Source organism: Emys orbicularis, chromosome 12 (genome assembly GCF_028017835.1).
Source record: "Emys orbicularis isolate rEmyOrb1 chromosome 12, rEmyOrb1.hap1, whole genome shotgun sequence".
In the NCBI taxonomy this organism is placed as follows: Eukaryota; Metazoa; Chordata; order Testudines; family Emydidae; genus Emys; species Emys orbicularis.
In genome coordinates this window covers 2,201,909-2,325,875 of record NC_088694.1, presented here as the reverse complement: position 1 = coordinate 2,325,875, position 123,967 = coordinate 2,201,909, and the positions used below count along the sequence as shown (strand labels likewise).

Here is a 123,967-nt window from a genome sequence, read left to right as displayed (position 1 = left end):
CAAGGGCATCGAGGCAGCCAAAGAGCTAGTCACTGCCTCAGCCGCTTTCACCTGGGCTTCAGATTTAGCCCCTGGCTTATTCTGGTCACTGTTTTGGAAGCAGCCTGTTCACGAAAAGCCCTGTAGCTTTAACGGGTGTTTCTCAAAGTGACCTAGTGCCCCCCCTCCCTGCAGTACCCAGGGTCTCCCCTAGGTGTCGCTGGGTTGCTGTTGTGTGCAATGTATCAAAGTTGAACACATTGCCTTGTGTGTTGTAATCTGAAGGGTTGGGCTAAAGCTGGTGGTTGGGATGTTTTTATACCTTTCCGTGTTGAATGGCAGCCGCCGAAAGCCTTGCTGTGTGCATGTCTGCTTGGTCCAGGTTACAGCTGGAGCACGGGGTCCGGCCCTACACACCCATGTGCATGGAGCAAATTGACACTAACGAAAGGGCAGAGAAGCTGTTTTGCGTTCGTGGTTCCTCTGGACCCCCAGTTCGGACGGGAACTGCAGCCCCCTCCCAGTTCGGCATTAACCTGCCTGGCATTGGCACAGCATCTGGGTGTGAATTAGGGCCCTGCAGGACGATCTGAGCTTGGGGGGCGGGTTTGGGTTTCTCTTTCTCAATGGCTCTTTCGCCTCAGGGAACCATTTATGGGTCAGATATACTATGACAGCTGCTCCACAGCAATGAGGAGGAGCCTTGTGTAGTGGCCAGAACATGAGCCTGGCAGTAGGGAGTTCAGAGATCTGGCCATGGCTGTGATTCCGAGTGACTGCGTGACCCTGGGCAACTCACTTAATCTTCCCTGGGCCTCGCTCCGTGCCTCAGTGTCCCATTCTGTAAGACGGGGAGTGAGTTTGCAATCAATGTTTGTCAGGGGTTTTGAGATGCTCAGAAGAAAGGTCCAGAGACGTGAGAACTGATGAATATTATTAGCTCCCCTGTCCACGGTCTGCCATACCATGAGGTCATTATTTTGGCCCTAAAAATGGCTGTTGGAGAGACAAGGTGGCTGAGATAATGCCTTTTATTGGACCCCTTCTGACGATGGCTGACAGTTACAAACACTGGCGCCTGCCTTCCCCACTGTTTGGCTCTAATCTGGCTCTAGCGTTGAGTCCTAGGGGACTGTGATGGCTGCGGGCGCACTGTTACTTCGTACACGTAAGGAAAGAGTTTCATAGCGAGGTTGGAAGTGTCGTGTTCATGTCACTAGGGCTCCAGAGAGACAGGCCACTATTTGGCCAACCCCAGCTGTTATCAAGGGGTAAATACGTGCTCAAGCCTCACAGTCTGGGGCCTGCTACTGTGGGGTGGCCAGGGGGACAGTTAAAGGGGCAGGACTGCGAGGTGGTGGGAGGGTCCCAGCCGGAATGTCACACGGTACCCGACAATGGAACTGCCTGGCAGCCTGAGCCCTGCGAGGGAGTCGGCTGGCACAACACTGCATAGTAATCCTGGGTTTACAACTGCTGGACCTGGGTGTCACAGCCCTGCTAACATGGCCGTACCTCGCCATGCAGACCGGCCGACTTGGGTCTGCAGTTTGAGCTGTGTCCACACTGCAAAGTGACAGGGCTTGGACCCGAGTGGCAGCGGGACTCGGGCTCTGACCCACTCCCTAGCAGGGTCCTAGGTCCTGAGTGTTTGCTCGCCCAAGTCAGACTGATTTGTGTGTGGACAGAAGGGGGGGCTTGGGCAAACCTGAGTCAGAAGCTGGGCTTAGTGTGTGGTGCAGACACAACCATAGAGCTTTAAAGCTCATAACCCACCCCTTAAACTTCACCAGGAGCCAGCTGGCAGCCAGTGCAGAGCCCAGAGCTCTGGGGCCATGCACCCCTGGGGGGAGGAGGGGGCAGCAGCACTGAGGAAGGGCCTGAGGCAGGGTCAGTGAATCACTGGTTGGATCCGCAGGCTGGCAGGATGCTGGGATAGCAGCCAAGCAGCATCATGCCACCAGCGTGGGGGGAAGAGGCCTTCTTCCACATCCCTGCTCCAGTCTCCTGCACAGAGCCCGTTGGCCTGGGCTTTGTGGGAGAGGCAAGGAGAGCGGCATGTGCCCTTTAGACTACAGAGGCTTCTCCGGTCCTGGATTTGCTTCAGCTTTGGTTGGTATCCAGCATTGTTAGCCTGTCAGCATTCGGTGCATCACCATCCTCATGGTCCTCCACTGATACCCACGCTGGGGACCTCTGCGGGAGGAGCGATGCCCTAGCTCTTCTGGGGTAACTAGCTGGGCTTGTCACGGGATCCTCGCTACAGCCCTAGGGAGGGGCAGCGAATCTGCATCGCCTCCCCCTTAGAGCCCCTGCCCCGCCCCAGCCCCATGGCATGAGCGCAGAGGGGGCAGTCGTTGGAGGGTGGGTTCTTTATTGGCTCTAGGGGACTCTGGGATATTCCCCTTCGGTTTGCTCCTACGTATAAAGAAGCTGGGGCCTCAGCTGCCATTGTCTGTGTCAGACGATTATCCCAGCCCCAGTGTAGCATAAACCAAGCTGCGTCCACAGTTATCTTCAGCCACTTGTTGGGCCCCAGTAAAAAGACTTTCCAGGGGCCTGGTTGGCAGGCGGGTGCCAGGAGGGTGTTGTGTGAGACCGGAGGACTCAGGGGCCCTGCTGGGTGTTTATACTGTCCTGTATGGGACAGCTGGATTGCCCCGAGTGTGTCCAGGTTCTCATTTGGGGGGACGGCGGTGTGGGGGGATGGGTTTTCCTGTGTTTTGCTCTGTGTCGCCATGTGTACGTGTGTTTGTGGGCACTCCGTGACGTGATCTTGTCCAGCACACATGACCTGAGACCACCAGCCCGTCTTTCCAGCCCAGCACTTGGGGTCAGGTGGGAAGGGGGGCATCAGGGGGTCTCTGGGCTACTGCTGCAGGGACTGCACATGGACCGGCCACACTCCCCTGCGAGATGGGGTTGGGTAGAAGGGTGTCGCCCGAGGTGGCCACAGCTTGCTACAGACAGGCAAGAATCCCCCATTCTGTGGGCTGGGCTGTCAAACATGCGCCTCCTCCCACAGAGCTGTTATGTGGCTCTGACAAACAGTCATCTGGGAAGGGCTCGGAGGCTGGCGTGTTGCCAGGTGGGAAACCGACTTCGGATCAGCAGTGACCTAGAGGTGGTCGCTGACTCCTTGGGCTGGTGGGGGGCTAAGAGCCCTGCTGGGAGGGCCAGGAGGAAAGGGCAGGTTTTTCTGTGCACCGAGCCATGGGCGTTGGACTCTCTGGAGGAACTTTCCCGGAGCAAGCGCTGGGAAAGGGAAGCCCACTGATAAACGGGCCAGTTTTCTATGCACTCTAGCCACGGTATCCCCACCCTCTCCGCTGCTCTTGGGAGAGGGCAAACGCTCCCTAGCCCCTGCAATAACCTCAGAGCAGCTCAGCGGCTGGGCTCCGGCAGCCAGCGCCTGGACGGGGAGCCAGACACGGGACTGAATGCTGGGCCTGGGAGGCTCGTCTCTCGTCCGTGTCTTGCCCCTCCGCCTCTAGCTGCTCATTCCTGCTGGGCAGGTGCAAGGCCATGTGTGGGCAGGGAGGGGAGAGGAAGCCTGGCCCATCTGTGCCGTCTCTACGGCAGGGCTCCAAAGAGGAAGTCCCTGAGCGTTCTCTGGCTAGTGCCTGAGGAGCCTTGGTAGTCCGGTCCCCTCCCCACCCACCCAGAAACAAGCCCGTTCCCTGCAATGTTTCGACTATCATGAAATTCTCAATAGGGCTGAAAAAAGACCCAAACCGAGCGGAAAAACTGACCTCAGCTGCTGGGAAATGGGTTTTAAAACATTCTCCTCTCTAGGTTCTGTGCACCCCAACCACACCATAACCGTGGCAGCTCCCGGAACGGGCCCGTCCGTGAGGGGCGAGGTGGGTGCCAGCTTGAAATCTGGAGCCAGAGGTGGATTTTGAACACCCTCCTCCCCCAAAAAAAATCCCAAACCAAGATTTTGGGCCAGCCAAAGGGACACCTGCAAAGTGTGGGCCTAGGGTCAGGTTTGGATTCTGCCTCCTGCTTTAAGGGCAGGGGAAAGCTTGGTTCAGATTAGGGACTGGCTTCTGCCCACTAAATGACACAGACCCCACTGGTGCCAGTGGGGGGGGGGTCAGAGCAGGGAAGGGGGGTGCTGAATCCTAGCCCCCCAACCCAGAATTCAGGGAGCTGGAGCTGGGGTTTACCTGGGTCCAGCTCTAGTTTTAAACAGCCAGTGAGAACAAAGCGCCCACTCTGGTTACGGATTTGTTGGGAGCACTAGCCACATGGCTGGTTGGTGTGCTGGCTAGTTCCCCTCGCCTGGCGCAGATCTCTCCGAGCGGTTTGTTTCTCCCCTCTCCCTCTCGTCCAGCATCTGGAAGCACTTCCACCATGTACTGTAAATACTCTGTGTGACACCTTCGTCTTCTTACTTCCCTTGGGAGGCGGGCAGGGCCGGGGGGGCGGGAGGAGACCGAGTTCTGTACTAAGACTTTTTTGTATACCACAAACTTTTTGTATATTTTTAATTTTGCTGCAACATGAGATATTAAATTCCTTTCAATACACCTGGCCTGTGGGCCTCATTGCTCTGCCTTCCTCCCCCTCTAGGTGCACCAATTCCCAGCCGCTGCCTGACGGGTGCGACCCACTGAGCTCAATGGGGCTATGCTGGTGCTGAGCTGGGAGAACCAGACGTGCAGCCACCCAGGGACCTCCCAGCAATGTACCTCAGCAGCCCTGCGGCAGGGCAGAGGCCAGGTTACTGCCCAGCACAGCTAGGAGCAGGTCTCCCTCAGGGCAGGGCAGCAGAGGCTGGCTGCAGAGTTGGTGCTGAGACTTTGCATTGCTTGGTTGTGGCTGAGTTGGGATTGTCTGTTGGCCAGAGCATGAGGATGGGGAGCCAGGACTCGTGGGTTCTGTTTCCAGCTCTGCCACTAACTTGGGGAAGTTGCCTCAGTTTCCCCAGTTGTAAAATGGAGATAATGCCTCTGTCATCCCTCCCAAGGGGTGGCACACGTTGAGCCCATCGGGGAGGGAGCTGTAGAAGAGCGGAGTGTTATTCTGAGGGGGTTGGTGGGACAGGGCAGCAAGGGGGCTGTGATCCCCTCCCACATATCTCCTAGGCCAGCGGGGGGGAGGGAGGGACACATGCTCTGCCGTGCAGTAACGTAGCAGATGCAGAGCTGGCCTGTGGTGTAGCGGGAGTTCATATTTCCCTAGCCCGACTCCTGGGGGCAGGCTGGGCTGGGTCCAGACACACAGGCTTGGGGGGTGGGAGCCAGTAAAAGGAATCCAGGAGGCAGGAGCTCCCCCTGAAGGGAGGTTACGATACCCACAGCAGCTCCCTTCTGCTCCTGCCGCTCACTATGTGGCTGGGTATTTGGCATCAGGGACATTGCAGGGAACAGCAGCCCGGGTGGGGCTTGGTAACTATGTGCAGCACAGGGGGGCATCACTGGAGACACTCCACTGCCTGGATGCACCACGCAGGAAATGGACCACGCCCGCCCCCGGGGCAAACCCAACCAAGGAGATTGCCTGGGGCATAAATCAGGCTGAGGGGAACGCAGTGCACGTGTTAGCCGGGGTCGTCCCTGACTTCATCAGACCTGCCGCAGGGAGGAGCTTGGCCAGGGAGCGCGGTGGTGGCTCTTTAGAGAAACCCCCCGGCATGGCGCTGAGTGACCTTCACCCCGGGGCTCAGGGGCTCACGCAGGAGAAATAATGGAGCTTAGCAGCCCCCGGGAGAAGCCTGACTCCAGAGATTTACAAGCCCCTGCAGGCGTCAGCTCCTGAGTATCTGTCCCCTTCCTGTCCATCCCTCACTGCTCGGGAAGAGGAAGTCTCTGCAGCTGCTGGGGCAGGATGCAGCGCACAGGAGGGAAAGAACATCCCTTTTAGCCTGGAATTTCTCTTCCCACCGGATCTCCCGCACTCTAGAGCGGGGCCAAGCCCCAGTCTGAGCTCCCCACAGTCCCCGGGGGGTTGAGGTTTGGGCCTCACATGCACTGTTTCCTTCACAAGAGCTGGGGCTCCTTGGCAGTGATGATTTGGGTCCCTGCTGATAGTTTATGATGCCCCAGGGCCTTGGTGCCTCTGAGGCTTTCAGCCCCCGCCATGGCTAACATTTCAGCTCCCCTGCTCTAGTCACTGTCCCAGGGCCAGCTCTGGTTCCTGCCTAGCCCTACAACTGCATTGCATGCCCCATGTTTGCACCCAGCTGATCCTCTATCTATGCCAGGCCTTCTGCTCTGGCCCAGGAGCGAGTCAGGCACAAGGGACCCTCCGAGGAGCTGCCAGGAGCTCCTGCAGTGGAGGAGACCCAGGAGAGCCTTGGAGATCATCCCTTCGAAGACGGCACTAGCAGAACCACCGACATCTCCCTGTTGGGTTATTAAAATTCTGAGGCCCAACAGTGCAGGGAGGCGAACGAAACCCTTCCCAGTGCCAAGAGAGAGACGGGGTGTGTGTGACAGAGAGACAGACGGACGGAGTGTATGAGAGAGACAGACAGACGACAACAGTGCACAGAGACAATGTGTGCACGGCGCTGGGCAGCGGGCAAGAGGGTGGGCGCTGGGAACGAGTGTTTCCCCTTGGGGTGTGAGCAGAGCCCAGCAGCCCCAGAGCCCCGTCCACTCTGCCAGAGCACAACTCCAGGCACTTATCCCTCCCCGGAGGGGCAGGAACTCAGCGAGTTCACATCAGAGCCGTCGCTGGTGGAGTTTCCGACACAGGAAAAAAACAAAGGACTAGCACGTAGCGGAAAGAGCTGCCTTCGCCGTGACAGGAGCGGAGCAGGGACGGGACATGGAGTACGAGGCCAAGAAGGGGAAGAAGGTACGTACAGGCCGAGCTGGCATGGCTTACGGCACGGCTTTGCGGGGTGCAGGTGCATGTGTGTGTGGCGGTCCCGAGGGTGTCTCTGCACGGGGCACTGAGTACTGCATGGGTGTGAGACAAAGGCTCACGGGCTCCCCTCCCTTAGGCAGCATGGAGGGTAGCAGGTGAGTGGAATTCATGGGGAGCAGGCCCTACAGGGGAGAATGGCAGCCCATGATTCCTCCCCCACACCCCCAAACCGGGGCTGAAAAGAGGGATGTGGCCTAGCAGAAAGGGGCGGAGTCAGCAAACAGCCTGCGCCCCTCCCAGAACAGCATAAATTGCATTGAACCCTTAGGCTGTTCTACATGCCAGGTGACCCCTTGGGTAGCATAGCCCCAGAGCCAGACGTGCTGTTGCCGATGGGGTGCAGGGAGCCCCAGAGCCAGCCGTGCTGCTGGGGTGCGGGGAGCCCCAGAGCCAGACGTGCTGCTGCCGGTGCTGCTGGGGTGCAGGGAGCTGCATGCAGGATCCATGGGGGGTTGGGCCGTCTCTCCGGATGCACACAGCTGGCTCTGCTCTCTGTCCTGCGTGGACAAGATGGTACAAGATGGCTCTCAGAGGCCAGCAAAGTGCTCTCCCTTCAGGAACTCTGTACCGAGGGGAATACACAGCCTGAGCCGTGGGCCTTTTATTCCCCTCTCCCCCCTGTGACTGACCCAACACAGTTACAGGCCCCAGGGCAGAGGCCCGGCAGAGACCAGCTGGTGGCCCAGAGTCCTGGCTGGGTTTGCCGCGAGGCAGGGACTGGCTGTGCACCAGTTCTGCGCCCGGAACGTGACTCAGTTGCCATTGTGCGCGTGGCGTTCTGATCTGCTCGGCCTGCCACCTTGGCCTGGCCCGATCCCGGGGACCTGGGGAGAGACACACGGCTCCATTCCTTCTGGCTGGAAATTCCAGCTCTGATTCATCCATTTCTCTCCCACTAGGGTAGTTCTGGTTCATTTGTCACGTCCTCGCTTCCCGGGGGTTGTACATGGCTTGTTTGCTCCATCCCCCGCCTGCCCCCCAGTAACGGCATCCCCAAGCTCCTCCGTGTGCTCTTCATCCAAACCCATCTGCCTGTCCTGTTCCATGCAGGACAGATGCCTTGGGCCCAGGGCCTGTGTTCATTGGATCTATTACATGGCGCCGTTAGAGCCGACCCCTGAGGGAGCTCGCCCTCTCTGTCTCTTGGAATAGATTCTCTCTCTCGTAGCATTTCTAACGCACCCTTTACTGTACATGGTCTGGGACTCCCCTGGGGGATGCTGGCTTCCTCTCATTGGGGGATTGCTGTTGAATCCATATCCCACGTGTGTGGCATATTCATGCACATATGATCCTGCCAGGGTGCATAGCAAACACCAGCCCCTCTGCGGTTGGAGTGGACGAGAGATGCCGGCTTCTCAGCCTTCCTCTTTGTTCTCAGGGGTTTGTGTCTCCCATCAAGCGGCTGGTTTTCCCTAAGGCAGCTCGCAGGCAGGCGCTCAGGAGCAGTGTCTACCGGAGGCCTCTGCATTCGGTCCCTCTCTACCCCCCAGATTATCTCATCGATCCCCAAATACTGCTGCACGACTACGTGGAGAAGGAGGTGAAGGTAAGGAGGGGTGGCCTGGGGGGCCAGGCGCCATCCCAGCAGCTCAGATCTTCTTGGTCGCTGGCAGGAGCGGAGGTCACAGGCCTGGTTTCCTTAACCCTGCTGTGCTCCAGGGAAGGTGGATCACCTGTCACTGTCATGCACCCGCCAGGTAAACCCCAGACGTGTGAGAATCACCACCTGGTGGTTTGGAGTGAGCTCTCCCAGGGAAACTGAATGGCTGAGCTGAGTGTCTGCCCAGAAGAAGACCTGGCCCCTGGTTCTTCCATTCGTCACTGGCCTCTAACTCCAAGGAATACGCTTGGCTTAGGACTGCTTAATAAACACCCAAACTATAGAGATATAGGAAGGAAAATCAAATCTGAGCCCTGTTGCAGTTCAGTGGAGGGGAGGTTGGATTTGAATTCCCAAATTTTAATCCCAGGTCAGATCCCATACTGGGTAGGGTCTGGTTTCAACTTCTGTATCAGATGAGGCCTGACAATGGTTCTTATGAGATTTCAGCCAAGATGATAGAATCTTGTGAGACAGAAACCCTCAGATCCCTACTTTGCACTGGCCTCTAACGCCCGGTGGGCCCAGCGAAAACCCAGGGGAAGGACATGCCGAGGGGAGTTCTTCAAACTGTAAAGTGACCAAGGATTGCAGCTTCAGAGCGACATGCATGGCAGGGCCCTTTTGCATGTGCAGGGTGGGCCCCAGGCAGCTGGGAACCCTTTACCCAGAGGCTGCCCCCTAGTCTCAAGGGTTCCCGTGGACACAGGGTTTAAAGTGAGGAGTTTTTCTCAGTTCAGGGAGGTCTCCATTCCACAGTTTGCAGGGTGCTCCAGGTGTCTTCGGGACAGGCCCATGGAGATGGGCATCACCAGGTGCCCGAATACCCCCTGCCCTTGGCCAGGATCAGCACCCACCGCTTGCGCTTGTTTGAGGGTGAAGCTAATTGCTTCCGCTCCAGTGTTGCTGCCGCAGGTTCCCTCTGAACTCCGAGACCTTAGCCGGGCGGGACACAGAGAGGAGACCACTTCCCCTTGTGTCCTGCAGGGATATAGAAATACATTGTGTGCTGGGGTGTGCACCCCACACAGACCCCGAATGGGTTCATGTGGGCCTAAGAGGCCACGTATGCGCTCTGGCTGCACCTGCAGGGTGGGCCAGGCAGGAGTCCCAGCTGGGGAAGCAGCCCGGTGTAAACAGAGGATGAGCAGGGCAGAGGGGGATCCAGGTAGGGAAAAACTCTGCGGTCCCTCTCTTGGAAGAGACATCAGGGAGTCCAGGATGGTCAAGGAAAAAAGCCCCCAGAGAAGAGGAGGTGAGGAGAAGAGCAGACAGGCTCCTCCGGGGGCGAGCTGGGGCCTGCCGGACCCCTGAGGAAGGGGGGAGTGGGCCAGCCCTGGACTGTGGGGGTAGGTTAGGCACCGAAGGACAGTGTGACCCAGCAGAGGCAGAAGGTTTAATGTTTGTATCGTTCCTGAAGGGCTTTGGTAAGGGCTCTGGAGGGGGCTGGCTGCGGGGCCAGGCCCCTCTGACAGCTGGACTTGGCAAAGCACAGGACGGGGAAACTGGCAGAAGTTGGTGCAGCAGCAGAGCCATTGGGACAGCTACTCAGCCACAGACTGCTTTCCAAGGTGGGCAGGGGAGCAGCCCCTGCCTTGTCCCAGACGCTGCGTCTACAGCTCCTGTCGCCCCAGAGGCGGATCATTTCCCAGCCTCCCAAGGCCCCTGCGCAGCGAGGGAGAGCAAGCGGCCGTGCTGACCGAGACCAACCAGCGAGACCCTGGGACTTGCCAAGGCCACCCAGGATGTCTGTGTCAGGGAATTGAATGCAAGTCTCCAGCTAGCGCCCTACCCACTGGGCCATCCATCCATCCTCTCTGAAGGCACATCCCTGGGAACAGAGACCCCCAGGCCCCCGGGGCTCCCCACGGGGCTTTCCGGACAGCAGGAATCTCCACCACCTGTCACACTCACACCAGTCACCTGCAGTATTTTCTCTCTCCAGTTTTTAGGCCACCTGACCTGGGTGACGTCCTCCTTGAACCCCTCCAGCCGGGATGAGCTGCTGCAGCTCCTGGACACGGCCCGGGTAAGAGAGGGAGTCCACGGCCTGGGGCGGGAGCTGCCACCCCAAAGCGCCTCCACTCAGCACCGGGGTTAGAAGGGAAGACATGCGTTGTGTTCAGTGCCAGCTTCCCCACGCTGCAGAGGGGGCGGACAGGGAGCCCAGCTCAGGCTGCTTCCTGTGGAGAGAGGGGACAGGTTGACCTTCCTCGCAGTCACATAGTGCCCTGGCAAGGCCCGCCCTGACTCAGGAACTATTCCCTGCCCAGCTGAGGAGAGCTGAGACTGCAGCAGGGTGGGCTCCCGCAGAGCAGACCCCCAGCACCACCCACTGGGCTGCCTCCATTCTGCCTCTGACCATGTTCCTTTGCCCGTCTGCAGCAGCTGAAGGAACTGCCCCTCCAGACAACCCCGGAGCAGGACAGCATCCTGAGCCTGTCGGCCCGCTGCCTCCTCCTCACCTGGAGAGACAATGAGGAGCTCATCCTGAGGATCCCCACCCATGAGATCGCGGCCGCCTCCTACCTGCGGGATGATGCCCTGCACCTCCTGGTGCTGAAAACAGGTACGGAGACTCCCCTGGCCCCAGCACCTGCGTGGTTCTGCCCTGCAAACCTGTCTGCCCCCCACTGTGCATACGGGACTCCAACAGCCCCATTCCCTGCTGCTTTGGGCTGCAGGTCATCACTGGCACCCATGCCGGCGGGATGCCCGGGGGATCGTGACGAATAAGCGCGGCGTGTGGTTATATCCCTAGTGAGACAAGCACACAGACGGGGCGGGTTGGCTGGGTTCACTCCCTGCAGCATCCTTGGGCTCAGGGGCGATACAGAGGCATGCAGTGTCACCAGGTCCTGCCACGTCCTTAGTGAGCCCTCCTGCCTCCTGCCTCGTGGGGGACTCCAGAGTCAGGCTCGCTGGCATGATAGATGAGCAGGGCTCTGCTTGGCCTGGCAGTTCACTCCAGACCCTCCTCTGCCTCACACCACTTCCCCATGGCAAGGTGGGGAGAAGCGGAGAGCAGCAACAGGCCATGCTCTGCAGTGCTCTGATGCTCCCAGCCCTGCCATTTTCCCATCGTGCATTTCCTGGCTGCAGTGGAGGGGCTGGTTTCTTTCCCCTCGCCCGCCATATGCCAGGACCCAGTCTAAGGAGAAGAGGCTCTGGACGCTTCTAACAATAAACCCCAGCCTCAGTCAGTAACTGCAGCCGGGATCTCCTGGGGCAGGGACAACACAGGGCATTTGGCATCAGACTGTGCCCAAGGACCCACTGCTCTCCCCTCCCCCAGCCGCGCTTGTAAAGGGGGTGTCATGAACAACGTGTCCACAGTCAGTGGCAGGGCTGCTACTAGCTGGTCAGGCCTCTGTCCCAGATATGACCTGGCTACAGAGCTTCCATCCTGAGGTAGGCACAAGAAATGGGGTCTCGCTACCAGATACTTTAATGCCCTGCTGGGCTGACTCCAGCTGTTAGCAGCTAAGGGAAGATGTGTGGCACGTGGCACCAGCCCTGCACCCTACGCTGACTTGCAGGCACCGGGGCGAATGGAGAGGCAGGAGACTCACCTCGTGTGAGCCAGGGAGGGTGGGTACCAATCCCCCCACAGTGCAGGAGGCGGCACCTGGGAATGGAGCTTTCTGAGCACAGATCTCTTCTCTCATCTATTCCAGGCCTGGGAGTTGACCCCGTTCCTGCAGGGGGCAGTCTGGACATGTACCCAGGGGGCAGTCTGGAGAAGAAGCTCCCTGGAGGGGCAGCTGAGAAGAGGCAGGCGGGGATCTGCCTGGAGCCCAAGCAGCTGGGGGGCACCATGGAGCGCCGGCACACCATCTGCAGCCTGGACTGGAAGATGGCCCGGGGCGGGCAGGAGGGCAGGCAGGGCGGGGGAGGGAGCCTGGAGAGGAAGCAGGCCAGTGGCAGCTGGGAGAAGAGACACAGCAGCCGGGCGGGCGGGAGCTGGGAGCGGAGACAGACCTACAGCAGCAGCTGGGAGCGGAGGCAGCTGGGGAAGGCTGGGGGCAGCTGGGAGCGGGGTAAGACGTATGGCAGCTGGGAGCGGAGGCACACAGGGAATAACCCACTGGATCCCAAGGAGCCCAGCCCTGAGGCGTATTGCAACCTCATCATCCTGGCCGTGGCCAACAGGGTGAGTAGCCGAGGGTGCTGTCCCCTTGCCAACCCACCTGGCATTGACCCGCTCCGGATCACCACCACAGCTGTTTTCTCTCACTGGGTGCAGGATGCAGCTGAAGAATCCTGTGCTCTCATCTGCCAGGTCTTCCAGATCATCTATGGGGACCAGAGCATCGAGTGCGTAGACCGGGCTGGCTTCCACTACACCTCCACCCCCGAGCGCCCCTGGCTCTCCAGCAGGAGTGAGTGCCGGGCGTGCCAGGCTCAGTGGGCTGACAGGACTTGCAGGGTGTTTATCCTGGAGCTCTGAGGTGGGGAGGCCCACACGCGATGTCAGGGCGGCGAGGTCCGGCAGTGGCGGGAGCTGGCAGTGCTGTGAGAGGGCGGCATTTGGGCTGGCAAGATTCCCTGTCTCCTCCGACAGAGGGCAGAGTCTCCTCGGTTCGTGGGACAGTGTGGAGCGTTGGGGGAAGGGATAGCTCAGTGGTTTGAGCATTGGCCTGCTAAACCCGGGGTTATGAGTTCAATCCTTGAGGGGGCCACTTAGGGATCTGGAGCAAAATCAGTACTTGGTCTGGCAGCAGGCTGGACTCGATGACCTTTCAAGGTCCCTTCCAGTTCTAGGAGATAGGTTGGGGTTAGTGGGATTCTGCCTGCGATGCTTTAAATTCTGGGGTGGTGCTTTGGGAGTCATCGCTGGGGCCACACTTAGTGGATGAGAGGGGGAGGTGGTGTCCCTGGCTCCTAGAGGTGATTATAGAGGCATGGGGTGAGGCGAGCACAGTTGGACAGTTCCCTAATCTTGCCCCGGGGGTTTCCTTTTCCCAGGCGAGAGCTGCCGCACTGACGGAACATATGGATATGACGCTGATTTCAGCTGCTGCAGCTCATTGTATGTCCCGCTCCCCAAATAGCTGAATGCCCCTCCCCCCTTATTCCTGTGCATGGTCCGTGTAGCCCTACACAGCCGTTTGCCCCTTGTGCGAGGGACCCAGGCCCAGTGAGGGGGACTCAGAGCAGACAGCGTTAGAAACGGGGGGATATATTTATCTGCCCTTAAAATGCCTGCGTCTGTGCCAGGGGCTGGGAGCTGACAGCCTGGCCCAGCACAGGGTACATAAAACAGAATCTCCCCGTTCCAAAGAGAAAATGGGAAAATACAGACAAGAAACAGGAACAAGCTCCGCCTGGTCCCAGGAGTTAACCTTTCCCCCAGCTGGTGAGGTGCAGCCAGGGTCCACTTGCAGCCAGGAGGGCCTAAGCCCTAGGGAGACACATCCCAGCTGGTTGTTTGTAAGGCAGATGGCGTTATGTCCCCCTCTCGTGGCGGGTCCCTTAGATGATAACAGCCACAAGAAGCAATCCCACCACTGCCGGGGAAATGGGGTGGCAGGTGTGGGATGAACAGGGCCAACATTTAGAGTAGGGCTCAGACTGTGATCTGAATGAGGATGTCTGGACAGCCCAGCTGATCTCCTTCTCTTCTGCCTGCAGCAATGGCTCCCACGAGACCTTTGACGCATATTACAGTGGGACTTCTTCCCCTTCCTTTCGGGAGTCGCGTGACAGCCTGTCCAGTGACCAGAGCAGCGTGGGACTGGAGCAGCTGCAGGACTATATGATCACAGTACTCTCCTTGCTACTGCATCATGGGGGAGGCTTCATTTCCCCTGGCCTCATTCCATCCTTCCAACCCCGAGTCCTACTGCATCACTGCCAGGGACCTGTGGGAGGCTGGGGCTGGTCTGCAGCCATCTCTAACCCTGCTCTCTCTCTCTGCTCTGCAGTTGAGGAACAAGCTTTCCCCCCAGGAGATCCAGCAGTTTGCATTACTGCTCAGGGAGTACCGGATGGGAAGGTCTGTCCAGGAATACTGTTCGGATCTCCTCCAGCTCTATGGGGACAAGAGGAAGTTTCTCCTTCTGGGTAAATGGCTTGTTACTGAATGCTAGCCCCACTCTGGCTTAGCTGGCTAGTGAACACTTGTGGCATCTTGGGTGGGAGACCTGGTGGTGTCTAAGGGAATTAATTTGACCTTTTCTAGGCGGTGCAGAGACAGGCATCTCTCTTCAGGGAGTTGAGGTTTGTGTTCATCAGACCGGCACTGTCCGATTAAAGATGGAGCCCAAACCGAAAAGTCCAGATTTTGAACACCCTGATCCAGGCACTCCTGAAAGCTGGATTCAGATTCTACAAACTTGGTTTTGCTCATAACCAACCCTCCACTGCAAAAAAATTGGGATCCAGATGGATGCAACGTTCTGGTTTGGGCCTATCTGTAAAGAAGGAATTGGAAAGAGAAGGCTTCAGGATATAAAGGTTCTGGTCTGATGGGGGTGACGCTGCCAGCTTCAGTGCCCATCTCCTCAATTTACACTGATGTGAGATCAGGATCAAGCCATTGGTTCTGAGAATACGACCCAGAATGAGAGACTGAAGGAACTACATGTGTGTGAAGCGGCGTCTCTAAGGGCAGGCGGGGGGTGGGTGAGGCAGCGTCTCTAAGGGCAGGTGGGGGGGTGAGGCAGCGTCTCTAAGGGCAGGTCGGGGTGTGAGGCGGCGTCTCTAAGGGCAGGTGGGGGGGTGAGGCGGCATCTCTAAGGGCAGGTGGGGGGGTGAGGCGGCATCTCTAAGGGTAGGTGGAGGGTGTGAGGCGGTGTCTCTAAGGGCAGGTGGGGTGTGAGGTGGCGTCTCTAAGGGCAGGCGGGGGGTATGAGGTGGTATCTCTAAGGGTGGGGGGGGGGGTGAGTAGGTTTGCCAGCTGTCTAATTAAACAAACCCAAACACCCTTGCCCTGCCCCTACTCTGCCCCTTCTCCGAGGCCCTTCCCCACTCACTCCATCCCCCCTCCCTCCGTTGCTCACTCTCCCCCACCCTCACTCACTTTCACCAGGCTGGGTCATTTGATTGGGGTGCAGGAGAGGGTGCAGCTCTAGGCTGGGGCTGAGGGGTTTGGTGTGTGGGAGGGGGCTCTGGGCTCAGCCTGGGGCAGGGTGTTGTGGTGAAGGAGGGGTACTGGGTGCAAGCTCTGGGAGGGAGTTTGGGTGCAGGAGGGGGCTCAGGGCAGGGGTTTGGGGTGTGGAAGGGGGTTTGGGGTGCTGCTCGGGGAGGGGGCTCAGGGCTGGGGCAGGGGCTTGGGGTGCGGGAGGTGGTGAGGGGTGCAGGCTCCAGCCAGGCAGCATTTACCTCAGGCGGCTCCCAGTTGGTGGTGCAGCAGGGCTAAGGCAGGCTTCCTACCTGCCCTGGCCCCACACAGCTCCCATAAGCAGCCGGCATGTCCCTGCGGCCCCTGGAGGGGTGGGGGCTTGGAGCGCCAGAGTCGGTGCTCGGGGCGGGGGCAGCGTACAGAGTCCCCTGCCCCTCCCCTGCCCCCTTAGGGGCCGCAGGGACGTGCCGGCCGCTTACGGGGGCGGTGCGGAGCCAGGGCAGGTAGGGAGCCTGCCTTAGCGCCGCTGTTCTGCTGGACTTTTAGCACCTAAAATCTCCCGGATTGGCTTCAGTAGCCTCCAGGAGATAGAGCCCAATTCCGGGAGACTCCCGGGGAAACTGGATTGTTGGCAACCCTAGGCGTGAGGCGGTGTCTATAAGGGCGGGGGAGGCAGCATCAATAAGGGCAGAGCATGTCTTTGTTAGGTCTTATTTTGTGTAAGGGGCCTGGTGTGTGGAAGATGCTGTCAGGATCCTGAAAGCAGTGATAGGGCCCCGTGCCCTGCAGGGCAGTCGTGACAGCTTCCTACAGCCGGCTGGTGTGACTTTGGGAAGTCTCTGGGCTTCCGTTCCCGCTCTGTACGATGGAGGGGACAGCCCTGTGCTCCCAGACAGGGTGTGAGGATAAATCCATAAAGGAGCGCTAGGTGTGTGGATGCTGTGGAAAGGAGGACCCAGCTCAGTGCTCGCGATGGACAGATGTGCCCGGGTCCCACAGGGAGTCCAGGGCAGATCAGGGAGTAGCAGCTGGATCTCTTGACACCCCTTCCCCTCCTGTACCTGCTAGGCCAGCCTGTTGGTACTGAGCTGCTTTTAAACATGCAGACCAAGGGGGTGGCCTGTGGGCTCCCCCGACCCCTCTAGCCCCCGGGAACATGAACACTTCCCAGGGCAGTAAGCGCCTGCCGGCTCCTGGCCGCGCCTCATGGCTGTGTGTCCCCTCAGGAATGCGGCCCTTCATCCCAGATCAGGACATCGGCTACTTCGAGAGCTTCCTGGAGAGCATCGGCATCCGGGAAGGGGGGATCCTGACCGACAGCTTTGGGCGGATAAAGCGCAGCATGAGCAACACCTCCGCCTCCGCTGTGCGCAGCTACGACAGCTGGTCCCTCCGCTCCGAGTCGGAGTCCTTCAACCGCATGATCACGGACATCACCCACGACATCGAGGCCCTGGCTCGTGATGAGGAGGAGGAGGAGGAGGAAGACAACTATCTGTGAGGGACTCCCACCTCCTCTCCCAAAGGGCGCTCGGTGATTCACTCTGCGGCCAGGAGATTCCTTGAGATCCTGAAACCTCTTGGCTGAATTCAAATGGTGCTAGCCCCACTCCATTTCAGCCGAGCTGGGCTGGCGCTAGCCTGCTGGCTTTTTATCCCTCGCTGCTCCAGTGCTGCCTCCTCATCTCCTCAGTGGTCTTGGACTCTGCAAGGAGCCTGCTGGGGGGGAGATTGAGCTGTTGCCATTCACTGGACCTTGGCTCCACACACCCCATTGAGGCTCTGTCTGCACCTTGCCACCGGCTGGAGTGGCTTGGATTGTAGCACCACTAACAGCGGGAGGGGACTGAGACCTGCCTTACCTGGCGGTGGATTTCTGGAGCAGCAATTTACCGTTCAACGTTTGGGATGAAATTCTTCTCTCGGTGAGGCCAGTCCCCCCCTCTACAGGTCTGGGGAGGCTCCACGGGGGAAACTGCGGGCAGAGCTTTGTGTAAGGGGCCTGATCATTAACGATCATCCCAGCAGGAAGAGGGCAGTCGCTGCCCTCCACACGCACTAGCGACTCTCGTCAGCGTTCATGGGATTCCCTCATCGGCACCCAGGGGAGCAGAGACCCTGTGGGCCAGGCGCGGGCATGTGTTCTGAGTAATCAGGAACAGCATTAAACTCCGGGGCTGGTGCTTGTTGTGTGTTATTGCACAAGGCGCCGGTCACGCTAGGCCGTCAGGGGACTCCACTGGGCCCAAGCCTGGGAAGGGAATGGCTGACTCCCAGGCTGAGGTAGAGAGCCAGGGCTCCATGGTGGCACCCCTCCCAGCGAGAGGGGAGGGCTCCGGTTTCCCCAGGGGCTGAGCGCTGTGCAGAGCACGGATGTGACAGGCCAAAGCCAACGCGCGGCGGGTTGTAATTAACAGGCTGCAGTTCAGCCCCTGGTGTAAGGGGATGAGACGCTCCTGAGATCGGGGTTGCTCCCAGTTACACTCGGGCTGAGCTGGCCCCTGGAATCTCGAAGGACTGAGCTCCAGCCCTGCTCGGGGCCGTGGGTCAGGGCTGCCCCACAGAGGGGTCTGTAGAGGAGGGAGGGGGTTAAAGGAGAACCTTAGAAAGGTGATTGACCAGTTACTGAGCGCCCAGGGCGGCCCACGTGGAACCCAGCTCTGGGCGCTGAGGACAGCTGGGATTTGTGCTTCTCATCTCAAACAGCAGCCACCTGATGGGAATGCTCCACTGCTGGCCAAGGAGGGGGTGGAGGAGTGTCAAGGAATAAAGAGTGGCTCTGTCATGGGGGCCTGGGGACTCCCCCCCCCCCACACTGCTCTGCTGTGATCTGCACAGCCTGACCCGACAGAAGGAAACCCGCTGAGAGCCGGCCCCGGCCCCGAGGGGGCGGGAGAGCAGAGCATTTGCTCCGTGAGGAGCAGTTTTTGCAGGGCGGTCAGTGTGAGAGGCTGCGGGTAAGCCACAAACGGGACAGGAGATGGGAGAGCAGCGTATCCTGGCACGGACCATGGCCATTCCCTCGCACTGCTTTGCACTCTGGGGCAGGGCCTGGTCCCTTGTCTCATGGTGTCGGCTCAGTGGCAGGAGGGGCTGGTGGAAGGGGGGCTTGCTGCTCAGGCACCGGCGGGGTTCTTCCTTTCAGTAGTCGCTGCACTGGAGGCTTCCAGGTTAACAAGCCCTCGGCTGGTGGGACGGAGCCCAGCCACATGGCCCTGCCTGCACAGGGCCAGCAGCCCAAAGCCACAGCAGTAAATGGCATCCAAAGCAAATATTCCTGTCCCAGGCCACCTGGGGAGATGGGCAGGGTCTGCACTAGGGGGTGGAAGCCCCAACACTGGGGCTTCTCTTCTCTGCCATGCGAGAGGAATTGGTTTGTCCCTTGAGAGAGAATCCGCCACAGATCGAGGCCCAGCTGTACCAGACTCGAGCCGGCAGGTTGAAATGGTGCACACTTGCCGCCTGCTGGCCTCCTGGAGACGAGCCACAGGACTGTTTGCAGGGAGCCCATCGACCTGGTGCTGTGTGGGCAGTTCGCTGTGTGCTGAACACGCTCCCTTTCCAAGGAACCCAGCAGAATGAGAGAGCACGTGGGTGGTGTCGGGGGAAATGCAAAGATGGGCTCAAGCAGCAAAGCCCAGAGCCAGGTTTTGAACAGTCCCTCCCCTTCCCAAGCTCTGAGGGTGTTTGGAGCCTGGTTCTCGTCCCACTGCATCTGCTCACTCGCTCTGCCAGTGCAGGGCTTAATCTGCCGACCTGAACTCTTACTGCCTTGGTAGGAGGAGAAGCAAAGGAGGTTCTGCGGCTCAGCAGCATGACTCGTGGGCGTCTGAATCCAGGAGCCGCCTTGGAGATGGAGTCATTCAAGAGAGAAATGTGGCTATTCCAATAAGCTGCTCTGGTTTGTATTGTTAATGCTTCAGAAAGCCGCTTGAGGGCACTGCTCCCTCTCTTGCCTTGTCTGCATGAGAGCATTGCGCGGGCATAACCTGAATGGGTCTCTAAAGGAATAGCTACAGCAGTGTAAAAGGCTGCTTGTATTGTGGTGTGGAAGTGGGGTAATTTATTATAGCTCCATCTCTTACAAGCAGGCTGAACTTAAACCACAATAAGCCACTCATAGGCGTGTCCCTGGGGCCTTTGGTGTTGGTTTAACTCCATTGATTTAAATTAACACCTAGTTCTACCCCGCAACTATCATGGAGACAAGTTCTCAGCCAGCCACCCTCCCACACACCCCGTTCTTGTATTGGCAAGTGTCCCTTTGTGGGCTGGCCAGGCCGCTCGAGGGCTGCATGCCGAGCAGCCATGGGGAAGATCCGGATAGCCGGCCTTGAGACCACATGCTCTGAGCGCCCGGTGTCACTCAGAGCGATCCTAGCTGGCCAGCGCCCAGTGCAATGTGGGTGAGTTCTGGAGGGAGCCTCAGCCAAAGGGCGGGTCTCTGTAACATGGGGCCTTTGAGGCGGTGGTGGGGGAAGTAAAGGGGATTCTCCCATGTGAGTGAGTCACTTTTCAGTGCTGGAGGCAACGCTGCAGTAACAGCTCTTGTTACTCATGGTCAGTGTGCAGCGAAGACATCCTGCTTCCCATTTCACCCCAAAGCACATGGCGGGTGGCAGGGATAGAATCATAGAACTGGAAGGGACCTTGAGAGGTCATCTAGTCCAGTCCCCTGCACTCACAGCAGGACTAAGTATTATCTAGACCATCCCTGACAGGTGTTTGTCCAACCTGCTCTTAAAAATCCCCAATGATGGAGATTCTACAGCCTCCCTAGGCAATTTATTCCAGTGCTTAACAACCCTGACAGTTAAGAAGTTTTTCCTAATGTCCAACCTAAACCTCCCTTGCTGCAATTTAAGCCCTTTGCTTCTTGTGCTATCCTCAGAGGTTAAGAAGAACAATTTTTCTCCCTCCTCCTTGTAACAACCTTTTATGTATTTGAAAACTGTTATCATGTCCCCCCTCAGTCTTCTCTTTTCCAGACTAAACAAACCCAATTTTTTCAATCTTCCCTCATAGGTCGTTTTCTAGACCTTGAATCATTTTGGTTGCTCTCCTCTGGACTGTCTCCAATTTGTCCACATCTTTCCTGAAATGTGGCGCCCAGAACTGGACACCATACTTCAGTTGAGGCCTAATCAGCACGAAGTAGAGCGGAAGAATTGCATCTTGTGTCTTGCTTACAACACTCCTGCTAATACATCACAGAATGATGTTTGCTTTTTTTGCAACAGCGTTACACTGCTGACTCATATTTAGCTTGTGGTCCACTATAACCCCCAGATCCTTTTCTGCAGTACTCCTTCCTAGGCAGTCATTTCCCATTTTGTATGTGTGCAACCAATTGTTCCTTCCTAAGTGGAGTACTTTGCATTTGTCCTTATTGAATTGCATCCTATTGACTTCAGACCATTTCTCCAGTTTGTCCAGATCATTTTGAATTTTAATCCTATCCTCCAAAGCACTTGCAACCCCTCCCAGCTTGGTATCGTCCACAAACTTTATAAGTATATTCTCTATGCCATTAGCTAAATTATTGATGAAGATATTGAACAGAACTGGACCTAGAACTGATCCCTGTGGGACCCCACTTGTTATGCCTTTCTAGCATGACTGTGAAGCACTGATAACTACTTTCTGGGAACGGTTTTCCAACCAGTTGTGCACCCACCTTATAGTAGCTCCATCTAGGTTGCATTTCCCTACTTTGTTTATGAGAAGGTCATGCGAGACAGTATCAGAAGCTATACTGAAGTCAAGATATACCACGTCTACCACTTCCCCCCTATCCACAAGGCTTGTTACCCTGTCAAAGAAAGCTATCATGTTGGCAGGGATAGTGCTTTCTGCTGCTCTGGGCCTGGTGGGAATCAGGGACTCTACTGATCTGAAATGAGTTATTGCTGTGCCAGAGGGCCCCTCCCACTCAAGATAACAAGTCAGGGTGGGTAAGCAGCTGGCCATCTCCTCTCCACCGGCTGAGGTCTCCCATGGTGGCTGATAAGCAAAGAGATCATTACATCAGAGCCACAGATGTGGAGTAATTTGCATTTCACAAAAGGAAGTTCCCACCCTGCAAATCAACTTCCTGCTCAGCAAAGAGCCAGAGCCGTCCCCCATTTGCAGAGGGTTTCTCACCCCAGACCCTATGGGCCTGCGCCTGCTCCCACTGAATTCAGTGGCAAAAGCTCCTGTGGGAACAGGTTTGGGCACTTCATCAGCAGAGCTCACTCACTCTTGGCCAATGAATCTGTGTGAGGCAGCGTGGTCCAGTGGTTGGACTTGGGAGGTTGGGCCCAAGCAGCTGGCAGCATTTCCAGCACAACGTGGGCTCCGCGTGGGGATAGATCACGCCATGGCTAAAACGCCTGGGGCCTATATGCTCGCGCTCCCACGGTTGGGGCTGCCCAGGCACTAGTGCGCTGCTGGGAAACTTTCAGCCCAAGCTCCATGCAGCCCTGGCGTGACCCTGCAGTTCTCCTGCGCTTTGGTGCGGAGTGGGGCTGCTGGTTATCCCTGGCTCTCGCACCCCCCAGACCAGCCTCCTGGTAGCTCTCGCGCCCTGCTTCCACGCGTGAGCAGAGGGAAAACAGGGCAACGGCAATCAGACATTGGCCTTTCTGCTTCCCCTTCCTCCCCCTCCCCCCAACAGAGGCAGCACATCACAGCTGCGTCCCCCAAGTTACGCTCCAGTCTGCAAGTGCAACGTTCACTTGTGCCACAGCTGACCAGGATGTGGTCTGTTTGGTGTTATTGACTGTGCGTCTTGCTGGAGCACCTTGAGGCCCCCGTCAGGGATCGGGGCTCCACTGGGCCAGGTGCTGCACACACAGGTAACAAAAATGTGGGCCTTGCTGCAAGGAGCTTCCAATCTGCGTCTCTGTCCCTTTGTGCCTTTAGCTGCTTCAGTTCTTACAGTCCTGCCTGGCAGTGCACAGAGCCCGCCCCAGGGCGTGGGGTTCCCCTGGCCAGGTGATCTCGGGAGGGCCATCCATGTTTCAGCTCTCCTGTTTGCACCATTTCCTCCAGCAGCCCAAGGGGTTAACGTGGAGCATGGCTCAGCCAGTTCCCTTTTCTAATCTTGGTGCATTTACAAAGACCATGTGTGAGAATAACAGGAAAATGTCTCCCTAGCAGCCCCAGCACCCACAGCCCAGAGCTCAGCACAGCAGAAGGGAAGTCCTTGACGATGACTTGGTCCCTTCTTTGCCAGTGTGCTAAACGTCCCTGGCTTGCCCCTGCTTCTTCGCTGGAGACCAGCTCTGTGACTGACATCCAGGGCAGGAAGAGATGGCTGGACTAGTCTAAGAACTCCCATGGCTGCAGTTAACTGGCCTAATTTCCAACTCACTCAAACCCTGTAAGGCTGAAAATGTGACTTGAGTGTGGCTGCTCTTGGGTTCATGCCCCACACAGGAGAGAGTTTAGCGACAAGGCGGAGTGGGGGGAGAGAGAGAAATCCTAATGAAAGCTAAAGCCAGCTCCCAGAGCCTACGCCAGGAACCCTGTGAAACAGTCTAGGTTAGAGGGGCTTCTCTCTCCCTCAGACAGAGGTCGGGCTGTCTAGCAGCTAGGAGATCGGGTTGTTTTTATTGGAATCATGGTTGGGAACATAAAAACACCTGGGTTTAAATTACAAGGTGAAGAAAGGATTTGTAAATACACAGGAACCTTAAAAAGCGCCCGAGGAGGTTGCTGACCCCACGAGGGTCACCCATTCCCTGAACAGCATCGTATTAGCTTTCAGTGGGTCAGATCGGTGACACAAGCACAACCGTCCAAATAATCTGAAGAAGTGGGGGTTTTTTGCATCCGAAGAAGTGGGTTTTTTAACCCACAAAAGCTTATGCCCAAATAAATCTGTTAGTCTTTAAGGTGACACCGGACTCCTCGTTGTTTTGTGGACACAGACTAACACGTCTACCCCCTGATACTTGGTCCAAATAATCGTGCATCTAGGAAAGATGTGCCCAGCGTGTCTGCCCTGGGCAAATGTGGACACTGGAGCTCTGAAAGGTGGCCCCGCCTCCTAGCTACACGTTCCCTGAGGACCGCTGGATGAGCCTGCGGCTTTGTGCTCCTGTTGAGTGCTAACAGTCAGCGATTTGTGTTACCAGCAAGGCACAGGATCATACAAGGAAACGCCTGCTGGCATCTAGTTATTTATTGAAAACAAAAAAGAAATATGCAAATTTATATGCAAATTGGGTGTCATTCTCAGGACTCCTAGGAAGCTTCCAGTAAGACCCTCTAGACTGTGTCATGACTTTGAGCAAGCCCCAGTCTGAGATAAGTGTGTGTCCCCCCCTGCTTGTCTGTTCTGGGGGTTGTGCTCTCACTTCTGGAGTCTGCAAATTGTATTACACTAGAGCTGCTCCACACCCCCGGCCAGTGTCCCACACACTAGACCAGTGATACTCAGCGTCTCAGACCTCAATGGCTCAGGAACCAAATTAGTGATCAACAGTATCCAAAAGAGCCGCAGGAGTGTGAATTCATTGTTTCCGTTACTCTCTCTCTATAGTCTCACCGCAAAATGACTGACCCAGTACTATTTTATCAACTACAATTGATTAATAACATAATCAAAGCACCCCGATTGGTTACTAACTTAGACTGGTTAATAATTCAATCAAACACTGGTTTAAGATCATGTGCTGCAAAGATCTGCAGCAGACACATTCAAGAGCCACTTGTGGATTGCAAGCCTCTGTCTGAGCATTGGTGTACTAGGCCATACTGCCTCCCTGGTCAGAGGGTTCCAATTCTGGTTTTACTGCTCAAATACCATCTTCCCGCTGCATGACACCCATCGATGGTCAGCAGCTCAGGCTGCAGAACAGCTGCTTCTGGTGCTAATTGGTTGAGCACCAAGCCTGGCATGGTTCGAGCTTTCTAAAGCCTAGGCATCAAAATTGCCTTCAGTGCAAGAAGTCACGAGATGGGAGTGGAGTGAGAGGCTTGGTCATTTGACTGGCTGGGAAGCGGGGGGACCATCCTGCCTGCCAGTGCCAAAGGAAACCGAAATCAAGAGAGGCCCACTGGCCCTAGCAATAGGGAGAGGGGAATGACCCTTTCTGACTTGCAGTTTCCTATTCTCTGCTGAACTCAGATACCCTCCTCCAGCTGCTGCCCCTCCTACCACTTCCTCCTAGGCTGCTGCCTCCCACGGCACTGAGCTAGCCACCTGCTCTGAAATGCTGCCCCTTCAGGTTGTACTCAAGGTAGCTCAGAATGAAGGTCCTTTGGCCATCAAATTACGCTTCCTGGTGAAAAACCACACCCGCAAGGTCACCAGGAGCAATCGCCTACATCTTCTGAGAGGGGTCTTCCCGCCAGCAGGGTCCTGACCTGGCCCATTCCCTGCAGACACGCGCAGGCTGATACTCAGCAGTCTGAAAGGAGGAGTGAGGAATTCAAATGGGAGAGATGGCCAGTCAGACTTTGCTGCCTGTTGTTCCAGGGAAGGGAACGGGGATGGAGAATGCTGGCAATGGGCAAACACGTCCCAGATCTGCCACTGCTAACCAGGAGGAGGAAGGAGGTGCTGAGAGTTCATTAAGGGCTTGATCCAGTCTGGCTCTAACGGAGCAGCTCCAGCACAGCTAAGGGAAATGCTCCTTAGCCATTTCCAAGCAGGGAACAGATTCTAAGGAGGCACAAACTAGGATGGGAAGCCATTTCAGGAGACGGCGCCTCATGGCAGGGACACCATCAGAACTTCTGAACTTTCTCCTGCCGACTGTCTGGATGTTATAAGAACTGACAAATGCTGATATGGACCACTGTTCCCAGGCCCATCACTTCACCCCTGTGCTGGTACGGCAGCCCCAAGTCTGAGCATCTCTACTCACCTCACCTTTAACCAGGGTAACTGTGGAACTGGTCCCTGTGGATACTGATGAAGGAAGGCTCCAACCACTGTTTGCCAGGTAAATATCAGACAGAGAAGAAAAACAGCCAAAACCCTCCACCCCCACGCACCTGAGCAACATCTGGGCTGTATGGCCTAATGCAGGCGTCATGGCCTGGAGAGCAGGGAGGGGAAGTTCAGAGGTATTTCCTCTTTTCTCTTCCCCAGAGACTGTGAGCTAGTTTGTGCTTTAGACGAGTGACCTCCCCTTGTCCCCTCCTCTTCCACCCCTGTGACTGCCCCAGTGATGGGAAGGGGGCCAGCTGGGCATTCCAGTGCAGCTAAGCAAGAAAAAACAGTCTCTGAGCAGTTCCTGTGCCCGTTTCAGGACATCCTCTGCAGGGCTGTGTGCTTCTCTTGTTGCTCTTCTGTTTCATTCACCCAGACTCTCCGCGCTCTGCCTCGCTGGGGGATGGGGAGCTGCGGGGGCACAAATTAACGGATGGAAAGGAATATTTTTATGTCCTATGTGAATATTGTGCCCTGACCTCGTCAGCCCGCTAGGAGTCTGCTAAAATCCCAGAACATGGCCTAGCAGCTTCACCTAACCTCTGGAGGGAGCTTGACCTCAAAACACTGGATCATACTAATAATACTTAGCACCTGCCATCAGAGGATCTCAGAGCACTTTCTAAGGTGAGTAATGTCATTATCCCCATCTTACTGAAGCCAAGGTATAGGGGTGAAACGACGGGGCTGAGGCTCCACAGAGAGTCACTAACAGAACAGAGGCCAGTGCCCTGTTCCCAGACCCAGCAGGGCATAGACACCGGAGCTGGCAAAGACAGGTCAGGGAATTCATCCACCTACCCATGCAGGATGCAGCCCCCCTGTTAGAGGACTCTCAGGATATTAAATTCATGCTGCCCTTGATTTAAGGACAAGCCCAGACTGGCTTATAAAACTTGATCTGATTTGAAGTCCTTTAATAAAACTGGGATTCTTTAGACAAAGTTTACTGCCATTTAATATGTAAATCTACTATCATGATATTCATATTGCAGTGCACTTGCTAGTGTATATGTGTGCCATTTGCCTCTTCTGGAGAGAATTACAAATGTTCTGCTGTGTGTCATATCACCTATAGTGCTAATGGAGAGTCTTCTGTGGCTAAGGTAGCAGGGCTCTGTGATGTTGGAGCAGAAGCAACTGAGTTCTTTCCATATCATTGCTGTGATGCTCCAAAGGGTTGAGGTGTGCAGTACAGTGACAGCTGTGAAGTCCTAGCTGGCTACAGCAGGGATACAATGTGCAATGAGATAAAGGAGTTAGTAGGAGGGCCTGGACCCAGCTTCTGGGATGGAGAGAAATCGGTCATTGCACTTACCATCTGGTGTCATTCTCCCTTTGGGGATTTTATTCCTCACCATCTCTTCCTATTACCTCTGCCCATTCATAATGCACCCCATATCCTCTCGTGAACAAGGTTTATCTCCTGGACCCGCTGGGAGGAGGGAGGTGAGGCTGGGGATTTACACACTTTAGGATCCAAAGCAGCACACTGCAACATGTCTAATGTGTCATAAATACCTGACCCCCATTTGTGTGGCTAATTACCAGCTAGAAATACATGGAGTAGTCTGGAAATGGCAATGGGACGTCAGCTACACATGTTTGTATAACGAAGCCCAGAACTGCATGTGATTTATATAGACCCTGATCATAAAAGGGGGAGTGTGTGATGGTCTTCAAAGGCTCAGAATGCTGGAATGCCACAACTCCAATGTCTATATTAAATCTCTCTCACACACACACACACAAATTAAGGTTGCAAAGTCAAGCACTCAAAATTTAGGAAATGCCAGAATTAAGGATGCCAGTGCAACCTTAATTCACCCCCCTTGTGCGTATGCAATACAATACAGCCTTTAATTATGTGATGACATGCTATTTTTTTCCACAGGCCCTCTGCCTCACTCAGTGCCCAGGCCAGTTAATGAGCAACAGTTCAACGTTTTATTTTATCGTCATTGTTCAGTGTGTGCCCCAGCCCTTATCTACCACACCCTATTCAAACACCGCTCTGAAGATGGAATTATTAATTTCCTCATAGACCTTTTCTATGGTACTCATCATATACTGTGTGAGTGCTTCACAAATACGAATTAATTTATCATCCCATGAGATGAAGGGGTGGTGTGACTCCCGCCCCCATTTTCCAGATGGAGAACAGAAGAGATTGTGAAAAGTTTCCACTAATTTTGGGTGCCCAAATTCAGAGGCCTCGAATCTGATTTTGCAGCATATTTAGCATTGCCTAGCACTGGATATGTTCAAAGCCCAGCTCCCATTGACGTCAGTGCAGCTGTGAGTGCTCAGCACTGCTGCCAATCAGACGCCAGGGTCTCAGGTGGTGCACTCAGAAAATGAGGCGCACACAATTAGTGACCACCTGGGCAATGCTTGGCTTAAGTAAGCATCACAGGTTCAGTGTAACTCCATTCCCCTTCTGCAGTCCCTTGAGGGCACCCATTTAAAGGTTTCTGTTTCCCATCCATCACTTCTCTATCTCCCTTCTGGCTGAAGGTTTGAAGGCTGCACAGCTCCCTGCCTTCACTGTGCTATGCCCAGCAAGCCAGGCTCCATTCCAGGTTCTGGAGCGGGTTGTGCTCTAGTGCACACAGATGCTTCTGTCCATTCCCTGAGGCTTGATCCCTTCTGCCTCATCCCTCCAACATGTTGCTCTCCCAATCCTGTCTCGCCCTGGGCTCAGGCTTCTCATCCAGGTCTCTTTGCCCAGCAAGTCCCAACCCAGTTCACCCCACCTGGCTCCTTGTTCAATCCATCTCTCCCATCCCCAACCTATCTCCCAGTCCTAGTCTCCCTCCCTAGACTCCTCACCCAATCTCAGTCTCCACCCTCCCTCCCTGGCTCTTTGCTCCAGTCTCCCCATTCCATGACTCCTAGTCTGAGTCTCAGTTCCGGTTCTCTCCCCTGACCCACAACTCCTTGTCAGATCTGCCTCCCGCAGCCCGCCCCATTCCCCCTGTATTAGTTCCTGGCCCTAGTCTTCTTGTCCAGACAGTCTCAGTTTTCCCCACAATCCAGCTCCTTCTCCTTCTCCAAGATCAGTGTATCCCCCCCCCCCATCCAACTGGATCCCAGACTCCCACCTTTCCCTCACTGGCTCCCAGTCCCCAGCACCCACTCTCCTGGCCCAACCAGTTGCACCTTCCCCACCTGAGTCCCCATCCCAGCCTCTTTACCCAACTAGTCTGAGCCTTCTAACCCATCCCTGGCTCCCAGCCCCACCCTCCCGGCCTTCTTGCTCACCTAGTCCCAGTCCCAATTTCTCTCCCCCTTCCAGTCCCAGTCTCCCCAGACTCCACATCCTAATCCACTCCTTTCCCTCCCCTATAGTCTGGTTTTTGTCCCCTCTGCATTCGAATCAGACAGTTTCTTCCTCTATGCTGCCTGAGGGCCCTCCATGTGGTTACTGAGAGCACAGACAAGACATGTTCCCTGTTCTGAGTTCTTGGGACCAGCCCTACCCCAGCATAGAGAGAGAGAGCAGCCATTACAGGGAAAGACCAGCTTCTCCCCTGTAGCCCTGGGCTATAGAGAACATGTTCTGTGGGGATGGTGCATACACAGTCCGGTCAGCCCTGGAGCTGTGAGAGGATGGAGCGTGCTCAGTGAGGATGGACTCTTCCAAGATTTTAGTTGCTAAAACTGAAGAAGGCTCTACCAAGCATGTGCAAACTGCAATTTTTCCAAGGCTTATAGCTTGGCCAAATTTGGGCAGATTTTCATGGGGATGGTAAAAGGAACATCCCTGACACAAAATCTACCCCTGCCAAATTTCAAGTCCCTGCTCCAATGCATGGCGGTGCTAGGGCCGTTCAAAGAAAAACTCACCAGAATTTTTTAACGCATTTTCCCCTTAGCCAGCCTCGTTCTCAGAAATGGCCAAACTGTTTTGGCAGAAATAAAAAAAAGTCAGACATCCAGAATGGAAAATTTCAGCCTGAGCAGTTAAAGTTTGGCAAAGTTGTAAGCAACTGAAAACAGGGTTTTGTAGTGGGAAGTGTCAGGCAACCTAATAATAGGCAGTGCAGTCCGCTGCTGCTAAGAATCCCAAAGAGAGAGAGAGAGCTGTTATACTCTTGTGTCTTTCACTAAAAGTTCATCCAATAAAAGACATTACCTCCTGTAGCTTGTCCCTCTTGTATTTAGAGAGACAGAAATGGAGAGAGCAAACGAGATGCTTAGGGAGAGATGCTGGGGTTCTCAGAGACATAGAATGGACTGTTTCTGTTCCTGTTCCTTGCAATTAACATTGCATTCTGGGTCAGTTCCAATAACTAAGAAGGAACTTGAGGTGTTGTCATACAAGTTCCTTAATTTTGCTCAGAAGAACCAATATATCAGCCATCATTGTTCAATCTCTAGAAACAGCCCCAGTGAAATGCTGCTGACCTTTGATGTCAAGAGATAACGTTATTTTCTGATGATGCAAAAGGGGTTTTCATCAAAGTGGACTATAGGTCAGATTCTGATCTCCGTTGCATGGGTGTAAATCCAGAGTAACTCCACAGATAATGCACGTATTGGGGAGTCTGATGCCCCATTGCCAGAGCAGAATGGTAACATTTTAAATCCACTTTCACAGATATCGGTGACAACACAGGGAGAAAGGCAATGGAGAGTCAAGCCCTGGATGATGGTCTTGCACAAAATGAACATCTTTGCCCAAGACTCTGGCTGCTAGTGGGCTGACACAACAGTTTTGGGGTCGATATGGTGATGCCCAGGAGCTTGGGCTCACCATGGGATTCATATCTGATGTGGCTGTGAGAGTCATGTGAACATTCTGATCAGAGTCAGATTTGGGAAGAGGGGCCAAATCAGCTTCATTAAGTTCACAAAGGGAGGGTGAGCAGCGGGGAGGAGACCCCTGCAGGAGTGAGCAGGAATATTTCTCTCCATTATGTTTGTTTTGTGTAGTTACAATCCAAGGAAGCCCATGAGAATTCCTAGTATATACATGCAAATTATATTGTGACTACATCATAAATATGAAAATACATTCTCTAAAGAATTGGTTACTGGTACAGCTTCTGCAATGTGCTGATCCTGGCTAACTCCATGCTCCCACGTCCAATTCACACCATAGGGCTTGGCTCCCTTTAGGGAGATGGGAGCTCTGGTTGGGAGTGGGACGTTATGATGTTCCCCAATAAATCAGAGAGGGACAGATGGGAAGGAGTTTCTCTTGTTCTTCATTTATTATTCTCTGACACTGTGAGTGATTAGGAATGCCTAGGCTCTGGCTCCAAACCAACGCTCTGGCTGTGGGCCTGGAGGTGGTTTCTTCTTGGAGTGGTTTGTGTGTGTGTGTGTTGAGTTAATAGCCAAAGTGAAGGCCACACGGAGCTGCCAAGTGTCATTCACTTGGGATTCATTTTTAAGGTAATTTTTAAAGCCTCTCATGGAACTCATTGAGGTTTGTAGAGCACAGCAAGCTCCTGAGATGATGGAAGCTAGAGAAGGGCAAAGTCTTGCCGGAACAGCTGGTGGTGTCATTGCTAGGGTGCTGCAGTATTTTCTTAAATCTCACTTGGGAGTTTTTTGTTTGAAATTTCTCTCATCAAAATTGTCACAGCGCGAGAGGCCTGTGGAGTCTCACACTGCGCCCTCCGCCTCTTCCCACCAGCCTACGGTGCACCCTGCTCTCCTCCCCGCATGGCGCAAGCTCTCCTGCGGCTGCTCAGCCTAGACATGAAGCCGTTACACTGGTCCTACACCAAGGTCCTTCTGTTGACTTCAGTGGCATTATACTGGCATAAACTAGTATCAGGGAGCGGGGAGCCAGGCCCAGTGTCTTTGAGGGCTAGTGACAACCAGCTCCCCGAGGGGAAGGGACCAAAGTCCACCTGAGAAGACACAAAATCTTTGCTGGTAAGAGATGATGGCTGTAGGAACAGGGGCCCTGAGGGAGACAAAGGTGGCTGGAATGGAATCGGAGTAGGAGAGCTCGGTAGATGCCAAACGGATAGTGGGCGGGGCATGTGGCGGTGGTGGGCGGGGCCTCAGTCGTGTGGGCGGGGCATGTGATGGGGGGGGGGGCTCAGAATCGGCTCCTGAGGGCGGGGGCATGGTTTGCTCGCCACTTAGCAGCCGGTTCAGGGCAGAGCGGCCCCGGGCAGGCGGGGGAGCCGGCAGCCTGACTCCCGGACCCGGGGAGCAGCGGGGGCTCCCAGCCCGAAGGAGCCCGTCGCCGGGGGCGGACATGCAGCAGACGGGGGGCTGAGCCTCAGGCGGACCCGCGGCTGCAGGTGAGATCGCCGGGCTGCAGCAGGGGGCTGGAGCCGGGGTCTCTGGAGGATTCGTGCCGGCCCCAGAGCCCGGGCACCACGCTCCGGAGTTGCCGTGGGTGGGACCCGGACAGGGCGCAGACCGTGCCTGGGCGCCCCGGCTGCGGTGCGCGAACCCCCGGCTCTACCAGCGAGCCCCTGGCCTGGCTGGGAGGTGCGTCCCACCCGCCGCGTGGGCAGGCAGCTCGCTCTGCAGGGCGAGCTCTGCAAGGGAGCTGGTTGCACCGCGGTGCGATGCTCTGGGCTGCAGGAGCTCCCCGGGCAGGCTGGGCTCAGCTGAGCCCAAAGTCACCCAAGCGTCTGGCCAGGCTGCTGTGCAGAGTCATTATTTAATGTTTGGAAACGAAAAGCAGCTCTGGGAGTGCCAAGCAGTTTAGCAGAGCTGTGGCTGGGTCCCAGGGCGGGTGTTTGCAAAGGGTAGCGGTGTAGGAACAGAGGAATTGCTAGATGGGAGCAGGTGAGGGCTGCTCTAACGTTAGCCTGTCTCCACTCCTGACCAGTACCAGCTTCTGCAAAGAAATGGTTCAGGGCAATGATAGGATAACCTGTCCTCAGGGCAGACTTCTATCCCCTTCCCTTGAATCCACTTTAGTAAAGATTGTGCCTGGGAATGTGCATACACAGACACTGTTTATTTGGGTGCCTGCAAATAGACCACCTGGGGCTGTTGGAAGGTTATTTATGAATTAAAGAACTGAAGGTTGACTTTTATACGGTGTGGTCTTTTTTTCAGGAACTGAAGGTCATTGCCAGTTTGCGGAGAAGGAACTGAAGTTATCAACATTGAGGTATGGTTGGGTTTTTTTTCCATGTATGAAATGAAATAGCTGAAAAGTTGACACATGAGTTCAGTTCCCCTTAAAAATTGCTGATATGTGTGCAACCCCTGAGAGCTAGGTACTGGCAACTCTTAATGACACCCTCCCCACTTACAACCAGCTACACTCTTCCAGTGTCCAGTGCCCCAAATCTACAACTGGAGCTCGGTTCCTGCACTCTGAGGCAGGCAGTGTTGTTACGTCACCTGGGGTTTCTGTTATTGCTACAGGTCTGGGGATAATTTCGTCCTTGCGGGTGTAACTACTGACTTCAGTTCAGTGACGTGGCAATGAATTTGGCCTCTGGTGTTTCACACCTTGTGGTGACTTTGAAAAATGAGGTGCACAACAGCTCTTTCCCTCTCCTCCTCCAGAAAGAAATGTAATTAGAACGTGTCTTGTATCCTCTCCCTCTCAGACCCTTGCTCATGGTGAAGGCAGCATCTCAGGCTGGGGCCATGTGACAGTCACTAGATCTGGACTTCCAGTACAATGACTATCAATTCCAGCAATGATAGCTGTTCCAGACCCAGACCTCTTCTTCACATAACCATACCAAATTAAGCCCCACATTTACAGCAGGAGTGCAGCCTGGCCTCCCTATTTGGAGGTGCAATTTGTATCTGCAAAATTGCACTCCAATTTCCCCCCCAGTTTAGTGACTGTCACCTGCAGAAGTTAGCCGCTGGACAGCTAACTACAGGATTTGCCAGCCATCCATCTCCAAATATTTGCTCTCACCATTTTGAGCCTGTAGAAAGGGGAGGCTGAGCTTTCAAAAATATAATGCTAACTCATAGTACTGTGTCATAACATCCCTGCTTCTAGATAGCAATATGGAGAATGGGCACCTTTAAATACCCCTCATTTATTATGAAAATGGACCCAGAGAAAAGTCCTACAATGGTAAAACGAAGGGAAGGAAGCTCTCAGTCCAGTTCCTAGTAGTTCTATCTCGTCACAGAAGTGTTGTATTGAACAGGCCTGTGCCCTGTTGGCTGAGCAGTGTATGGGGGAAGCTTGCACGGTACCTCCTTGCATGCTGGACCTGTTCTATGGATAGAACAGTCCTTCCATCTCTGGGCCTGTTAATCTGAACCCTTTTGCCGACACTAAATGCACCCAAACAAGTTGAGAGTGGAGATGAAAGAAAACAGTCAAGTAAGAATAGAGTCTCTAGTAAGCAGATTCCTAGCCCAGGGGTTTTCAAACCCCTAAAACATTTCAAATGGAGGTGCAGAAGCATTTGGAAATCTTAGACATAGTCTGTGGCCCCGCAGGGGCCAGCGGACCGCTGGTTGAAAACCACTGTCCTAGGGCTATCGGGAAGATGCTATCCATGCTACTACTGAGAGTTACAAAGCAAACTTAGTACTTTCTAACTGCATAAAACTCACAGGGCCAAACCCACCGGTTGGGGTATCCCAAAAAACTCCCACGGACTCCTTGAGTAAGGACTTCAGAGGCTGGCCTGCCGACACCCCGTCAGAATGAGCCGTCAAGGCCAGGACTCTGCCCTGTTCTCAAGCCCTCTGCTGGGACTTTATGTTCCCTTTATAGACAGCGATTGCTGTGTTGCTGCTCAGTGCTTTGCCCCCAGCCCGATGTAGGGGGCCCAAAGGGGTCTTCATAAAGTTTGTGGCAAGTGTCTATCAGTCTGGTAGCTCCATCTGAGGTGCACGACAGCTCATTGGAGGGGCTCTTTGCAGCCCCGTGGTAGGAGACCTGTACAAGGGAGCAGTGTATTGCAATGGAGGGGAGCATCTATTGGGGACAGGGGGGCTGGAACAATTTTTATAGTGGGGGGTGCTGCTGATGGAAACTATGTATGTGGTGTTGGTTATTACTACTTCAACCTATGGGGTGCGGTAGCACCCCTAGTTCCAGCACCACTGATTGGAGAGGAGCACGTTCTCCTGGATTCTGAGGAGGTTGGTACTGGCAGAGTAGAGGAGCCCTAGAACAGATCTTGGAGAGGGAGGAAGGGCCTGATTCTCTCTGCTGTTTGGAGAAATGCGGTTATATCTCTGGGCAGGCTACAAGGTTCCTTCCAAAATGGAGAACTGGTTTCAAATGTCTCTTAGTTTGCTGTTCACAGCCTCGCCTGCGGCTTAGGTAGAGGCCCTATCCTGAGAGGTGCTCCTGCTGGGAGCCAAAGGAGTTCTTGCAGGACGAGGCCCAAGCTGTACTTCTCTCTTGGTGAAAGAACCCCCTTTTGCATTGCTCACCCCCTCCTGGTCTCCATCATGGCGGGAGGAGTACAGTGCGTGCTGTCAGTTACACGGCGTCTCTTGCTTATGCTGTGGTTCTCTTCCCTTTCCATCTGCAGCACCAAGCACCTCCTTTCTCTCGTTCTGAGTGGGGTCTCCACAGGACACCAGGAAGCTGCTTTTTCCGCTGTCTCTGCTTCTTGTGGCCCGTTCACTGCTGACACTTTAAAGGTTCACTGACCTTTTGCAGGGAACTTTGAAAAGCCCAGTGTTTACAAAAGCTGGGTGAGGGGTGGCAGCTGCCACTCTTAACTCAGTACGTAAGAGGACAATGAGGAACCCAGAAACTGCGGGGATGGAGAGGGTGCCGTGGGGCAGCGCAAGGGGCTAGAATGAGGAGTAATGGGATGAGATTTAGAGAGGTTAAGTTAAGGTGAATGTTAGGAATTGCTCCCTGAGGCAGTGGAATAGTCTCCCAAGGAAGGTGGCGGAAGCTCCGTCACTTGGAACGTTCAGAACTACAGAGTGGACAGAGCCCTAGAGAATGTGCAATTGGGGACATGATCTCATGGGTCTTTTCCATCTTGCTTCTGTGATTTTTCTCCAGAAGTCCTTCACCTTTGGCAAATTCAGATCATGTGATGGGCTCCCCCAATCTGCATCTCCCATCAACCCCACACTGAACTCCCTCAGCCCTGGGAGTACTCCATATACTCCCCCACACCCCCCTCCCTGCTCACCCATTCCTTGTTTCACTGGGGGGGGGGGGGAGGGAGTCTGCTCATAGGAGCAGATACTACATGTGCCAGTTAAGAGATTTCTGTGTCTACGTTATAATTTGCCCTTAGTTCCACCCCTTATGCTGGGTGGCTGCCATTCCTGTAATTCTCAGGGCCTCAGTCACCAATGTGCCCATATTGTTTTGTGTCGCTCTGGCAGTGCCGCGGCGGGCAGGGGTACGCTGGGAATCTTGTTCTGGGTGCATGCGACAGCTCCCAACAGAGGGAACGGCAACGGGCAGATATCACCAGAGTAGCTGGCTGTTGGAGTGACTTTCTCCCTTCTTGTGTCTGTTTTTTTTTTTTTTCCCCCAAGCAATTGTCTACTGTTGTACTAATTGTGATGGAATAAATGGGCCCAGAGAGTCAAAGGTGTTAACATGATCCAGTCACTGTACAATGCTACACAGTTAAACACGATTTGAGGTTTCAAGTATAATGACCTCAGGCTGCTTAACCCCAAGACAATCACAGTGTTAAAAATCTTTATAATCTTTTATTAAGGATACCGAGAAGCAGGGAAAACAAAGCATTTCACATGTAAAGTATTAAGTAAAGTTTCATTTTAACAATATCCCTTGTTTCCATTAGCTGTAGAGAGTTTTCATAAGGAAACCCCGTCTGACAGCTGGTTTTTTTTTGTTTAAAGATGGTAATAACAGTCCTTTCTGGAAAAACAACGAGGAGTCCTTGTGGCACCCTAACAAATTGCATCCGATGAAGTGGGTTCTAGCCCACGAAAGCTTATGCCCAAATAAATGTGTTAGTCTCTAAGGTGCCCCAAGGATTCCTCGTTGTTTTTGCTGATACAGACTAACATGGCTACCACTCTGAGTCCTTTCTGGGCAAAAGAGAAACAGGGAGTTGAAATGGTCTGGAGCTGCTGCTGCTGTTAAAGTCCGGCCCCGTTTCCTGCAAGATAAAATAAGACAAACACACAAGAGTGGAGAGAACAGAACAGGAAAGACAGAAAATGTAACGTCTGTCTCCATTGCAGACTCTTACTTGCAGTCTCGCGGCTAGAGAGCACTGGCCCAGCACATGGTCTTAACAGCCACTTGGAGACCTGGCAAACTTGTACCAATGCCAGGCTGTTGAGGGCACTGCTTTTAGCTCCGCTGGTCCCAGGCTCGCAGCAGTGTTGCAAAAGATGCAGTTGTTTTGGCTGGGCTGAGCCAGACTCCATTAAACAGAAGGCAAAAGGAGAGAGAGAGGAAGGAGAAGAAATAAAGTGGGGAAGGAAAAGGCCACAGGAGGAAGGGGTGGCAGCAGGAACCCAGTCTCACATTCCATGTGCCAGTCCTAAACCAATAAATAACCGCTCCACTGCAGGGCAGCGGGAGGCCCCCGGAGGGAGCAGAGAGGGTCTGGGGATGGTGTGCTGCTCTCTGGGTGGCCCTGCTACCTAGCTCCCAACATGCCCAGGCTCCTGGTGCCTCCAGCCCCCTTGCTCCCCTGCTGGGGAGGGGAAAGGACCTGCCTAGCTGAGGACCAGCAGAAGTCCCAGAACGCCGTTCCGGCTCTTAAAGGAAAAAATAAAAAAAAGGTGCCGGAACAGCATTCTGGCCTGACTCGAGCGCTGCTCACGTTCCAAGGGGTGGTTGGGATTTAGTGGGAGCTGGGGGAGGTGGCAATGTCATCGGAGGATTTTGGGGTCCCAGGAGACTGTGAGGGTAGCAGCCATGATGGTGAAGATGGTGCCTTCAGTCTACCCTTCTCATTTTGGTCCTCCCCAAAGTGTCTTTTCACAGCCCCCAAAAGGGAGTAATGGGTGGAATAGCCCATCACCTCATTATTTTGTCCCCCAATTAGGACTTATATCTGATGCGCCAGTTTTGGGCCATTGATTTCCGGTTCTGTTGTTCTTCTGTTTACCAGTCACGATCTTAACACAGTGCTTACATGGTGGCAGGAGATCGTTGTGTTAGAACTAATCTCCTGTTTGCTCCCCTTCTGGTTACAATCATTGTGACAGCTTAGAAACCTTCACCTGCTTTCCAACCTTTGAGCTCACAGCTGGGGTAGATTTTTAAGGCCAGAACGGACCATTGTGATCATCTAGTCTGACCTCCTGCACATCGCAGGCCACAGAACCTCACCCACCCACTCCTGTCACTGACCTCTGACCTCTGGCTGAGTCACTGAAGGCCTCAAATCTTGGTTTAAAGATTTCAAGTTACAGAGAATCCACCATTTACTCTAGCTTAGTTTAAACTTGCAAGTGACTCAGGCCTCATGCTGCAGAGGAAGGTGAAAACCCCCCAGGGTCTCTGCCAGTCTGAGCTGGGGGGAAATTCCTTCCTCACCCCAAATACGGCCGGCAGTTGGACCCTGAGCCTGTCGGCCAAGACCCGGCAGTCAGACACCTGGGAAAGAATTCTCTGTGGTAACTACGAGCCCTCCCCATCTCCAGCCATTGGGGGTATTTGCTACTAGCAGTCACAGATTGCCTGCAATGGCATGTGGCCCATCTCATCATACCATCCCCACCATAATCTTATCAAGCTCAGTCTTATCACAAGTTAGGTTTTATGCCCCCCCTGCTCCCCTTGGAAGGCTGTTCCACAATGTCACTCCTGTGCTGGTAGTCCTGCTGGACCCCCGTTCTTACAACACGACGCCTGTAAATCCTGACTTGTGGAAAGACCTTGCAGGTGGGGGCAGGAGGGACATGAAACCTTAATGACATTTTTACATTGGGGTTTTCTTTTTAAGCAAGCCCCCGGTCACTGGTTTCGATGCAAATTTTAGATCCAGCACCATTGTGCAAATAGACCAACGCTGGCCCCTTGGCGTGAAAGTCCTTGAAGTGTGGGGACATCTTGGCCTGCATCTGAATTCTGTGGTTCAGGCCCTATGTCTATTTAAAACACAGTTAATCAGCTACTCTACTGCCTCAAGCCTGCGACCACAGCCACAACGCGGCTGTTTTTGATGAAATATGATTCAAAATAGCATGCAGTCCAAGCGAGATGAAAACTCTGAGCATACAGCAGTGAGCCTGGAGTAAGGCAGTACAGTCATGGGGAAGGCTTGGATGAACAAGAGACAGGGAACATAGTTTTGCCTTCCCCGGACTCTGAGGCCCAGAAAGTCCCATGCAGTTTGCTGAGCAGGGTTGAGCACAGGCACTACTGCAAGGGGGACGCGTGCGGCAGAGCAGGTGACTGGCGGACTAATTTTCCAGGGTGCTGAACACCTGTTACTCTTGTGGGTGTTGGAGTGTTCACCAGGCCTTCGGTGTGTATGTCCTTCCCTCCCTCGCAGGGGCGCAGATTAACTAGTGTTTGGAGGGTACTTCGGCCACCACAAAGACTTTTCTTTTTCTTTTTTAACAAGGATTATCATTGTCTGGCCAAGTCCTGCCGCCTTCACTGAGGGGAACTCGCACTGAATTCAGTGGGCTGCATCTGCAGCAGTGCTGTGCGATTGCGATTCCCACTGACAGCCGATAGGAACTGCGGCTGCTCAGCACCGCTCAGGATCTGGGCCAGTGGGAGTCTTGTCTGAGTACAGGCCCCGGTGTTTGGTCTGTGGTTGGCAGGGCCGGCTCCAGGCACCAGCCTACTAAGCATGTGCTTGGGGCGGCACCTGGAGGGGGGCGGCGCTCAGGGTTGGTTTTGTTGTTGTTGTTGTTTTTTTTTTTAAACATACTGGGGCTGTTGGGGCCCCCGGCGGCGCTCCGGCCCGAGAGCGGGGCCGCGACTGGACTCGCCGCCCTCCCCCCAGCGCTCCGGCCGGCCAGGGAGAGTGGAGCTGCGGCGGGCTCTCCGCCCTCCTCCCGGCGCTCCGGCCGGTCGGGGAGAGCGGGGCCGCGGCCGCGCTCTCCGCCCTCCCCCCGGCGCTCCGGCCGGTCAGGGAGAGCGGGGCCGCGGCCGCGCTCTCCGTCCTCCTCTCGGCGCTCCGGCCGGTCGGGGAGAGCGGGGCCGCGGCCGGGCTCTCCGCCCTCCCCCCGGCGCTCCGGCCGGTCGGGGAGAGCGGGGCCGCGGCCGGGCTCTCCGCCCTCCTCTCGGCGCTCCGGCCGGTCGGGGAGAGCGGGGCCGCGGCCGGGCTCGCCGCCCTCCTCTCGGCGCTCCGGCCGGTCGGGGAGAGCGGGGCCGCGGCCGGGCTCGCCGCCCTCCTCTCGGCGCTCCGGCCGGTCGGGGAGAGCGGGGCCGCGGCCGGGCTCGCCGCCCTCCCCTGCCGTGCTCCCCGGCGGGGGGGGGGGGGGAGGCGGCGGGAGGCTTTTTTGCTTGGGGCGGCAAAAAAGCCAGAGCCGGCCCTGGTGGTTGGTATCTCGGTCCCCAAAGATCCTCCCAAGTGGGCGGTGCCCGTGGCCATGTCTGGGAGCATACTGCTAGGGCTGTGATTGCGGCTGTTTGAGGAGTTTTCTCTCCGCTCTGTGAGCCAGAACTGTGAGAAACGGGGTGTCCTCACTCCTCGCCTCCCCCGCACTGCCAGTGGTGTTGGCCTTTTGTCACTTCTCCCCCAGCTGTCTCTGGGTGCCTTCTGTGGTCCCTTGGCACGGGACGCTCAGTCTGCAAGGCCCCCAGTTCTCCTCAATCATGTCCTTCCTTCAGGCCCCTCTCCGCTGCGATGACCTCGTGAAATTCACCTACTCAGACCTCTCTTTTCTCTGAATAAAACAAATTTAAAAACATCTCCTAGTTTCTCGATGATGGTCTAGCCCTTCCTGAGTAACCACAATATCCTCTTGCTGAGACCCCTCGCGCCTCCCCTGTCTAATGATATTTTGTGTCCTGTCTAATGGTATTTTGTAAGCTCCTTGGGGTCAGGATTCCTTCCCTTTTGGGAAGTTTCTACCATCTTTGGGCTCCTTTGGAGGGAGTCGTGATAATACTCCTGCTGTATGATGTAAGCCAACCGCGAACTGCCTGGGGTTAGGGAGAGATTTTCCTCTGGGCTGGTTTTTCTGTTCATTGTGGGGTTCCAGCACTTGGTACTGGCCGCTGCTGGTGACCGAGCAGGCTAGATGAGTGGGGGTCTGATGGCTGTGTAGGCGTGAACATGGGTTTGTCAGTGTTAAAGTTATTTCCTTTCTGTGCAGCACTGAGCCGGTGAAACTCTATTTCTCTCTTCTTTCCGCTGCAGGATGGGCTGTGTGAAATCCAAGGATGCCAGAGTGCATGGCAAGGACTTCAAAGCTGATTCTAGCCCTAATTTCCTGCAGCCCCACTATGTGAAAGACCCCACATCCACTAACAAGAAAGTAAGTGGGAATGTCAGTGGAAATTTCTTTCTGAGCGTTAGGGAAGGTCACTGCTGCTGTTGTATTTACCGATGGGTCAAGGCCAGGGGCAAAGGGAAATGAGGTGCAAGATCCAGCCATTAGAAGAGAGAAAAGGGAGCTACGGAACCTCTTCCCCCCCCCCCCCCTCAGCCAATATTTCTGTTTGGATTTGACGTAGGCAGTAGGACAGCCTGCTCTTGGGGCATCTGGGACCAGCACTCCAGCAGGAGTCTACTTGTCACCCGTCACGGTGCCTGTGGCTTGGGGGTAATGCTGGTTTGTTCTGGGTTGGGAATGCAAATGCATTGCAATCCTTCCCGGGGTCGGGCAAGAGGGTAAGCTGATGGAAATGAAGAAGCTAATGGAGAATGAAAAAGAGAGAAAGGGGTCAGAGAAGGAGGAAGACACTTGAGAGGGAGAAAGAGGAGGAGGAGATGAAGGTCATGGTTCCACTAGAGGTCAGCAGTGAATGGGTTAAAGAGAGAAAATAAATATTGCAGGAGTTCGTCATCCATAATGGGCTGTGGCACCCCACAGGAGCGTGTGCTCCATCCCACTGTCCATCCAGACTTTCATGGTGCAACTCCCAGCTCTGCTGAGCCCAGTCTCCCCCCGTGTGACCTCTCCACGTGGTCTCCAGTGCTGTCCACGGCCCATCTCCATTCCGCAGGGGAGTGATTGGTCTGTGTGATGTCTGGGGACTTCATACTCTAACTGTTCTCCCCGACTTGCTTTCCAGAGCAATAATGCCTCCAGCGCAACTCAGCCCCACCCAGCGGATGGTATGTATAAAATATGATCTGCCGGCAGCTCTGTTAGGAGCGAGCATTGGAGATGAATGTGAGCTGCAGCCTTCAGATCTGGTTCAAACTCCCCCAGAGCAGAGGATCTGTTCCGGTGCCCCGGTTGGACCCTTCCCTAGTACGAGATGTCTGAGCGTTGCATGTAATACACCAGCCTTTCAACTTTGGGAACCTGAGTTCAGATTCCACTTGGGTCCTGGGTGCCAGCGACTGTAATGGTCTCAGTGTGGTGCCTCTGGATGCTCAGGCATGTCCCAAGCTCATCAAAAACCTGAAAACAGACAAGTCCATAAATCATTACCCCCCCATGGAACCTCCCCCAGGTCTGCAGTTCCTGCTGTGCACGAGTGTGTTTGTGTGTGGGGAGGGGAGGCGTGAGTGTGTACGTTACTGTGAGGGAGACGAGCGCTTTGCTGTTGGCTTTGTTTTCTATTGGAGTGGAGGGGACTCCACAGTTATAACAGGGTTGGCTGGGTGAATAGGGAAGGACCCACCAGAGGGGCCTGATCCTGGCAAGTCAGGGTTGGACTCCATCAGGGGAAACAGTGTGGGGTCAGCCAGGACTGATTGTGCATGCACAGCCAGTGCTCCCTCTGGGTGAGGGATCCACTGGAATAATGGAGGGGTCCCCGTGACCTGTGGACAGAGAGGGGTGAGGATGTCTCGTGTCTGAGTCAATTGCTTCCCACTGCCCGTGCCCAGGAGAAGCTCTTCTGCCATTCTGAGGGACGGGGTGTGTGTTCTGCCCTGCAGGCTCTGATGATTACATCGTCCTGGCCCTGTATGACTATGAAGCGATACACAATGAGGATCTGAGCTTCCATAAAGGAGACCAGCTGAAGGTCCTGGAGAAGTAAGTGCAGCCCCGGCACCCCTGCTCCCTGGCTGCGGGAGTGGAAGGCGTTGAGGTTAAATGAGTGACTGCATAAGACTAGCCTGTTTTTCTTGCGAGCCTGGCAACCCCTCGCTGTGCCCTGGCTCTGTGGGTCCTGGGGAGCCTTGAAGGCTTATTCCCTGTGATTACGCTTCTCTAGGCTTATGGCCCTGTAGAGTTCCCTCTGCTACAGGGCTTCATGGCCTGGAGTGCAGCATCAGAGATGCCTTAGAACTGCTGCCTTTGGGGGGTAGGGAGGACTGGAAATGCACTGCAGACTCCCATAGCAATGTCGGGTGATGGGAGCAATCTCATGTCTGTCTCTCCTCAGGTCGGGAGAGTGGTGGAGAGCAAAGGCGCTGACCGGGCAAGAAGGCTACATCCCTAGTAACTACGTTGCCCGGGTAAACTCCCTGGAGACAGAAGAGTGAGTCTGCCATTCATTTGCGTGGAGCAGGATCTCTGTGCAGGGATAACCTCACAGATCCCTCTTTAGCTGAATAACCTGCACTCCGCTGCCCATCGTGTCTGCCGTTCTCTGCCTTTTCAGGCGTAACCTTCCCATTTCTGTTCTGCTGATCTTTGCTTCCGCTTGCTGCGTCTCCGGGAAGGTTAAACTCTTCTCCTGCCTAGAGACAGACCTGGGGCTGGCCACCAGAGTCTCCGCTTCCCACTGCCCCACAGACGCCTTTCTCCTCCTTCATGGGAACCATAAGCTTTCCCTGCCCTTCCCCCCACACCCAGAGAATGAGCTGCCCTAATTCTGCCCTGGCCTCTCTCCACCACTCACTCCTTCAGGGGGTGGGAATGCCCGGAGTGCGGAAGGGATGGCTAAATGTGGGCTCCAGCCCCCCAACCCTGGCTTTTCAGAGTCCAGAGGAGAAAGTGAGGCCAGGGGGAGAGATCACCCGGGAAGCCTGTTCCTGTGTTCCAGGGAGATCCATTGGAAAGGCATGACATAGAAGCCATGGTGAGTCCCCCAGAGCACAGACAATGGTGGGGGTGGAGTGAGGTCTTCGCAGCCCAGTGATGGAGACACGGGAGCTGTAACTGCCATGTTACATCGACAGGGAATGACCCTGATAAAGCAGTGCTGTGTTGTAGAAACACCATGGCAAACCAGGCTGCAGCACCCTCGGCTTGAGTCTGTCCTGGAAAGGCGTAAATGGGCAGAGTTTCAGGAATGTCTGAGAAGCAGAAAAGCTGGGAAGCCGCCTGCGTGCTCAGCGCGTGTGGCTGGGGTCAGCTCTGGTTTCGCCCTACAGGTGGTTTTTCAAAGGAGTCAGCCGGAAAGATGCAGAGCGTTACCTCCTTGCGCCGGGGAATATGATTGGGTCCTTCATGATCCGAGACAGCGAGACAACGAGAGGTAACAAAGGGGGCAGCAGAGGGGGTGCTGCCCCTTGTGGAATCAGAAGGCCTCTGCTGTCTGGGACAGGGCAGGAGGAGGCTGGCTGGGGGTGGGTGATCCTGATCCAGACAATGCAGCAGTTATCAGGCAGGGAAAGAACAGCGGTCTGAAAGTTTCCCCCTTGCGAGTCCCTTCTCTGCTCTGGGCGTCTAACTTGGTTCCTCTTGCTACCAGAACATACAGTTCTGCTAAAGTATTGCTGTCACCCGCAATGTTGCAAAACACCCTGGGAGGGGTGGGCTTGCAGGAAATGACCCGATTTGACACTCCTCTTGAGGTTAGGAGGAGCAGATGATGGGGAGGGCAGAGCTTATCTGCTTCTCAGCTCAGTGCTTCAGTAAACAAGCCCATTGCAAACTCTTCCTCTAGTAAGGGATTGAGTTTCAGCCTAGAAATCCCACTGCCGTGCTCCTGGAAATCCCTGCAACAGACAAAGGGATGCGGGCACTTAAGGGAGGAGCGGTTAGCAGAGCTGCTTTCCCTTGAGCACGGCTGCAGGCTGTTGAACTAGCTGCCGTTGGCAGCAATGAACTGGGTTGCATAGTGGGGAGGTTGCTGTGGCATGGGCAGTAGGCAGTGGTGTGGTGGAGGGGAGCTCAGGCTGGCATTACTGGGGTAACCTGTGCAAGTGTGGAAGCTCTACAGAGCAGGAGCCTGTAGCTACCCGCTTTCAACAGGGCCTGCCGATATCCCTGGAGTCTCCATTTGCGTGTCTGTCTCTTGAATCAGGGAGCTACTCCTTGTCTGTGAGAGACTTTGATCCCCAAAACGGGGAGACAGTGAAGCACTATAAGATCCGGACGTTGGACAGCGGTGGCTTCTACATCTCCCCTCGGAACAGCTTTGCCACGCTCCAGGATCTGGTCAGCCACTATAAGGGTGAGTCCTACGTTACATGCGCTGGGTCCTCCATGGATTAAGTGCTGCCTGTGCACACTGCCGCCTCCGGGCTGCCTTGCTATCACCGTGGGCAGGCGGCTTCCCTAGAGGCTCATCTCTCTGCAGCATCTCCTCGCTCCTGCTACCTCTGTCCCTCTCTCTGCCCGTCAAATGAAGGTTTTTCCTTCATTTTAGGGGCTGTCTATCAGTTACAGATTCTTCTGCCTCTAGGTTACTGCTTTGAATCCAGCCCTGGTCATTGGTGCCTGCAAGTCGTTAGTGCTTGACAGCCGGTTTGATGCTCTAGGACATAATTTTGATGGCTGTAGTCCAGTTCTTAGCGGCAGGCGTCCACATCCCCAGACTACCCCCATACCTAGCGATCTGCATGCGGGAGCAGAGGCTTGGAGAGCTGCACAGTCAGAAACTTTCCCACACTCCAGAAGTGGCTTGTGCTCCCCGGCCTCCAAAAACCCAGGATGCAGGGCACTGTGGGGAAGCTTCCTGAGTTGTACCTACTTAGTGCATAGAGGGGACTTCACACTCCAGGTCACACGCCATGCGGATGAACGTTTATCCCATTAAAGCAAAAATGGTCCTTAGGGCTGGACTGAATGGCATTATTTACGTGGCAGACTGTTATGTGAGTCGTGAAATCCTGCGTGTGGTGAAAACACCTGCATCTACGCTGGCCCTTATGCTATTACTAGCCTGAGAGGAGCAGGCACAGAGCTTTGTAGCCCAGACTCACCCTGCCTGGCAGAAAAGACTGATCCTGATCAGTAGATCTTGTTCTTCTTTTTCAGGCCAAAGTGATGGGCTGTGCCAGAAGCTCACTTTCCCCTGCTCTGCGCCAAAGCCACAGAAACCCTGGGAGAAAGATGCCTGGGAAATACCCCGGGAATCCCTGAAGCTGGAGAAGAAGCTGGGAGCTGGGCAATTTGGAGAAGTCTGGATGGGTAAGAGCAAGAATTGGGGGTCAAGGGGAAAGGGAAGACAGAAGATGTAATGATGAAGGGGCTCTGAAGGCAAGAGGTGAGGGATATAGTAGGCAATAAGGAAGGAAGGCCACTGGAAGGAGGCAGGTAAATAAATGATCTCTCCAGTGGCAGAGAAGGGAGGATTTGAATAATTGGATATATGAAACCAAATTCTGCTTTTCTTTCTCCTATGATTTGCCTCTCGGGGCTGGGCCACGTGAACGGGGGAAGAGCACTGAAGGATATGTCTAGCCACCAGCCTTCATGTAGCAAGTGTGTCCATACAAACCAGGGTCATGCCTCTGAAATCTAATGATCTCCCAGGGCAGAGAAGCCTCGGTGCGAATTGGGAGGGGTTGAGGTACTGTGGGTGGAGGAAGAGAGATGAGCAGCCTCAGGGGTGCTAGCACCTGGATCAGGTTCCTGAGCTGTAACTAGAACAGGACTGAGCTGTAACTGCAGAGTGGGATAGGGCCATGGCCACTGGAAGAGAGGAAGCCCTGTACAGTTTTGCTCTCAAAGCAGCTAATGGTGTCAGCAGCTCCAGGCAGGTTGGGAATGGCCTTGAAGCATCCTAGTGTCCTCCTATCCCTTCCAGCCACCTACAACAAACACACCAAAGTAGCGGTGAAGACCATGAAGCCAGGGAGCATGTCAGTGGAAGCTTTCCTGGCGGAAGCAAACCTAATGAAGAGCCTGCAGCACGACAAGCTGGTGAAGCTGCACGCGGTGGTGACCAAGGAAGAGCCTATTTACATCATCACTGAATTCATGGAGCAAGGTAACTCCCCCCGCCCCAGCTGACCTGCCTCTGGGGCAGAGAGAGAGATGGAGCCCCGAGTGCACTAATACCAGGTGGTAACGCTATTCAGGGCCCGCCCGGGGGTAGGCGAGGTATGCTCCTTGGCAGCCCCAGACAGACACGGTTGCCTGTACCCCTCCACACGTGCTGTCCCTGGGTGTGGGAGGAGTGCGTTGCCCACATGCAATTGGCCAGGATACGGTTCGTGGCTGGAAGTATGTGATAAGTTGTTGCCAGGAAAGAGGGAAGGAGCATGGGAAATGACAGGAAGAGAACAAAGAAAATGGCAAGAAGCATGAGAAACCCTTGGAGTCGAGCTAGCGCCCCTCCTCCCCCAGACTAACCCCACCCTGCAGGCATGCAGAAGGGAGGCAGGAGACACGTCTCGCGGATCAGAGCATGAGAGGTCCCATCTTCTGCCTGAATCCCTCCGGCTGCAGCTCTGGGGACGTGCAGGATTGAGAAATCGCTCCTGGGAGGCTGGTTCTGTAGTGGGCCCCTCTACATTTCCCTGAGCAGGTGTGGGGAGTGCGCTAAGTTTGCAGGCCATGACCCAGGGGCTTGGCAACGGACAGAACATGCTGCCCAGGCCCTGACCACTTCCCTGTCGTGCCCTTTGCAGGCAGTTTGCTGGATTTCCTGAAAAGCGATGAAGGCAACAAGCAGCCTCTCCCGAAGCTGATTGATTTCTCTGCCCAGGTGAGGAGGGAGCACGGTGAGGGCATAAGGGCGGCCTGGGAAACTTTTGCTCCTAGTTTGGGCGTGAGCCACGGAGGAGGAATGGAGCTGTGCACAGTGGCCAGTGGTGAGAGAAAAGCCAGGCCAGCTTGTGCTGAAGGTCTTTGCGCTAAGGCCTCAAGTCCCCGCAGCAATTGACCTTTTGGGGTCAAAACAACTGGTCTCTTGGCACGTTCGTGAGCCCTGTGTGAGCTGAAGAGGCCAGACTGCAGACTGGGATGGTTACAGAGCAGAAGGGCCCTTGTACTCAAAGGCAGTGTGGTCTAGAGTACTGAGCATGGGAGTGGGTACCAGGAACCCTGGAGTGCCACTTAACTCAGTGTCACTGAGCAAGCCCCTGAACTCGAGGCCTGCCCCTTCTCTCGCTGAGGGCAGTGTCAAGTACTGACGTGTAAGTAAGATGAGTGCCAGGCTGCCTGTCTTTTTAAAAGGCAAAGAGCAATACTTCCTTACCTCCCTCGGGGTTGTGAGTTGTAACAGCTGAGTGTTTGGGACGCAATTGGGAGGTATAAAGGGCCAAACTGTGTTACTGGAAGGAAGTGTGTTAGACTCAAAAGCTGAAACGATCAGGAGACATATTTGGCCTGTAGGTCAGTAGCTGCTGGGAGCAAATCCCTGCCTGGGAGGTTCCTCCCTGGTAAAACCTGATGATGAGGGAGTGGGTAGAGACCAGCTAGGCTCTGTGAAGAATCCAACTGTTCAGGATCTAACAATGGAGAGTTGTGAGCCTGATTTGAATATGCAAATAGGCCTCGTAGGCCCCAGGAAAATGTGCAGGTGTGGGGGAGGACCTGGTGCTTTTTCTGCTTTGGGAGAGGGAAACCTGGAAATGATCCAGTGAGTTTTCTTTCTCTACGTCTCCTCTGATGCGTTGGTGTTCTCACTCCGCTCTCTGAAACAACCGGCCACTTGTTCACAACTGTCCCTGGGCCCCACAGTACAGCTGTGTGACGCTTAGGAGAAGCAGGTGTGTGGTGGTGGCTGAAGGGGAAGTAGTTTGTTCTCTGATGATTAACCCCTTAACTATAGAATTTGGCAGTTAGAGGTCTGGGGACTGTGCAGCTGGTTAGCGTTGTAAAGGATCCGGTTGGTCAGCTATCTGGCAGAGAACCAGGTCCAGCCTTTCCCATGTCAGGATCTGGAGGAGTCTGTGTCTATTAAGGGCCTCGGTTTTATGCTGTCCAGTGGCCATAGAATTTACTACAGATTCTGGTGACTTTTCTTTGTGGGAGTCTAGATGGGGAAAGTTTCCATTTTATTTCTGGTCACCCAGACTTGCTCTCTCCTGTCTCCAGGATACAATGGTTATGGCTGAAGTCGGCTAATTGCCAAGTGTGTAACTCAGAGGAGCAGCAGAAATAACTGTGTGTATTGGTGATCTGGTTTACAAGCCACAGGCCACCTGGTGGCTCCAGCTCTGACATCCTTCTGCCAGACATCACAGTACTTGGGCAGGGCCATGCAGCTTTCCAGCCAGGGCATTCTTTACTCTGTCAGAAAGTCATGCTTTGAACCACCAGCCACTGTCTCTGGCTCCCCAAGGCTCTAATTGTTTTCCACTTTACCCAATGTTGGGAAACGATTTTAAACATAAGACTAGTGTTGTCTTGGGCAAGGCTCCTGGAAAGGGGCATAATGAACGTTTGCTCCATACACACTGCCTGGCACAAGTGTGTTAGCAGAAGCCATGCCTAAAAGGAGTTTCCTAGCAGAAGGGAAAGTGGGTTGAAGATAGGGCTAAGGAAAGGAAAAGATTTCACAGGAGTTCACAAAATGCTCCCTGAAAATAGCTTTTGAAATAACATTTTCAGAACCAGATCTTCAGATAAGTTGGATGTGCAGTTGTGCATCTAATTTGTGTGTGAAGTGATCTGATTGTGCATCCAAATGTATTATTATTTCTATTTCAGTAGCAGCTAGAAGCCCCAGCCAAGGTCCCGGTCCCAGGGTCGTAGGCACAGTACATATACACAGGCCAAGTTTACACTACTAAATTTTGCCGGCATAGCTATGTCAGTCAGGCATGTTAAAAGCCACACCCCTTCTCCAGCATAGCTGTCAGTAAAATCCCCAGTGTAAACACAGCTATGCTGACAGAAGGGTGGTTCTGTCAGCGTAGCTAATGTGCTTCAGGGAGGTGGTGGTGGTATGCTGGAAGAAAAACCTTCTTCTGTCAGCATGCACTGTGTCTACGCTAGGAAGCTCTGCCGTGTAGCTATGCTGGTATAGCTGTATCAGCAAAGCCTCTGAAGTGTAGACTAGCCCCTGGTAAGGATTTGTCTGCATGTCAAATGATACAGTGACACAGCTGCACTGCTGTAGCGCTTCAGTGTAGACACTAACTATGCTGACGGGAAGGATTCTCTTGTTAGTAAAGGGACTCAACCTCCCCGAGAGGTGGTAGTAGCTTGGTCGATGGAGGAATTTTTCCATCCACCTAGTACTGTCTATAGAGGGACTTAGGTCAGCTTAACTACACTGGGCAGGGGATTTTTCACACCCTTGACTGTCTTAGTTAAACAGACCTAATTTTCTAGTGCAGACCAGGGCTTTTGGACTGTGTCTGAGGCCTGGAGAGCTTACCCTCGAAATGACAAGCTAAAGGTGGGAGAGGCAGAAATATGACATGGCTTGCACAAGGTCATGCCCAAGCTGATGGCAAAGCTGGGAATAGAACCCAGGTCTCCTGGTTCAGCCCCATCCACCGGCACAGTGATTCTCAAACTTTTTTCTTTTCGCGGACCACTTGAAAATTGCTGAGGGTCTCGGCAGACCACTTAATGATCTTTCCAAATGTTGTTTGTACCATTAGCTAACTATTGTAAAGTGCTTTGGTTAAAAGCGCCCTATAAAAAAAGTCATAATTAACATTTTTTTGTTCTACAAATAAAAGCACACAACTCATATTTTAATATCAGTAGTCTTACCTTTCTAATGTGATGGATGTGCCCACTCTCCCCCACTGCGGCAGCCCCCTGAGCTGGGGCTGGGAAGGAGGGGGTCTCTCCCCCGCCACAGAGCTGGGGCTGGGAAGGAGGGGGTCTCTCCCCCGCCACAGAGCTGGGGCTGGGAAGGAGGGCCGTCTCCCTGGAAGCTGCAGCCCTGGAGCTGCGGAAAGTTGCCTCTTTCTCTGGCCGCCACCCTGCACATCCCACATTCCCCCCACCCCCTCTTCTCACCCCACTGCCCCTTCCACCTATCCCCTATTCCCCCCTAAGGCCACCACCTCACCTCACATGTGCATCTTCTCCAGGGTCCAGGCACCCAATTTGTGGAGCCACACCTGTGCGGCTCCACTAATTAGGTGGGTGGCCCTTCATTCTCTGGTGTGTGGCCGCCCAGGCGCGCACCTTAGAGGGAACTATCTGCGGACCACCTGAATGGAGCTCGCGGACCGCAGTTTGAGAACCTCTGCACTAGAGCACACGGCCTCAGGTAAATGCCCGTAGTACTTGTGCACATCATTTTTCTGGATCTGAGCTTTCACAAGGGCTTAGCTAGAACCTTTAATGCAAACACATGAATATTTCCTCCAGCTTTCCCAGAGAGAGGCAGCAATACTGCTCCTGGGCAGCTGCGTGAGCAGCACGTTTGCACATTCAGAATGAGTAACTGGGGGTGCAAATAGGTTCCTGAGTGTAAAATTACCCTCTTGTGTCTGTGGCACTTGTTTTTTGCATAGACATCACAGGTGCAAGTATTTGAAAATTTAGGCCCCCAAATTCTATGGGCCAGATTCTCCACAGGGGTAAGCAAGTCCAGTATGCATACTTCATCCACATGAATTCTTTCCTTTCCAGCTCCATGGTTTATCCCTAGTGTCCCATTCTCCATTGCCTCCTGCTCCCATTGCTCTGTCTGAGTGCCTCTTGATGACCATTCTGTGTTGTTTGAGGCGAGTGCCATCTACTGGGCTCTCCCACATATGAGCATGGTCAGATAAGGGAGTGTTATTTAGATGTAATATTCAGTGCTACTATGGGCAAGTCTGAATTTAAAATTCCCACTCCCCAGTTAGACATCTCGGGCCCCACATCCACTGAACTCCATGAGAGAGATGTCTGGGGGAGAACTTTGCTCATCATATGTTTAGGTTCTGGGAGAGTTGCTCTCAGTTCTATAGAATTTCTCCATCCTAATGGGAGATCTGTATATGTTGTCACTTACATTCTTCTTCATGTATTGGGGCAGGGGGCTCAGCAGAGATAGTTCCACGTGTGCAGTTATAGTGAGATTAGGAAAAAGATTATCACTGAGGCAGCTTAAAAGCAGACACGAGCCTAGTATATTCCCACAGGTCTTGATAGTAGAGTTGAGGGCCTGTGGCAACAGATTTGGGTTCTGATCATGTGTGCACCAGCTCGTGTGTGGGTGCTGGCAAATTCAAGATGAGTGTGTTTGTCTGCAAATTCGTGGGTGTTTGTGAGAGTCCATGTGCATGACGGTTGGTGAACAGGTTAGATCCCAGCTTCCAGTTCATGGAAATTTGCAAAGGCTGGTTCTGATACATCAATTCATCAGCCATTGTCCTCTGCCATCTCCCCACCATGGGTGTAAGTGGTGCATAAGCCTCTTGTTGGCCCTCTGCAGAGGGCTGAATGCCACCCACAATCCTGGACTTTGCCATAATTGATCCCGTCTTGAAGCTCGATGAACAACCCTTTCCTTAGGGGACAGGGATTTAGTCTGTCACCCCACTTCCTCTTGGGGAGAGAGGATTCACTGCACACTCATTGTTCTAGTCCTTGGTTTCCAGGTGCTTGTTAATGATCAGCTAATGTCTTTCATGGTGCCCATGAAGGGTCTGTTTCTGTGGCTCACACACACTTTCTCCCCTTTCTAAAGATTGCAGAAGGAATGGCTTTCATTGAGCAGAGGAACTACATCCACCGGGACTTGAGAGCTGCCAATATCCTGGTGTCAGCCACCCTGGTGTGCAAGATTGCCGATTTCGGACTGGCCAGAATCATTGAGGATAACGAGTACACAGCCCGGGAAGGTAGAGAGAGCTGCTGTGGATGCCACGTGCAAATGCAGCCTGCATAACCTAATAGGCATGCCAAAATGCACATGGACAGCCAGATTCAGAGGTGATGTGTAAGATGGTGTAACCTGGACTCCCTTAGGTCTGCTTACACCCACCTACCCATGTACACGGGAGTCTGAGTTGGCGTAATTTGCATGTCGAGGACATGTGGAAGAAGTTACCACATAGGTTAATGTAGCATGGAGGCTACTTAACTTGCATCTCCATAGATCCTTCTGTTAGTTACTTATCTTGCTATGTGCCTCACTTCTGGCCACTTGGCATGTGAGTTACACCTGACAATTTTGATCTATTTGCCAGGTGCCAAGTTTCCCATTAAATGGACTTCACCAGAAGCCATCAATTTTGGATCTTTCACCATAAAATCAGACGTCTGGTCCTTTGGAATCCTCCTGATGGAGATAGTTACCTATGGGCGGACCCCGTACCCAGGTACAAAGTTGAAATGTCTCCATATGCTATTCTTGGCTTGTCCATATAATCTACTTCTAGCTGAAGTTAGAAAGGTATCGGGGAAGGAAGGGTGCATTGAGAACTTTGAACCACAAAAGTTGGGGAGCAGTGTCTGAAGACAGGATCATGAGCACAGGGTCCCAGGTGACAAAGCCTTGGAACAAGAAGTAAAAGGCAGAGTACCCAGGGCCTGGCGTGGTCACATCTCTGACCAACATGTATTATTCATTCATCCACGTTTGCTGTTTGGGCAGGTACCAGCCCAGACTGGATGGTGTGAAAGATTGAAACCCAGCTGGTGCTCTTAATTTAACCTTGATTACTCACTGTCTATAGCCTAAAAATACACCCCAGTTGAAACTTGCAGACATCAAAGTGCACAGAGCCCAAAGCAGAAGCTGCAGGAGTCCCAGATTTAGAGACTGAGAAATAGACATGAAATTAAGGTCTGTTGTTTCAAAGGTGTCCACTAAACTTAGATGAATCCATTTCTGGGTACCCAGCTTGAGACACGGCTTGATTTCAGAGATGCTTAGCACCACTGAATGTGGACGGTCAGCACCTTTGAAACTCAGGGCCAATGCCAGGTGCTTCAGAGTTAAATGAACAGAACATGTGATTCTCAAGTGATCCATCCCGTTGCCCATTCCCAGTTTCTGGCAAACAGCGGCTAGGAACGCCATTGATGGTCCTATCCCCCATGAACTTATCTAGTTCTTTTTTGAACCCTGTTATAGTTTTGGCTTTCACAACATCCCCTGGCAACAAGTTCCAAAGGTTGACTGTGCGTTGTATTAAGAAATACTACCTTTTGTTTGTTTTAAACCTGCTGCCTATTAAATGAAGAGTATGGTCTTTATTTTTGGAGTGTTATGCAGAACTGGACTTCGTAACTGATCTCTCTTATTGGGATAAAAAATGATTATGTTAATACTGCTTTGAATGTCATTGTCTCTGATTGCTGTACCTTTCCCAGGTAGTGGTATAGGGGTTCATCCCCACCACTCTTCCTGTGTTTTCTTCCTGTCCCTATGTTAGGGGGATCACACTCCCTAAAGGGGTTGTTAAAAATCAAAATGAAAACACCTGTTTTAATACTCGGTTTCCCTCCTGCCCATTGTTATAGGGATGTCTAACCCAGAAGTGATCCGTGCCCTGGAGCGTGGATACCGAATGCCGCGCACAGAAAACTGCCCAGAAGAGCTGTATGATATAATGATGAGATGCTGGAAGACCAAACCAGAAGATCGTCCTACCTTTGAGTACACACAGAGTGTTCTGGAGGATTTCTTTACTGCAACAGAGAGCCAGTACCAGCATCAGCCTTAATGTAGACAATCCAGTGACAGCAATGGATATCCATAACTGTGCATACTATAGTACCTGTAATAGACACACCCAGTCTGTTCTTCTCCTGGCCAAGCCCTCCCTTAGTATTCCTTTATACATATTGCCCACTTCCATCAGCCTCTTCTTAGACACCAAAGATTTCCTGACACTGACTTGATTGAAGTTGGGAGGCAGAATGCAGTAGCATTACATTTCAGCCTCCCTGGGCTGTGAACTTGCTGGATAAGCTAAACACTGTTAGGCCTTGTTAGTACTTAAGTGCGAGACTGCTATGGAAAATCCACTGCTGCAGGAAGTCTTCAGCAGGTGGCTCCATTCCCTTTAAATCCATATGGAACTATTGCCCTAGCATCGTGCAAGAAGGCACTGTGATGTAGAAGGTGCCATCTTTCCAATGAGATATAAAACTGTGGGCGTGACTCTATAAAGAGCCCATGATGCTTGTTTGCTTTATGCAGATAGGATAACAGAGAGCAAATTACATTATGAATAACTGCATTCTGACTAAAATCTCCCCATGCAGTTTCAAATGAATATAGTTCACACCTCATCACAAACTGTCACGTGCTGGAGTTGTGTACTGTTAAACAGCTGCTGGATTTCACCCCAGAAGTGGTCGCTTGTAAAGTGATTTGTAAAAGACTTTAGGATCTCTGGATGAAAGGTGTCATGTAAAGCCTCTTTCAAACCCATTTCGCTTTTTGTGATGGTTTCCTGCATGGATCTGATCTGCATCGTCTTGTGGGTGAACTGTTGGCAAGTGTATTAACTGAACTAAATACTGAGCTCCTTGGAGCAGGAACGTCATCTTTTTACAAGACATGCAAGATGCCTCGCACGTATATGGTAGTTTATAAATAACAGACATTGGCCTGATTTTCCCCTCCCCCCAGTTGCTGTGGGGTAACAACAGCAGAATTTTGATTTTTCAACTCTTTTCTTGAGCTGTTTCTGCAGATTTTATAGTGGCACCTTTACGATTGTCTGAGAATTACAGGTGTGTTTCCTAAAAAACATATTAGGAACACGATGCTAGGGACTGATATATTCTCACGCATTTTACAACGTGAAGTAGGTGGCAGTAGAAATCTGAAGAGAAAGTAGTTAACGTCAGTGAACTTCAGTTTCTCTGGATAGGGGAGGGTAGCACAATTTGCAGTTTAATATTAACTTGCATTTCTACTAAGGAACCCTGCATTTCTTGCACACTTATTTCAGGTTTTTTAGTATTTAAAGATAGATTATTTGGGGTGGGGGTGGGAGGGGTGGCAGGAGTGAGGATAAAGATTTTTGACATGTTTAAGTCTCTCTCTTTTTCCTAATGAATTTTTGAGATAGTTGTGTGACTTTCCTGGATAACAGTAACAGGAGAGAGTGGATGATGTGCTTCTATCTCAGCTTTGATTTTCAGTCAATAAATATTCAAACATTTTGCATTGTTTGTGGCTTTCTTTTAACATTGTAGACGTGGTAGCGAAGAAGGCCTGGTATTACCTGTTTCTAACTGCTGGTAAATACTCCGTCCTCCCTCGGCCAATAGAGGGAGAGATCTCGGGGTTCAGGGTATGGTCTCTTCCTTCTCATATTTATCTCAACGGAGGTATCCAGTATTGCCAATGCCCACTGGTGTGGCTACCACCCCCCTGTCCAGCTGGGGGCCCATCAGCTATCACCCAGCGTAACAACTGTGCCAGATCACCGTCGTTATGCTTCAGGGTTAACCACGCATGGCAGCGAACGAGAGAATTTCACGCTTGGCTCCTTGCGCCCTCTGTTGCCCTCAGTAAAGATGGCGCCGGAGCGGGGCGAATAGGTTACCAACTGAGGAAACGACCCCCTGCTGCCCTCAGTAAAGATGGCTCCGAGTGTTACACGCTCCGCCTGAGGCTGAGCCCTGCTGCCCTCAGTAAAGATGGCTCCGCGTGTTTTACACATAGCCCGGGCCTGAGGCTGAGCCCTGCTGCCCTCAGTAAAGATGGCTCCGAGTGTGACACGCCCCGCCCGAGGCTGAGCCCTGCTGCCCTCAGTAAAGATGGCGCTGCAGGCAGTCCTCTCCCCGGAGCTGGGCCCTGCTGGCGGTAACTAGGGGATGGGGGCGAGGGAGCGTACCCGGCGGAGGTAGTGCCTATGCTCGGCCGGGGCCCGGCCTCGCTCCTTCTTCGCTCCGCCTGGAGGGCTCGGCCCGGAACCGGCTTCCTCCGCCCGCCGCCGTCTCCATGGTGATAAACTTCCCCAACCAACCACTAACTACTTCCGCTTACGTCTGTCCCGACACGTGGATCCAAGATGGCGGCATCGGGGGCGACGGTGAGTGGAGCGGCCCGGGAAGTCCCTGTCAGGGCTCGGTACCAGCCTCCCGGGGCGTCAGCGGAGCCCGAGCTCCGGGCCCTACCACCCTCCCCCGCCCCGGGGCTTGTCCCGGCCCCTCGCCCCGGGGCTGAGCTGGGCGGTGGCCGGGCCCGCCGAGGCCCCGGGACGGCTGTGGCGGGGCGAGGGGTGAGTTTCGAGCCCTGACTGGGGACGAGGGGGGCGCCGGCTGCCCGGGTGGGGCCTGAGGCTGCGGGGAGCCTGGGCCGGGGGTGGCTGCCGGGGGAGGGGGCATGTCCTGGGGGGCCCATTGAGGCCCGAGCTGAGTGGTGGTCGGTGCGGGAGTATGGTGAGTTTCTAGACTGGGGGTTGCTCTGAGGACCTGGGCAGGGGAGTAGCTGGGGGCGCTGGGGCCCCAGGCTCGGTCGGGGCACTGCTTTAATTCTGGAGTGTAACCCAGCTACTTGCTGGGAATCACAACTTCAGCAGCGCCCAGAACACTCTCTCGTACACGACTCTCCTGAAAGGAGCCGAGCTGTCTGTGGGATTTGTCCCCCGAGTTGATCACAGAGCAAGAGGCTCTAGCCTGAAATAACTATTCTCCTTCCTTTGAGCTGTGTGAAATAAACGCCCTTCACATGGGACACTGACTTGAGCCCCGTGGAGATGCAAACTCTGCACAGGCCAGGCTTTAACTCAGGAAAGCGTGAAATGCATTAGGTGTAAGACCTTTTATGTTAGTTGGTGGCAGTACTTTCTCTAGCCCGCCTAGCTCAGTGGTTCCTGTTACAAGGAATAATCCTGAGTCTAGTAGAATCGCAGAAGTTGTAGGTGGGACAAACTCATTACTTTGTCTTGACTAGGAACAGTGGTCATGTTCGGGTGAGCTTAGTTAATAAGTGTTAGAGCCCAACCGAGGGTTGGGAATTTGACTAGTCCAAAAATAATGGCCAAATATTGTCAAAACCGATCAAATATTTTAAGCACTGAGTTATTAGAACAATAAAACAAGATTGTATGGTCTCCAAATGGCTTAGCCTTAATTAAATACTTATGACTAATTACAAAAAAACAAGTTAGTTAACTGAGTTATTTTAACTCAAAAATGCAAAACACAGTGAAATGAAGTCCTAAAAAAATGAAGGAATGGCATCATAGTGCAATCAAAGAGGTAGGTAGGCAGGCTGCTGCCTGCATCAGGGCTTTCTTGTTGGAATAATTGACAGTATTTGACTGTGGTCAAATGGCAGTCAGTTGATATGACCAGTCAATTGATTGGCTTGCCAAGCCTAACCAAACCTAAACTAAGGGCTTGTCTACACTGGCAATTAACAGCGCTGCAACTTTCTCACTCAGGGGTGGGAAAACACACACCCCAGCGCAGCAAGTTGCAGCGCTGTAAAGCACCTGTGTAAACAGTGCCCCAGCGCTGGGAGCTATGCCCCTCGTTGAGGTGGGGTTTTTTTTTGAGCCTTGGCCGCGACCACACAAGGCAGCACTTTAGCACTGCCAGTGTAGATTAGCCCTAAATCACTTTTCCTAGTCAGGACAAATCTTAAAGTTTAAATCATACATTCCCTATCCCTGCATGAGAGAGAGATGGGTGTGTTATGTTAAACAGGAAAGTTAGCATGGTTGTTGATCTTATCACCTCCATTCGCTAGCAGACTGCTTTGTGGAATGATCTCTCTGCTGCCCTGTTATTTTACATTTTATGCTAAAAAGATTAGATTGTTGCTGTAAACATATTTCACAAAGGTGGCTTGTAGGTAAGAATTCTTGACCAAACATCCTTTCGTGGGTTTTTTCCTCCCTGTTCTAAAACAGTGATTCTCATATGTACTCTGCAGAGCTGCTTCTTTCAGAGTGATGAATTGTCAGAGTCTTCAAGGAATCTCCCTGTTTTTGTAACCCAGTCTGAGACTTGTTTATTCTGCACTTCAAAAAATACATAAACCTCCCACTGTCCCACCACTACCAATAGAGCTCCACAGTTGATAGGAACAATTGCAGAGCTAATGTAGACAAGGCTCCTGTTTCTCTTACCACTGTGGTGTCTAAACCTGTCCAGTGCAGATCTAGATGGCACAGTGGTAAAAATGCTGATGCCCTGTCTACGCAAGCATTACCACTGGCAGTAGTGAAATGGACATTTCCCCCCAAAAGCTAATACAAACACAGGTTTCTAGTTATGGTTTCTAGAGCGTTTTTTGACCAATGCATCTTTTTTTGAAGCCCCTCTTTGCCTTTGCTACTTTGTGTCTCAAGTGGTGCAGGCTTTTTGTTTGGTTTTTGGGTGGTTTTAGTATCAATTCAACTGTAATCAAATTTGTGGCTGATACTAACATTGGAGGGGATAATAAATTCACTGGAGAGCAATCAAAACCACAAAGTAACTTGGAGACAATAGAGCAGTGTGGAAGATTCCTAATTATTAGCTGTATAACTAGCTTCCAAAGGTTCCAATCAGGTCAGGGTCCCATTGTATTGGGTATTGTGCAAATATAAGACAGTCCCTGCCCAAAAGAACTTGCAAGCGAAAGCCCTGTACCTATGGACAGGAAATAAACAGAACAGCGATAAAACAGGAGGTGTGAGGATTGAGCCAACCAGCTGCACCCATCACAAAGCAAAACTATTTTCATGTCTCCTCTAATACTCTTAATATTATTTTTTAGTATACAGACTGACTAACAGTTGCTACTCTGAAAACTATTTTTAATGGAACCAAGCATTTTAGCTGACTCAGGTCGGATTGGGAGGGAAGTGTCCATCAGACCAGGTGGTTCACAATATGAAAAGGTTGAACTGTTCTCGGTAACGGCAAAATTGAGAGTAGGACTCTTTTATGTAATCCACTTAACAGAAACATGGACTTAGGCCAAACACTTAGTGCCAGGTTTAAAGGGGGATTATATTTGTGTGTCAAATATTAGTGCAAGTTGCAGTAATAAAACTAGATGTGTATACCCACCTTCCCTCCTTGGGTCCTGGAGGTCTTTGCAAGCATTAATTTATTATACCTCACAAAACAACCCATGGATGTAGGCAAGTATTACAGATGTGGGAAAAGAAGTCAGTAAGAAATCAGGTGACCTGCCTGAGGTGTCACCGTAAGTCAGTGGCAGTGCTTTTTTCTATCACATAATGTTCTTTTGTGGAAGGATATTCATACAGGTTCGGATATTATGTGTGTGGCTTATAAATGAGTGACATCAACATACTTTGTGGCTATAAGTGTTGGGGCACTGATAGCTGGGAAGGGATGTGTGAGGTGGTGTATGTCGTTTTAGAGCCAGAGGATGCCATGGGAGATTGTTTCAAGATTCTTTGCATGGAATTTTCATCTATTTTGCTTCAAACATCATTAGTACCCTGTTTGTTCTTTCACTGTGGAGTTGTTCCTTTGCCCATTTAGAAGGCTGAGGCCTCTGGGCTTGTAGACACTAGCTCTTTCTTTGGTGTAACTTAAGTCGCTCAGAGGCATGGAAAAGCCACCCCCGGCTTAAGTGCCAGTGTGGACAGTGCTATGTTGGCGGGAGGAGCTCTTGTGCTGACATAGCTACCGCAGCTCGGGGAGATGGAGTAATGACCCAGACGGGAGAGCGCATAGAGCGTCTGCACCAGCAGCGGTGCAGCTGTGCCCCTGTAGCTATTCTAGTGTAGACTAGCCCTCTGTTTTGTGTAGAGGTGAGAGCACAGGAGGCTGTTAACAGCTCTCCAAGTGTCAAGGGGGCAGTCTGAAACCAGCGTGAATGCAGCATTTGTCTCCTTGCCAAAGGCTTTCAGTGACTTCACTGAGTGCGTGTGAAAGCTGCTCAGAAATGTAATAAAGATGAGCTTGTCCACACAATTGCCAAGAATATCTAACAAGACTGCTTTAAAAACACTGGGACACACTACATAGGTTTCTCTTCTCTATTTTGCTGGCTTTTCTTCCAAACATGGCTTTATGTGAGTTAAAAGGGGCCTGGCACTGCCCCTAGTATAGAGGCCAGAAAGATGCACACTAACTGAAAGAGCAAATCACACAACAAAAGGGAAAAACTCAGTGTATATGGTGTCAGTCACCACTCAGCACCCCTACCCCTCCATTTCCACCCTTTGAGTACACCTACAATATTGTCACTGGGTTTGCAAGTGAACTTTGAAACTGGGGTCAGAAGGAAGTCCCAAAGCAAGCCCCGTATAGTGCCTGTGATACGACTAATGTTACTGCCATCCGAGGTTAGCCTGTGTGAAATAAGGTCCTGGTGCGGTTCCCAGTAGACACGTCACTGGCCTGCTTGCTGGCAGTCTTGGCAGAGAGGCCACTGATTTGAATGGGCTTTGAGACTGGCTTTTTCACCCCCCTGGAGATGGTCCCTCCAGATTAGGTTTGAGGCGTGCTGGCAGACGGGCATGGAGAGAAGCTTGCAGGGTGTTTGTTCTGTGGATAAACTGTGGAACTCAGTTTCTTGTGCTGGCATCTTCAGTGGCTGTAAAGTCTCACGCTGGGTGCACGCACTTTTTAAAATAGAATAAAAACATCTAGTGAGCTCCCATTTAGCCAAGACACAGGCAGGGGGCTTAGTGCTTTCCAAAACAGACACTTGTCTAGAGCTAACAGACTCACAGATTAACTGGTGGCCGTTCTTAACGACTTCATAAATTAGATTCATAACAATCAGTGGAACTTCCTGCTGGAATTGTTTGCTCATGTAAGTCTGGTGATTATTCGGAAGGAACTTCTTGGAGAGAATTTGGCATATGACTCTGGCTGATGCCATTCAGTGCTGAGTTTCACACTTGGAGGAACATCACTTGTCTGGTGGTAGGATTGTTACATTGTGTAGTTGGGAGGACCTTGTTGAGACACATCAGGAATTCCTGGTGGGGAAGGGTTCACTTAGCCTCACAGCAATAAAGGAGTTCTCTCTCTGGTCTATCTCAGTGAGATTTAACTTCCAGGTCCTGTTAGAATTCCTGTGCAGCTCTCTGCTTGTGGAGAGAGCTTAGAAGTAGCCTTGTTTGAAAGAAAGTGCTGCTGCTTTTTCTGTGTTTTTCTCTCCTCCAGATTTTGTTGTGCCTGTCCCTCTGATGGGTTTATCACAATGGAATGGGAACAGTAGTTCTTGCCTTGCTATCCAACTTCAGAGTGAATAATGCTGCTTCAGCTGCTTGTTTTCTCTCTCATTTGGGGCTTAGTGGTTTTGTGAGAAACTAAATAATGAAACTTAGTCAATTATGACTCTCATGCTTAAAGGTTTTCTGTTGGGATCTGGAATTGTGTAACTCCATGGTACAACTTCTTGTCACACATGGTGCAACTTCCCAGTACACCAATGGGATTTTCCATCATTAGAGTGATTTTTCTTTTTGAAATATACAGTGTAGGTGAAAGCCACAGTTGCACAGACCCATCATTCTGGAGGTCTGCTTTGATGTATCAATCAGAATGTCATGCTGATGTTTTAAGGCTCCTTTACATTGCCAGAGTGGGGTAAAGGACAGTGTGGCCTTAGAAATGCTTACAGTGCTTCAGTGATTAGAACTGGTCTAAATTTTTGGACTGAAAAAATTTCCTATCAAAACGTGCTCCATGAACTGTTTGCTACTGACCTTTCTGGAGATGGTCAGTAGCCAATATAAATTGTGAGTTTGATTCCCCAGCCCTCACTTGCTTTTCAATTGCCTATGATGTAACACTGAGCATACGGCTGCATATATTTGTTGACTGATAACTAGAAATAAAGAGCTACAAACCTAGCTACATTACTATTTGGCAAGGGGGTTTGGGGATTTCCTCCAGTGCTCCCTACTTCCATTGTATTGTAGTTTAAATAAATTACCAAAATAATTGAAACCAGAGTGATTATATTGCATTATTTTGACAAAACGTGCAGAATTTTAAAATATCATGTACATAATTTTTAATTTTTTGGTGCAGAATTCCTCCAGGAGTAAAGTAAGCAGAGTTGGGGGGGGGGGGGGTTTAAGGAGGCAGGACACAGTCCTACAACCTTTGAACTCATTTAGCTCCCGTAGCAACCTAAAGGAGTCTTGCATGTGGAGGAACTGCTGGGCTAGGCCTTGGAGTTGTGCAAATCGGTTGGCCCACGTCCATATTGTTGCAGCTAAGTTTCTTTTTTGTCTCGAAACAAGGAAGCAAACCTGCAAATGTGAAAGCAAAGGTCCTGCTGGCAGCATTAACTCCTTCCATTGCACATGCTGTGTGTAGTTAGGCATTGGACAGCTATGCCAGGAATCTAAACTGGAGAGTTCCCTGAAACCCCACCTATCTCCCGCCTCCTCTTTGTCCTCTCGGCTTCACCTTCACGGCCTTGCACAATCTCCTCTCTGCCTATGCTGTATCTTTGCTCTTGTTCTCTCCTCTCAATCCTCTCTCCTTAAGGTTCTCTGTATCTGCAGCTCTCAGCTTCACACCACCTTTCTGGCTGGCCCTTGCACCTGGAACAGTCTCCTTCTGTCAGATGTCCACTGAAGACCTGCTGCTTTCTCAAATCCTTCCTGTGATGCCTCCAGGCCTGCTCATTTCCTGAGCCACACCCCTGTATTCTGTTTTATCCAATTACATTGTAAGCTCCTCAGGGCAAGGTTTGCGCCTTACTCTGTTTTGTAAAGTGCAGTGTACGGTTCTGACACTATATAAACATTAAGTGTAGTGGCCGGGACACAGCTGGCAGCTGTGGGGAAGATGTGTGATGGGATGCAGAGCAAGGATGATTTCTCCTCTTAGCGTTTTATCCACCTATGAGACCTTTTTCATCTTAATGGGACCAAACTGGGGTTCATGCAGAGGCTTACAATATAAAGCGTTTATTCTCTAGATTAGATTATTGGATTTGGGGAATATTAGTAAAGTTGTAATTTTGTGTTGCAGTTGAATGAATATGAGAAATCAGAGAACACCACTGGATCCAGGTGTGGGTTGAGAGGATCCTTTGTGGGGGGCAATCTGCGTGCGGGCGGCTCAGTGGGAGATCCGGGTTCAGGGGGGATCTGGATGCACAGGGGCTTGTTGGGGGGGTTCTGGGTGCAACAGTAATAGGACTCTGCAGGGGGGTCCAGGTGCAGGTGATTGGGGCTCAGTGGTGGGGGAGGTCTGGGTGTGTGGGGATAGAGCTTGGCAGGGGGGTCTGGATGTGGGGGGCTCAGTGGGGGGTCCAGGTGCTGGGGGAGTGGGGCTCAGTGGGATGGGGATCCAGGTGCAGCTGGTTGGGGCTCGGTGGGGTAGGGATCCGAGCCTGGGTGGCTCGGTGGGGTGGTCTAGGTGCAGGGGGATTGGGGCTCATCAGGGGGGTTACTGAGTGAAGGTGGGTGAGGCTCGGCGGGAGAGTCTGGGTATGAGGGTGTCTGGATGCACAGGTGTTGGGCAGATGGGGGAGCTGCTCCCTGTACAGGGATTCCCCCGCAGCTGAGGAGTGACAGGTGCAGGAAGCAGGGTGGGGGGAGAAATCTGGGGGTGGGTCTGACCCAGCCCCGGATGCTGTGCAGGGGAAGAGGAAGTCCCGTCGTCCCCAGCCCAGCCAGGTCTAGCAGCTGAGCCCAGCGCAGGGTAGGAGCCACCCCCTGGGTTTTCCCCAGTCCTGCCCCATAGTGATTTACCTCTCTGCCAGCTGCCCTGGGCACCTGATACCATAGGCACCGACTTCCCCTCTGCCCAGTGGGTGCTCGACTCCCCACCCCTGCACTGCCCTCACCCCACCCCCATTCCACCCCCTCCCCAAAGTCCCCAGCCCTGCTCCCTTCCCCCAGTCCCCACCCTGCCTCTTCTCCGCCTCCTCCCCTGAGCGCATCACATCCCCACTCCTCCTCCTCCCTCCAGGAAAGTTCTAAGTGCCGCCAAACAGCTGTTGGGGGATGGGAAGTGTTGGGAGGGAGGGGGAGGAGTGGGGATGCGGCACACTCGGGGGGGGGGGGGAGCGGCTGCTAATTTTTCCCCGTGGGTGCTCCAGCCCATGCCTGAAACATATTGCTGGGGAGGGTCACATGACCGCTGCTGTGGCTTCCCTTTGCTTCCCCATCAGAAAGTCATATTCCTGCGGGGAAGCAATGAAATCTGCAGAGGACACAAATTCTGTGCATGTGCAGTGGTGCAGAATTCCCCCAGGAGTAAGGTTACAGCTGGAGTTAGCACCACTCATGAGCTGCTAATCAAATTGCTGTGTGCCACTCACGCGTTGAGTGAGAATGTTGTTTTGCAGTGTGGCTGCTCTTACTTGAGCTAATTGTTGCAGGGAAGACAAGTCCTGTGAACAGCAGCCCAGAGGTTGCTGCCGGAGAATTACTGAAGTGCACTGCTGGCAGAAATCTAGTGGCGGGTCTAATACCCAGCTCTACAGTGAAACATGGAGTTACCAGGGTGAAGAATAATGTGTATTGTACTTGGGAATAGGAAAATCAGGTGTCGGCCTGGGGAATGTTACCCACCTATCAGATTATGTAGTGTGCAGCAAGAATGTAAAGGGGGGAGGGGGAGGTTCTAGATACAGCATGTCAGGGAAAGGTGTCTTTGTAGGGAGTGGAATGAGAAAAATGGTAAGGAGATCATCCAGTGTCCATGGTCAACTGCTTCAGAGCTCGTTACTCCAGATCTGTAGCACTTTGCAGTTTTGGTCTATAGTGTATTCCACCTAAGACTTTTGAAGCACTTCGTGAATATTAATTGAGCTTCACAACACGCATCTGAGGTAAGTAGGCAGGCAAATATTATCCCTACTTTAAAGGTGGAAAAACAGAGGTGGGAAGTGACTTGCCAAAAGTCAAAGTCAGGAATAGAACCCAGTTCGTCTGACTCAGTTGTACTTGAATTGCTAGACCATGCAGCCTTTATAAATGGCATTAGCGGAGTGGGGAATTTCTTGTCCACCATGTCACCTTTCTTCCATCAGGTTTTGCTCTGATGTGTCCCCCGCAGGGGGTGCAGCTGTGATATCTCTTTTCCTTTCCAGGAAAGGCTGATGTGTTTGCTGATGCTGCTTGCGCTCTTTCATGAAACAAGCTCCTTCTATGTACCAGGTGTAGCTCCAATTAACTTCCACCAGAAGGACCCTGTAGAAATCAAGGTAGGATGGATTTCACAGGAACAAAAATGGCAAGAGGGAACACGTTTAATTATAGCACAGTAGTCAAGTGGGACGACCAAAGTCAAGCTTTGGAATCCTGCCTCTAAAATTCAGTGCTTATGTAAAATGTCAGTAAAAAGGGGCTTCTGGGACCATACCTGTCCTCCTCCCTGCTCAAAGTCCCAACTTATTTTTTTATTCTCTTCGGTTTCTCTCTTTGGCCACTCATTTCTTCTCTCAAGTATTTCTTCGAACCAGGCAAACAGCTGCACCAGAATCCGTATAGACGTCGCTCTGCTTGGCACACAAGGTTTCCCAGTGGCATTGGTTACAACGTGAAAGTAACCAAAACTTCTCTGTCTCCAATATTGTGCATGATATATACATGAGGTAACTGAGTGAAACTGCCATCGGGGCAGCACTTGGGCCACAAGCAAAGCGTGAAGTGGCTGTGTCCTGCAGATGATGGGATAAAGCCAAGGATAGAACCAAACACTTTACAGTTGTTAGTTCAAGTCAGTTCTCACGAGCTCTCTCCCCTCGCCAGGAATAAACTGAACTCCACAATATGCCCCCCACATCCATCCTCCAGACCTTAAACGCCCACGGAGATGGCAAAGGCTGCCACAGGGTGTTGGCACTCCCACAGAATGTTATTAATACCCAACTCTGGAACTGCGTGTGCCCTGCTGGGAGAGAGTTTAGACTTGCTGTCTAGACAGCAACAGTCTTAAAGCCATTTATTTATTTATTCTAAAGCTGTGGGTTTAATTTCTTACAGGGCATCCAGAAAAGTAGATGTCTGTGGGGATGCTGGGGTTGGCTAGTCATATACCAAGCACAATGCAACTCACTTTCTGGCCACAAATCCCCTGACCCAAGCTATTTTTAAGCAAACAAGGCTAGCCCCAGGCTACAGTAAAATCACAAAGTAGCCTCAGGAGGGATTGGATTGGAATAGCAACTCTCAAAAGGATTTCAAAAGCCACATGTGTCCTCCAGCAATGAGACCAGTTGGCAAATTTTCCTATACGTTTCCAATAAGTGAGGATGGCCTAAGTTACAAATAGCTCCTGTTTGTCAGAACAGATGTGCCCTTTATATTGGATCTCTCTGCACCTCAGTTGTGCCCTGCGTTTTTGTGGGTGCCCGCCAGCAATATTCAGTTTTGTCAATATCCGTTGTGTCTTCAGAAGCAGCTTCTGCTCAACTCTTCATATAGGATTGAGGACATGACCAGGGCCAGGTCTATACTACTAACTTTTGTCAGCACAGCTATGTTGGTCGGGTGCACGGAGGGTGATCTCTGACCACAACTGTGAGTAAAAGCCTCCACTGCAGAAACAGTTATTCCTGCAAAAGTGCAACTTTGCTTGGATGAGCTTCCTACACACCTTGTGTAGAGCTGGCCTAGGATTTTTCCAAAGGCGACGACAGTGGTAACGCCAAACCGTTTTCACGAACTTGAGACCCATTCATGTGCTTCAGAAAATAGGCATGGGAGAGATTCAGGAGGACGGTAGTTATAGGGGAGTGACACTCCAACTACATTGGGCACATCTGCTTCAGGCATTTCTTTGCTACTTAAAGATGGGGCTGCTGCAGCATGTATGGCACATAAAACTATTAATAGGCTGCAGAGGTGAAGAAGTCCGGACTTAAACATAACTTCCATGTCCCCTTTCCTAGAACAGGGCTCCAAATAAAGGCTTGGAACTAATGTATCTGTGTGTCTTGAGAAGAAGACAGTTGCATGGTAAAATTTGAGAGGGATCCCCTTCTATTATACACAATGGAGTTCACTCCCCCACTGCTGCCCAACCAGCCCCTTACAAACACTTCATACTCATTTCTGGCTCTCTGGTGCCCTAGTTAACTTTGCTGATAGAGGTGTCACTGTGATAGTTCCTGTGCGTAAGAGAATTGCTCCACTAAGCCTGATGTAGCTGGTGGAGTTGGTAACCTTACAGACTTCAGTTACTGGAGAGTTAATGTGCCGTGGTTGGTGAAGGTATTTCCTACACTTAGTGGATTAATTGTTTGGTGGTGGTGGGAAGGGCAGTTCAGATAGTCTCAGTGGGGGGGAAGCCAATCTTACAAAGTGTTTTTTCCCTTTGAAATTAGTCTCCTGAATGAGACTTCAACTTCCAGCTGATGTAGGGAGCGTAGGAAATGGTCTGAGTTTTTAGCGGGTCACAGAGGGGAAGATAACAGCTGCTTCTTTCTTCAGGCTGTGAAGCTCACCAGTTCACGAACCCAGCTGCCATATGAGTACTATTCCTTGCCTTTCTGCCAACCCAACAAGATAACGTACAAGGCTGAGAATCTGGGTACGTCTCCATCATACAGCACGATCTCAGTATGTAAATATGTTGCTGTCTAGGCCTGTGAAATGTCCTAGGCTGAGCAGTAGCAGCACCTGTACTTGGAACACAGTAATATTTGCAGCCCTACCTCTTGCATGGTACAGGCGTGAGTGACTCCAATGTGTGCATTTTAAGTGGGAGAAATAATTGCAAACGTAGCTTATGATAACCTGTGACTTAAAAGAGGGGAGGTGCTCTCCAGTGTGCCATGCTCTTCTTGCTAGTTGATCAGAGGCAACAGCAGGAAGCTGGAATTCCCAGTTAGCCAAGAAGTGATGGGAAACGCTTCTTTGGTGGGTTATTTCTGTAGGTCCCTCAATGTACTTGGTGCTTCAGACAAACAAGACGAGATCCTTGCTCCAAACTGTCCTTTCGCATCTCTTTCCATAAGGCTCTGCTGTCCACACTGTAACTCGCTGAAGCTGCCGTCGTTGCTCCATGATATGCAGCATGCTAGAAACCCGATGGCAGAATCAGTGTTGCTTGATAATGGTGTCCCTCACCCCTCCCATTGTGTCTGTTTCCCAGGTGAGGTTCTGCGGGGGGACCGGATAGTAAACACGCCATTCCAGGTCTTCATGAACATAGAGAAGAAATGTGAGGTTCTGTGCAACTTTCCCAACAAGCCAGTCACCCTGACAGTGGAACAGAGCAAGCTGATTGCAGAGCGTATCCGGGAGGATTACTATATCCATCTGTGAGTTGCCACCGAATCTCACTGTGCCAGGGTTGGGTTGGAATCGCTGCGCTGTGGGCTGGTTTGATTTGAAAACGTTGTGTATCTTCAGTATTGCTGATAACTTGCCTGTGGCCACGCGGCTGGAGTTCTATTCAAATCGTGAGGAGGAGGAGAAGAAGAAGGAAAAAGACGTGCAGTTTGAGCATGGATACAGGCTTGGTTTCATGGACAGTAATAAGGTAACCTGTTCTTTAGGCTTCCTGTATAAAGCCTCTGTAGGATCCCTGGAAAAGCCTGTTCTGGAGAACCTTGTGGGCCTCCTTCAAAAAGTATAAAATGCACCATGATGTTAGATGCTGCCACCAGGTGCTGCTGAGTGGCTGTATGCAGGACTGAAATATGGTATTGAGATCCTCAGGCCTAGGCGATGTCTTCACTTAAACCACTACAGCAGCATCGCTGCCGTGCTGCTGCAGCACTTCAGTGTAGACACTCCCCAAAGTGATGGGAGGGGTTCTCCTGTCGCTGTCGTTAATCCACCTCCCCGAGAGGCAGTCGCTAGGTCGACGGAAGAATTGTTCTGTCAACCTAGCGCTGTCTACACTGGAGGTTAGGTCAGCTTAAGTACGTGACGTGGGGATGTGGATTTTTCACACCCCAGAGCAAAGTAGCTGAGTCCATCTAATTTTCTAGTGTACGCCGGCTCTGAGGGAATGGAAAAAAGAGTTAGAGAAATGGTGTGGCCTATTGATTAGGAGATTGGGAGCCAGGACTCCTGGGATTTGTTCCTAGCTCTGCCACTGATTCACCAGATGACATTGAGGATGCTTTGTGCCCCCTCTGTAAAGTGGCGGTAGTTACGTCCCAGGAGTGCTGTGAGGATTATCTAACGCTTGTAACTTGCTTTGAGATCCTTGTATAAATGCCACTGAGTATTTCTCACAATATTTTTATTAACAAAAGGAACTGGCTGGAATACAATCATGGAGAGTGTATTAATTCAGTTTAGAGAGCAAAAGTCAGAATTCACTCAAGTAAAATCCAATTGTTTAAGTGTGACGCAAACAAATATGATTACGGAGGGAGGTAAAGGGCATATAATAGTAGGGAAAATAAAAAGACATTGGCCAAGTTATAAGAACAGCCACCTGGCCACTTTGTGGAGATTTCAGACTTGTGTACAGTTGTATGTGTAGTTTGCAAGCACAATTACCATTATTGCATGTGCATTTGCAGTGATTGCATGTGCCAATGGCCAGCTATGTGTCTGACTCATCATTTGTTCATGTGCGTGGTGTACTTGTGTGTGCAGTTGCACATGCACTTCTGATCACTGGCTTTAAGCTCTTCTGGATGAGGGAAGGCTTATGTACTTTTATGGAGCTGCTGTGCTTTGCCCATGTATGATCGGGGCTGCAGTTGCCTTGAAGAAGCTGTGACTAGCATGTGACAGCCAGGACCCCCTGCGGTATATGTATTTGGTGTACTAGAGAAACATTGTAGAGCAGTAAGTTCAAAGGAGCACCTGTTGCTAGTGGAGTCATGCCATGCAAAATGCTGTTGAACAGTTGGCTGGGTTCTGCCCCTTAGTATATCTCTGGTCACCTGATCTGAAATGGAGTGAAACATTCATTCCTATTTTGACCAAAAGCCTGAGACAGTTACTGAGAGAGAGAGTAAAGGAACAGGATCTCTCGAGAGCTCAGAGAGAAATAGAGAACGCAGCCTTGCTGTGTAGCCCAGATTATCTGAGGCTGTTGGAGTCCTTAACCTTCTGGGGAATGTGCAGCTGTTGCCCCAGGTGTTGTCTATTTCTCCCTTGAGCCACTAACACTTTTTTTAATGTCAATCTGTTTTAGTTCTACCTGCACAACCACCTCTCCTTCATCCTTTACTACCACAGAGAGGAGGTGGAGGAGAATCAGGAGCCCACCTACAGGGTTGTGCGTTTTGAAGTGGTTCCCCAGAGCATTAAACTTGAAGGTAAATTATGTAGTCTACCCTGGCCTGTAAGGATGGCAGCAGAGCTCCCTACAGTCACTGCCATCTGCATTGCAGGTCCAAAGAGGAACCTAAATCCCAGGTGGCAAGTTCCAGTTGCAAAGCAGACTTGGACATTGGAATGAGGGATTTTGTAATATGCCCCAGTAAATAAAAGCACCTGCTCTGATACAAAAGCAGTGGGATGCATGCTTGAAACCGAAATGAACCACGAGAAAACTGATCAAAGGAAATATCCTTTTGCATAATTAACCCATGGAACTCATTGCCACTAGCTTTCACTGAGGCTATCAAGGTTCAAAAAGACAGTGGACATAGACATTAATATGGATAAGGAGAACGTCCACGGCTACACTGGATGGAATTTTAAAAAAATTCTTAGATGGTATATAAGTCCCTGTTTCAGGGCATGAGCCCCAACCTCTTGCTGTTGGGGGTTGGAATGAAACTCCCTGTATGGGTTCTGTTATCCTATGCACCTTCCTAAGCAGCATCTGATATCAGACCCTGTTGGAGACAGGGGATGGAAGTAGATGAACCTTGGTCTGATCTAGTATGGTAATTTTTATGATCCTGCTACCTCCCTGGGCGTAGGAGGAGGTGGGGGGTTGATGGGTCTTCAGTGTTTCTGGTGGAGCTGAGGATCCACCTGCTTATTTCTCTTCCAAACCCCTGTCTTATGAGGCTTTTTCTGTAGCCTCCATCTTTCCAGCTAAGGAGGGGCCTAGCCAGGGTTCCTTTCAGGGTGGGTTCATGCTGGTCCTTTATTGGCTGGAAGGATAGCTTTTGAACAATGCAGAGCTGCGCTCAGCCTCCAAGGGAGGGAACTTGCTGTCCCCTCAGTGCATTCTGCGCTCTTCAGTATGAGCAAGACTGGGCCTTAGATTTCTGGGGGAAGCTTGGTTGCCCTTCCCTTTGTGTGGTGGAGGGAAATGCAATGTGGTACATACAACGTGTGGATGTTTTCTCCTATAGATCTGAAGGCAGATGAGAAGGGCACTTGTATGCTGCCTGAAGCTGCAGGCTCAGCCCCTCAGGAGATAGATCCCACTAAGAAGAACCAGCTGCTCTTCACCTACTCTGTCCACTGGGAGGTGAGGCAGTAAGGAGGGACTTGGCTGACCTGTACCCTGGGATGAGGGAGGAGCATGTGCTGGGCTCCAGAAAGAAAAGTGCCGTGGGTGTTCGTGTTGCAGACAGGGGAGTAATGAATGGTGTGTGGGTACACTGTGATGAGCAAGTAGGGGGAGCTGATGGCTTTTGGGGTGTCTTATCAGTTTCCGAACATGCTGCTCTCTTCCTCCAGGAGAGTGACATTAAATGGGCTTCTCGCTGGGACACCTACCTGACCATGAGTGATGTGCAGATCCACTGGTTTTCCATCATTAACTCAGTCGTGGTTGTCTTTTTCCTTTCAGGTGAGTGAGACCTTGTGGTGGGGGTTAATCTCCCCATTGCTAGCCACTGGGGGTCAGGAACTTGCTTTAGCTGTCAGCTGCAGGTGGGCATGTCTGAATTCCCAAATAGGTGCAGTAAAAAAAAGGTATTGACATGGGTCAGTTTGTGTAAAACTCCCACCCCAGGCAGCACCTTTTGGAGTCAGCCCTTGGCTCTTGTTTCTTGTATGGTCAACTGGACTTTGGGGTGGAGGAGTCCATTCATGCTTTGACTTCTGCCACACCCCATGCTCACGAGTATTGGGGTGCAACTGTCTCTGCTCCGTAGAGTTCCACAGCTTAGTAGGGAGACTGGGAACAAACCTGGAAAGACAACATGGCCTTGTTTGTGCATAAATACTATTCTTTGCCCTCTGAGGGCTTGATCCTATGCTCACTGAAGGCAATGGCAAAGCTCCAATTGACATAGTGGTGCAGGAGTAAGCTCTGGGAGAGCAGCTGAGTTGCCTAAGTCATGTCGCTTGGGACCAAGCACAGAAGGAATGAGCCAAGGAACTGAGAGTCCGAGTTGTGGTTCTGTAGCATCTGGGAGAGTAGGCATGGCAGGGTTACTTGGGAGCCTTCTAACAATGTCTCATTCACTCTGGGTTTGTGTGTTTTAGGTATTCTCAGCATGATCATTATCCGCACTCTCAGGAAGGACATTGCCAACTACAACAAGGAAGATGACATTGTACGAAATGTATCTATTCTCCTGGGGGGGAGCTGTGTAAAACCAGAACGTGTGGGAAGGGACCCTCTCTGAAGACTTGATGCATTTCCCCCACCCCCACTTTGTTAGAAGCACTATTGAAGGTGGGAGGGGCAGCTCTGTAATAAACTGATGGGGAGGATAGGATGGTTAGGTGAGCCACTGGTGCATTCAACAGCTGAGCTGCTCAGCCATGCTGCTGGGGGTTCATTACCACTAACGTGATTAAACTCTTCCAGACTTACTGAGTAGCTAGCTCAGTGAACACGTGTCCTGGTATGTGACAATCCAGATCTAAAGCTGTGTTTAGAGACCTTCAGTTTAAAACCCAAGAAGAACGCAGAGTCTCTTGTCAGAATGATGGAATCCCTGAAAGGAAATTGGTGTAGGGAGTGTGAGACATCCAGAAGGAACCTGTGCTTCCATCTGGCTGATAGAATCTTAATGCCCCCTTTTCTGGTTTTGCTACAGGAAGATACAATGGAGGAATCTGGTTGGAAACTTGTGCATGGAGATGTCTTTAGGCCTCCACAATATCCCATGATTCTCAGCTCACTACTGGGCTCTGGAATTCAACTCTTTTGCATGATCCTGATAGTTATCTGTGAGTATCACCACTGGGTTTGAGCAGCCTTAACATGAGGGGAAAGAGAATTATCTAATATAGGCCTGATCACCAGCAGAGCTTCAGCAGCAGGTGGTGCTTGCCTTGTCTCGGGATGAGCCTCTCCATTTGCTGGCTATGTCCTGTTTCAGGGCAGATTCAGACTACAGAGCCATACTCAGTAGTTCCAGGTTTCTAGGTGCCTTTCCCTAAGGAAAGCACCCATATTTTTCTATGTAGTGTCAGCTGGTTTTGAGTGGTTTGGATGCTGGGGTCCACCAGTGATCTGAGAGCTCTGTGTTGGGCTGGCTGGTGGGGTTGTGGGCAGACTCTAAAAGGTAAAGCACACACTGTCTTCCTGAGCTGCACCTGTTAATGTAGTTAGAAACACTAAGAGGTTTGACGTGTATTGCTCTTATTTGAGACCAAAGCCTTGGTGCTACTTGGAAGGGTCTTATCTCCCTCCTTGTCTCTGGTCACCAGAGGCTGTTGGTCTCAGGTCTGAGAAAATGAGTTCTCTGTGGGAGGTGAAGCGATCCCAGGTTGCTGGATTCTCCAGCCAGATGGTGCAAACCAGGGCTCCTCTAGTGAGCATTCGCTAGAGCATGTCCATCAGTTGCCACCTTTCTCTTGTGTTTTGCTTTGCAGTTGTTGCCATGCTGGGGATGCTGTCGCCTTCTAGCCGGGGCGCCCTGATGACTACAGCCTGCTTTCTCTTCATGTTCATGGGGTAGGTGTGGCTCCTGCCCTGCGCCATGATGCTGTTGCCTGTCAGGTAATGGGAAGTAACCTGGCTTCTCTCCTGTTTTCCATCCCAGGGTTTTTGGTGGGTTCTCTGCTGGCCGTCTTTATCGGACGCTAAAAGGCCACAGATGGAAGAAAGGCGCCTTCTGTGTAAGTGACTCTTTGAGTCTCTTTGCCACGCTTGCCCAAGGCAGAATACACTTCTTGCTTTTGATCGCAGTTAAGCATCCTGCTGTAGGCATTGCTGGGCAGGTGGGCATTGCCCAGCTGTATCATAGAGAGAGAAGCTGGGTATGGGGTTGGGGTCCTGGCAGGTCTGTGGGGGGGAAATCCTGACAAGGAAGAGGTCTTTTGGGTATGGACCACAATAAAGCAGAAGGGCATGGGGGTAGGATCACAGGCATGCATGAAGTGGAGGGGTGTTTTTTCTGCACCTAATTTACCCCAGTAATGGGCCCATTAAGAACACCTGGGGTAGTGATGCCCAAACTTTTCCTCTTGTGCTCCCCTCCTCCCCCCCATAATGGAATGTGTCCACACACACCCCAGGCCAGGAGGGGTAGGAGGTTGCAGGCGGCGGTTGGAGACTGGGGGGGCGGGGGCGTGCCCCCACAGTTTGGGGACCAGTGACCTGGGGGATAATGAGCTCCCACTCTTTTAACATGTGCTCTTTCCCACAGACGGCAACCCTGTACCCTGGTGTAGTCTTCGGGATCTGCTTTGTCCTGAACTGTTTCATATGGGGGAAGCACTCCTCTGGAGCGGTGTGTACCCACTTCTCCTTGCAAACCTGGCTGGGTAGGGTGATCATAGAGTTCCTGGGAGGGTGCTTAATTTCTGGGTTCCTCTAGTTTATGGAGGTGTCGGCAGTCAAGAGCTGGGCCAAAGCAGGTCTAGGCTAGTGGGGTCTGGAATGCTGTTGAAGTGAAGTGTTCCATCTGCAAATGCCCTGGTGAGGGGACTTTCCTTGGCTGTGCCCGTTGGGAGGGCCACAGTCTGACAATCACACAAAGACAGGAACAGTTTAAAAAAGCAAATAAGTGCATGTTAAAAAGGACCTGCCTGCACACCATGAGGTATTTGAAGCTATCCCTGGACACAGGTAGGATGTGAGGAGAGGTAAAAGGGATGCCTGAACCCCAGGCAGGGTGGAGCCCAGATCAGCTGCATTTCCAGCTGTAACTAAGATGCTGCAGGGGAGGTTGTTACCTGTGGGGACACAAGAGATTAGATAAAACTGGCTGCTATGGGACACAGCCTCTTGGGTTTGGGTTCTAATTGCTCTGTCCTGTATGGTCAGTACAGAGTCTGTCTAAAAATGGCCAGAGCCTGAGTTCCCCCAGGATTCAGAGGGACTTAGAGTATCAGGATCTTCAGTTGTGGGGGAATCCATGCTCCCAGAAATAGAGCTCATTTAAAGCCAGTGTGAATGGTGGAATCTAAAGCATTCCCATGATGTGACGAGGAGCCACCTCTGGTCCCTCACTGACATCCCATGGTTGGTTGGTTGGTGAGCTGGACTTTGAAAAGCCTTGTCTGATTGTTGGCATTGGAGAATTTAGTGGGTAGACTTGCTAGGACCCTAGTGGTGACGCTTGCTGTGGTTCCAGGTTCCTTTCCCCACCATGGTGGCCCTGCTCTGCATGTGGTTCGGTATCTCCTTGCCCTTGGTCTACCTGGGATACTACTTTGGATTTCGCAAACAGCCATATGATAATCCTGTGCGGACCAATCAGATTCCAAGGCAGATCCCGGAGCAGAGGTGGTACATGAACAGATTTGTTGGGTGAGTGGCAAATGTGTAGTAAATCTGGTGGTTTATTAGAAGACTTCCCCAAGTCCCTCTGCCCACTGTACAAGTCAGCCATCTGGTGGTCTCTGGACATCACAGGTGAATTGCAGGTGCGTGGGCAGCCCCTCCCACTGCCCTACACTTTACTCATTGTAACATTGTGCTGCTTAGAGAAATAGTAAATGTACCCTGGTCTGTATCTTAGTACCTCCTAACTACCTACCTAATGAGATTTATTAAGTGCCAAGAAAGCAGGAATTGCTCATTTAATTGTGAGAGACTTATTCCAGCAGCATGGAGGTTAAGTCCATTAATGGCTATTAGCCAGGATGGGTAAGGAATGGTGTCCCTTGCCTCAGTTTGTCAGAGGGTGGAGATGGATGGCAGGAGAGAGATCACTTGCTCATTACCTGTTAGGTTCACTCCCTCTGGGACACCTGGAATTGGTCACTGTCAGTAGACAGGATACTGGGCTAGATGGACCTTTGGTCTGACCCAGTCTGGCCGTTCTTATGTTCTTAGCAGTATCCTTTTGACCCTAAGTGTATCTGGGTCTGGGTGGTGGTTTTCTAATCTTTGAGTAAAGACAGTCATGTTTTGCTGGTGACAGAATTTCTCCCTCACTCATAGGATTCTTATGGCTGGCATTCTCCCTTTTGGAGCCATGTTCATTGAACTGTTCTTCATCTTCAGTGTAAGCACCAAATCCACCTCTTTTTAAAATAAGAATCCTACTGCTTCTGCCTTGAGCCTTTAAGGAGAGAAGGATTGTCCACCTGGAGTAGACCTATCTTGGTGTGTGCAGGGAGTGGGTAACAGCTTTGCTGCCCCTCTGTGGCCCTGTGAAGGGGAAGCACTGGACCACAGGTCTTCCAGACTGTTTTCTTGCTGGGATTCTTGGAAGATGTCGTGGGTTAGATTTGATCCTACAGAATCTTTTTGGGTTATTCTTGGCTAAGGACAGCCAGGATGAAGGGATGCCCAAGCTTTTCAGATGAGACAAGTGCAGTTCCTTCCCATTTCTCACCTTCACATGGAAGTGACCAGAAGAAATTACAGAGGTCTTGTTACTTTGGAGAACAAAGACCTGCTCCATGAGCAAGAATCCTTATCTTGGGAAGGAAGGTGTCACCATGATGGCTCTTCCCACCTCATACTGTGTCCCTGAGATTGCTTGGCCCCTTTCCCTTAGCTTTTCAGGGTCCAGGCAGCTATTTCTTGCCTAGCTTTGTGAATTTGCTCTTCCAGCCTAATGCCTTTCAAGGCATGTTGTAAAGTATAACAGGCTTCATGTATCTGCTAGACCCACCCTAGGAGTGAGCAAACCACTTACTGTTACTTGGGTCAGCGGTTATGAAAAGTTAGATTAATGTCTATTGAGTTACACCAGTGTCTTCTGGTGCAGTGTTGTGTGAGGAACTTACGCTGTCTTTGTTTCAGGCGATCTGGGAGAACCAGTTCTATTACCTCTTTGGCTTTCTCTTCCTGGTTTTTATAATCCTGGTGGTATCCTGCTCCCAAATCAGCATCGTTATGGTGTACTTCCAGCTCTGTGCTGAGGTGAGACATACTCCTGTTGCAGTTTCAGTAGCTATTTGTGAACAGACCTTGTGTCTTTCAAGAAGTGCTGTTACTTGATTGTTACTTCACCACAGAAGTCTAGTCCGCTGATGTGAGGCCCAAGCTTATAAGGTGCTGAATGCCTCAACTCCCACAGACTTCAAAGGGTGTGAGGTTGCTGAGCACCTTGCAGGATGGGGCCCAGACTCTGTCTCAAAGGAAGCTGCAAAAGACAGGTGCAGGAAGACTCGTTTCAAGTATAATTATTTCCTGGAGAAATACCTCCAATCTGCAGATATTTGAGGGAGAGCTCTGTCTTGTTTCCCATGGCATATGCCACAACAGTGGCCTGGCAAGGTGCTGGCTTTGTTTCATTGTTCATTATTTGTTCTCTAATATACTTAAGACAATTTGTAAATTCGGGGGGAGGGATAGCTCGGTGGTTTGAGCATTGGCCTGCTAAATCCAGGGTTATGAGTTCAATCCTTGAGGGGGCCATTTAAGGATCTGGGGCAAAAATCTTGTCTGGGGATTGGTCCTGCTTTAAGCAGGGGGTTGGACTAGATGACCTCCTGAGGTCCCTTCCAACCCTGGTATTCTATGATTCTAAATGATTCATAGTAGTTTCTTCTTTGTAAGATGAATGAATCCCCAAATGGTGGCTTTCCTTTGAAAAAAGGAGGGTGGTAACCTACCTGCCTCAGGGGATAATTCGTACCCCACCTGGACCAAGGAGGCACTGTAGGTCATGTGTACCTAGGAGCCCAAGAGGGAAATGAAGTCCTTGGAATAATGCAGTCTCTCTCTTCTACCCTGTCAGGATTATCGCTGGTGGTGGAGGACCTTCTTGGTTTCTGGTGGATCTGCCTTCTATGTACTGATTTATGCCATCTTTTACTTTGTGAATAAGGTATTATCAGTCCCCACTGTGTAAAAGCTCTGTCTTCCCTGAGGGCATAGTAGAATTTGAAGAGAGAATACCTATTGGGTCATCTGGTTCTAGTCCATCCCCCTGCCAGTGCATGGCTGTTCTCTGCAGTATCTTCTTTTGTTCATTGTCCAGTGCTCTTTTGTGTCTCTAAAGATGATTCTGTTAATTACACTATTCAAGTTCAAGAAGGTTCAGGTACTTGTAGACTCCAGTCTGGCCTGCATCCACTTATGGGGAGTAATGTTTGCTTAATGTTCTCAAACGCTGCCTTGGGGGGATCATCCTTAGCTGGGGTGAAATTATTTCAGGTTGGGCTTTACTCCTCTCCTCCCCCCCCCCCCACCCCCCCACACACTCTGCCAGTGAATCCCAGCTATAACTTGGAGGGAGCTCCATCTTCTAAGGGGAGAGGAATTTAGCTTCCATGTCCAACTTATCCTGTGCTTTCTTTTCTCACTCTGCTTCCCCCCGACCATTCTCTTGTGGAAGAGGAATAGGCCATTGACTGAGCTGGGAAGTTGACTCTTAGCATCACTTTGTATTAAGGCTCACTTTGCTTTTTCTCGTCTATTCTAGCTGGATATCGTTGAGTTCATTCCCTCCTTACTCTATTTTGGCTACACTGCTCTCATGGTCCTGTCTTTCTGGCTCCTCACTGGCACCATTGGCTTCTACGCAGCCTACATGTTTGTCCGTAAGATCTACGCTGCGGTGAAAATAGACTGAAGATGCACAGACTCAGCACAAAGCAGACACCTCTGTGTGCATTTCCTCCTGGAAAGGAAGAGGGGGATCCTTTCCCAGTTCTTTTAAGGAAACAAAACCCAATGGGGGAGTGACGAGAGAAATAAATAACTCCTGCTCATTTTGGAATGTAACTTTTGGCACAGCGTACATGGATTCTGGGGCTACTTCTGGGGGGAGGGGTGTGTAGATACCTTGCATTTTAAGTTTATTATTTTATTCCAGTTTTGAGGGATTTTTAGCAGAAAAATATCCCTCTATGTAAGTAAGCCCCTTTTTTGCTCATTCATTCTTTTGTTTATGTTGAATAACGAATGGATTTGAGACAGCAATGGAAACATTTGGGAAACATTTTTTTTTTCAGCCCTTATGGCACTTGGGTTCAGGGGGAGTCTTCAGACGAATAACACACAGGGTTTGTCTCCTGTCTTGGTTCTGCTTGGAAGAGGTGGAGGGTGCCTCAGTCCGTGGTGAGCTAGGAGGATCTCAAAGGCTTCCCCTGCATGAATGAGTCTGGCATGCTTTGACTACAGCGATTTCAGTTCCAACTGGTTTACAGTTCCATGGAGGTGCCATTCAGAATCTGGCAAGTGCAATTTCACTCTGAGAGGGCTTGAGAACCGTAACCCTCTGCATCATTTCTCCCTCCCCCTACTTTTGGACAGCGTATAACATCCCAGATGCATAAACTGGAGGGGCTCAGAGGAGGGCAGGAGTGATTCTCTTCTGGAAGAGCTGAGTCACCTTTACTGGCAGCGCGAAGAAGCAGAACATGGAGTTGTACCAGAAGCAGCGTAAATACTTGTTGCTTCTAGAGCACAAGGCCCTGTACCCTGGAGAACATTTATGAGATGGCCACATGGTTTTGTTCCATTAATTGCTTTGGCCATCTGAGGAAACGGGATAGTCATACTACTTAGGAGAGGCCTCTGAGGTTGGGTAAAGCCCTGTGTAGAGAAACTCATTACTGTGTTGCTTTAGTGCCAAGAAATCTCTGCATCAGTGTGGGGACATGTCTACTACAAAGTGCATGGAGGCCATCTGGAAGTGGCCAGGGGGAGATGAAGTGAGTGGTTCCTGAGGATTTCCTCCCACTTCTATTTCTTAAAGGAGAGGTATGCGTCCCACCTACTCTGTCTCTTGGCTGGTCCCGCTCTCAATTCCTGTCTCCTGTTCTCAGACACTTTGCCTCCAGGGAGCAGGGACGATTCACACCTCAGTAACCTGTATTCCGCTCTTCGCTGCCAAATGTGATGAGCCCTCAGGAATAGCCCAGGAGTGCTATTCTATAGGGGGTTCCTCCTTTCCCGTAGTTGGATGCCTTCCTCTGGCCACGGGAGGCACTTTTAAAAATACATTTGAATTTTTATTTGACTCATTTAAAACAAAACTACGGCTGCTGGCAAATCTAGTCCCAAATTGCAGTGAAGTCTCCCTCCATCCCCAGATCTATGGGGTGGCTTTAGTCAGAGCTATAAGAATTCTTTTTATTTCTTCACCAGGACAGGGGGGGGAAATCTCCAACTATTCTGCTCTGTCACAGGTGACAGTGATACGATTCAAAGACAGAATAGACGCGACTCCAAACAAAACCTCTCTCTGTTGCTAACAGTGAGTCACACATATTTGAGGCTTTCTATACCCTGGGTATCACCTTAACAGTCCATACTGTGTAAATGGTTCTGACTTTTAATGGTGACCTTTCACTTCCCAAGCAGGAAGAATGGAAAACTAGAATCCCAAACCATTCAACTTCTCCTGTGCATTGCTTCTCACCTAATAATCTTCAGTTACCCAGCCCAGAATCAAGGATGGAAAGGGGGGGCCCGGGATACACTAGTTAACTGTGGTGTGGGATCCTTAGTAATCTCTAATTTGAAATATGTTTCTCTCTGAGATTCTGGTTGATTTCCTAGTGGAGAATTTAAGCCAGCATTAATTTCTCTCCCTCCATACTGTTTTCTCTGTATTCTACTTTGTATTTTTAATTAATGTATGTATTCTGTGTCCTATTGTAAATAAATATGCCATTGTCCTGTTATCCTAGTGTCCTGTGTGAGCAGCCTTTCATGGTCTTCTCTCCCATAACACCTGTTTTGACCCAATCTTTTGTTCTTAAAATACGATAAAGCTTGATGTATAATTGCAATAGGAAGTACAATGTGGATCTACTTAGGGAGAAAACCTAACTTTATTACCGCAGCAAACTTCACTGTAACGTTTAGGCTCTTCCCAGTGCAGCATATTCTTCATACTGAGGGGAACTGAGGCACAATCATGTGGCTAAAACATGAGTTGGGGTTCTGTTCTTGGCTATGATTCTAACTTCCTGTGTGATGTTAGACAAATCGCTTAACCTCTCTCTGCCAGTTTTGTCACCTGTAAAATAGAGAGGATACTCCTCTGCCTCCTATGGTTGGGGTTAAGGAATTAGGCATCACATTTATAAAGTGATTAGAGATGTGATGGAAGAGCGGTTTGAGTTCAGAAATATTGTTGCAGCATAGTGCAGGCATGTGAAGTTATTAAAGCAGCAATTTCACCCTAAATCTCAGTGACTGGCTAGGCAGGGGCTCTCTTTTCACTCTTTGGCTAAGTCTCCCAACAGTATCCTTCCCAAAAACAGGAGAGCTGGATCTCCATCTTTAGCTCTGATTACTATGGTGGTGATGTCCAGGCCCCTCAGGGCTCACCACAGACTGACTTGTGGTTAGGAAGTGACAATTTGCTGTTGTCTATACGATGAACCTGGGCTGGGCTGAGCTGTACAACGTAATACCTGTTCCTTTCTGCCTGCAAAGTTCTGTCAAGCTAAGAAATTAGATCTGCACCTGCCTTTCTGTATGGATCAATGAATGGTTTGCTTGGATGGTAGATGGCCACTTACTGCCACTCTCTTTTGTTGGGGTTTCTGCAACATTGTTTAGCCTGGAAAACAGCAATTTGAAGTCTAGGAAGTGACTAACCGAGGTTTTAGGGTCATGAAGAGAATGTCTGAGAGGATGCATGGTTCCTCCCACGTTCCCAGTTATTTTGTCTGGATCTGGCCACAGTTGTTGGGCTAGTGAAGCTTTTAAGAAATGCAGACCGCGTTAAAAGTCTCTGGAGAGGAAAGGTGCTAAATTCTTCACTTACATGGAAATACAGGTTCATTTGTAGGGCTCTTAGCTGCTTCTGAGGGAAAACTGTAGAGGTTAAAGCAGAACTAGTTCCAGGCTTGTAGGTTGTAACATTCCTGGCTCTACCAATGAGTTGCTGTGTGTGGTTGTGCGAGTTACTTAGCTTCCCTGGGTCACTGGTCCCACCTATGTAAAATGGAGATGATACCCATGTAATGGGTACTGTGAAACTTTAGTGTTTGAAGTGCTCTTAATAGTGCCTTACATGTAAAGTATTATTTATGATACAATAGCTGTTTAACTTCCATCCCTTGGTGCTTAAGGGATTGCCTCTGGTAACTTCTGATTCCTGATTTAAAAGCTTCAGCAGAACCTGTCAAGGACTTGTCGCCATATCAGTTTATCACATTATCAACAAACTGTCAAAACAAGGTTGTCGCTAGGGATTTTTAATAGGGATTTTTTTGAGAAGCATTACAGGTTCTGTCTACACTACAAATTCAAGCAGGCTATGGATAGTAATGTGAAAAGTTCCTGCAGTGGTTTAGTGTTGCGGTGTGGATGTATGACTTTTAAGCTCATTCAATACTTGAGTACAATTCCAGCCTACACTACAAGTTGATACTGCATTGATAACTGTGTTATAAACAGATTCCCGCTATGACTGATTTTGTATAGTATAGATGGGGGAATTAGATAGCATGCTTCCTTGAAAGTAAACAAGAGTTTTGTTCACTCTGGTCAGGAAAATGGTGCTAGAACCTTAGTAGCAGGAACAGTCATGTTTCAACACTGCTGGTAGCTTTAATCAAGTGGCCAGGGTGTTTAAACGTAAGCCTTCAAAATACTGTATTCTTGTCCCTTCATTGGTCCAAGATAAACAGAACCAGCCCCATAAAGACACACACAAGAGAACTGCCTTTTTATCCATTTGCTCAGATATACTCCATATATGTGAAGGCAGAAATTAGAAGTACATCCAGATCCATGTTGAGAATTGGAGCTTTGTGATCTACCCTGGACTTCAACCTCTGAGAAAAAGTGCAAGTTCAAGGCAGACAGTTCAAACGTTTTTAATAAACAACTTCATTATAAAAAACCCTTTCATTTTGGACTTAATTCTGTAAGACAATGGAAAAGCTACTTTAACAGAGATGAGCTGTACATTTCCTAATGGCACTTGATATTTTACAATTCAAAACCTTGTTTTATATAAAGCCCAAAAATACTCCAATAAAGAGGTTATTCACTGTGTGTATAAAAGTGCTAGAAAGTTTCTTTTAAAAAAATAATCCAGCTTTAAGGAGGGGAAGCTGCTGGCCTTGACAGCTGTGGCTGTAGGAATGGAAGTTGGGAACTGGTGCTCTGAAAGTGCAGCATGGAAAAGGTTGAGTTGCATCCCTGGTAAAAGAAAAAAGATGCTGACTCCCTTCCACCCCAGCTACAGTAGCAGAGAAATTCCAAGTTGCTGCTTTTGGAAAGGGGTGCTCCCAGCCTTTGGAGCAAATACTGCCCTCGGAGGTCCCACTCCTGTGTACTGGAACCTGAAGGCAGAATTTGTTCCACTGGTGACAAAGTTCACCCTGACTTGAAGAGGATCCTCAGCCTGACTTTGCCATAGCTGTGAAGGCCACTGTAGCTTTTCCTCCAGCAGCAGGTTCAGAGCTTGACTACTTTGAGGGGTGAATCTGGGTGGTTTCCAGAAGTTCCCTGCACTGTCCCTTTTGTCACCACCCAGTTTTTGAACCTACACTAAGGCAATTCTTTCTCTTTTAGTTAAATATCCTTGTTAAAAGTAAAATATTGATACAAATGTTACAAAACTTTCTAAAACAGCTCCTAGTTATTAGGGAAAACTACAAAAAAAATCAAGAACTTAATGAGGCACTAAAAAGGGGGTGGGGAGAACTCATAAGCTCAAGACATGAGGCTTCCAGCACAAGCAATTAAATCTGCTATGCAGACTTCAGCGTTCAGAAAGAACCTGAATTTCAGCTCTTTCTCCAAACTTGCCAAAGGCTACATCTCTGAGCAGGATGTGCTGGTGAATTCCACAAGTGGAAACCTTAATGGTACATTACCTTGAAAAGGAACAACAACATGCAGAAAGAAATTGGGTTTGCTGGTGCAGATGCCAAATGTGAACTGGTCTTTTCAGCTGGATATCTAATTTAACTAGGACCCATTCTCTGAGTGACACATGTGGTGGTATTCCTGTACTGCAGGAATTGTTTCACACAGAGCTTTCCCTTTATCATCTCAGCATATCCTATGCAATAGACCTGTTGTTCTGATTTTATAGCATTTTCAGGGTAAGATGCAGTGCCTGTGCTATTCACTAAGAATACAGCAATGGAGTGGAAGAATTGTTAAAATATTCTTGTGTCTTAAAAAATAAGGAAGTTCAGATGCTTTCACTTTGAGGGTTGTGCAACTGCCCTGTTTAATAAATGAAAATAAAATCCCAAATTCTCTGTTTTCTTCTGTCAGGCTTTAAGTTTCCTGGTCACTTCCACTGGTTTCTCTTGCTACATGTTGCGAGAACATAATTTGAAATGATTTCCGTGTTTTCCAAGTTTTGTGTTCACTTTGTGAATGAGGCTGGTGGGAAGCAAGATTGCATGAATGAGGGGAGGGACATGTACAGCATACAAAAGAACTGAGCACCTGGTTTCATGTATGAGGAGATACTGCTCAGATTTTTTTTTTCTTATAAGACTGTACTATAGTTTCCAGGACCCTATTAGTAACACAGGAAGCAAAATGTGGATTTTTTTTTAGTTTTCCAATTGAAAATAAAGTGGTAAGTTCTTGTGTGTTCTCCCTTTTGAAGGTCTAATATTCTTGGTGATCAACTCAAAGGGTTTTGCTGAACCTGCTTTTATAGAGACGAGAGGAAGTGTCTAATAAGAAGCAGTCTATGAAACTGTGGGGAAGAGATGGCTCTGGGTATTTAGATCGGATGGTTGTACATTAACAAACTGCCTTGGTAGGTAAGAGCTCTCGCCTTTGCTGAGGCCGATGGAATGAGACTCATGCTAACACAGTGCGACACAGAGTACAGTTGGATTGTAAACAAAGGTTCTGGTTTGTAATCTGCTGGCATCCTCAAAGAATAAAGGAAGCCCAGAAGAAGATGAGGAAATGGAAGTCAATCCCTATAGATTTAAGGTACACAAACAAATTCATTATTGGGCAGTATAGTAAGAACATGGGACAGATCTATTAACATTGGAAAAACAGGTCCAGGACTGGAAACAAGGGTGTCCTGTGAAAGGAAAGAACTCTTAGGCATTATTACTGACATATCTCTGAACTAGTGCTTTTTCATCTATTGATTTCAAAGCACTTTACAAAGGAGGGAAGTATCTTTATACCCATTTTACAGATAAGGGAACTGAGAAAAAGAGAGAAGTGATTTGCATGTGGTCACCCAGCAGGCCAGTGGCAGATCTGCAAACAATTCAGGTCTCCAGCGTCCTGATCCAGTGCTCTATCCACTAGGCAACACCGCCTCTCAGCACAGTATAAAAATCAAATGAGCCATATTCACAATCCCAGGTATCAGCCTTCTCATTGCGAAGATTAAAATATACATCAGAGGGTATTAAAATGATACAAGTGGCTGTAGGAGCAGAGAGGAAGAAATATTGACCAGCTAGGATAGAAAGACCTTTTTAATGATACAGTTCTGTGCAAACCATTTCACTATAAGCAGGTTCCACTCTGTTTTTGTGGGAGAAGTGCATTTATAGTGTTTTAAGGAGATTAATCAATTTGTACAGTGATCTGTTCCTAGCATAGAACATTCTGGATACTAGGTGTCTGTTTGGTGTGGGATTTGTGTATGCAAGCCCAATAAGTCTAATAACTGTTGTAATTTAAAGAGACTTTGGCTGTTGCTGTCTGTGGTGACAATTGTGGACTATGGGCATAATTACGGAGATCATTACGGAGAAGAAAACCACCTACACTCTGGATCAACTGAAAATTATCATCAAAATGTGGCTAAGGGGGAACCTGAAGAGCAATTAACTACAAAGAGGCAGCCCATGAAAGAATCAGTGGGTCTGGGAGAGAGTAAAAGGGATGACCAGAGTGTAGGAAGACTGGGAAAGCATCTTAAATGATTTTTTTCCACCAGTCTTCATCACTGAAAACAATGGGAAATGCCCTTTGCAGGATTTTTTTTTTCCAGGCAGTGAAGGTGAAGCAGCAATGGGGAAACTCCAGCATGAATTACAATAAGTCACCTAGAGAGCTGCTGTTCACCTGTCAGTGCTGAAGGAATTAAAAGAACAAAAAGCCAAGCTTCCAAACAAAAGTAATCAAATCTATCATCCACTTAACTTGGAAAAGAGGATGAACAGTGAGGCGATTTTCCAACATTATTCAGGTTAAAGAGCAGGCCCTATTATGAGGCACTCAAGAAGGACCTAGCAAAACCAGGTAAGTGGCTAACATGGTGGCAGATGAAATTCAGCATAGACAAATGCAAAGTAATGGACATTGTTTCTTCCTATTTACGCTACCTGCACACAGAAGGGTTCTTGAACCAGCTGTAACCCCTCAGGAAAAAGATCTAAGTGAGTGAGAATTCTCCCAGTTCTAGAAATCTGAGCCTGGGAAGGACCAGGAAGCCCACCTCCTTGGCAGTGCAGAGTTATTCCTTACTGTGTTTACTAAAATTGAGCCAGTCTAGTCTGAAACATCTTAACTTCCACTGGGAGACTGACATCCTTCTTGCTAGTCAACCTAAACTTTCCCTTTTATTTATTTAACCTTATTATCCCCCTTGTACTACCCTCAGTAATTCCCCTCTCTCTCCTGGGTCTTTAAATTTGAGGGTCATTACATGGTGTCTATTTCTATTAATTTCTTTTTAAAGTGAGCCCCTCCAGCCACTTAACCATTTTAATTGCTTTCCTCTGAAATTCAATTTGTCTATGCCCTTCTGGTACAGTGGTGCCTATAAACATACAATATTCTAGGATCCGGCATGGTGCAGGGCTGGAGTCAAGAAGTTAATTCATGGGTTCTACCACTGAGCAAGCCAAATATAGATTCTTAAAAGGCACTTCTGAACTTTTGATGTTGACTTTAACCTCTGTCTCATTATCCCTATTTTATATATGGAGCAAATGATATTCAGTTGTAAGTGGTAGGAGACATAGGGATGTAAACCACTACCTACATGCCAATATAATTATTACAGATGAGGTCTTACCAGTTATAGAAATTGATTCCTCTTATGAATTGCTTTGCTTTATCCAGTCTAAAATCCCACAGGGCTTTTTTGTTGTCACATTTCATTGTAAACATACATCTAACTTGCTGTCCTCTATCACCCCTTTAGTCTTTTTCACAATATTGCTTTCCAAATATCTCCTCTCCAATTCTTTATTTCCCCCAAGATGTTTTAACTTGCATTTGTCCTGCATGAATCTCATTTAGTTATTTCCCATCTCTCTAGATCTCTTTTGCATTATTTCTGTGTCCACAATGGTATTTACAACACTTAACATTTTAATCTTATCTGCATACTTAGTGTCTGATCCTATATCCATTGAACTCAACAGGACCTGTTATGGGTCAGGATGAATCTTTGCATCAAGTTCCCAATGTAAACAGTTGGTTTGAGTTCTAGACTTGCTTTCCATTAATATATTCCCTAATGTTGGTTAATCATTTTATATATGAACATCCTTTTAAACGTGCTTGCTGGAATAGCCATGGAAAGCAAACCAAGTGGTGCAAAACCTAGTGAAGTGAATTCCATTGATTCTTTGAGAGAGAGTATTTGTAGAAAATGGAGGCATTTGCCTGGCTGTAGACTTGGCTACCACTGAAGATATTTCAGTGAAAATCTCTTCTCAAAGCACAATGAAGGCAAAAAAAAAACCCAAAAGAGAATCAGATGTTACAAATATAGAGATGAGGAAAAATTATGATGGCACTGCATAAATCCAAATAACGCTTTGTTCTGATCACGTCTCTGAAGTTTTTTTCCATTTTTGCTTTTGTTTAAAAAATATATATATAAAGACAGGAATCAGACTTAAGAAGGTGAAATTGTTAAACTAATTTGGAAAGAGAAAAATAGGAGACATGACTGAGGTATTTAAAAATAATGAATGGTTAAGAGAAGACCAGCTGAGATCCCCCTATTTACCTTTTCAAATTAAAAGAAGGCACTTGCTGAAATTTGAAAGGCAACATTTGAAAATGGATAAAAGGAAGTACTACTTTTAATCCGGGGAACTCATTTTCACAGGATATTGCTGAGGTAAAAACGTACACTGATATGAACGAAAGTAGTATTTGCAGTTTCACTGGCTAAACTTAAATGACAAGGTCTAGCTGGTTCACCAGTTGGGGTTAGGAAGACATTACTAAAAAATTATAGGAAATCCTTGAGTAAAGTGGAGGAAGAGCCAGGTATATGAGCAAATGAAACAGAACTAATTGCATGCTGTGGGTTTGAGACAAATGGCGGAAGATAGAAGCAAAAAAATGTCAGCTGAAGTGAAGAGGGAGGCGGACATTTTCTTGGGGAAAGAAGAGAATGCGGGGGACAGTAACTGACTTCATTTACGGAGTTAAGATAACAGGACAGAGGTAGATCTCTGTTTTTGGGGCTTGTAAAGAGATGTTGATAAACTCCCTGGGTTATCTTAGCCTGTTATGCTCCTACATGCTGAGGTATGAAAAGCTGCATGTCTGTGTTCGTAGATGTGCATTAAAACATAGCTGGATTTAACATACCCAAGATTATGGGCTACCGAGCACGATGTGAACAGGAGACTATGCGGAGCTGACCCTTAAAAGTTTAAGCTTTTTGCTATCAGTAGGTGGAGATTCCACAAAGGAGAACTCAAGGGCTGCAGATGAGGGGGAGCAAGGGAAGTGGAACCCAAGGTTCAGGGGGTATGGCAGGAGAAAGGAGGAATAAAAAAGGCCCACAACTCCAGGCTAGAGGAGAGGAAGAGGGACTATAATCCCAGAGACCTCAGCTATTGTTAGGACAATTAGTGTTGGGGAAACAGTTCAAATACAGTGACTAAGTGTAAACAAAACTAGGGCCAGTTTTGTTTTCTCCTGACTCCTGCATGCTATCACTCCACTGTGGAGGTCAAAATATGTCTCTTGACACTGCATTGTGGATCAGCCAGGAGGTCACTGACCCTGGCAAACTGGTGGCAGAAAAGATGTCAGCTCATACCCTGTCCTTCATATCCATGTCTAACCTATGGAGCAGAAGCCCAGAGATCACTCCCAAACCTGGGTCTCCTGTACGATAGCACTTGATGCTGCCAACTACTAGCTCTAAACTTTGCTTTTTCACATGCTTTGGTTTCCAATATAGAGGCAGGATCTGTGTGGTTGTGGTGTTTTTGAAAGGGCGCACTTCATACACCACAAAAGTGAGCCAGATGTCCAAGTTGCTCCATCCCCCTCTGACGCATATGGGAAGTCAAAGGGAATGTGCAAAGAACTACCATTTAAAATGGCAGAGGCTGAAGTAGTCCAAGTCAGTTTATTTTCCCCATGGGGGAAAAATGTGACAAGTGAAGAGGAGAAATCAGTGCAACCTGACTTCATTGTGTAAACAGTATTCTAGCTACACCAGATACAAAACCAATGTACACTGGTGCCTCCTATTTTTGTAATGATAGAAAGAGACTCCTGTTGTGGTTTAAAAAAAAAAAAAAAAAAATTCACTGGAATGAGCCTAATCTGATGGCTCTGCAAAAAGAAATGAGGTGGTCTGCATCCATCGTCTTGATGCTATCATTATTGCTTAACACTGATGCAAAATGGCATAAGCTGTATAGGTGATGGGATGGGGTAATGGGGAAGGACAGCTCTTCCCCTGTCTGCTCCATATGGGATAGGTCTCTAGACTTCCCCCTCCTCCTGATTCACCTGCAAGTACTGGTTGTAATGCCAGGATTGCAATGTGGTAACATAAAAATGGAAGTTGGACTCTTCAAAAGGTTAGTCCAAGTCTGCCCAAGCTGAAACAGCCCCAGCTCCTCAGATTCAATCCCTTCCCAAAGAGGAACAAGGCTCCAAAACCTCAGTGCTAAGTGTGGCTCCCGATTCACAGATTTAAAAAATAGAAAAAAAAAAAATACAGCTGAAACCTTTTCACTATCGAGGACTGGGACATGCACAGGGATATCTGCTGTTCCAGTCTACAAGTGCTCCCTCCAGACACCAGAATCGTCCTGTCTGAAACAGCTTTCAAAAGCTTTCACATCCCAGCAGAGAAGTACAAGAGTTGTGCATTTTTAAGGCTCTCCGAGCAAGTATTAGCGGAAGATCCGCTCACCAGTGCCACAGTCATCTTATTGGAATGCCTGGTGGAAACGTGGCAGGGTGGTTGTGCTCAAGCTGGAGGTGAAGACAGGGGGTAATGAATGAAGGGGACCAAAGTTCAGGGAGCCTCCAGCTCCGGGAGATTCTTGAGGTTGAGGTTGCAAAGTGGTAAGCAATGGCTGGGTTTCCCCCTGTGAGTAGCCCATGACCAGCCCCCCTGTTGACACAGGTGGGTTACATGGAGGAAGATTCAGGGGGAGGAAGCCCAGAAGATGAGAAAAGTCCATGTTAGCAGCACAGAGAGCCTCTGAAAGGTTAGCAGGGCTCTTGGAAAGCAGAGTCTCGTCCAGAGTTACTGGCTGAGGTGAGGAGGACTGAGGCTCACCAGATGAGAGAGACAGACTGCCAGGAAGCTCTGACAGAAAGCTCTCCACCTCTGCTTTGGGTAGTTTCTCAGGTAAATATGAGGTAGATCCGAGCTGGTACTTCGGAGGAGCTTGTGGTGGGGAGGAGATAGGAGAAGAAGATTCCAGAGGATAACTCATTCCCATTGGAAGAGAGTTGGAAACCAAAGAATGGGGCATCCCTGAGCTTGGCATCGCTTGGAGGTGTGTACTGTACATGCCCATAGGCAGCATGCCAGGAAAGCTCTTACCACTCATCATGTCTCTGGATGCCATACATAAAACTGGACTCAACTCTTCTTTCACTGCTACAGTTGAGCTGCAGCTTAGGAGACCCAACATATCAACTGGCTCTGTCTTGATCTTCAGCAATTCTTGGGAGTGGCTCTTCTTCATGTGCCTAGTCAGGTGGTCCTTCCGCCCAAACCTCTGAGCACAATACTGGCACAGGAAGTCCTTCCGCCCTGTGTGCACCACGAGGTGTCTCCGCACATCTTTACGTGTGTAGAAGCGTCTGTCACAGTGATCACACGGGTGCTTCTTTTCCTTTGTTCCACCAGATGCCCTCCTGGAATGAGCCTTGAGGTGTTCCAGGAGGACCTGAGTGCTCTCAAAGGTCTGCAGGCACACTTTGCAGCTCAGATCACCACTGGCAGCTGCATGCATAGCCAGGTGTCGCCTGAAGCCTAGTTTGGTGTTGTAGTTCTTGCCACATTCAGGGCAGTGGAGGGCTTCCTTGTTGGGGTCATGAGTCTGCAGGTGATTGCGGAGATGATCCTTCCGGTGGAACATTTTCTCACAGTACATACACTGGTGAGGCTTCTGGGCAGAGTGTGTGGCCATGTGCCTTGTGTGAGGAAAATGGAGAAGGAAAGTTAGGGTAGTGTTCAACCCACAGCACAGTAAGTGCTGCTTTTACAAGCTCTCCCCCTACTCCCTCAGAACTTTTTTGTTGTTTAAAATCTTGTGTGAAATTTTAGTGCTTTTTAAAGTGGTTGTATTGACAGCCCTACAAGCACAAGTCCTCCATCCCCAAAACCAGTAAAGGATCATGGTCAGTAGCATTTCAAACTTCTCTCACAATGCCCTTTCTAAGTTGTTTCAGTCCTGACCGAAGGCATCACATCTACACAAGTATACTTTGGTCTTCCATTCAGTTCTTGCCTTCTCTACTGAGCCTGCCAACCAGGGTAACTAGCTTGTGCCAACTTTGGTAGTTTTTGTGTTGGACACTTGCCTACTGGGGACTGGAGTGAGACCAGCAGTGCATTTCAGCAGCAGCCATCAGAGGGTGGTAACCTTTTGTCACTACCAATTTGGGCTGAATTCTTACTTGAAACTTACAGATGGAATTTTCTTTACCCTCTCAAAAACCTTGATCCATCCAGCCTATCTTCATAGTGAACTTATTTAGCAAATTTAATGATCCCATCCCATTCTTCAGCACCAAAGTCTGGCTCTTCAAGGCTGGCTACTAAGTGTGACAGAAATGGTCTCTGTGATTAAAGCATAGGACAAGGATTCTTGGCCTTCTACCATTTGCTTTGTAAGATTAACTTGTGTGCCTCAATATCTTCATCAATAAAACAGAAAATACTTATCCTGGGCCTTACATTTTAAAGTAATGTGAGGTCTTCAGATGGAAGGGGCAAAAGAAATTCGGTAACACCTGGAACTTAACTACTTGCAAAGTAACAAGGATTTTCCCTCCTCCACCCTGCCACTAGATATAACAAAACCCCAGTGTAGTGGGATTCTCCCGTCCTATGAAGGGAGAGAACTGTTAATTAGAGGCACTCAGCATAGTCACCTACCTATAGAGCTTGTACTTGGATGCAAAGGCCTTTCCACAGTGCAGCTGAGGGCAGTTGTAAGGTCTCTGTTCCGTATGAGCGAATGTGTGAGTTCTCAGCTTGTCCACATTGGTAAAGGAGGTCCCAGAAATTTCACATTGGCACTTGCCTTGACTTTCGGCCTCTCGACCCCTTTGCCTGGGGACTAATTTCCAGCCTGTCTCCTCCTCCTCCTGCTTTGCATCTTGAATCCAGGTAGGAACACTGGTAAAAAATGCCGTCATGGCAGGCCTAGTAGAACAGGGCCATGTTAAGCAGAACTCAGACCTGTGGGCGACTTGCTGTTACGCTGTCCAGGTAGAGCTGGAACCTTTGCAATGATATGACTTTAACAGCAAGAAATCTTCATCTGAAACAACAGAACAGGTGGGGTAAGGGTACTGCATCGTTCTAGCTGTTCACCCGAACGGGTACAAATATACCTTAGTAACAGCCTGTATGAAGCCACTGATTATGCTGGCCCACTGACATAAGAATTTCTCCCGTTTCCCTGGATTACATTTTGTTCTAAATAAACACAATACAACATGGCCTGGTACAAGTGATTGGTTTGAGAATGCTTCCACTCGGGTAAAATCTGGATGTGAGATTAACCCTGCTACCCAATCATCCATGCCGTGAGGAGAAATGTTCCTAACAGGCTGGAGCATTCTTAGCACAGAGGGCTGCCAAGGAAAGAGAGAAAGTTCTTCTCCAGTCTCAGGTCATCTTCTCACCAGTCCTCTTCCTTCCTTAATCTCAGGGGGGTCCTAAAGGCACTTGTACTAATTTTTTATGAATAAAATGAGGTGAGGGTTAGAACTTTCCCACACAATAACCATTATCAGGGATGGTCTAGACAGTATTTGGTCCTGCCATGCGGGCAGGGGATTGGACTCGATGACCTCTCAAGGTCCCTTCCAGTCCTAGAATCTATGAATTATCTGATCACATAACTTAAACTACTGTATTAAAAGTCATTGCTGCCTGATGTATTCATTTCCTCTGAACATATTGGCTGGTCATGCCTCTACTCCTGTAAGCTTGTCACCTTTTTCTCATCTGCTTCTTAAAGATAACATCCGCTCCTCATCCTAGTCCCTTTCTTCATCTATTTCACTCTTTTGATTTGCTCTTACGCTTTGCTGGGCTTCCCTTCTTGCATCTGTCACAGAAATTCCACAAGTCTCAATTATTTTATTTTGGTATTCTACAGCTGCCTAGAGTTGGGTGAGCTGACAGAAGTAGCTCCTGTGGAGCAAATATGAGTTCCTCTAAATGGGTCAATAAGACAAGCACATATGACCCTCTGAGGGAGGCTAATGGAGGCTGCCTCTGTTTCAGAGTTTGACTAGTCTTAGAATTTTCTTTCCACCATACATGGACTTGTTCCTGGCTATCTGGATCAACAAGCCTGCTGTAATGACAGACAGCTCCCTTTTTACTGTCTGACCTGATTTAATACATCATCATGGGCAATTAAAGCATCAGCTTTTCAGCAAAACTACACATTTGGTAGTATCCTTATGGATTTTCTGTTTCCTTTTGGAGGGTTTCTGCTAGTAGATTAAAACTCATATTGATTTCTCACTACAGCTCTAGTAAGAGGCTCCTGAGATTTGACTCCAATCTGTCCCCTGTTTACCCTTCACACTGTTTCCTGTACATCTCCACAACCTCACGTGGCAGGAAAGGGTTAACTTGAATGACTGTTTTTACCAAAGTCACAGTGGAGTATATCCTCCTCCTTTAAATTTAGCAGCATGAGAAACTCTTCTTAAAATAGCATCAAACTCTCCAACCCCTTCTCAATGATTGCATATGAAGGAAGAACTTTGTACCCACACATCAACAGCCGTGCCAGATGTGGGCCAGATCTGCAGCCAGGAAGGGAAAGAACCAATCCTTCTGTTAAGACAGAGCCCCAATGAAGATTATAAATAGATGAGAAGAACTGGCCCTGGATACAGGATGAAACCATGACACTACAAATGGTTCCTTCAGACAGAATGGAAAATAGTGGGGATGGGAGGACTCCAGGAGAATTAGTATCTATAAGCATGATGTTTTGAAGTCATACTAAGAAAGAGAATTTGTTTTTATATAGCTTGAAAACTTTACCAGACACCTATTAGAGGATAAAAAAGAAGCTAAGGTACCCCAGCTCTAAAATCCAGTAGCAATGTGCTGGTCCCCTCTCCTCTTTCCCCAGCGTGTTCAGGAATCCCAAATTTCATGTCAGCTACTGGTTGGCAGGTGTCCCATTATTTTATCCTCGTGAAGATACTTACACACTATAATTGTCATTTTCAACCTTCTTTTTGACAAGCTAAACAGACTGAGCTCTTTAAATCCCTCACAAAAGCATTTTCTCCAGCTCTTGAATAATTTTTGTGCTCTTTTCTGCATCCTCTCTAATTCAACATCCTTTTTAAAATGTGCACACCGGAATTGTCTGCAGGGTTCTAGTATCTGTCTCACTAATGCTGTATACAGAGGTAGAATAGCCTCTCCTTACTCCTATTCATTATACCTTGTTTATACATCAAAGGAATGCATTAGCCCTTTTTGCCACAGTATCACAGCAGGGCTTATGTTGTTTGCTTGTCCACTATCATCCCCCAATCCTTTTCAGTCACTGCTTTCCAGGACACAGTTCCCCTCCCCCACCTTTCTGCAGGTATGACCTGCATTCCTTGTTCCTAAATGTATACTTTACGCTGGCTGTATTAAAAAAACATAGTTTATTGAAATGGGGCCAGTTTACCAACCAATCCAGATTGCATTGTGTGACAGTCCCATCTTCCTCCTGATTTACCACTCCACCAATTTTTGTGTCATTAGAAAATTTTATCAGCAGTAATTTAGTAGTCACTTCCACATCATAGATGAAAATGTTGAATAGCATTGGACCTAGTACCGATCACTACAGAACCCCATTAAAAACACCTCTAGTTGATGATAATTCCTCATTGACAAATACCATGAATCTGTCCGTTCTTAATCCATTTAACATGTGTTTTACTGATCTTGTATAGTGCTTTTTTTTAAATCGAAATGTCATGCAGTAATAAGTCAAATGCCTTACAAAACTCTGCATATATTACATCTTTATTAATAAATATTACCTCACTCACCTTGCCTACCTAGTTACCTTTATCAACCAAACTCCCTCCTCCCAAAGAATGTAATCAAATTTGACAAGACCAGTGCCCCATAAAACCATGTTGAATGTTGACTGGCATTTAATTATATTCCTATTCTTTATCAGTTACATCGCCTACCCCATGTTAGTGTCCCGGACTGATGTCAGGCTAACCAGCCTATAAATCATCATTTGCTCCTTTTGGGAATCGCGGGCACAACGTTTGGGAGACAATCACCATAGTCGCCAGAGCAGAACTGAGAGGGGGGGGGGGGCAGAACCTGATTCCGTGGTTTGAGCTCGTACAAGCAGCCCCAGGAGCGAGCTGGAAATGAAGCCTGGCCCCTGGTGCGGGGCATGTGCCTGTAGGCTGCATGGGGCACTGGGCTACCCGCTGAGCAGTGGGGCTCGGGCGTAGGTCGGGCTCCAGAAGTCAGGAGCTCTCTGCCGTCCCCGCAGCCGGGAGCCCCGGCCCACCCCGTGCGGAGCGAGCCCCGGCGGATCGGGACCAGGGGAGCCTCCCCCGAGCGGCGCGGAGGCGGATTCTCCCCGGCCGGGCTCGCCGCACGCTGGCGGGTCTCTCGCGCCGCCCAGGGGCAGGGAAGGGGTCGGGGCTACACAACCTTCTGCCAAGCCACGGCCCGGGCTCGCCGGGCGAGGGGGCATGAGGCGGCACCGGCTCCTCGCGCGGGGGTCCCCGTCCTCCAGAGCCCCGCGCGGGGGCCGGGCTGCCCCCTCAGGCGCGCCCCTCGGCCGGCTGCCGCGGGGAGATGGCCGCTCGCGGGGGGGCGTGGCTTGGCAGGCTCCTCCCCCTGCCCCGGGGCTCCCCACGTCCCCGCACTCACCCCGTTCCCCCGGGCCCCGCCAGGCTCGGCTCCGGCTCAGGCCCCGGCGGCCCCATTGTGCGGGGCATTGTGGGAGTGACGCCGCGCTCGCTCGCGCTCCTTCCGCCTCTATGGTGCCCTTTCCCCCCTAGAGCGCCCCTTCCGTTCCGGAGCCCGGTGCATGCCGGGATAGGCCTCCCGCCCCGCTGGTTGCCCAGCGATGATGGGGGCTCTCGGGCTCCGGCTCCTGCTCCTGCTGGTACCGGCGAGCGGTTCGGCGGCGCCCGCCTGGGACCCAGCCGGTTACCTGCTCTATTGCCCCTGCATGGGTGAGACCCTCCCTGCGGGCGCGCTGCAGGGCCCCCCCAGTGTCCCCCTTTCCAGGGCCCCTGCCCCCAGCGGGCCCCGCCCCAGAGCCGCACCCCCGTGGCGCCCCCCCTTCCCGGGCCCCTCCCTGGAGCCACCCCAGCGGCCCCTTTCCTGGCCCCCCAGAGCCCGCTTGTGTCCCCAGTCCTAGATCCTGCCCTGCCCCCGCGATTTCCCCCTTTGGAGCTCCCTCCCAGTGCCGCCCCCCCCCCCCCCACACACACACCGGTCCATTCTTTTCTCTTGCAATCAGACTTTCAGCCCCCAGGGACTCAGCTCCCCACACCCACTCTTCCTTCCTCCCTTCTCCCAACCCAACAGCCCCCCCTTGGATCACCCTTCCCCCCTGCCCTTCTCTTATCCCACCCTCCACCTGCCGTGGGTCCCAGATCTCCCCCAGATCCCTGTAATTCCTGAAAACCTTCACTTTTTTGATGACCCAGAGATGGGGGAGGGCATGGAGTTGTAGGGAGTCTTTGTGGCAACATGGGCATCCCTGATTTGGCCAATAAATCCAGCTCTTGACACTTTTTCAGGGAGATTTGGGAACCAGGCTGATCATTTCCTGGGCTCCTTGGCGTTTGCCAAGACTCTGAATCGTACCCTGGCTGTGCCTCCCTGGATCGAGTACCGACACCACAGGCCTCCCTATACTAATGTAAGTCCTGTTCAGCCCCTCAATACTTTGATGTTGGGTTCTCTACAAATTATACCATGTCCCGCTCGCTGTTGGTGTGGTGCCACATATGTTTATAATGCTACATACATGTTCCTGATAAATACATTCCGCACAACTTAATATAACAACTGGGGCCAAACATGCTAAATGCTGTACAGGCATAAAGGAAAAAAATAGTCTCTGCTCCAAACAATTTACAATCTAATATTCTAGGGAGACAGACTTCTATATGGCCACTTGCATATTTACATAATGGCTCTGGTTGTTGGCTTTGAAATGTGAAAACCAGTTGGGTTTTTGGCTCTTCAGCATTATTATTGTTATTTATTAAGCACTGACAGTGTGTTCCATGATGTACAAGACACAAAATAAAGAGTCTCTGCTGCAGAGAGCTTGCATTCTAGAAGAGAGAGGATGTGCTGATGCACGATATATAAAGGGACTCCTGAGTTTGGTGATCTCAGACTAGCTCCCAGTGGACAGATGTTGCATGACTCCGCTGGCACTAACTGACCCCATTATTGGCAGATTCAGCAGAGGGGACAAGATTTTAATGGATTGTGGGGACTGAATTTCCATCGTGCTGGTAGAAATAGTCCCTCCAGCTAAGGCACATTGCCAGGGCAGTGTGGGGATTCTTGCCCTGTTGTTTGCATGCACCGAACCTATTCCGTGGATACCCAAAGGATTTTAGTCTTTGGGGTTATTAAGTTAGCTCCTTTCACCACCAGTACGCTCCCTTGCACCGAAGATACTGAATGTGAATAAAAACATGGCAACTCATGGGTTGTTTTTTTAAAAGTCCCATGTGTCCCCCAGTTAACATAGTTAGTGTTGTCATGGGAAAACGTTATTACCGAGGGGTTTGTATCAGCTGCTGAACTCTGCATCCTTGTAACAGGGGCCCAGTGCTACTTTTTATAAAAGTATCACCCTGTTGTAAATGGGTTATAAAAGTCAAGGTGATAACTAGTGATCACAGGGGTGCCTCTCACAGGCCAACCTGGACGTTGATGCTGCATTTGATGACTCCATTAGGAGGTGATAAGGGTACACACTGGTTATTTTCTCTTTAGAGTAGCTTTTCCTTTATATAGTCCATTTCATCTGAACATGTCATAGCACATTATAAACATTGAGCCACATAAATTACATAATAACTTTACACAGCTTTCCCATCTGTAAAATAGGGATAATACTTATGTGCTATACAAGGTTTAATCAGGTACTGTTTGTAAGGGGCATTGGGGAAAATTATAAGTGCCTATTCTTTATGTCTCAAGGTCTCAGCATGCCAGTGGTGGAGCTGGGAACCCAGGAGTCCTGACTTGAAGTCCCCTCTTCTAATCTCTAGATTAAAACTTTTAAAAAACATAGTACGAAAACCCAAAAAGTGCCTTAAAAAACAGAGAGAACCAAAAAAGTGTCACCGTGGCTAATCAACAAAGTAAAAGAAGCAGTGAGAGACAAAAAGGCATCCTTTAAAAAGTGGAAGTTAAATCCTAGTGAGGAAAATAGAAAGGAGCATAAATTCTGGCAAATGAAGTGTAAAAATATAATTAGGAAGGCCAAAAAAGAATTTGAAGAACAGCTAGCCAAAGACTCCAAAGGTAATAGCAAAAAAATTTTTAAGTATATCAGAAGAAGAAAGTCTGTTAAACAACCAGTGGAGCCACTGGACGATCGATATGCTAAAGGAGCCCTCAAGGATGATAAGGCATTGCAGAGAAACTAAATGAATTTTTTGCATCGGTCTTCACGGCTCAGGATATGAGGGAAATTCCCAAACCTGAGCCATTTTTTTAGGTGACAAATCTGAGGAACTGTTGCAGATTGAGGTGTCATTAGAGGAGGTTTCGGAACAAATTGATAAACTAAACAGTAATAAGTCACCAGCACCAGATGGTATTTACCCAAGAGTTCTGAAGGAACTCAAATGTGAAATTGCAGGACTACTAACTGTCATCTGTAACCTATCATTTAAATCAGCCTCTGTACCAAATGACTGGAGGATAGCTAATGTGATGCCAATTTTTTAAAAGGGCTCCAGAGGTGATCCCGGCAATTACAGGCCAGTTAACCTGACTTCAGTACCAGGCAAACTGGTTGAAACTATAGTAAAGAACAAAATTGTCAGACACATAGATGAACATAATTTGTTGAGGAAGAGTCAACATGGTTTTTGTAAAGGGAAATCATGCCTCACCAATCTACTAGAATCTACTAATGGAATCTGCTACTTTTTTGAGGGGGTCAACAAGCATGTGGATAAGGGGGATCCAGTGGATATAGTGTACTTAGATTTTCAGAAAGCCTTTGACAAGGTCCCTCACCAAAGGCTCTTAAGCAAAGTAAGCTGTCATGGGATAAGAGGGAAGGTCCTCTCAGGGATTGGTAACTGGTTAAAAGATAGGAAACAAAGGGTAGGTATAAATGGTCAGTTTTCAGAATGGAGAGAGGTAAATAGTGGTGTCCCCCAGGGGTCTGTTCTGGACCAATCCTATTCAACATATTCGTAAATGATCTGGAAAAAGGGGTAAACAGTGAGGGGGCAAAATTTGCAGATGATACAAAACTACTCAAGATAGTTAAGTCCCAGGCAGACTGCGAAAAGCTACAAAAGGATCTCACAAAACTGGATGACTGGGCAACAAAATGGCAGATGAAACTCAATGTTGATAAATGCAAAGTAATACACATTGGAAAACAGAATCCCAACTGTACATATAAAATAACGGGGTCTAAATTAGCTATTACCACTCAAGAAAGAGATCTTGCAGTCTTTGTGCATAGTTCTCTGAAAACATCCACTCAATGTGCAGTGGCAGTCAAAAAAGCAAACAGAATGTTGGGAATCATTAAGAAAGGGATAGATAATAAGACAGAAAATATGATATTGCCTCTATATAAATCCATGGTACACCCACATCTTGAATACTGTGTGCAAATGTGGTTGCCCCATCTCAAAAAAGATATATTGGAATTGGACAAGGTTCAGAAAAGGACAACACAAATGATTAGGGTTATGGAACGGCTTCCATATGAGGAGAGATTAATAAGACTTGGACTTTTGAGCTTGGAGAAGAGACGACTAAGGGGGGATATGATAGAGGTCTATAAAATCATGACTGGTGTGGAGAAAGTAAATAAGGAAGTGTTATTTACTCCTCGTAGCACAAGAACTAGGGGTCACCAAATGAAATTAATAGGCAGCAGGTTTAAAACAAACAAAAGGAAGTATGTCTTCACACAATGCACAGTCAACCTGTGGAACTCCTTGCCAGAGGATGTTGTGAAGGCCAAGACTATAACAGGGTTCAAAAAAGAACTAGATAAGTTAATGAAGGATAGGTCCATCAATGGCTATTAGCCAGGATGGACAGGGATGGTGTCCCTAGCCTCTGTTTGCCAGAAGCTGGGAATGGGTAAAAGGGGATGGATCACTTAATGATTACCTGTTCTGTTCATTCCCTCTGGGGCATCTGGCATTGGCCACTGTTGGAAGACAGGATACTGGGCTAGATGGACCTTTGGTCTGACCCAGTATGGCCGTTCTTATGTAGATAGCCATGTTTGCCTCCATCAAATTCTATAGAGTTGTGGATTCTAAAGCATTTGTTTATTTGGATCATAAGATGTCCTGAGCTGTTCATCCTGCCATCACTGAATGAATAAACGGGTACAGACCGCAGTGTTTTCTATTCGTTTGAGTAGAGATTTAGCTGGAACTGACTTCCAATTGCACTATGAGTAGATCTCTTTCTCTCATTCACAGCTGCATGTTTCCTACAAGGAATACTTCAAACTGGAACCTCTCTTAGAATATCACCGGGTTATCAGCTTGGAGGACTTCATGAAGAGATTAGCACCCATTCACTGGCCCCCTGGCAAGCGAGTGGCTTACTGCTTTGAAGCAGCAGCTCAGAGAAGCAGTGACAAAAGGACTTGTCCCATGAAGGTAAGTGTCTCACTCCTGTTTTGCTAGCTTAGGTCAGAGGAATGATTGAGTCAGAGACTGGTATTTATTCGCTATTCTGGGACCTTCCTAAGGCTTGGTGTCCTAGATCACTGTACGGGGCACTTCTTCCCCTGCCTATCCCTTTGGGCATTGCATTCCAGATTATACACTCTGCAGAGCATTTCAGGCAATCCAGCCATGTGCTGCTCTTCCATTAGAACCCATCTGTGAGGTACTTACATTAAGGTCTGGTGGTGACAGTGAAGGGTTGGGAGTCAATAGGGTTGTATTGTTTAAGTGTGTATTTATCATATTCAAAGTAATTGTAATTTTAGGTAAAAACAAGACCTTAACAAAAAAAAAAGCAGACATTCCACTGGCCTTTTACCCATCTATCTCATCCATACAGCAATTATCCCCAACTGATTTAAAAGTCCGTCTCCTTCAGGACATATGGTCACTGGGCACCAGACCCCAGTTACTTGATACATTTTAGGACAGCGTTTGGAATAGTCTTTTATTTTAATACAAGGATCTCCTTAGTTTATCTGCTCCTTCCCAGCAAGTTGTTAGATGGTAAGCATACCAGACTCAGTCAACCCCCTGGTAAGCATGGCTTTCTGTAGCAGAATTCTGGCTGCAGACCTCTCCAGGTCCTCCATTTTTTAGATTCCAGCTCTAAGGCCAGGGATCCATGTGCTGTGGTGTATGAGCAGCTGTTTTTGTTTTGCAGGACGGAAATCCCTTTGGTCCATTTTGGGATCAATTCAACGTGGACTTCAATAGGTCTGAGCTCTTCGGGGGCATTTCCTTCAGTCTCTCTTACAAGGACCACTGGATCCAAAGGTAGCAAGAGCCTGGGGAAGCTGTCCACAGTGGTGGAGTAGTGATGCCATAGCTGAACTTGTGTAGGCACTTGGAGTGGCTCTCAGGGAAATGCTCACTCTAGTCACACCATAGAGCCCCGATGTCATTTGGGATGGCTTGAAGTGACAGTTTAACATTTCCGTTAGGAGTGTGTCACATTGAGACAAAAACCTTGAAGCTGTTTCCATGGTCAATTGGCCCAACACTGTGTTCCTATTGACAATATTAGATGTGAAGTATGTAAGGCTGAGCGACTTGCCAGCCAGTAAGTGATAACATTTAATTGCTGTGTTTATTGGCTGAGTCTTTAATTGCTCTTCCCAGAAGTAAATCAGAAATAATTCAGGTCTCGGCTGACGAACAAAGATCACACTACACTAAACTTCTGTCCAATATCTACCTGTTATCAGAGCCACAAGTGGCCTAATATTTATTACTGCAGTTGCCTGGGCATCAGAACTACTTTAACTTGGAGTGAGAAACACTTAACTAAAGAGTATTTATAACTGATCCACTGCCATGAATGTCAAGGCTGTCTTGTCATTGTTCTGTCCCTCAAATTGCATTAATTCACTTCTGATTTGCTGTTGAGTCTGAGGTAAAAAGCAGTGTCTTGACACTATGAGTTGTGTATAATTCACCTGCTGAAATGGTGAAGATTCCTTTTTTCTGACAGCAGGAGTGATAGACACTGTTATATTTCAAGTTGCATAATGGTTTCCATTCTAATCCACTGTTTTCAGTACTTTTTATACCAAACTCATAAAGTGCACAGCTAAGGATGGCTACACCGTGCATGTAGGGCTAATTAGCTATGCACTGAAACTTGTAGTGCAGGAGTGGAGGCTAGGATTCAGTGCCTACATCTCTTGTATGGTGGTTCTAAGGTGCACACAAGCTAGACTCCTCCTTGCACCTCTGAAGGCCCACAAGATGGGAAGAGTAGGAATTTCTCTATCCCTTAGGATGTAGAGGCTATAGCTGGCCAGAGCTTGCAAGGGCAATGGATGGGGATGAGGTATGGAGAGACCAAAGGACAAGTGAGAAAACTTTAAGGATGGTGAGGGTGAAGAAGGCATTTTGTTTTTTCTTGAGAATGTCGGTGATCATGTAATTAACAACTGAATCCTAAGGCATGTACCCAAAGGGGTGGAGTTAAAATCATTCAGGCAGCTCTAATTTTGGCAATTCTTGATTATGAGTGGCTATCCATGTAATCTCTTCATGGTTTTTAGTCTGGAATTACACCTACTGCTTGAACTTCGCTTGTTGGTTCACTGGACTTCTATAATGCAGGATCGCTCAGTTCTTTCCATTCCATGGAGTAACTGTCTTTTCTGATTTACCCTGGCACTCTAACAAGGCCAAAAGATATCCTGCACACCTGTTTCTTTTTCCATCTCCTTCCCAGAGATGCTGAAAACACATGGAGCTCCTGTCTTGTTTCTCCTTCCAGGTTTCCACCATCAGAGCACCCTGTTCTTGCCCTACCTGGAGCTCCAGCCCAGTTTCCAGTCTTAGAGGAGCATCGGCCTCTGCACAAGTATGTCGTGTGGTCTGATGAGATGGCGCAGAAGGGAGAGGCCTATATTCATTCTCTCCTGGTTAGACCCTATGTAGGAATTCATCTGCGGATCGGCTCTGACTGGGTATGACTCTTACGCTCTTATGTAGATTTCAGTGGGTCTGGTGCATGCAGTCAGTGTCATCACCACACAACTGGACTGGCAGCCATCATCCCTATAGAAAGTATACAGAAAGAGAAACGGAGCAGCACTGATATGGTCAGGCGTTCTGAGATGAGAGTCTAAACCTAGTTTGCACTCAGTAACTGGCCGTGTTTAGATACTAGAAATGCTGGCTGAGTTGGAGTCAGTCCTTTTTTTCTTAGCTGTTGCCGATCACATATGGCATTCTCTCTTTTCGTCCTAATAGAAGAATGCATGTAATATGCTGAAGGATGGGACGGCTGGATCACACTTCATGGCTTCGCCACAGTGCGTAGGCTATGACCGAAACAATGCGGTGCCTCTCACAATGGACATGTGCCTGCCAGACCTGAAGGAGATCAAGCGTGCACTCAAGCTCTGGGTGAAGAAGGTGGAAGCTAAGTCTGTCTACATTGCCACTGATTCTGAGCCCTACACTACAGAAATACAGCAGCTTTTCAAAGGAAAGGTAAGTCTTTCAGACTCTCAGACTGACAGGACTGCTCCAATAATGTCCTTCCCCAGCTAGTGCAACGCTTGCTGCTGCTGCTGCATGCTCTGGACATTTGATTGTCTCGTGTGTGTTCAGTTAAGACTGACTGATTAACTAACAGATGATGGAGGGGGGATAGCTCAGTGGTTTGAGCATTGGCCTGCTTAAACCCAGGGTTGTGAGTTCAATCCTTGAGGGGGCCATTTAGGGAACTGGGTTAAAAAAAAATCTGTCTGGGGATTGGTCCTGCTTTGAGCAGGGGGTCGGACTAGATGTCCTCCTGAGGTCCCTTCCAACCCTGATATTCTATGATTCTATGAAATACTCTTTGTGCCCTGGTGCTGCAGTAAAATTGAGGTTTAGTGAGTGTCAAAGGATTGGATGTCTATTGGCTTGATCCTTTGAGGTTCTGAGTATCATAAGAATTGGACACTCAGAACCTTGCAGGATTGGGTCCTAGATAAATAACCCTAACATTTTAAGAATCCCAGCACTCTCCCCTTTCCCATCACTTGGGGTGGAGTACATCAGTTTTCACCCAGGCGTTGTCCCTGGGCAGTGGAGCCCCAGCCCACATGTTAGTGTAGTGGGAGAAATTGATGAGATATATTAGAAAAAAGAAGTTTGGGAAAAACAGAAAATATGGTAGCACAGATATTTTCCACCCTGGCTAGTAGGTTTACTATTTGGGCTAATAAGTGTAAGGTAAAATTTCCAAGCCCTTCTATTTTAGATCAGTGTGAACTTCAGGGACTGCTAACCTTCATATTAGGAAAGTTAGTTACTGATGCATGGAATGAGAAGTGAGCTTTACCCACAGCAACAAGACTAAAGTACTAAGGGTCCTTTGAAGAATTCAGCTTCCTCCAGAACTAAAAGATCCAGTCCTGTGTGTTGGCAAGGACCTGAGCTGAATTGAGATGCCCTTTCAAAGGCTCCAGCAAGTACTGCTATTACATAGGCAAGTTTAGATTGATTCCAGTTTGTACCCATTTGCTGTGTTATGGCCAGGACTCTTATGCCCTGGGACTATCTATTCTGTACAGTGATGGCTGGATTAACTTGTTTTTCCCCTTTCACTTTGCAGATCAAAGTGGTGAATTTGCAGCCCGAAGTGGCCCAGATAGACTTGTATATCCTTGGCCAATCTGACCATTTTATTGGGAACTGTGTCTCTTCATTTACTGCCTTTGTGAAACGAGAACGTGATGTGCATGGGAGGCCCTCCTCATTTTTTGGCATGGACCACCCTCCAAGGCTGCGGGATGAATTCTGATCAGGAGAGGAAGAGGCAGATTTTGATTGTTCTTATAGTTCTGAACACTAATGCACCGTCAGCAGACACACCATGATAAAAATGTCATCTTAGGACATTCAATTCCACTATGACAGGCCTGTTCCCATACCTTCATCCTGGCCTCACATTAATCTTTGGATTCATTTCTGATCACCTTCTCAGTAATTCCATGATGCCAGCATAAGATCAGAAATGGAAAATGAATTTTAAACCATGGGGTGACCTCTTGTAGGAAACCTTCCATTCTCATTATTTGGGACTTATCAGCCACCACAATCAGATAGCAGCTCAGATTCCCCTCTCTTCATTTCCCATATTTTACTGTTTCTCCTGCAAGTGCTGGGAAGCATCTTGTGATGCACCTTGGATGACAGGTGCTCAAGAAGTGCAAACTAGTATTACAAGGGAGTGTGGTCCATGAAAAGGAACATTGCCTAAAACTTAGAATTGAGCATCAGAAGATCTGAGTTTTATTTCGAGGATTGCTGCTGTCCGATATGGGCAAGTCACCTCTGTGCCTCAGTTTCCCATCTGTAAAATGGGTTTAATGCTTCTACCTCACAGGAGAGTTGAGACTAAATTTAATAATGTCTGTAAATTACTTTGAGCTCTCCAAAGGGTGCTGCAGAAGTATGGTGATGTTATATCATGACGACGCAGGTGTCTATTTAGTACCAGCGCTGACCAGGGCACACAGAACACTGATGGGGGCAATCTCCTTTAGCTTGTCATGGGCTGGTGTTTTATGATTTCATAGCTATTGTCTCTTGCTCTGAGAGGTGGATCATGACATTCGGTCACAGGGATTTGTGGAGATCAGTAAATATTAGAAGCTAATATTTTTAAATGGAACTGAAATTTTAAAATAACCTCAATAAAGCATTAGGAGGCGGTATGGTGGGCTTTTATCCCAGGTAGGTTTGTGCTAAGGGTTTTTCTGCATTTTCTCACAAAGAGCCCTCTCCACTGACAGCAAAATTTTGACCAGTACAGTTTAATTTTGCATGGGTGACTGTGATGATCCACATCATTATCCCTGCATGGAACAGTCTTGTTACTCCTGTGGCTATTGGTAAATGATTGAGTTTTGGCACTCACTCCCTTTTCGATACGGATTAGTTATACAGCTAGGGCATCTTCTCCTGATGTGCTCTTTGCATCTGGGGAACTTGCTCATATCTGAGCATTTTTCTTTGGTGTTCCTGTGCCTTATAGCGAATGTCAGAGGAGTTGAGGCCCATGTTAAATTGGAAGCTAACTAAGGTGTTGTGTCAATATACACTAGCCTCGTGCTTTTCAGTGCTAATCTCAAAAATGTGTCAGATTTGGTCATTTCAGTGGTGCTAACTGTGAGCAGGTTTTAGGCTAGCTGGGAATTTGTAACTGTGGAAGCTCATAAACCTAAGCAGTTTAGATTCATCAGTATTTTCCTCCAATTTATGGTGGTATTGAAAGGTGCAATCAAAGTCTGCATTGATTAGGAATGGCTAATGATTGAGACTGATTACTGAGATTTGCAAAATATCTTGGTTTAGAAGATGTATTTTGACTTAAGGAGCATTGGAAAGAGAATATTTTTTGTATTTTTTTCATAATAAAACACAATGAAATTTATCTTTGTCTTGAGTGTTTCAAAGCTTACCAATTCCCCTTCTCCCCGGTTTGGACTAACATATTTGGCCATAGTTCTGCCCAGATCCATTTACTCTAAGGCTGTCGCATCTTTTTTAAAAATATAAATACAAATCCCCTACAAAGGTCAATCAGTACTGTCATCTCACTTCAGTGAGGAATATCCAAGAACATAAGAACAGCCTTACTGGGTCAGACCATGGTCCATCTAGCCCAGTATCCTGTGTCTGACAGTGGTCCATACCTGAGCTTCAGGGGGAGTGTACAGAACAGGGCAATTCTGGAGTCATCTACCCAGTCTTCTACTCCTGGCTTCTGGCATTCAGAGGTTTAGGGTTGCCCCAAGCATGGGGTTGGGGCCCTGACCATCTTGGCTAATAGCCATTGATGGACCTATCCTCCATGAACGTATCCAGTTATTTTTTGAACCCAGTTATGCTTTTGGCCTTCACAACATCCTATGGCACTGAGTTCCATGGGAGTTGTGCTTTGTGTGGAAAAAGTACATCCTCTTGTTTGTATTAAACCTGATGCCTATTAATTTCGACTGTTACCTGGTTTATGTATTGGGTGAAAAGGTAAATAACACTTCTCCATTCACTTTTTCCACACCATTCATGATTTTATAGCCCTTAATCATATTCTCCCTTAGTCGCCTCTTTTCTAAAATGAACAGGCCTAATCTTTTGTTGTAGCTGCACTTTTGGGGGTCAGATGTTAATATAACAGTGCTACCCTGTCACTTGGTGTAATGGTTCAGTCAGTCAGAAGGACCATGCTACACTGCTTTTGGAGTGATCATTAGTTAAAACACAATTTGATGGAACCTTATAAACTAACTTCAGTCAAATATCTTATAATTGCAAACCTCAACCTTTAAATTATTTATTGAGAATGAATACTTCTGCCCATATTTGTATTTCCATAACTGCCTACAATGCAGGGTTTTTTTTAAATCTTTTTCTACAGTATGTGGTACTGTCCATATTTGGATAGAGCACAATGGACCAAATGGACTTCTGGTCTGATCTTAACTTGATCTAGTATGGTAATTCCGGTGTCTACTCCAGTATTTGTTCTGCAGCAGACTGCAACAGAGAGCAATTTGCTTCTCACATATAATTTACAAAACGAAAATGTAAAAAGTAGCATCTGGCTAGCAAATTTGATTTGTAGGGAAGATTTACAAAATAAAAAATGGGCTGCTGTACTAATACTATACACAACTGGAGCTCGATTTGTCTGGATAGTAAAACTCACATTTGTTCTAAAACACGCAGTTTAATTTGCACAAATTAAGAACTCTCCCCTTCCCCACAAACATGCTCACTATTTCTCGTGTAGAAACTAAGTTGGAAAGTTATAGAAGAGCTGAAGTTAAAAGAATGTACTTCTCTTCTTGGGATCAGGAAAATAGCCTTTACCCTTGAAACTCTCAACTAGAAAAATTAAATCTGTATTGTGTACAAGAAAGATATTGCTGCACAATATATATCACACAACCATCTAAGCAATGCAAAAACAGTAACATAAGAAAATAAAGGGAATCTGAACCAAATTTTCTAGACCCATTAGACAGCAATAAAAGACATTTGGCTAATCAGTGAGCCCTTAAACCAGGGGTGGGCAAACTTTTTGGCCCAAGGGCCACATCAGGGAATAGAAATTGTATGGTGGGCCATGAATGCTCAGAAAATTGGGGTTGGGGTGAGGGCTCCAGGGTGGGGCCAGAAATTAGTTCAGGGTGAGGGAGGGGGCTCTGGGCTGGGGCAGAGGAGTAGGGTCCGGGCTCTGGGGTGGGGCTGGGGGTGAAGAGTTTGAGGTGTAGGAGGGTGCTCTGGGCTGGGACCGAGGAGTTCAGAGGGTGGGAGAGGGATCAGGGCTGGGCCAGGGGCGCGGGGAGAGGCTCAGGGCTGCAGGCTCTGGGCGGTGCTTACTTCAAGCGACTCCCAGAAGCAGCGGACATGTCCCCACTCCAGCTCGTACACGGAGCCGCGGCCAGGTGGTTCTGTGTGCTGCCCCATCTGCAGGCACCACCCCTGCAGCTCCCACTGGCCGCAGTTCCTAGCCAATGGGAGCTGTGGGGGCAGCATGCAGAGCGGAGCCCCCTGGCTGCCCCTACACGTAGGAGCCGGAGCAGGGCCATGCTGCTGCTTCCAGAAGCGGCGCAGCCCCCAACCCTACTTCCCGGCTGGAGCGCCAGAGCAAGGCAAGCCCCAGACCCCACTCCCCAGCCAGGGGCGGCTCTATGTTTTTTGCTGCCCCAAGCACAGCAGTAAGGCAGCCTTTGGCGGCACGCCTGCGGGCAGTCCGCTGGTCACGCGGATTCGGCGGCGTTTCTGCGGGTGATCTGCCGGTCCTGCGCCTTTGGCGTACCTGCCACCGAATTGCCACCAAACCGCGGGACCGGCGGACCTCCCGCAGGCACACCACCAAAGGTAGCCTGACTGCCGCCCCCCCGCGGCTTGCCGCCCCAGGCACGCGCTTGCTGCGCTGGTGCCTGGAGTTGCCCCAGGCCCCAGCGGGAGCTCGAGGGCCAGCTTAAAATGGCTGGCGGGCCAAATCCGGCCCACGAGACATAGTTTGCCCACCCCTGCCTTAAACTAAGGATGTATCTTAATTTTAGAAAGAGTGTGCCCTGCTGGTCAAGAAAAGATTGAAAGGATAAGATGGAATTTCCTGTCATCATTTCTTAAAAAATCATCAGACACTTGAGAATGGAAACCATTAACATCTTAAAACACATTGGAGTCTAAATTAGAGCTGTCCCCTTTTTGAAAATGGAATGCTGGACAGTTACAGAAAACTTGCAAAGGGCTGTGGGCAGCAGCCCAAGCTCCAGAAACCTGAGGGGTTTAGAGCCTGAGATGCAATTTCCTTTATCTCTTACAAAATCCTCTAAAATGTCCCATACAATACATAAACCACAATTAAAATGTCAACAACCTCCAAGGCTGATGTATTCCCCAATTTAAACATATACACTCTTTCAGCTCGAGTCTGTGTTCTGCTATATGCAGCTTATGTCAAAACTCAAGAAGCATGGCAAATGGAATATAAAATTCAGAGGGCAAGCTGCCTGTGCATGGATTTATCCCTGGGAAATTACAGAGCTCAGGAATAACAGGAGTACTTGTGGCACCTTAGAGACTAACAAATTTATTAATTTAGTCTCTAAGGTGCCACAAGTACTCCTGTTATTTTTGCGGATACAGACTAACACGGCTGCTACTCTGAAAAGAGCTCAGGAATGTATATGCTACTTGGCATGCAATGTGGGAGGTAGGCACACTGGTCCAACCATAAGACTCTCTCTTCCCTGCCTCTAAGCATCTAGTAATTACCTAGCTAAGGACAATGGTTGTCCCTTCATCTCTGCCAAGGACCTGTGTGGGCTTGGCCCAAAATTCTTCAGTGGTCTTTGCTACATGTGCATACCCATGACCAGTGCTCCCCATTCCCAGCCATCTTTCATTCCTCCCCCTCCACCTCACATCCACTCCCTCCCACCCCCATCCTGCATTCCACCCTCTGCAACCCCACGTAGATCCATAGCAATGTAGGGCTGGAAGGGACCTCAAAAGGTCATCAAATCCACCCCTGTGTGCTGAGGCAGGATCAAGTAAACCTAGACCATCCCTGACAGGTGTTTGTTCAACGTATTCTTAAAAACCTCCAACAATGAAGATTTAACAACCTCCCTTGGAAGCCTCATCCAGAACTTAACTACCCTTAAAGTTAGGACGTTTTTCCTAACATCTAACCTAAATTTCCCTTGCTGCAGATTAAGCCGATTACTTCTTGTCCTACCTTCAGTGGACATGGAGAACAATTGATCACTATCCTCTTTATAACAGCCCTTAACATATATTCAGACATATCAGATCCCCCCTCAGTTGTCTTTTCTGAACACTAAACATACCCAGTTTTTTTTTTTTAACTTTTCTTCGTAGGTCAGGTTTTCTAAACTTTTTATCATTTTTGTTGCTCTCCTCTGGACTCTCTCCAATTTATCCACATCTTTTCTAAAATGTAGCATCCAAAATTGGACACAGTATTCCAGCTGAGGCCTCACCAGGGCTGGGCAGAGCAGGACAATTATCTCCTATGTCTTACATACAACACTCCTATTAATACACCCCAGAATGATATTTGCCTTTTTGCTCCACTCAATTATCCAAGTCTTAATGAAAATATTGCATAGTACCAGATCCAGGGGTGACCTTAGTGGGACTCTACTAGAGAAACCCTCCCAATTTGACAGCGAACCATTGATACCTACTTTTTGAGTAAGTCTTTCAACCAGCTGTGTACCCACCTTATAGTAATTTGCTCTAGACCACATTTCCCTGTGAGACTGTCAAAAGCCTTACTAAAATCAAGATATAGCACATTTACTATTTCCCCCTAGCTACTAGTATCTTACCAGGAATCAAAGTTAGGCTGATTGGTCTAGAATTCCCCGAGTCATCTTTGTTCCCTTTTTTAAACATCGGTACTATGTTTGCTCTTCTCCAGTCTTCTGGGACCTCATCTATTGTCCATGAGTTCTTGAAAATACTTGCTAATGATTTCAAGATTGCTTCAACTATTTCCTAAAGTACCCTATGATGAATTTCATCCAGCTCTGCCAACTTGAACACATCTAACTTAGCTAAATGTTCTTTAGCCTGTTCTTTCCCTATTTTGGCTCGTGTTCCTTCCCCCTTGTTGTTAATATTAATTGTGCTGAGTCTCTGGTCATCATGAAGCAAAACTGGCATTAAACGCCTCAGCCTTCTTGATGTCAGCCATTATTAGCTCTCCTTCCCCGTTAAGTAGAGGACCTACGGTTTCCTTTGTCTTTCTGTAGCTCCTAATGTATTTAAAAAGGCTCTTATTTCCTTTTATGTCCCTTGCTAGGTGCAACTCATTTTGTGCCTTAGCTTTTCGGATTTTGTCCTTACATGCTTGTGGTATTCTTTTGTACTCTTCCTTATCAATTCATCCATGTTTCCACATTCTGTAGAATTCCTTTTTGATTTTCAGGTCATTAAAGATTGCCTGATAGAGCCATATTGACCTCATACTATTCTTCCTATCTTTTCTTCGCATTGGGATTGTTTGTTGTTGCACCCTGAAGATTGAAACTTCCGCTCTCCTGAACTCCTTTTTCCCTTAGATTTTCTTTCCGTGGAACCTTACTTAACAGTTTTTTTTAATTGGTTAAAGTCTGTGGGTTGTTTTTTTTTTTTTTTAATTCCACTGTCTTTATTCTGACACTCTCACTCCTTCCTTTAATTAGAATCATAAACTCTATCATTTCTTGATCACTTTTATCCAAATTGCCCTCAACCTTCAGATTTGCATCTCCCTGTTGGTCAGAATCAAGTCCAGAATGGCTGCCCCCAGTTACCTCCTTGACTTTCTGAAATAAAAAGTTGTCCCCAGGATGTTCCAAGAACTTATCGGAAATATGGTTTTGCCATCTTACTTTTCCAACAGCTGTCTGGCTAGTTAAAGTCCCTCATTACTACCACTCCCTCCACCCCCATCCTACATGTCTCCCTTTGGCCCCGCATGTCCAATCCCTCTCACCCCCATCCTACATGTCTCCCTTTGGCCCCACACATCCAATCCCTCTCACCCCCATCCTACATGTCTCCCTTTGGCCCCACACATCCAATCCCTCTCACCCCCATCCTACATGTCTCCCCCTGGCCCCACACATCCAATCCCTCTCACCCCCAGCCTGCACTCCTTCCCTGTCTCCCACATCTACTGTCCCCACCCTGCGCGCCTCCCCCTAAATTTACTAGCCCCACCCTCTGCTCCCAAAGCACTTCCTCTGCGCCCCCCCGGGCTCCCTTATCTGCCCTCCAGGCCCCCCCCTCCCGCCAGGTGAGCAGAGTTCCCCGGATGGAGCTCGCCTTGGTAGGGCGGGGCTCGTTGCTAGGGAAGCGAAGGCGCCTCGTCTCTGTCCGGTCGCCAAGGAAGTGAGACCAGTTGCCAAGGCGGCCTGTGGGGCCGGTTGCTAAGGAAGTGATGGCTTGGGGGCGGGCGTGCGGGTTGCCAAGGAAGTGAGCGGTGGTCGATCCCCCCCGTATCCGGTGCAGCAGGAGTGGCGGCGGCGGGGGAGGGGGCTCCATGGTGACAGCGCAGGTGAGTTCCGCTCTGACCCCCGCCTCCCATTGACAGGGTCCGAACCGGGCCTTAAAGGGCCCCAGCTGGGGGAGGCACTGCGGGAGCGGGGGGCTTCGTAGCTACCGGCAGGGAGCCCCCTCCCCATCATAGGGGCGAGCAAAGGAGGGGCGGCAGCTCTGTTGCACACGCATATCGCGTCTGGGCGTGAAAAGGAGAGATGGCAGCCCCGTCGCGCACGTGTGTGTGTGCAAAGGAGGACCGGCAGCCCCTGTTGCACACGCGTGTGCGCAGCTGGGCGTGCAAGCGAGGTCGTGCAGTCCCTATTGCACACGTGTGTGCACATCTGGGTGTGCAAAGGAGGGTCGGCAGCCCCTGCTGCACACGTGTGTGCCCCCATCGACGTGCAAAGGAGGGTCAGCAGACCCTGTCATGCACACATATGCACCTGGGCATGCAAAAAATGGGACGGCAGCCCCTGTTGCACACGCGAGTGTGCACCTGGACATACAAATGTGGGATGGCAGTCCCTGTCGTATATGCGTGTGTGTATCTGGGCGTGCAAAGCAGGGACGTGTGTGCATCTGTATGCAAAGGAGGGATGGCAGCCCCTGTCATGCATGCATGTATACACCTGGGCATGCAAAGGAGGGAGAGTTTCCACCCAGATGGGCATGTGAAGGAGGAACCAACCCCATGAGTATAGAAAGGAAGAAATATCTCATTTGGGCATGTAAATGGGCACTCTTCTTTCCCCCACCCCTTTCCTATGACTGTGTCAACCTCCTCATCGGCCTGCTGTGTATTTTCGGAATGATTTCAGTGGCATTACAGGCTGTTGCATGATCTTATAACCCACTACAATAGCTTTGAATTCTCTCCACCACAAAGTTCACTTTTGCTCAGCTGCATTTATTGTGTGTTATCATGACACCTAATGTCATATCCGAGATCTAATGTGTCACAGTCCCTACAGTATAGGACTGTTAGTCTATCTAGTGTGGTTCTCGTGTTGGTTTGAAGATGAAGGCCGACACTCAGAAACTTTGTGATCTCATAACCAGAGATGAAGTTACAGCCTCAAAAGTACAAGTAGCTTGGAGTTTACATAACTCTCTGTAAGCTCTGGTTTCTCTGTCAGTGGGAGGGAGGCATCTAGGAAGTAATAATGCCCAAACAGTCTTGGGATGGTAGTGGGCAGCAAATTAAATATGGGTTTACATTGTCAAATGGCAGCAAAAAAAGAGCAGAGGGGTGATGGTCCCTTTCTGTGGTGTGTTCACACCTGGGATAATCTGTTCAGTTCTGGGCACTTCTTTAGCAGAGAGTGAGAGAGAAAAATTAGAGGGAAAGCGCAACAGAGAGGGGGTTGGAGGTATTGGGTTCTGAGAAAAGATTAAAAGAACTAAATGCAGTTAAGTGAAGACGTAAGTCTACAAATATCTGAAGACCGTACACAGCAAGAGGGGAATGCGGTTATTTAGGGTGATGCCTGGTGGTATAAGTATAACCAAAGTAATGAGATGAGATTATGAAAAGTAAGAATTAGGCTGCATATTAAGAAAGTCTTCCTGACAGGAAAACCTGTTAAGTTTTGCAGGGAAGTATAGCTGCTCCTTTGCTTGGGAGTGTTAAAAATAGAGAGGTTAAAGCACACTAGCACATGTCCAGTTTGGTACCAGTCCTGCATTGGCCCCAGGGGCATAGACTGGTTGGTCCAACTGTTCACTATCTCTGATTTCTAAAATGCTCTGATGATTAAATGTGACAATTTGTGACATCACTTATTTTTTCAGGCATGACTTCATAGTGTATTAAAAGAGAATAGGGCTTAAAATTCTTCCTGCAATCATTGAGGGCAAAATTTAAAATACACTAATCTCAGTCTTGAAGTCTAACGGATTAGAGGCAATTTGGGATTTTATCCAGATCTCTTTGGATTTACTGGTTTCATGAGGAACAACTGTTAATCATAGCATACAAATAAATGGTGCTGTGACGTAAAGCAAGTGATAGTTTACAAGCTATTCTATCCCATCTATCTCCAGCTGTTTCTTGTAGTGAAAATTTTGCAATATAATTTTTGGTGACTATAAAATATATAGTTTAAATTTCCCTTTAGTTTTTAGTTGAGACAAATTTCTGTTCAGATTCCCCAGAATAACGCATAATGCTTTCACCAGGAAGAAGAGTTCAACTAATTAATTGATACACCAGTAACTGTTAACAACAGCAGCCAGCAGCAATGGAAATGGATCATGATGAGTTAGCATGACAATAGTGCAAATCAGGGGTGAGATAAGATGAAGGAACTGACTTGTTTGTGGCAAAAGTAGATCTGAGGTGTGCATTTGAGCAAGGCAGTCCTAGGTGGCTGACAAATAGACAACATAATTCTCACTAAATATATATAGGATACCAAACTGTGAGAGTGAGTGGTTGATTCCTCTGCTGTTATGTATATTTTCTCTTACATTCAAGATGGCCACATATGAATAGCAATATGTTCTTGTACTGAAAAAAAAATCTACCAGAAGATTAAATGAACCTAGGATCACATAATCCTAGTCAATATCTTTTGCGGAAGGTGCCAGAGATAAAGGCAAGAGGATAATATTAAAGATAAAACACACCTCTGGTTCTGGCTGCTGAATGAATTTCATTTGTGAATAAAAAGTTAGTCTGTTGTTGATAAGGTACATCCCCAGCAGTGTTAATTGTTGTATGGTTTTTGTTTTATTTTTCATAACTTTTTGGCCCAAGAAGAATCTGGAGAATATGTCCTGTATATAGTTTTGATTAACAGAGTCTGCTTCAAAGAATCCTGTAGGACAGTTTGGCTGCTACAAATGTTAGTTTAATTTGTTTGACAGAAGAGTGCTACTGAAGCAGTCGGAGATAGTCCTGTTCAGAGATTAACCACGTTGATTAGAGGTGGCATTTCTGTAACAGATCATAGCCCATACTTTCAGAATCTCATGAGCATTTCCATGCCTAATTTGAATGTACGTATGGTGGTAAAGGTGTATACAGATGCGCATTCATTTTTGTCCATGCAGGTCTGAGATATTTTCAGTTGCAGGAGCACTGAATGCCAGGGCAGAAGTGGAGGGAGCAGCATATATTTGGGTGGCATTCACAAGTTTATCAGCAAAGAAGGAGGGTATGGCTTTGTGTGCTTTTACAAGTCTTGAATCTGACTTTCATATTTTCTCTTGAGTGGCATTTTAAATATATATTCCTTTCTGTCCAGTTAGTGAGCCTATCCTTATTGGAGTTGTAAATCAGGAGGGAAAAGATCACTGTATTTTAGTCAGTAGCATCTGGAGACTCATTGGCTATACACTGTATTGAATCCTTTGTGCAAGTTTATAAAGAACTGCAGATGCTCAGCCACTTTGGTCAACTCGATGCACATTCTGGATCATCTACTTTGAGTTCCAAGTGTCTTCACATGGCATAACTTCTTCACTCAGGGAGGCAAGCAGTTTCCATGAAGACATTGAGATAATTTTAAAGGTCTTACTGAAATTTCAGTAAATATTATTACATGTGTTTCTTTGGTGCTCTAAGATTACCTCCTGTTCTTATAAATGCCTTGTTCACAGCATGGGCATTGGGATAGAAAATGTTTTTGGTCCTCTAGCTGTACACCTGAACTTCTCAGGAGGTCCCCTCAAGTAAAGAGACAGAGACAAGATGCAATTACAGAATCAAAAATTTAGTCCTCAGATGTGGTATTTTTGCTATAGCTCCAGCTAGCATTAGAATAGAGGGAAAGCACTGAGGGAACCAAACAAATTGACTTTAAATCCTAGATGGGCTTTTCTGAATTTGCTTTATACTTCGGTCCAGCTGTTGGAAAGATTTCAAACAGGCATCCTTCTTAGAGGGTTCATTTTTTAAAAATTGGTTTGTCTGAAACCTTTCAGTTGCATTTCATGAGCCCATCGATGAATGGCTACATATTTTCTTTTAAAGGGAAGCTCAATGTGCTAATGACTAGGGATGGATCAGCATGTTTCACCATCTCCAGGTGTCTCCTCATTACAGAACCCATAAACTGCAGGGCTTTGTGAATCAAATTGTTCTGTAGCATGAGTTTTGTCTAATGCAGAACCTTGTAAAACCAGATGGCATTCGATCACTTAGTACTTTAGAACTTGGATGTGGAATATATTTCATCATTTTTGGGTACTGGAGCAGAGCTGGCCTATACAAAGAATCCAAATAAAAGTATATTGGGATGGGAATAATTATGGCATAGATCTGTTGAAAACTGTTGACCCCATGACATCTAGAGTACACATGTCTATCTTCAGCTTAAGATGTACGAGTTGAAGCTGGGGGAAACTGGTGTTACTTTGCAAGCCCCAACCCTAAAGTAGCAGGTACACTAGAAGAAGGTAGAGTATGATCAAAGAACCATGTACTTTTTGCTCATGTTATTTATTTTGATATTAAGTTAAATTTATTTTATTCTTTCCTCTAATTTTTAAGGACAGGGTCCTCAGCCTCTCATAAGAAGTGGTGCAAATGAGCCTTAAACCAGCCTTAGGAGGGAGGAATGTTGGGCTGATGTAAATCTGGCATCCTGAGTCTCCCATTCTCCATCTCTCAGCTCCATGCAGAATATGTATTGGGGCAGGCTGTGAGGGGATAGAGGCATGATGGGAGTTGGAGGACGAAGATCCAGGACCAGACTGCAGTGCACTTCGCTGATCCCTTGCCAGCTTAGTTGTCCTAGGTTGTATAAGTTATAATAGCCTATGGCTGACCTAACTTGCACTAGGGGCTGGTTCAGGACCAGAGAGGCATAAACACAACCTAGAGCCATCTTTATGGCTTCTTCCTACCCGCTCCACTATGCTAACTGTGAATTGGAACTGCATCCTCTATTTTTAACATGCTACAGATGTTTCTATTGCAAATGCATAACTGCACCATAGATGTTGGTAGGGAGGAACCTGAAGGTTTTGGCAACAATGGGGGAGGGAAGCTGAATTTTACAGCTTTTAACACTGAATGGGAATATTTCTTCCATCCACCTTGTGAGCATAGTTGGCGGTGACTTGAAATTTTGTCATAACCAGCAATGCAGTCCTTAACAGCAAAAAGCTGTCTGACTGCGCCTGCCCCAGCATCATCCACTATCTCTAACATCCGCAACAAGCACAGTAGTTAAATTAAGTGTTGATATTTAATTGCCAGTTGATTTCAGAGTTAACACACCATTAAGATGAATGGGGATGGTTTACTCTACTTTCCCAAGTGTGCAGCCAACTCTGCCTTGGGGGCTTTGGAGCGGAGCCCGGAGTTGGAGCGCGGAGGAGCAGTGGAGCTGCAGGTTTTTGCCTGGAGCTGGAGCGGAGCCGGAGCACAGCTCCAAAGCCCTTCGTGCCAGTTCACATTGAAGGTTTTCTTTCAAATGATAAGGACTAGAAATGCATTTGTGTGTGTGTGCGTGCGTGGATGTGTGTGTGTATGCATGTGAGAGAGAGACTGTTTAGCCCTGGTACACACTACAAATGTATGTCAGTATAACTACATCTCTCAGGGGTGTGGAAAAACCACACCCCTGAGTGACATAGTTATACAAACCTAACTCCTGGTATAGACAGTGTTATGTCAACGGGAGGGCTTCTCCTGTCAACATAGCTCTAGCCTCTCGGGGAGGTGGCGTTACCTATGCTGATGGGAGAAGATCTCCCGTTGGTGTAGGTAGCATCTTCACTAAGCGCTACAATGGCACAACTGCACCAGTGGAACTGCAGCACTGCAGTGCTGTAAGTGTAGACAAGCCCTTAGATTCTGCCACATTGCTATCATGGATAGTAGATTCTGCATTAAATTCCAGGGCTCTGGAAACAGACTACACACAGCACTAGGTATAATAGTTGAAAGGTGAAAAGAAGCTTGATGGGTTTCTCTTGAATCCTGGCAGCTATGGCAGTTCCATTAAAGATTTATTATGCTGTAATTAGACCTACAAAAGGTGACTTAAAATGTAACAAAGAAAAAGCATCCGTGGTACTTTTCCAGGCAATATCTTTCCTTTAAGAGATCCTAGAGATGAGTTTTAAACCTATGGCAGGAAACTGAAGCACTGCATCTTTCTGATGACATAACATGTAAATAACATAGGACTAATTAAATCTGAATCCTGACCCTGAGGTGCCAGAACCGAAATGTGACTCCCTCCAGAATCCAGTGTATTTATATTTGATTTCCAAAGAACCTCACAATCTGTCAGGTGCTGCTGCAGTAAAACAGTCAAGGACAATTTTTAGGCAACTAAAAATGCAGGCATTTAAAGCTGGTAGTGCGTAAGAGGATGCACAAAGGGTGCTGTTCACCAGTTCCTTTTTGTCCTGCGTTGGTGCTCTGTGACCTTGCATTTCTCTGCAGTATAAGGGCAGCTGAAGAGGGGGAGGCAGCAGCATTAGGTTAATGCAACTGTTTCATGTCTCTTCCCTGAAATTAAATGTGACATGCCAGGAAGAGTATTGGCAAGGGAGTGGCTACTGTAAGCTCCTCATTAGGAAATGAAAATGTTTAGTAACGGAAGGTAGTTTTAATCAGAGGCAACTTTCTAAGTATATGTATAATTTCTTCAGATCTGTCCTGAATTTATAATTTTGCTGGATGAGTTGTAGCACTTGATCTAAACACTGATTGGGTTCCTCACAAGAACCTCTAAACAGCATCTTTAATGCAGTAGGCAGCAGCATAAGCACCAGCAGGGGTGAAAGTAACTTAAAGGACTTACCAGTATGCCGGAGTCCTAAGCAGGGGGCGTGGCCTCAACTGGAAGCGGTGTGGCCTCAACCGGAGGGGGGGGAGCCTTTAGAGCCTTAGGCCCTTTAAATCGAGATTTAAAGGGCCCCGGGCTCTGGCTGCAGTAGTGGTGGCTGGTAGCCCTGGGCCCTTTAAATCACTGCCGGAGCTACCAGCTGCAGAGGCGGCTGGGAGCCCCGGGGCTCAGGGGCCATTTAAAGGGCCCGGGGCTCCAGCTGCCACTACCGCAATGTAGTCCCGGGCCCTTTAAATCGCCCAAGGAGCCCCGGGGGTCCCAGCTGCCACCACTACCCCAGGGCAGCAGGGCTTGGGCGGCGATTGAATGGGCCTGGGGCTCTGGCCGCCGCTACCGCCCCAGGCCCTTTAAATCGCCGCTGGCTCTGGCAGCAGGGCTCTGGTGGCAGTTGAAAGGGCCCGGGGTGGTAGAGGCGGCCGGAAAGCGGCAGCTTTGACCTAAAGCCTGCAGAATTAAATGAGCTGAATCTGTGCCTTTGCACAAAAATTTACTGAAAAGTAGTCACATGCCCTTGCTTTGTTTATTTCTAGGTTTTCAGTGCTCCTGGCCTTCCTGGATCATCCATCTGTCAAATCTCCCCAGCCACCGTCCTGTCATCATGTCCAAGTTAAAGAGTTCTGAATCCGTCAGGGTGGTGGTGCGGTGCCGGCCAATGAATGGGAAAGAGAAGGCAGCTTCATATGATAAAGTTGTTGATGTGGATGTCAAGTTAGGGCAGGTATCAGTGAAGAATCCCAGGGGAACATCTCATGAGCTGCCTAAAACCTTCACCTTTGATGCTGTCTATGACTGGAATTCCAAGCAGTTTGAACTTTATGATGAGACCTTTAGACCTCTGGTGGATTCTGTCCTGCAAGGGTTCAACGGGACTATCTTTGCCTATGGGCAGACTGGGACAGGAAAAACATATACAATGGAAGGAGTGCGTGGTGATCTTGAAAAAAGAGGGGTCATCCCCAATTCGTTTGATCACATCTTCACCCACATCTCTCGATCTCAGAACCAGCAGTATTTGGTTAGAGCTTCTTATCTGGAAATATACCAAGAAGAAATCAGAGATTTGCTATCAAAGGATCAGTCCAAGAGGCTGGAGCTGAAAGAGAGACCAGACACTGGGGTGTATGTGAAGGACTTGTCATCTTTTGTCACAAAGAGTGTCAAGGAGATCGAGCACGTCATGAATGTGGGGAACCAAAACCGCTCAGTTGGTGCTACCAACATGAATGAGCATAGCTCCCGTTCCCATGCCATTTTTGTGATCACTATTGAGTGCAGCGAGGTGGGACTTGATGGAGAGAATCACATCCGTGTAGGAAAACTCAACCTTGTGGACCTTGCAGGCAGTGAACGCCAGGCCAAGACTGGAGCGCAGGGGGAAAGGTTGAAGGAAGCTACCAAGATTAACCTCTCCCTTTCAGCTTTGGGCAATGTTATATCTGCCCTAGTAGATGGTAAAAGCACTCACATTCCATACCGGGACTCAAAACTAACTAGGCTACTTCAGGACTCACTAGGTGGCAATGCTAAGACTGTGATGGTGGCCAATATAGGCCCTGCCTCTTACAATGTAGAAGAAACTCTTACTACCCTGCGATATGCCAACCGTGCCAAAAACATCAAGAACAAACCAAGAGTTAATGAGGATCCTAAGGATGCACTGCTACGAGAATTCCAGGAAGAAATCGCTCGGCTCAAGGCACAATTGGAAAAACGGTCTGTTGGCAAAAGAAAGAGGAGAGAAAGGAGAAGAGATGGTGGGGAAGAGGAAGAGGAGGATGGAGAAGAGGGTGATGAAGGGGATGACAAAGATGATTACTGGAGGGAGCAGCAGGAAAAGCTGGAAATTGAGAAGAAAGCTATTGTAGAGGATCACAGCTTGGTGGCAGAAGAAAAGATGAGGTTGCTAAAGGAGAAGGAGAAGAAGATGGAGGATCTGAAGCGAGAGAAGGAAGCAGCAGAAATGCTGGGTGCCAAAATCAAGGTAGAGTGCTTGTTGGACTCCTTGAAGGGAATGTTCTCTGGGTTTAGGGAAGGATGGCAGTTCATCAAATTGGGATGCTAACCATGTAGAGAAAGTTTCAGAGTAATGGTGAGGAGGTATACCTGGGTCAGAGTAATGGTGAGGGGGTGTGCCTGAGTCAGAAGTTTTAAAAATCAACTTTATGTAGACAGAGGTGGGAATTCCTTAAAAAAATGAATTTAGAAGTAGTGGTTCACATTTGTAAGATGTTTTATATAATTTATGAACTGTGGTTGTAGAACCTACTTGTAGGACCCTGGGAAGTCCGTACAAGAGATTAAATGTGATATACACACTTCTTATTATACTGTAACTTATAAGTAACAAGCTTCATTCTGTTACTGATTATTAGTAACTTATATATGTGAAAGCCTCCATGTCAACCTCTCAGACAAAATGTGGGACGGATTGCCATAATGCAGAACACAAGACAAATTACTAGTGCATTAACCTTACAATTATGTAGGATTTCACAGAGAGAACAATTTACATAACAACAGGTTTAAATTTGGATGTTCAGTGAGTGACACCCCTTATAAAGGAGAGTTCAGTGGTAACTATCTAAGGAGTTGTTACTGTTTTTTAAAAAGAATGAGTTACGTGGCTGCTTGAGAGGTTAACCTCTCGATATGTTTTTTTCTTTCAGGCAATGGAAAGCAAGCTCCTTGTTGGAGGGAAAAACATTGTGGATCACACAAATGAACAGCAGAAAATCTTGGAGCAGAAACGTCAGGAAATTGCAGAACAGGTAAGAGAGGGGGAAACAATTTATTATTTTGTGGCAAAGAGTTGCTATTCTAGACCTTTCAGAAAACATGAAGGTAAGAGAAACTATAAACTAGTGTTCCTGAGATTAATGATTGATCCCTAGCCCTAGTTTAATGATTACTGGCAAAAGAGAGATAAAAAGGGTTTGTGTCCTCTTTACTGCTTTATGATGTATAGAGAAGGCCTGTAATCTTTTTTTCCTCATTGTTTTTTACATTAGAGACTCTGGTCCTGTCTTGGTTAGAAATTTCTGTGGTGGAGAACTAATGAAATGATATCATCATAAGACCCTAGAGAGTGAAAGCTGCAGCAATTAAATGAGGGGAGGGATATTTAGTCAGACTATTTACAACTTTTTCTATTTTGTGTTTTTGTTGGTGCATATTTAACTGCAATGACTAATTAAGATTTTGGAGAAAGAAAGTCCTTGCTACGGTTTCAACACTCCCACTCCTTTAACTGAGCTTATTCACAATAAATATCCTATGAGGCGCCCAACAAACCCTTCAAAGTC

General features: G+C 49.3%; 6 protein-coding genes across 6 annotated transcripts in view; 5 read left to right on the top strand and 1 right to left on the bottom strand.

Annotated features, from left to right (window-relative positions):
• Positions 1–6,759: 6,759 nt before the first annotated feature.
• CCM2L (CCM2 like scaffold protein) lies at positions 6,760–17,031 on the top strand. Its single transcript, XM_065414847.1, has 9 exons — positions 6,760–6,789; positions 8,243–8,410; positions 10,410–10,493; positions 10,850–11,033; positions 12,142–12,846; positions 13,433–13,496; positions 14,099–14,231; positions 14,392–14,530; positions 16,757–17,031. The coding sequence occupies exons 1-9, from the start codon at positions 6,760–6,762 to the stop codon at positions 17,029–17,031; spliced, it is 1,782 nt and encodes a 593-aa protein (XP_065270919.1).
• Positions 17,032–32,502: 15,471 nt separating this feature from the next.
• Positions 32,503–55,564, top strand: HCK (HCK proto-oncogene, Src family tyrosine kinase). Its single transcript, XM_065415005.1, has 13 exons — positions 32,503–32,554; positions 40,665–40,782; positions 41,543–41,585; positions 42,360–42,459; positions 42,812–42,907; positions 43,746–43,849; positions 44,621–44,770; positions 45,577–45,729; positions 46,349–46,531; positions 47,175–47,251; positions 52,136–52,289; positions 52,638–52,769; positions 53,917–55,564. Exons 2-13 carry the CDS (start codon positions 40,666–40,668, stop codon positions 54,117–54,119), a joined length of 1,512 nt encoding a protein of 503 aa, XP_065271077.1. The 5' UTR covers positions 32,503–32,554; position 40,665; the 3' UTR covers positions 54,120–55,564.
• An 851-nt stretch (positions 55,565–56,415) lies between these two features.
• Positions 56,416–79,120, top strand: TM9SF4 (transmembrane 9 superfamily member 4). Its single transcript, XM_065413913.1, has 18 exons — positions 56,416–56,447; positions 65,402–65,515; positions 67,746–67,845; positions 68,410–68,578; positions 68,670–68,799; positions 70,420–70,543; positions 71,537–71,655; positions 71,868–71,979; positions 72,621–72,691; positions 73,181–73,313; positions 73,962–74,043; positions 74,132–74,207; positions 74,738–74,821; positions 75,668–75,843; positions 76,480–76,543; positions 77,290–77,409; positions 78,230–78,319; positions 78,917–79,120. The coding sequence occupies exons 1-18, from the start codon at positions 56,427–56,429 to the stop codon at positions 79,064–79,066; spliced, it is 1,935 nt and encodes a 644-aa protein (XP_065269985.1). The 5' UTR covers positions 56,416–56,426; the 3' UTR covers positions 79,067–79,120.
• An 11,434-nt stretch (positions 79,121–90,554) lies between these two features.
• On the bottom strand, positions 90,555–93,006 carry PLAGL2 (PLAG1 like zinc finger 2). The gene is made up of 2 exons (XM_065414935.1): positions 92,744–93,006; positions 90,555–91,776 (listed from the first exon to the last, which is right to left on the bottom strand). Exons 1-2 carry the CDS (start codon positions 93,004–93,006, stop codon positions 90,555–90,557), a joined length of 1,485 nt encoding a protein of 494 aa, XP_065271007.1.
• Positions 93,007–96,922: 3,916 nt separating this feature from the next.
• On the top strand, positions 96,923–107,705 carry POFUT1 (protein O-fucosyltransferase 1). Its single transcript, XM_065414526.1, has 7 exons — positions 96,923–97,059; positions 97,633–97,754; positions 101,551–101,733; positions 102,467–102,579; positions 104,057–104,249; positions 104,536–104,778; positions 105,890–107,705. Exons 1-7 carry the CDS (start codon positions 96,951–96,953, stop codon positions 106,076–106,078), a joined length of 1,152 nt encoding a protein of 383 aa, XP_065270598.1. The 5' UTR covers positions 96,923–96,950; the 3' UTR covers positions 106,079–107,705.
• A 13,518-nt stretch (positions 107,706–121,223) lies between these two features.
• The window catches only part of KIF3B (kinesin family member 3B), a 5,936-nt gene continuing 3,192 nt past the window's right edge, over positions 121,224–123,967 (top strand). Inside the window, exons 1-3 of the mRNA XM_065414372.1 lie at positions 121,224–122,386; positions 122,552–122,646; positions 123,332–123,433. Coding sequence (XP_065270444.1) covers positions 121,264–122,386; positions 122,552–122,646; positions 123,332–123,433 — 1,320 coding nt within the window. The 5' untranslated portion in view covers positions 121,224–121,263. The remainder of the gene's footprint in view (positions 122,387–122,551; positions 122,647–123,331; positions 123,434–123,967) is intronic.

Excerpts from the sequence above, each read along its gene's own strand:
- CCM2L (XM_065414847.1), top strand. The coding sequence starts at position 6,760 with ATGGAGTACGAGGCCAAGAAGGGGAAGAAG. Across the intron at positions 6,790-8,242 it reads AGGCCAAGAAGGGGAAGAAG|GGGTTTGTGTCTCCCATCAA; the intron begins GTACGTACAGGC and ends CTTTGTTCTCAG. Across the intron at positions 13,497-14,098 it reads TTCAGCTGCTGCAGCTCATT|CAATGGCTCCCACGAGACCT; the intron begins GTATGTCCCGCT and ends TTCTGCCTGCAG.
- HCK (XM_065415005.1), top strand. The coding sequence starts at position 40,666 with ATGGGCTGTGTGAAATCCAAGGATGCCAGAGTGCATGGCAAGGACTTC. Across the intron at positions 43,850-44,620 it reads AGACAGCGAGACAACGAGAG|GGAGCTACTCCTTGTCTGTG; the intron begins GTAACAAAGGGG and ends CTCTTGAATCAG. Across the intron at positions 52,290-52,637 it reads CGAGTACACAGCCCGGGAAG|GTGCCAAGTTTCCCATTAAA; the intron begins GTAGAGAGAGCT and ends TCTATTTGCCAG.
- TM9SF4 (XM_065413913.1), top strand. The coding sequence starts at position 56,427 with ATGGCGGCATCGGGGGCGACG. Across the intron at positions 68,579-68,669 it reads GAGGATTACTATATCCATCT|TATTGCTGATAACTTGCCTG; the intron begins GTGAGTTGCCAC and ends GTGTATCTTCAG. Across the intron at positions 71,656-71,867 it reads CCTACTCTGTCCACTGGGAG|GAGAGTGACATTAAATGGGC; the intron begins GTGAGGCAGTAA and ends CTCTTCCTCCAG.
- PLAGL2 (XM_065414935.1), bottom strand. The coding sequence starts at position 93,006 with ATGACGGCATTTTTTACCAGTGTTCCTACCTGGATTCAAGATGCAAAG. Across the intron at positions 91,777-92,743 it reads TCCAAGTACAAGCTCTATAG|GCACATGGCCACACACTCTG; the intron begins GTAGGTGACTAT and ends TCCTCACACAAG.
- POFUT1 (XM_065414526.1), top strand. The coding sequence starts at position 96,951 with ATGATGGGGGCTCTCGGGCTCCGGCTCCTGCTCCTGCTGGTACCGGCG. Across the intron at positions 97,060-97,632 it reads GCTCTATTGCCCCTGCATGG|GGAGATTTGGGAACCAGGCT; the intron begins GTGAGACCCTCC and ends ACACTTTTTCAG. Across the intron at positions 102,580-104,056 it reads AAGGACCACTGGATCCAAAG|GTTTCCACCATCAGAGCACC; the intron begins GTAGCAAGAGCC and ends TTCTCCTTCCAG.